The sequence below is a fragment of the Notothenia rossii genome (assembly GCF_949606895.1).
Source record: "Notothenia rossii genome assembly, chromosome: 3".
Classification (NCBI taxonomy): domain Eukaryota; kingdom Metazoa; phylum Chordata; class Actinopteri; order Perciformes; family Nototheniidae; genus Notothenia; species Notothenia rossii.
The window spans coordinates 53,396,311-53,540,489 of record NC_136901.1 but is presented as its reverse complement, the minus strand read 5'-3'; the positions used below and the strand labels follow the sequence as shown (position 1 = coordinate 53,540,489).

Genomic DNA, 144,179 nt, shown 5'->3' with positions numbered 1-144,179 from the left:
ACCCGAGTCCTTTGAGTCCTACACCTGGTGACGGACAAATTAAAACTAAAAATTGCATCACTCGCTATTGAATGAATGAAAACTTTATTACAGACTCAGGGTCCAGATAAAAGACAAGACATTACATCGATAAAAGACAAGGCATTACGTATAATAAATTACATACACAGCATAAAAAAAAAAAAGAGATCCGTATGTTCTCTGGAAGCTGATTCCACAGACGTGGACCGGGGGACGAGAAAGGACGGTTTCCCATGCTGAACAGTTTTGTCCGCGGAACAGCTAGGAGATTGGAGCTGTCTGACCTGAGTGTGCGTGAGGTATGAGAATGTTTTCTGGTTAGCTGTTCCTGTAGGTAGGTAAAGGAGAAGAAGATAAAGAATGATGTTCAAGCAAAGCTACATGTTACATGTTATTTAAATTAATATGTAATGAAAATTAACAATGAACATGTGATTTGTCATTATAAAAAAATCTCAAAGTAGTCACATGTCAGCACAAGTTAAAAATATCTTATTATTAATAATAATAATAATAATAATAATAACTTAGATTTATATAGCGTATAAAGTATTAAAAAAAAAACAGTATAAAAAAAAGCAGTATAAAAAAAATAAAAACAGTCAGACTGAAAAAACAACAAAATAAAAGAGGGGTCGAGGGCCTTGGCGAACAGATGGGCCCCTTTAAAGGCATCAAGTGTAGGGATGAGTTCCTGAGGGTGGGGGCTGGAAACTAAAAGAGAGAGCGTTCCAGAGGGTGGGGGCTGGAAACTAAAAGGTTAAAACCCCACTGCAGTCAGCATGTCGTTGTGTCCCTGAGACACTTCACCCCACATTGCTCCTGTGGATATTTGTCCACAGTATTGAGTATGTAAGTCGCTTTGGATAAAAGCGTCTAACAAGTAATGTAATGTGAGGTGGAGGATTATGCGGGATTTGACCGGCAGCCAATGGAGATGGATGACGGTGGGAGTGATGTGCTTGTGTGCGTGAGTACCCTGGCAGCACAGTTTTGGACGTACAGATGTAGCAGGCTAAAACGCACACCACCTAACGGATTCCAACCAGAAACCCAAGGGATCCCAGTGGCTGGTATTTTAAAGCCCTCCCACTATTTCCTGAGAGGTGCATTGCAAGATTTGCCCATTTGTTCAATTGCAGGGTTTTACCATGAGATGGCGCTTGATTCACAAATACACAAAGACAGCTAACTGGGTAACATGCGGTCTTTGTTTAGGCCTTGGTTTAGGTATGTTTCCTGGACTAACAGTAGAAGTTGTTACTTCAACAATGTGTGCAGCTCTGTAGTTGTGTTTGCTGAAAAGCATGTAACCTGTTGAACCCCATCGATCCGCCCCCGGGCGGATAAACGCATCATCTGCCAGAAACAGCGTTTGAGGCAGGGCTCGACATTAAGGACTGCCCGATGGCCCGGGGCCATCTAGTATTTAGCTCGGGCAATGAAGCCTCACCTGCTGGTTGCCCGATCGGGCAATCTATTATGCCAGCAGCTCGCGGATCCAGTAATGAGTGACCCGACAGTAAAACTAAACATATCTATAACTAGTTTAGGTAGTTTGAGATGTAATGAAAATAGCTACGTGTGATATTCTAACCTGAAGTGTGTGTTTTGTCCGCTCACCGCTGCATGTGATCATGCGGTGCTGCGTGTCGACTCGTCAGCAGCAGCTGATCTCTCTCTCCCGTCAGATTAGACTTCACTCGCGTTTATGTCCATAGATCTAGCTAGTTCTAGCTAATGATAGGACTACCTGCTTATTAAAAGACACCTAAACAATAAGTGTCGCTATGCAACTGGGTGAGGCCACAAAGTATAGCGCAGCATTATGCATTTGTTTACATGCCCACCGGAACCCCGAGGCATTACCAACAGATCAACGCACAATCAACCCATACAGGACATCTTTCTCCAAAAGTGTTAGACATTAGAATTGACTATTCTTGTCTGTCACATACTCTTCTTGTCTGTCACATAAGTGGCGCAACTGAAGCCGTATTGTGCTAAAGGGAAATGATTGTGACCGAGGAGATTTAGATTTGCCGGCCCACGGGAACTCTGACGTCGCCATTTTGTATGCTTCGCGGATGCGCTCGGCTCCTCTCGACTGCTGCTCGGGTCTGCTCGGTCAGCTTCCGGATGAGGAGGCATTCGTTCGACCAATTTACAGTAGATAACATTACAAACATTTTTAACAGGGGCCACAATAGTGTAAATAATGTTTGTTTTGGCAGTTACAACTGAATGTAATGTTTTCTACTTTTTTACATCTGATGAAGGCATTTGCCTTCATCAGATGGAAAGTGTCTTGACCAACACCTTAAGTATTTCTTATAGCTATGCAGGGTATGCAAGCGAGCAAACACAAACAAGAACAAACAAACAAGTGAAATTAAGAATAAAATTGAAATTGTACAATATAATATTGTGCTGGTTCATCTTATAATTCAGTCTAGAGAATGAACCAGACAGCATCTAAGACGTGCAAAAATCTAAATTTTCTATGGGGAGGCCCCCCAAACCCTTCGTGGCATTTTGTCCGCACGCATCTTTCAGGGTAATCTCTATTGGGGTCAGGGCCATCTGTAAATTAACTTAGATGGCCCACAGGGCCATCTCCCAAAATCCTTAATGTCATGCACTGGTTTGAGGGCTTCTTAATATTTAATAAACTATGAATGTTTTATATCCATGTAACGGGAAGAAACTCAGCTAACTGATGATATGAACCATTTTGAGCAAAAAAACACACAAGACTAACGGTTAATGCCGTTATTACAGAACTCTAGCTATACCGATCGATATGCTTATTGGATCTGCACAAACAAGCTTAGATAACATCCTGGGAGTCCACAGATTATAGAAATGTAAGGATAATCACTGAGCGATCAGAACTCGTGACAGGGGAAGCAAATACAGACAACACACGAGTAGCTTTAGGTAGCATAACACAGAGATATGCTCACCTTAGCTGTTATTCTGATCAAAAGTCTTGTTCAATGGCATTAAAACGAGAAAAAATGCGGCTGAAGTTTAATCCATAGGTTATAGCAATGTGTCTGTAACTTTGAAAAAAGTATTGATAATTCAATTTTTATGCAAAAATCGGAGAATAAAAATTAGCTGCTAATGGTAGCCACCAGAGGTTAGCGCAGCTTCCGGTTTTTCTACGCGTCACTCTCATTCCTTATTTGTTAACCTGTGTGTGTATGTGGGAGTTTCCCTCGATTCCATTGGCTCTGACGGTTAAAAAGAGATTTCAATCATCAAAATCGACCAAGGGGGGCCAGAGATATGGAAAATCCACCCAAATGACCCCAGAAGTGTTTTTTTTTTGCTAAACCTCTCTATAAAGGTCAAATGTCACTTGTTTTGCATCAATCTTGATACAGGGTACTTATTATATTGTACTTTGGATTCCTAAAGCTTTTAGTCTACTATCCCATCATTCAAGGGTAGTTTTCACTATAAGTAAAAAATAATTTTTGGACGGACACTATAATTTACAGTGTTTTACTATGTTCAATCTGAATTTTCTTTAAAATAAAAAACATCTATATTGATTGTGAATTTTCTACATCCAACTCAAAGGTTTATCATTACTTTGAGAAAAAAGATTATTAATTTTCCCCTAAGAAAAAGAGGGGAAGATATGGTCATTTGTTCTGGAAATGTCATTTTCGAGCCTGAGACCTGAAAAACAGGGATCGGTTAAGGGAATATCGAGGATACTGAATAGTATGATAAAAAATGGGTCTAGAAAAAGGAGTTATCCCACATAGTTAATTGACAAGGATAAGGAAGAGGAAAATATGGATGTTGTATCCAACAGTTTCAATAATTTCGTTGTAAATGTTGGACCTGAATTAGCAGGCAAAATCCCTGATGGAGGAACATCAGAAAAAAAGCTGGAAAACTTAATAAAACTTAATCCTTTCTCAATGTTCCTCACAGCAGTGCATGAAAGGGAAGTAGTTGATATTGTAACGTAATGTAAAAACAAAACATCTACCGATTGTGATGACATTGATATGACTATTAAAAAAAGGTTATAGATATTATTTCAAAACCATTCACACACATATGTAACTTATCATTCCAAACTGGTACATTTCCTAACAAAATGAAAAGAGCAAAAGTCATACATTTGTTCAAAGCTGGGAACAAACATCACTTCACAAACTGTAGACCTGTCTCACTTCTACCACAATTCTCAAACATTCTTGAAAAGCTTTTCAATAACAGACTGGACAATTTCATAGAAAAACACAAACTTCTTACCGAAAGTCAATACGGATTCAGAGCCAATAGATCAACATTGATAGACTCACTTGAAGAAATTACTAGCTCAATTGATCAAAAAAAACATGCCATTGGAATATTCATTGACCTAAAAAAAGCATTTCACACAATTAATCATGACATATTAATAAAAAAACTGGAACGTTATGGAATCAGGGGGTGTCGTTTTGGAATGGGTAAGGAGTTATTTAACCAACAGGCAACAGTTTGTGAAGCTGGGAGAGTGTTGTTCTTCATATTTCGACATTACATACGGTGTCCCCCAGGGGTCAGTATTGGGGCCGAAACTATTTATTATGTATGTTAATGAAATATGCAATGTATCGACAGTACTCAAGTTTTTTTGTTCGCTGATGACACGAATACATTTTGTTCTGGGGACAATGCTACTATTGGAAGAGATCACAGCTGAAATATGCAAACTAAAGTTATGGCTAAACAGTAATAAGTTATCATTAAAGTTGAATAAAACAACATTAATCATATTTGGAAATAGCAATACACAAGCATCCATTAAGATGGATGGAATTTACATTGAGAGAGTTAAAGAACATAAATTCCTTGGAATCACAATTGATGAGAAACTGAGCTGGAAACCACACATAAAACATATTCATTCCAAAGTCTCAAGAAGTATTGCAATATTAAACAAGGCAAAACAGATTCTTGATCATATGTCCCTCTACATTCTTTACTGTTCATTGGTTTTAACTTATTTAAGTTACTGTGCAGAAGTTTGGGGCAGTAATTATAAAACTACAACACAATCCCTATTTATTCTACAAAAAAGAGCAATAAGACTAATTAAAAATGTCGGCTATAGGGATCATACAAACCCATTATTCTTAGAGCTAAAATTATTAAAACTGTCAGATCTTGTTGAATTCCAAATCGCACAAATCATGTTTAAGGCAAAAAACGTTCAATTACATGGGAATATTCAGATAATGTTCAATGAAAGACAAGGGAATTATTATTTACGGGATTCTTTTATATTCACTAATGTTAGGGTGCGCACAACAAAGAGACGTGTTTGTGTTTCTGTTTGTGGGGTGAAGATCTGGAACAATTTGAGTGAGGAGCTAAAGGGATGTCCAAACATCAAACTATTCAAAAATAGGTATAAAGACACAATTCTCACACGGTACAGGGATGAAACTGCTAAACCATAACTGTTTATATTCTTGTTTTGTATTCTATTTATGAATTTGTGTATGTATGTATTTGTATGTGTACATATGTATATACATGTATATATATAAATATTTTGAGACCATTCGCCTAACTTGCCTGTATATATAGATATATATTATATGAATGATTATATAAAGTATTCAATGTTTATTTATTACTTATTCAAGATTATAAGTATACATTTATATTGTATGTTATTATATATTAAGATGTAACATTTTTTTATAATTTAGATTTTGGGCGAAGGGGTCGGATTAAATAAGTGTAAACTTCTTCCGACCCCTTTTCGGACGTGTAATTAGCTAAAGCTTTGTTGTTTATTGATATCAGACGACGATACTACGGATTATTCAATTATTAATTACATTTTTCGTTTTGTTATTGCTTTCATTTGTATAGTACTGTATCATGTCTGGATCACCTTTTGTTTCATTTGTATTTTCTTTAGTTTTACACTTTCGAAAAAACAAAACAAACAAAACAAAATTAAGTACATTAATACATTGAGTTTATTTATATTGTGCTTTCCTAGACTTATCAACCAATCCAAGAGAACAAGAAATGGTTAATGTTTCTCATCTCGAGTCATTTCCACTACTCTCTGTCCTTGTCAGACTTCCAGAAACACATTCTCATAAAGTCTCCTATTCTCTCTTTTCTTTGTAATTCTTCCTCTCAGCTATCTAGGACTCTGTGTTGCACTTTCACGCACATTTATTATGTTTAAAAGTCCCTGCAAAAGTTAGAGACACATTTTAAATCTGTGCTACCCCACTGCGTTTCTTTCATACCTTTTCTCTCAACATTACAAACTGTATGACACACACACACACACACACACACCCCCACACACACACACACACACACACACACACACACACACACACACACACACACACACACACACACACACACACACACACACACACACACAACATCAACAGCATTGAATCAAAGAATCAAAAGGAAGAAGAGGAATCAAAGAGAAAGGCAGATCAGAGGAAGGTTCAAACTCCTTTAAGCAAGAAATCTGACCCATGAACAGGGAGGGAGAGGGAGGAACGAGCCAGATGAGTTGAAGTGAAGCAGACACTTACATGTAGGTGCAAGAGAGATATCAAGAGATAGAGAGATAAAGGAGAAGGGAGAGTAACACACTGATCAGCAGATTCTGCAGGTTGTTGGTGATTCACAGGGAGGAGAGGGAGAAGAGGGTCGAGGCTGGCAGAGAAGGAAAACACCCTGGAGTCCAAGAACCCAAGCGGCCCTGAAGGCTCCTGGATTACTGCGGGACATCTTACAGTTTTTCTCAATCGCTATTTAGAATCAAAATTCCTTTCATCAAACCAACAGCACAGCCATCGAAACAGAAAACCATTTCTCTACAACAGTATACCATTTATCATTGATATCACACAAAATGCAGATGCTAAGCAGTGTTTTGCAAAACAGATCACACAATTCTCTAACTGAAGTTACAATTCTCTACACAAACATCACAAATCTTTTCTGTAACTCATGTCTACAAAACAAAATAATCTTCTCACAGTGGATAACACTTACTCCTCATAAACTTAGACCATAGCTACACTAATTGACACTTGATGTGCAAAATATTAACACTTGTTATCAGTCAATCACCCCATTGAAAAAAGTAACTGCATGGAATGTACTGTATACCTTACAGTAATGATGTTACATTGAAAACATTTACATGACAGAATTTGCATGACTGTACTTAAAATATTTTTTTAAATGGTGCCGGTAAAGCTATAATAGTGTTTATATGACTTGCATAGCTCTTTGAGATGTTCATATGGGGAGGATTAGCTATAGTTGATGGTAGAGCAATACATTTTTACAGTCAGTAATTGTGGTCTTTTCCTTTTTGCACATTGAGAAATGTATTTTTTTGTATTGGGGTGAATTGAGTACTTCGCTTCCATGTAAATGAATTGCTCACAGCTGATATCAATGACTTTCCTATACTAATTGTAATTTGTGAGAATCCTATAAAAGACCTCCCTCACTTCAGTAAGATGTTTGTGTGAACAAAATGGCTGATCGAGTAGGCAGAGGAACTCTGAGAGGAAGAAGGAACCCTGTTGTTCAGCGAGGAAGAGGGAACCCTGATGTTCACAGAGGAAGAGGGAGGGCTGTTCGTATGCGTGGTGGAAGAGTTGAAAGGGGACCAATGCGAACAGTAGTTTCGGACAACACCCGTGCAACTATTGTGGACCACGTCATAAACCATGGCATGTACCTCAGTGAGGCTGGCCAAAGGGTTCAGCCCAATATACGGAGATCAACAGTGGCATCCATTATTAGGATCTTCAGGCACGAAAATAGGTAAGCTACTGTAAACCTTTTTTACAGCACTTCATGCATTTCTATTTTTATGTAGGTTTCGATCACTGTTTTTATATTACAGTACATAACATTCTCAAATATTTATTGATAGAACTGGAAGAGCACCCCGCTCTGGTGGCAGAGGAAAGGCCTTTACTCCAGAACAAGAGTCTGCCATTGTTGATATGGTTGTGGCCAACAATGAAATCCGCTTAAGGGAGATTGAGGCCAGAATAATTGCAGACCAGGATGTCTTCAGTAACATTCTATCTATAAGTGTTGCAACCATTGACCGGGTGTTAAAGAGGCACCACCTCAGAATGAAACAGATCTATAAGGTTCCTTTTGAACGCAACTCTGACCGTGTGAAGGAGTTAAGGCACCGGTATGTACAGGTAAGGACCTCAATCACAGTGATGGCTTGCCTATATTTTTAGTATGTCGGACTGCTTACAGTAATGTAAAACGGTCCTCTGTTTGTTTCATTTTCTTTAGCGAATGATGGAACTGGAAGGCAATGCATTACCACATGTTTTTGTATATGTGGATGAAGCAGGCTTCAACCTCTCCAAAGTGAGGAGACGTGGGAGGAACCTTATTGGGCAAAGAGCAACAGTCTTTGTTCCAGGCCAAAGGGGAGGAAACATAACTATCTCGACACAAGGCGTCCTTGCTCACATCCCTGTAATGGGAGCATATAACACGCAACGTGTCCTTGCCTTCCTGGATGTCCTGTATGACCGACTTGTGCCACCAGAAGAGAGGGATCAAGTGAGGTCGGTTCACGTGGTCATATGGGACAATGTGGCATTCCACCACTCTCGGGACGTGAGGGCATGGTTTGAGGCTCATCCACACATGGCTATGGAGTTCCTCCCTCCATACTCCCCATTTCTAAACCCCATTGAGGAGTTCTTCTCTGCCTGGAGATGGAAGGTTTATGACCATCATCCTCATGACAGAATGCCCCTTTTGGACGCAATGAATGCTGGCTGCCGGGACATCTCTGCAGAATCCTGTCAAGGGTGGTGTCGACACGCAAGGAGATATTTCCCACGCTGCCTTGCAAGGGAAGACATACGCTGTGACGTAGATGAGGCTATGTGGCCAGACAGACGCCAAAGACCAGATCAGTAAAGGTATATAGATCTCATTCTCTGCTTTACTGCTGATTTACATCATTTACCCATGTTATTTTTTTTCCAGTGTATTGCTATCTTTTGTTTCTGTTACGGTGCTCTTCTGAAAATGAGACAATAAAAACAATGAAATAGTTACAGTAACATACTGTTTTTCCTATATGTAAGTTTGTTTCTCCCAACTCGTCAGTTTTCCGTTCAGTTTCCAATATTGATGGCTTGAGGTTTGTTTATTGATGATTGTTCAAATAGTCTTCTATTGAGCTGACAAATGTTTGTTTTTGGAGAGGGTATCTGGTTTTGGAAGGGGTATTTTTAGTTTTGAGTGCCTTAGAGCACTTTGCAAGAAATGTATATTGTTATGGTAGAATGTGTTATTATGGTGACCGGAGTTTCAGTTATGAAAACACATTTGTCTCATTAGAGGACAATTTGTTCTGTTTCGATGGACTTATTCTCTTTTGTGACCAGTATTTTCAGTTTTGGTCATGTACAGATGTAGCACTGAATTTCGGACTCCAGCTTACAGCTTCCTGCCTACGACCTGCCAAAGACCAGTATAGAGTAGGGATGTGCATCTCCATCACTGAGGCCGATGCGATGCGCATCTCGATACGTTACCACGATACGATACATTAACGATACCTTTGAAACACCAGGCGATGCGATACGATACGATTCACCCCTGTTGCGATACAGTTCGATACGATTTGATTCAACATTATGCGATTCAGGGCGATACGATGCGATTCAACACAATGAAAAAATAATGATACTTCAATATGGTACGACAGAGGATTTTTGTTTTATTCCTTATATGCAGCAAATCATACATTAACAAAAAAGTGCTTTAAATATTTGGTACTGCACATCCCATCATGCCGTTTATTTTTTTACCTTTAAAAGCTCTCCAGAGTACAATTGTAGAACACCTCACAGTTAAACAATGTAAGGATGCATTGCTCATGATTAACAATGTGCAAATAACAGCTACCATAGAGCAATGCCCATACAGCTGCCAGCCTGATGTGCTTAACACTCAGAGGCTAACTCACCAGTGAGCAGAAAGCAGTGGTTTCTATCTGAACAATAAAGAAAACAAATAACCTTTCACAAACAGGTATTTCATAACTGCTTACAGTAAGGAAGACATTTAAATGATTATTGGCCGTCACAGGCTGCTGTAAGCTAAACACCTCTCTCTGACAGAACACCTCACTGAATGATTTAACTCATACGTCTCACTTTCAGGTTTCTCTTTTCAGCCGCAGACCCCACGTCGCCTCTTTATGTGCGTCACTAAGTTCCTCGTACTACTTGTGTACTTTAAAGCGGCTCGGCATCGTTAACAATTTAAGCGTGATTTTTCAAGTTGACCGTCTGTAGTAATAGTACCGCGCACATATACCATCAGGACGTTACTGATGGGGTGCGGCTGCGGAGTGATACTGTGTGTATGCAAGTCCGCATCTAGGACGGATCTATGTATCATGGCTGTAGACCTGTTAAGTAATAAAGATACCTCATACAAAGGTCTACGGATACCTTATTACTCTCCATGACCTGCGGTCAACTATATAGCATAAATGACTATTACACCGTCTTTCTTGAACAATCCGAAGTGTTGCCAAACGTTTGATTTGTAGGTATTTTTCGCTGCGCTGTGTTTCTCTTTCTCCTCAACTTCCGTGTGTGTTGATAACTGAGACTCTCGTTCTCCGTAGTGGCGAAGCAAATATCAAAGATCGTCTCTGCTGAACGTTGACAAGATAAGGGGATTTTATATGAATGAATCGTTTTTTTACCGATGCAAAGACGCTACGCAATCGATGCATCGCGAGTTCAACCCAAACTGTAGCCGATGTGCACTCTTTCAACCGGTGCACTCGCATCTTGAACGTTTATGCCGGTGCACCGATGCGAATCGGTGAATCTTAACATCTCTAGTATAGAGGAATGTTAAGCCCTCCCACTATTTTCCAAGAGGGCGTTGCCAGATTTTCAATTTCAGGTTTTAACCAGGAGATGGCGCTTCATTCACAAATACAGAAAGACAAGTTTCATGGACTTTCAGTTGTGTTTTGAAGAGCATTTGAACACATCAATATTTTAGATCAACTAAAGTATATCTAATCTTGTAATTCAATAATATATAGTCTTTATATATTAAATAATCATAATGTAAATGTTTACATTACACTGCTTTATTTGTTATGCTCATACTTTAACCTTTACAATCGTTTGCTTTAATATGCAGTATATGTTTGTGTTTGCTTCCTCCTGCTCCCTTTCGGACACATACTGTATGATTTATTATTATTATTAATATGAAGATATTATTAAGATAAGATAAGATGTTACTTTATTGATTGAACATTTTAGTCTAGAATGTGCTGTCCCACGGTAATTCAGAAGGCTCACAGGTCACCTTCCGACCATTATTTAAAACAATAGGTGCTTTCACACCGTCTACAGTTTGATTTGTATAGAGGGAGCTCTGTCAGTTTTCGAATTACCCATTTGCTTTCGGGGAGCCCTATTTTTCAGAGCACATCCTGCTACTAAATATGTCACACGCACGCTCTGTTGACTGGCGCAGCAGCGCGGATACGATCAATTGCTATAAAAAAACTCTTTTACTAATACAGACGGTGTCACTATGCCGGCGGATGTGGCCGTTGTCGAAGCCTCTTCAGGCTCCGCATCGGCAGGCCTCTCCCTCGGTGTGGAGCTGTCAAGCTCGACCCTAACAGTTTACAGCTAACTGCCTGCCGTCAGATTTCATTTAAAAAACAGATCTGATTTTAAGACTATTTCTGCGCTCATAAAGAATGATAAGAATAAGAATAATGCGTATTGAACTGGTTTCATTAATTAGTGAGTTTATTTAACACTAGAACCGCCAATCGGGTCAATTTGTGTGATGTGTGTTGTGTGTGTGCAATGTAACTTTTTTTCAATAAAATATTAAAGTCTCCCAGTCCATGACTTTTCCTGAAAGTGTGTTATGTAGCACCCTATGTTGTTAAAAATTGCATTCTAATAGCGGGATATGACGGGTTTAGGTAGGCCTATACAAAAACCTCTGGCGGTTCTAGTGTTAAGGTAATTAGGTACAGTAGAAGCCCTTTTTTATCAGTAACGAATTTAGCAGTTGAACATAAAAGTCAACTAACTGAGGGTCACTTGCAATGACAGTGTTGTGTCTAACTGTAAGCTTGTCACTCAGAGTAACCTACCGTTAATTTAGCTGCTGGAGAAGAAAGATCAAGGTGGGAGGGGGGGAGAGAGCTGTGGTTGATGGGCCATTAGTTGTGTAAATACACAGCTGAGAGCTGCCGTTTCATTCAGACTGTTTAAAAAACTGTAACAACGGACTATTTTTCTTAGCGGATGCATGTCAATTTAAATCAATACATACAACTATTTTTTAAATCAATAAAAACATTTTCTAAATCCATAAAAGCATTTAAATTAATATTGGGAGTCATGTCGTTACTTTGTTGAGAATGTGGCCATGTAATAAGCGGGATAATTTGCAGCGACTTGTTCCTTATGGGGAAAATAACACCCTTCATCCAGATGAGGATCCCTCCGCTACTATTTGGGATCCTGATCGACCGACGAAGCTCCATTAAAATATACATATTTTTGGCGAATTACTGAGTTTAGGCACGTTAATAACGTGTTAATGAAGTTGAATACAGTATATTCATATGTGTCAGTGATTTCATGTCAATTCGGCGAACATAAACATAAATGATCGTGGTGAAGATGATGATTAAATTAGGATTAAAAATCGAGAGCCGGGCTGCATTTCCTCCCGTCCGTTTTTTTTGAATAACAAAATTATTTTGTTAAATAACAACATGGTGATGTTTTGTAAAGGATTACATGTCTCTTATTTAGCACAGTAGTATGATATCCGTGACATATGGATCTTAACAAAGTTCCGCTGTACATCCAGCATACTGTATCTCACTTAATTCACATGAGCTCCAGTGTGAAACCCCACTGCACCCCCTGGTGGATCAATGATCCATTGCAGCTGGCTTCATTATAATTAAATGTATCTATCACGGGGGCGGTCTCAAGTCAAGCTGGAGGTTTTCCCTTGAGCGAGGGCAGATCAGGTACCAATCACGGCCCTCGCGTTTCAAACTGTCTGAAATGAATCGCTACATCTGTAAGTGCATTTTGCAAAAGATATTCAGAGTTATGGCAAGTGTGTTTCTGTTTAAATGGCTATGTTCTTGTTTTGAAGAAATTAATTTTGATTCTAAATAGTGGGTTTAGCAATTGAGAAAAACTGTAAATGGGCTGAATTTACAGAACAAGTCATTGCAACATAATTTCAAACACATTCACACACACACACATACATACGTACACATGCTACGCCATCGGGTGCACCCTGGTGTTCAGTATCTCGCCAAATGACAATTCAATATGTAGATCCCTGCCAGCGCTGGTGATCAAACCCCCGACCTTCCGATTGGTGGATGACCACTCTACCTGGGGCACAGCTGCCCCGGTGGTCTCTAATCAAAGTTATTGTTGAGAAAACTCTCCAATAAGGTTCTCCTTGTAGTGGAGCTTAAAAAACAGTGTGTAACACGGTCCTGAAAACAGATGAAGCTGGTTCAGTTGTCACAGAAATATTTTCATGCTGTGTCTCAGTTTGTGTATTTCTGTTCTTAAACTTGCCGTTTTGAGTGCAATAGTGATTCCTTATGCGAAGTGCGGCAAAATGCAGTTTGAGTACATGGACGGTACAGTCATAACCAGTGTTGGGCAAGTTACTTCCAAAATGTAATATATTACATATTACTTATTACTCTCTTTTGAAAGTAATAAGTTACATTAAAATATTACTGTCTCTGAAATGTAATGAGTTACACTACTTTAGTTACTTTTTAGTTACTTTTACCAAAATAAACGCAAAAGAATAGCTAGATATTTAAATGCTAAAATGTAGTTTAGTGCAGCTCATTATGCATCCAGTGAAGGGCAATGTGGTATAGCATAACAACTGTGTAGGCCCTTAAGGCTACTAACAACTTGTATTACAGGGCTTAGTTGAATACTCCATTCTGATTGTAAATTCTTAACATGTGACACGTTGTTAATACAGCAGTACAGACCACTGTCAAGGACTATAATGCAGGTTAACATATTGTAAATCAAGGCAAATATTATTTAAACCATGCTCATGGTTTGAAATGGCAAACATTGAAAGGCAAAAGTATTATTAAAACCATGTAGCCTACTACATCATCACCTTGGTCCCATCATATACGCTGGGAAGAGAATATTTACTGTGCTTGAAAACTGGTATCACATCATCATGTGAGGTTGAATTTGTGACCTGGAGAACATTTCAGCTGCAACATCAGCTCGTTGATAATAAGCTTCGGATATGAGATATTTTTGTAGCCATTCGTGGTGAAGCCATCTGTGCTATTGTATGCATTATTTTTGACCCAACATTTCTACAGGCATGGCAGAATATGGTACTATTTTCACATGAATATTCTAGCCATTGTCTATTTTTATACCACAAGCTGCAAAATGACCGCCTTACCCCACTGTACAGGCGGGTAGTTGTTTAGATATACCTGGCACCTGCGGGCCACAGAGGGGCGGCGTAGTTTCGGGCGACGAAGACTGCTGCTCCGGGGCCGGCGAGTCAGGCGGGAGTAAGCTAGTGTCCACAACGGAGGGTAACGTGATGTCCGCATCTGACCTGTTGCTACTGTCTGCAGTAGATGCAGTGTTGCTGGCGTTTAGTGATGGTTGCTTTAACCATTTTCGTATAAATGATTATCCACAGATCAGATGTGTGTCACTGCTGTGGAAGCACTTTGGAAATGATGCACGCGCAGCGGAGCAGGTCACGCGCACCTGACACAATTTGTTGTTTGTATTTTTCGCTACGTTCTCTTTTTTGAATGGTTGCATAACGTTCAACTTCCCCGAAGATCTCGATGCGAAGCCTGAAGGGTAAACACCAGGTTTACTAATCTACCCGCACAATTTGTCCGGTGTCGGAATGTCTCGCTATGTTAGTACATTCTTAAAAAACAAAACACCATTTAATTTCGGGTTAAAATGTGTTGTAACTGCATTACTGAGCATTGTAACGGGTAATATATTACCCACATTTCATTAGTAATGCGTTACATTACTTCGTTACAGCAAAAAGTAATATATTACTGTAACTCCGTTACTTTTGTAACGCGTTACACCCAACACTGGTCATAACACATAAAAAGTTGAGTCGGAACGCTGGGGACTTCTCACACTCAACGACCGCCATCTTGGCTACATAACGGAAGCTACGCTACCAGCAGCGGTTGTAGTGTTTCCTGTAAACTCAGAACTATAAAACATTTTTTTTACGATTAAAGTGTTTACGATTAAAGTGACGTCCACTATACTGTACTTTACTATACTGGTATGATAATAATAATAATAATAATAATAATAATGATACATTTTACTTGAAAGTGCTTTTCCAGGTGCTCAAAGACGCTTTACAGTGGTTTGATAAAACATGATAAAATAGAATAAAGAATAAAAAAAATAAAAAATACATATTAAAACAGCAACACAGCATAATTCACAAATGATCATAGTCGTCATGATCTTTGTGTGATTTAAAAAAAAAACTACATGGTCAAAATTCACAGGTCACAACATGCAGTGTACTAAGGAAAGGATCCAAATTGAGACACAGCGTCAAAGTTGTTTCCAACTTTGAGCCAACCAAAATTGTAATTTATTTAGTTTACTCTAGTAATGTATGTTGTAGCCTATGTATGTCAACGTATGTTGTGAAAATGACTTGTCTTGTGTTCAACTTTGTGAGATTTCTTTTGAGATATTTTCTTTGGTCTAGATCAGGGTTCCTCAATGCGCGGCTCGCCAAGCTTTAATTGGTGGCTCGCGAGCCTCTTGCGGCTCACCAAGCTTTAATTGGTGGCTCGCATGGCAGTAGGCTAAATAAAGGGGTGATAGATATGATTATACAGTGCGTACACATAAAAACATAAAAAACAAGCAGGGCTTTTACATACAACCCATTAAAACACTGAACATGTTCGCTCTAATAGCCTACAAATAAAGATGCAAAAATAGACAAGAAACAAGATATTTAAACTTGCCCCCCCGACACTGACTCACTGCCGAGTTGCCAGTATTGGCGGTCTATCCAGCGCTACATGGTGAATGTGCTCTTGGACGGGTAGATACATGGTGGGATAGTATCGAAAAAAATAAACTTAAGGTCAATAAAAATATGTTATCATGTGCATGCTCATGAAAATATGGATTGCTTAAAAAATCATTTATATCGCCAAATTGGAGCATTTAAATTGGAGGATACTACAACCAACGTGGCACTTTTTACTTTCACTAGCTTGGCTACGATCGAATAGCTTCTCCATTTCATACTAGATAGCAAGTGTTAGTAGAGAAAAAATTTATCGATTTCTCATAAGAAAAAGTTGCAAACCTGGTTAACAGAAACAAAGCGTGACAAACGAGGAAAATTAGGATTTGTCTTTGGAGCATCCAACTTCCGCTCATACCAGTATTAAGGTAATCCTGCTTTTAATTAATGTATTAATTGTTGGGGAAATATTTTCCAAGGCCCATAACTTTGACCAAGTTTATCAGTTCATACTGTCCTGACTGAGCACAGGCACCCCTGCATATTACAACATTTCCTTAAAAACTTACCAAAACGTAATTTTTTTCAATTTGACTCCATACAACAACATCTGAAAGGGTTTTACATGGCGTTTAAAACAAATAAAGAATTAACTGTGTAGGCCAAGGTTATTTGTTAATTTGTTGGAGAATATTGTTAGGCAGCTGAAAAAAGTAAATTAAAAAAACAAGGCCTTACTTGGCGCTTGGCGCTATTTTAATGAGGTCATCCCAAACAATGCCACACAAGTGCGCAGTGCACTCACAACACGGGCAGACAGGTCCACAGAAACTACCGGTATGCTTAGTCCTACTTTAGTTACTGTACTGCAAAAAGCAGACTGAAACACACAGACTCAAAACCATGGACACACTGGCACATAAGTTACATAAACAATTTATAGGCCTAAATTGCATAAGCTACAGTATTGCAACTAAGCAGACAGCGCTGCTTCTCTCTCTCTCTCTCTCTCTCTCTCTCTCTCTCTCTCTCTCTCTCTCTCTCTCTCTCTCTCTCTCTCTCTCTCTCTCTCTCTCTCTCTCTCTCTCTCTCTCTCTCTCTCTCTCTCTCTCTCTCTCTCTCTCTCTCTCTCTCTCTCTCTCTCTCTCTCTCTCTCTCTCTCTCTCTGTTTGCCTGCCATTATAGAGCTTTTTCGTTAGCGTTCTTGAGGGAAAGAGCTGCCGCAAAACCGGCGAGCTGGCGGGTGAGGAGCGTGATGACGAATCATAATTTTTTAAGGAAATCGTTTTTATTTGTTATTATAATTACTGTGAAATGTATTATGTTTTCGTCATTATTACAACAAATACACACTTGCAACTAATAAGGCTGGCAATGCTTTTATATTTATTAGACTATTAAAAAAAAGATCATGCTCCAAATAAGTGGGGGTACAGCGTACCCCCGTGTCCAACGCCCACTACATCACTAGTTTTAATGGTACTACTACTTTTATTGATACCGCTTATCGGTCCGGTCTTTTAACGGTACTTTTATCGGTTCTTTTGGAGAAAAAAATAAGGTAAACTAACTAAACAAATTGTGAACAAAACTAACATTGCTTTTTATTTAAATTAAATACATAATATTTCACATCAAAAGAAACAACAACGTTTTAACAAATCGTATATAAATAATCTGATGACAGAACTGTAAACAGAATAGCTGAAACTTTAACAAACTAAATAACTCAGTTACCTCTAATCATTAACCCAGGTTTGTATAATTGAGTTAACTCTGTGTGTTGCTGCTAGCATACATAACACCTGACGTGGAAAAGTTATTTGTGGAAGGGGCTACAGAGCTGCTAGAAAGACAGTTGAACCCGGTGCATTTCTCCGTCTGAATGTGGTGCACTTTTGCAAGATGGATAAAGTTTAACCACACCTCGGAGCGCGTTCTCTCCGCCGCCATCTCCTCCGTGTGTGTGTGTGTGTGTGTGTGTGTGTGTTGCTGCATGTAGCAGCTGCGTGTGTGTAAACTGCCCCTCCCCCTCGCACACAGACGGGAGAGAGATCGAAAATACTAAAAATAATCATAGACGCATTTTGCAGTCTTTTTGCATGTTAGAAACGGAGTTGGCAAAACTAAAACTGCAATATAATGTTTGTGTAGCAATAATACACATGACATATTTTTTACATGTCTCCAGTAGCCTACCGATAAAAAGACCGCTAACGTCGGAGCTTAACGGTACCACAGTCTTTAATAATTCAGCCCCGGGGCCCGTTTAATACAGGGGCTCGGTACTCATCCCTAATTACCAGTGTTAATTTTGTCAACGAAAACTATGACGAAAAATGTTCGTCAACAACCTTTTTTACATGACTAAGACGAGACGATGAAGAGCTAAAAATAGATTATTGACAATAAACACTATGACGAAATGTATATTTAGTTTTCGTTGACGAGACGGGACTAAGGTGTTAATGGTGGACTATTGTGGAGGCTATATTTATATAACATTAGAAAGACTGATTCTTATTATTACATTATTGCTTATTGTGCTCATTTTATGTGGCTGTGACTTTGGAATAAATAGACATCTTTAGCCCGCAATACAAAGTAGCAAGATCAGGTGCAGACACTGAAAGAATACAAAGAGTTATTCATAAACAGGACATCACTCCGGCCTTGAGTTGTATGGGAGGTTTGCTCCCACACACAGCTAGGAAGCAGCATTATGCAGATTCTACTATATCAGCAGAAAGCTTCAGAAAAAACGAATTACGTATGATGGTTCCAGAGTAGGGAGGGACTTTCACAGGCCGGCCGAATGCTGATTGGAGGATCGTTTTGCCAAGTGACTTTCTAAGTCTGTGCACCTACCAAAGAGAACCAAGTCATACCACGGTATCTCTTCAGCTAGTCTTGACCAATCATAAATGTACGGGCAACGCCCTGTGTAATACAAATGTATGCACGCACAAGGTTTGAGGCTATTTCCGGAAACAGTGGTTACAGATTACAGCTTTGCTGCCTGTGATTTCTATGACGTGACGGAGGCCTTGGCCAAGTGAATATATCTATATTGCTCTCTCATAATAAATAGTTAAACTTAGAAGTCGTCTGTCTTTTCTGGAATTTTGAACACAACACTATCGGACATTCAAAATTGCATCTTACGTTTCTAACTTGCAATATCATTATTTCCGCTCTCTTCACTCCAGAAGAGCGATCTCCCTGTATCTCCCTGTGTCTCTCTTAGTGATGTGTCGGTCGTGAACGAGCCGGCTCAAAGAGCCAGCTCTTTTAAGGGAACGACGGGAGCCGGTTCGCGCCCGCGAACGAGCCGGTTCTTTTTTTTTTTTGCGGAGGGATCTAGATCGGCATGAAGGCACATTATGCAATGTGCAATGTGCACATTATCCCGCTTATTACATGGCCACATTCTCAACACAGTAACGACATGACTCCCAATATTAATTGAAATGCTTTTATGGATTTAGAAAATTATTTTATTGATTTAAAAAATAGTTGTATGTATTTATTTAAATTGACATGCATCCGCTAAATAAAAAATAGTCCGTTGTTACTGTTTGAACTAACGTAGCAACGGCAGGAACTGCTTCGATAGTGTTTTTGAGGAGCTTTTTGATTACAGATTTGAAAACATCGTTGCTTGCTTTAAAAATAGCACAATTCATTATGTCAAACCTTGGAAAGTATCTAGATATCCCTGCCTTAATGCCAAAGTAAATATCAACTGAATATGTGTCGCCGTTTGATATCTATGTCTGGACCGCTGCGTAAAAAGGAGGGTTTCTGCCCCGTTGCTTCTCTTCTTACTTCTATAAGAATAAAACACGGAGGAGGGAGATCTCTTTTTCTCCCCCTCTTCTGAGAGCCCAGCAGCTGATCTCAGAGCACGCTCCCCTCTCCTGCAGGGGGGCGTGGTCAGCTGCAGCTCACAGAATCTGCCTTTTCTTTATATAGAGAGGCGAAGTCCCTCCCCTTCCGGGAGCCTCCATGGGACCCCGGAAGCGGAAAATTATACATAGAAGTCAATGGAGAGAGAAAAGTTATCTTTTGATCCCGTTTGAATTGTGCCACGAATGACACATATGATGTTTTTCAATCTTAAACAATCATTTCCATGCAAAAAAAGTCACAGTTTGTCGTAAAACTGCTGAAATATAAGACTATGAATAATACGCAACTAGAAAGACTACAAATCCCAAATGCATTCTGGGTCGCGTAAGTGATGTCATAGGCGATAATGCTCCAAGACTGGTTGTGACTCGCAAAGCAAAGAGGAAGAAGAAGACTGATTTATTCCCTCCAATAAATATAAGAGATTGCTCCAATAAATTCACTTTTACAAGATGCCTGTGTGCTTTGTACGAGGTTGTAATCACAAAAGAGATCATACCACTTGCTCGTTCTATCGCTTCCCGTCTGATGAAAGGACCAGGAGTCGTTGGACCAAACATATCAGGTAATATACATGTTTTGCATGGAACATAGTCAAGTTAGCTACCTAGCTAGTAGCGAGCATGTTAGTTAGCATTATATTACATTACTTAGCCTTGTCATTTGTATTAGCCTTAACACGAAGTAAACCGAAATGTTAAACAGTAAGAGTAGTCATGATGGTAAGTATTTTGTGAAACATTTGAAGAGTAGCCTATCGCCCCCTCCACCAGGTGCTAAGGGGGCGGGAGGTAGGGTAACCCCACATTAGTATCAGCGATCTTTTCTACTTAATGCTATCTGCACAAATGGTTAACATTGACCATTAAAAGATCAGGCAGTTCAGGGAGAGTCGAAGGAAGGAAGGCAGGCAGCTTTGCATGACATTCTTCTGGACGTGTTTCATTGTGATGATAGTGAGAGTGAGTCAATCTGTTTGTTGGAAAGACAGTAGTTGAGTGATTACTGAGAGAAAATTATTAAAAGAGATAATTATTCAGTGTTGTTACTTTAAAGTGTTGTTACTGACCTTTTTCTCTTTTATTTTCTTTACCTCACCTGTAACTGCTGAGACCCTGAGGAACAAGCACACTGGACTGACCTGCTCTGGCAACCTGATTTCCACTGTACGTAATAGTATTTGGTTATGTTATATTATTTATATACATCAAAGGCACAATGCACCCCCCAGAGACACACATGTATTGAGTGTGATATTTTGCATTGGTCATGTGAAATCATCTTTACATACTAGAAAACTGTAGGAGCGGCAACTTGTTTTGAAATTGAATTTTTAATATCCGATAATAAAGTTGATCTGTTTTCTTTATTCTTCTCTCTTCCCAGCTCCATCCATCACCATTCTCTGTTCCTGCAGGTCCTGCTTGCTAATCAATATTCATATTTTTTTACACAATTACAAATAAAGTCAATGTATTGTATGACATGAAGTTGTGCTTCATTCTGAGTCAATAATAAATTCATTCTGCCTTCAGCTGCAAAATTATTGTGGACTGCACCAACATCCATGTAGCTGCCCCCCAGTAAGATGAACCAAGCAAAGTTGACATACTCAACATACAGCTGTACTCTTAAGTTTACATGAATAATTTGTGAAATATTGGTAATAACAGGTTTAAATGATTATTAGTAATTAATTATATAATTTTCTCATCGTAGATGAGCAGACAGGGAGCAGATGAGAAAAGCAGAATATGCAGCTGCCATTTTCCACATGGAAAAGAGAAAGGGCCAAGTGTATTTGAGTGGACAAAAGAGAAATCCCAAATACGAAAAATAAAATTATACAATTTACAGATATGTATACAAATAAATACATATCCTATATACACCATCATGTATAATGATGGTGTATTATGTAGAAGGAAGTGTGGTAGATAACAAGTAAATATAGAGTTACATACAGATCCATGTTACAGCAAAAGATGGAATAACTAAGAAGCACACAGTATAATAATAATTACACGCAACAATTAAATAACTGCTCAGCATCTCCACCACAATCCCAATCTGCTGTGGCCTGTTTTCCTCCCCTCTGCATAACACCCCATCACACATAAGAAACACAACGCAGAGTCCGAGGGTGTTAAGAGTATGTTTATTTAAATGTCCTCCTCTCTACTGGCCAACACAGGGAGCATATGCTGGGTGTAGAATTGTTCCAGGAGGAGGAGATTTCCATGCCATGCAGGGTCTTTGGGGATGGGGAGGATGATCGCCTCCATCGTGGTCCACAGCAGCAGAGACTCCGGTCTGTGATGTGCAGCTGTTATATAATATACAATACATTTTTTTGAAAAACATTTGATCAAAAAATAAGGATTTGGTCAGGATCTAGAGTCAGTGTGTAGTTTATTAATTAATCAATGCTCTCTACATTAGGAAAACACATACCAGTGTACCAGAGGGAGTCACACACAGCTGTGCCTAGATAACCAAACAAATTGACAACAGGGATGCAAACTCATCAGGTATGAAAAAGGTGACAAGGATCCGAGCCCCCTGACCCCACAGAATATCGGCTTTAAAATGAGGAATAACAGGATTTTAGCAGTCAGAACAACTAAAGCAGCAGTGTTAATATTAACAGAAACGCCATAGAGTCACATCTAATAGAAATATATAAAAAGCATTTATTTTAATTGTGTAGCAGTCAGTTTATAATTTTGGCAGCACTGTTGAGCATTTTGAAAATGTATTTTCATGCCTCTGTGCAAGGCTTAGTCTTTCTATCTTTATAGCCACTGGTGTAAAGTAACCAAGTTCATAAACTCAACAAGTACTATACTTGGGCACAATTTTGAGGTACTTGTACTTTACTTAAGTATTTCAATGTTTTGCTACTTTGTACTTCTACTCCACTACAGTTCAGAGGTAAATGGTGTACTTTTACTCCACTACATGTATGTAATACCTTTAGTTACTTTACAGATGTGGATGAATGATGTGAAATATAATCAAGTGTTAAATCAGACTTTAGTTCCACCTGGAGTAAATCCAAAAGCTACCCTGCCTGCAGTATACAAAGTCATTCAAACTAGCTGCACCTTTACCAGCTTTGATAACACTTTAATGATCAGTCATTATAAAACATATCATATTATTCTGAAATGGACCAATCTGCAAAATGACTACTTTTACTGTCGCTACTTTCACTATATTTTGATAATAATAATTTTCTACTTTTACTTGAGGAACATTTGGAATGCAGGACTTTTACTGTAACAGAGTATTCCTACACTCTGGTACTTCTACTTTTACTCAAGTACAAGAACTGAGTACTTCTACTTTTAATCAATTACAAGATATATACTTATACCGCCTCTGTTTATAGCCTATGAAAAAAACGATTAGAAAACGAAGGCTAAAGCTAACGTTAGCAGATAGTGACAATGTATACTAGTTAGCTAGCTCAACGATAATATTGCGACGGGGAAAAAAAACTTTTCAGTGCATATCACGCTCTGCCGCTCCGACAGGGAGCTCTACTCTGAACACCTGAACGGCCCGTTCTAACAGCTGTTCACCAGCGGTCCAGTCTGTGCCACAGTGACTCCGGACGCACAGTTAATATTAACGAACGCACCGTAGGTAATGTAGCTGCTGAAGCTAGACCATCATCGCCGAGCAGCAGAGGCTTATTATACATCATGAGCAGAGCCGACAGGCAGGAAGACTCGAGCACACAGCTCGCGCTTCATTATAATATATAAAAAAAAGCTCGCGGCCGCACATTAATCCGGGTCCCAGACCCCCTCCCATACCCCAAAAATATTTTTATTGCAGATCTACAGGAATCATAAAAACGACCTATTTTGGATTCAAAACGGAGAATTTCGCCGAAAGGTGACAAGTTTGCATCCCTGGACAAGATAACCAAAATCCTTGAATCTACACACAGCAAATAAACTCAAATGACACAACGAGATGTAAAAAGGAGATCACACATATAGTCGATATAGAACTGGCCGCTTCAATCTGAAGAGCAACTAAAACAAAACACGGGAGTGTATCGTGTTCTTGTGAACACTAATGTTATCCACAGCATACACAGACACCACAAAGTTCTTAAGGAGAAAACTAGTTGCTAAAACAAAACACGTTAGTGTACCTTGTTAGCTAGCTGACATTAACCTTAGACATTGCACTCATATTACTCACTGAAACCTTGTAAAGCCGGTCCCGCATGCTGGCTCTTACAGAACCGCTCCCTTTCGTGTATGTACAGCTCTCAACATGCCCAGACTTGTAGTGATTTTCACCTCTTTTTATACTTTTTCGCCTCATTCTGAAAGAAACAGGTGAAATTTACTAACGTGACAGCCATCTTTGTGATGGTGACGCGTATTGTGCGAGACCAGAGACCTGTAGTTCACTGAGCGGTTTCACACAAAACAAATTGTAACTTCACAGTTTTACGACACATTTTTATTTTTTTGACTTGCAAAATGTTCTTTTAATTTGACAAACATCATATGTGTCATTCGTGGCACAATTCAAACGGGATCGAAAGATGACTTTTCTCTCTCCATTGACGTCAATGTATAATTTTCCGCTTCCGGGGTCCCATGGGTCGGAAGTAGATGGGCGGGACTTCGCCTCTCTATATAATTTTAAAATGTCGATACAGTAGCTCCTTTTTTAAAATAGTTTTTATAGGTGTTGCAATCTGTTTTGTGTAGCGTGGTTCTACAAGCAAGTCAGTGCATTCATTGGGTGGTATCAGAGAGTTACAAGGGTCTGTAAATGCAATGAAAACATTTGGCCACAGCAAATAATTTATATTAAACATGTCATTTTTACTTTTGAATACTTCAGTAAAGGATGTATTGATTGATTTAAGTGATATATGTGTACACATAGGCCTATACACATCAAAACAGGGCTACATTTGATTTAATTAAAAGGCATAATATGTGGTAAACTGAAGAGCCGTTTGGGAGCCGAAAGAGCCGGCTCTTCTTGGTGAGCCGAGCCAAATGATCCGGCTCACCAAGAAGAGCCGGAATTCCCATCACTAGTCTCTCTGTGTGCGGGGGGCGGGGCCTAACAGACACGCTGCAGCGGCACACAGAGATCTGCCGGGGACGGAGCGTTCAGAAGTATAGAGACACTCTACAAGGCTCGATGTAGAAAAAGGTCGTTTGTCATTAACAGCTGGGCAAAAGGTGTCATATTCAGTCGGAGAAATGCACAATTTTCGACTTGCTTAACTCGTAGCTCCGTTGCCCCAATTACGAGTAACGTTATCACATCAGGTGCGCAGAGGTGGGAGAAGTACTCAGATCTTGTAGTTAAGTAAACAAGTACCAGATTGTAAGAATACTCTGTTAAAGTAAAAGTCCTGCATTCTAAATGTTAATCAAGTAAAAGTAGAAAAGTATTATCATCAAAATATAGTGAAAGTAGCGACAGTAAAAGTAGTCATTGTGCAGATTGGTCCATTTCAGAATAATAGATATGATATGTTTTATAATGATTGATCATGAAAGTGTTCTCAAAGCTGCTAAAGGTGCAGCTAGTTTGAATGACTTTGTATATTGCAGGGTAGCTTGTGAATTTACTCCAGGTGGAATTAAAGTCTGATTTAACACTTGATTATATTTCACATCATTCATCCACATCTGTGAAGTAACTAAAGGGATTCAATACATGTGGAGTAAAAGTACACCATTTACCTCTGAACTGTAGTGGAGTAGAAGTACACAGTAGCAAAACATTTAAATACTCCAGTAAAGTACAAGTACCTTACAATTTTACTCAAGTTCAGTACAATATAATAACATAATTATATATATATTTGATTTATTTCACATTTAAATAAAGCAATGTTAATTTGTTTAGTTTTTCCCTTTAAAAAATAACCAAATGTACCTATAAGAATACCGTTGAAGTACCGGATCGATAAGCAGTATCGATAAGACTAGTAGTAGGCTACCGTTAAAAACCTTAACGATATCTGTCCCTAGATATTACACAAGTAAAGTGTTGAGAGTGAAATGTTGCTTTACGAATTTCAATACTTGATGCTGTCACATTGATTCCAATTTCAGATACCTGTATTTGAAAGGATTTTGACTAAAAGTTCACTAAAATATAAAAAACTAGACTAAAACTATGAAGGATAGAAATGACTAAAATTTGAAATTTTCGTCTAAAGACTAAGACTAAATCAAAATAGCTGCCAAAATTAACACTGTAGATTACTTCTAACTGAATGACATATTGAAAACCTTGGACCAAAACTATCAGTATCAAAATACATGAAATTTGAATAATGTTGTGTATTGTATGGTTTTAATATTTATTTTAATTAGTGAGCTATAGTTTGAATAGTAATAATCTGTTGGAAGGTGTATTTTTTTTTTTACCTCAGGACAAAGCTAAGCTAGCTGTTTGCCCTTTGGAAATCTTAGCAGCATGTTACGTTTATAGATACTGTTAACTATGTTCGTTATTCTCGCGTCCAGGAGAGAAGCTTTAAAATGAGACAAATGGAGTCTCTGGCTTAAGGTTCAAATGGGTACTTTAATTAAAATGGCGCGGTAGTGTTACAAGCAGAATATTGTTCAGGTTAGGAGAGAAAAGCTGCAGCTCCCTCTCGCAGTCCTGGCCGTGAAGAAGAGAGCACACAAGTCTTCGTCCTTCCCACTTGCTGACTGTACCCTCCTCCTCTCTGGGAGCTGTAGTGACGTAGGGGACTTCCCCCTCGTTCTTCTGAGTCCGATATTGCATTAAACGGAGGATTCCGACATTTTACATTCATTGCTTACTTCCAATAGCCCTTTCCCCTCCTTAAAGTCCTTATCTTGCGTAATTTACTGTAGCTGAAAGATCATAGAACTGTTTCAAAATGCATTAACTTGTTGGGTCTTATTCGAGTAACACGTGATATAGATCGAATATCGTTTCCTATTTGCTGTAAATCACTTGTTAATATCGGGAAAATGGGTCAAATTCAGAGGTATCCAGAAAAGTCTGGATTCAAACTTGCCGCTGCTTGGTGCTGTGTCGTGACGTCACGTGTGGTTCCGCGAATCCTGGTGAGTTCAGCCCGTCCCAGCATCACACAGTGTAGCATTGCTGGTATAGCCGCATGTCAACTTTGTGTATCAGTGTTTATCTCCGAGTTTGTCTTGCCGACTCGAGCTGGTGCTGGCGAGGGCGGAGTGACTTCCATGTTTTCAGCTGAGGCCGGTGGTGCACATTCGCGTTTTGCTGGCTCGAACCTATACGGTTCTAGGCCTCTTATTTCTGGTGTAAAAGGCGGCAGAGATCGTTCAGATTCATCGTCACTGCTCGCATCGTCCACACCAAATAATTGTTCTGTCAAATTGTGCCAAATACCCGCGCTATTAGCTTTTTCTGATGCATAAACATCAACAATATTTGACGCCATTTTTCGTTGTGAACTCTCGCTGGCTGCGCGCATTGGCTGTCGATCCGGACGGCAGCAGGGAGCCAGACAGCGGCAGCCGGGAACCACACGTGACGTCACGAAATGGCCTGCTTCCAGAAGCAAAGTTTTTTTATTGGACCTAATATTTTTCCTTTTTTTACATATTATTCAGTATGAAATAAAGAAACATACATTGACTATCTGTTGCATACACCCCCCAGAAATCAACTGCCAAAAAAAGTTTTTAATGTAAGATAAGGACTTTAACACTTTCATAACTTTATATGTAATACATGTTAACGGTGTCAATACTTTAATGATACTACTTGACGGCAGTCCCGGATGTCGTCATGAAGGATTTTCAGAATAAAAGCTTAACAAATGGTTGTGCACAAGAATTGCTGGTTTTTCAGTAAAAAGCAGCATTTAAACTGACAGCATGTTTAAGCCATATTATACCATCAAAACATTGATTTTAATTTCTAACAATACCCAGTTACAGAAGAAGGCTAGAGAAATGCTAAGTTAATATTTGTATTCTTCCCCTGAGATCACAACATTTTCACATTATGAGGTTTAGCTTCTTTTGTCCTTTTACAAGCAAAGTTTAACTATGAGCAAAAGCACATTTAAATAGCGCCTGCCGTAAAGAGCCATTGTGTTAGACCTGCCTTCAGTGTATCATGTGGCTACTATTTAGCATCGACCATTTGTCTACAGACTGAACTTTAAAACACTTTCGAGCTATATTTAAGTTTACCTTTTGACTAAGAGATGGTTAGCTTAACTTTATCTCATTATCTCAGATGCTTATAATATCCCATAATGAGCTTTTTCTTCAGAAAAGTAGTTTTGCACTAATAAGTCAGGTCCTGAAGGCTGTAAAATTGGGATACGATGTGATTTTATAATTACTGCTTGGATTCAAATAGTACCCTACCACACTATATTATCCAATCAATCAACACAGTTAAACCCTCTGAAGCCAAATGTAGACCACAATTTGTAACAGCATGCAACATGGAAATACAACTCTAGCCTAACCTTTGCTGTAGAGTTGTAACAATGCAATGGCCAGTCAAGTACTATTACACCAAACCACCATTAATGTGAATGATTGAATTATTTCTACCATGATCATTTTCCATAGTTGTATGTCACAATATCTATTTTCTTTTTTACACTTAATTTGTTGTGGTCTGAATTCGGCCTTATGATCTGTTCATGTCTAATACTATCAATTCCAGTTGGTAAATACTGCATCAGATGTTAACACCATTATCTAGCGCAAACAAGATATTAAATGATACATTGTTCCCACAACATTACAACTAATTCAAATAGTATAAATGAAAACCTAAATCAAATTAAATGGATATATGTAATGTTTGAGTTTTGTTGTATCTTTCAATAAGCTTGTTTAATAGAATCATGTCAGCACAAAAGGTTAAATGTGTCCTGATGACTTTTATTCAGAGACCCAGTTTGATGTTATTGCCTTCAGAGCAGCCACACACACACACACACACACACACACACACACACACACACACACACACACACACACACACACACACACACACACACACACACACACACACACACACACACACACACACACACACACACACACAGACAGACAGACAGACAGACAGACAGACAGACAGACAGACAGACAGACAGACAGACAGACAGACAGACAGACAGACAGACAGACAGACAGACAGACAGACAGACAGACAGACAGACACCCGTACGGGCGGTTTGTCAGGACTTTTTCCTCGTACCAGTTCAAGCACTGACTTATGGGGACCCACCTTTCCCTTTGCGGTAAAGAGACAGCAGAGTGCTTGAACTGATCATAACAAATTCAGCTACATTTCTGGCTATTTAGAATTCAGTTTTGGTGAAAGAGTGTAGAGATCTGTAGACCTGAAATTCTACAGGACTGTGAGGACGGGGGCGGGAGTGGGCGTTTCCTGACAAAATTATGACTTATGAGAACCCCTCTGGATTAGCTGGACATTACCCATACACACCCATACACAAAGCAAGTCCCTGAGTTATGAGGACCACAATGGTATATCTGGACAATATACACACACACAGAATTGTAGAAAACCTGTACTCATGAGGACAATAATGGTTTCACTGGACATTATCCTCAAACATGTGTTGCGCAATATTTTGTTACTGGAAAGTAGCCCAATACTTCCGTTTATTTTAAATGTTGAACAGAAAAAAGTATTGAACTTAGGAGAACAATGGTGCAAAGAGCAGACCACTTTCTCATGTTCGCAGAACTCAGTGTTCAGAGACCTGAACATCAAGATATGCAGCTTTTTTCTTTGATGGCAAACACCTGTTTTTAATAACCATATGCAAGGATTTTGCGATGGACAATACAAGTATTTCTGACAATCTCTTTACCAGTCGGCTGTCATTGAAAAGTGACAGAGGATTTAATTCTGACCGAGACCTTGACATATGATAGAACCTGCGCAGCCTAAAATGATCATGGAAGGAAGTGAAATATTGAGAAATGTTGTCTTTTTAGCGGACAAGTGAATATTAAGTTGATTGAGTTGCAGAAGCAAAATGCTAACATTATGCTATAAAAGAACTACAGCAGGGTCGCTGCTTCCATGTCTCGCCAACTTAAGATCCATATTCAACACTACAGACTCTAAATGGTACAAGTTGAAGCGTTTGTTTTAACAGTTTGCAGGAGGCAGGTACTTGCTTTCAAGCAGAACAGGGCTAACAAACTTAGTGGAGTGTTTACGTGTTCGGCGTAATGACGTACAACGTCCTCCACGACTTCTGTAGTCCTATTCAGCCACTTGGTAACAACCATCGTTTTTCAGACTCGTCAACTCTTCAGAAATCACCAGTGTTGATGGATTTAATGTCGTAGAACAAAACATGATCCGTCTCTTCAATGTGTCTCAACCACAGACCTTATTTCAGATATTTTCCTAAATCCTATGGAGAAATCCCATTGGCTCTGAGACGAGGGAACAGGAAGTGGTGAAATGCTGACTCACTTCCTGGTTTTAGGACTCATTCCTGCACCACTATTTGGAGTTCCCCTATGCACACACACACAAACACAGAGGCCATTGTTATGATGAGCTCAAAAGGGATAATGGTTATAATTATTAAACAAACCTAACAAAACCTAAGTTATGAGGAAATCTAGTATAACTGGTCATTTTATACACACACACACACTAGCCTAACAATACCTTAGTTATAAGGACATCTGGTATAACTGGGCATTTTATACACACACACACTAACCTAATAATACCTTAGTTATAAGGACATCTGGTATAACTGGGCATTTTATACACACACACTAACCTAATAATACCTTAGTTTGAGGACATCAGGTATAAATGGGCATTTCATACACACACACACACACACACACACACACACACACACACACACACACACACACACACACACACACACACACACACACACACTAACCTAATAATACCTTAGTTATAAGGACATCAGGTATAACTGGGCATTTTATACACACACTAACCTAATAATACCTTAGTTTGAGGACATCAGGTATAACTGGGCATTTCATACACACACACTAATCTAATAATACCTTAGTTATAAGGACATCAGGTATAACTGGACATTTTACACACACACACACTAGCCTAACAATACCTTAGTTATAAGGACATCTGGTATAACTGGACATTTTACACACACACACACTAGCCTAACAATACCTTAGTTATAAGGACATCTGGTATAACTGGACATTTTATACACACACACACACTAGCCTAACAATACCTTAGTTATAAGGACATCAGGTATAACCGGACATTTTATACACACACACTAGCCTACAGATGTAGCGATTCATTTCAGACAGTTTGAAACGTGAGGGCCGTGATTGGTACGTGATCTGCCCTCACTCAAGGGAAAACCTCCAGCTTGACTTGAGACCGCCCCCGTGATAGATAAATGTAATTATAATGAAGCCAGCTGCAATGGATCATTGATCCACCAGGGGGTGCAGTGGGGTTCCACACTGGAGCTCATGTGAAATAAAGTCAGATACAGTATGCTGGATGTACAGCGGAACTTTGTTAAGATCCATATGTCACGGATATCATACTACTGTGCTAAATAAGAGATATGTAATAATTTACAAAACATCACCATGTTGTTATTTAACAAAATAATGTTGTTATTCGAAAAAAACGAACGGGAGGAAATGCAGCCCGGCTCTCGATTTTTAATCCTAATTTAATCATCATCTTCACCACGATCATTTATGTTTATGTTCGCCGAATTGACATAAAATCACTGACACATATGAATATACTGTATTCAACATCATTAAAACATTATTAACGTGCCTAAACTCAGTAATTCACCAAAAATATGTATATTTTAATGGAGCTTCGTCGGTCGATCAGGATCCCAAAGTGTAGCGGAGGGATCCTCATCTGGATGAAGGGTGTTATTTTCCCCATAAAGAACAAGTCGCTGCAAATGATTCCGCTTATTACATGGCCACATTCTCAACAAAGTAACGACATGACTCCCAATATTAATTGAAATGCTTTTATGGATTTAGAAAATGTTTTTATTGATTTAAAAAATAGTTGTATGTATTGATTTAAATTGACATGCATCCGCTAAGAAAAATAGTCCGTTGTTACCATTTTTTAAACAATCTGAATGAAACGGCAGCTCTCAGCTGTGTATTTACACAACAAATGGCCCATCAACCACAGCTCTCTCCCCCCCTCCCCCCCTGATCTTTCTTCTCCAGCAGCTAAATTAACAGTAGGTTACTCTGAGTGACCATAGACTGTATGTGACAAGTTTACAGTTAGTGACGTAACAACACCATAAAAGCTGGTGGGTTTAAAGCAATACGGGAGGTAAAAATAACTAGAATAATTGTGATTTATTTATTGTGGCTTTTATGTTTTTAGGTATAAAATGTTATGTAATTCAGGCTTATAGTTCACCCTTCTCTAAAAGCCTTCAACAATGACATTATTCATTGTAATTTAATAAATCCTTCCAAACACACATTGTAAAAAATAGCCTACTGTAAGTTAAGAAATCATTTCAATATGTACATCTTCTGATGTAACAACAATAACATTATAAATAGTAACATAGCTGAACATGGTATTGCACATTTAGCTTTGAGTGTTACTGACCTGAGATGTTTTTATTACATGAATTAAGGTGACTGAGGTTTTTTAACATACAGTGATGCAAACTCATCAGGTATGAAAAAGGTGACAAGGATCCGAGCCCCCGGCTCCCCCACCCCACGGAATGACAGAGGATTTTAGCAGTCAGAACAACTAAAGCAGCAGTGTTAATAATAACAGAAACGCCAAAGAGTCACATCTAATAGAAATATATAAAAGCATTTATTTTAAATTGTGTAGCAGTCAGTTTATAATTTTGGCAGCACTGTTGAGCATTTTGAAAATGTATTTTCGTGCCACTGTGCAAGGCTTAAGTCTTTTTATCTTTATAGCCACATGGTGTAAAGTAACTAAGTTCATAAACTCAACAAGTACTATACTTGGGCACAATTTTGAGATACTTGTACTTTATTTAAGTATTTCAATGTTTTGCTACTTTGTTCTTCTACTCCACTACAGTTCAGAGGTACATGGTGTACTTTGACTCCACTACATGTATTTAATACCTTTAGTTACTTCACAGATCTGGATTAATTAAGTGAAATATAATCAAGTGTTAAATCAGACTTTAGTTCCACCTGGAGTAAATCCACAAGCTACCCTGCAGTATACAAAGTCATTCAAACTAGCTGCACCTTTAGCAGCTTTGAGAACACTTTCATGATCAATCATTATAAAACATATCATATCTATTATTCTGAAATGGACCAATCTGCACAATGACTACTTTTACTGTCGCTACTTTCACTATATTTTGATGATAATACTTTTCTACTTTTACTTGAGGAACATTTTGAATGCAGGACTTTTACTGGAACAGAGTATTCCTACACTCTGGGACTATTACTTTTAGTCAAGTACAAGATCTGAGTACTTCTACTTTTACTCAAGTACAAGACCTGAGTACTTCTACTTTTACTCTAGTACAATATCTGTGTGCTTCTACTTTTACTCAAGTACAAGACCTGAGTGCTTCTACTTTTACTCAAGTACAAGATTTGAGTACTTCTACTTTTACTCTAGTACAAGATCTGTGTGCTTCTACTTTTACTCAAGTACAAGATTTGAGTACTTCTACTTTTACTCTAGTACAAGATATGTGTGCTTCTACTTTTAGTCAAGTACAAGATCTGAGTACTTCTACTTTTACTCAAGTACAAGACCTGAGTACTTCTACTTTTACTCAAGTACAAGATCTGAGTATTTCTACTTTTACTCAACTACAATATATATACTTATACCACCTCTGTTTATAGCCTATGAAAAAAACTATTAGAAATAGAAGGCTAAAGCTAACGTTAGCAGATAGTGACAATGTATGCTAGCTAGCTAGCTCAACGATTCCTTAAATAATATTGCCACAGAAAAACTTTTCAGTTCACATCACGCTCTGCCGCTCCGACAGGGAGCTCTTCTCTGAACACCTGAACAGCCCGTTCTAACAGCTGTTCACCAGCGGTCCAGTCTGTGCCACAGTGACTCCGGACGCACAGTTAATATTAAAGAACGCACCCGTAGGTAATGTAGCTGCTGAAGCTAGACCATCATATCGGAGCAGCAGAGCCTTATTATACATCCATGAGCAGAGCCGACAGGCAGGAAGACTCGAGCACACAGCTCGTACTTCATTATAATATATAAAAAAAGAACACCATGCGTGTCATGATGGCACATATCAGCTCACGGCCGCAGATTACTCCGGGTCCCAGCCCCCCCCCATACCCCAAAAATATTCGTATTGCAGATCTACATGAATCACACAAACGACTTATTTTGGATTCAAAACGGCGAATTTCGCCGAAAGGTGACAAGTTTGCATCACTGAACATAGACAGAGCACAACTGAAACATAACATCTTAAACGATGTAACAACATAATACACTTGTGGGGATGCTTGGGATGTGAGGAGTGAGGGACACGGCTTAGAACGGGCGTGTCGCCTGGCAGGACAGGAGAGTGTGTGCACCAGTCTGCCTTGATCTATGAATTCATGTCCGTGACACTCACTGCTGCCCACAGCTGTTTTATAGAAGGAAATTCCTTCACTTCATGAAAGTGTTTTAACCACACACACCTCTACACACACACATGACGGGTGTTATTTTCCCCATAAGGAACAAGTCGCTGCAAATTATCCCGCTTATTACATGGCCACATTCTCAACAAAGTAACAACATGATTCCCAATATTAATTTAAATGCTTTTATGGATTTAGAAAATGTTTTTATTGATTTAAAAAATAGTTGTATGTATTGATTTATATTGACATGCATCCGCTAAGAAAAATAGTCCGTTGTTACAGTTTTTTAAACAGTCTGAATGAAACGGCAGCTCTCAGCTGTGTATTTACACAACTAATGGCCCATCAACCACAGCTCTCTCCCCCCCTCCCCCCTTGATCTTTCTTCTCCAGCAGCTAAATGAACGGTAGGTTACTCTGAGTGACAAGCTTACAGTTAGACACAACACTGTCATTGCAAGTGACCCTCAGTTAGTTGACTTTTATGTTCAACTGCTAAATTCGTTACTGATAAAAAAGGGCTTCTACTGTACCTAATTACCTTAACACTAGAACCGCCAGAGGTTTTTGTATAGGCCTACCTAAACCTGTAAAATCCCGCTATTAGAATGCAATTTTTAACAACATAGGGTGCTACATAACACACTTTCAGGAAAAGTCAGGGACTGGGAGACTTTAATATTTTATTGAAAAAAAGTTACATTGCACACACACAACACACATCACACAAATTGACCCGATTGGCAGTTCTAGTATTAAATAAACTCACTAATTAATTAAACCAGTTCAATATGCATTATTCTTATTCTTATCATTCTTTATGAGCGCAGAAATAGTCTTAAAATCAGATCTGTTTTTTAAATGAAATCTGACGGCAGGCAGTTAGCTCTGATCACCTATGATAAATGCGCCGCACCTAATCGCTGGCCATTCAGCCACAGACACTGTTCGAAATGGGGGGGAGCTAGGAGGAGCTTGGCTCCCCCGAAGAGGGAGGGAGCTCCCCTGAAGGCTGACTTTGAGATAAATAGGGGGAGCCCAAAACAATCGTCCATATTTGTGTCACACAGATTAGAAATGTTGAGTTTCTGTAAATAACAGTTCTTGAAATAAATAATAGTTATTGTTCATTACAGTTTCTGAATATTTGTTTTATATTTGTGAATATGTCTGGGTGTTGCCATCTGTATGTGGCGGCGCTGCATTCTTACTTACGTTGCTATGGTTATGGCGGTGATGCCGGCGCGGTATTTGAAATGGTCATATTGATATTTTTTTAACTCTGGCTGTGTAATAAAAAAATATGGCAAAACGAAAACAGCCAAGCGTCACAGCTTTTGGATTCACAAGCAAAGAAGCGAAGGAGTCTAAAAATGACAACGTGAACGGAAAACAACTTTTAGTTGGCCGGCTGTAAGCGGCGTTAGGGTCGAGTTTGACAGCTCCACACCGAGGGAGAGGCCTGCCGATGCGGAGCCTGAAGAGGCTTCAACAACGGCCACATCCGCCGGCATAGTGACACCGTCTGTATTAGTAGAAGAGTGTTTTTATAGCAATTGATCACATCCGCGCTGCTGCGCCAGTCAACAGAGCGTGCGTGTGACATATTTAGTAGCAGGATGTGCTCTGAAAAATAGGGCTCCCTGAAAGCAAATGGGTAATTCGAAAACTGACAGAGCTCCCTCTATACAAATCAAACTGTAGAAGGTGTGAAAGCACCTATTGTTTTAAATAATGGTCGGAATGTGACCTGTGAGCCTTCTGAATTACCGTGGGACAGCACATTCTAAACTAAAATGTTCAATCAATAAAGTAACATCTTATCTTATCTTAATAATATCTTCATATTAATAATAATAATAAATCATACAGTATGTGTCCGAAAGAGAGCAGGAGGAAGCAAACACAACAATATATTGCATATTAAAGCAAACAATTGTAAAGGTTAAAGTATGAGCATAATAAATAAAGAAGTGTAATGTAAACATTTACATTATAATTATGATTATTTAATATATAAAGACTATATATTATTGAATTACAAGATTAGATATACTTTAGTTGATCTAAAATATTGATGTGTTCAAATGCTCTTCAAAACACAACTGAAAGTCCATGAAACTTGTCTTTCTGTATTTGTGAATGAAGCGCCATCTCCTGGTTAAAACCTGAAATTGAAAATCTGGCAACGCCCTCTTGGAAAATAGTGGGAGGGCTTAACATTCCTCTATACTGGTCTTTGGCAGGCCGTAGGCAGGAAGCTGTAAGCTGGAGTCCGAAATGCAGTGCTACATCTGTAACAATACCTTAGTTATAAGGACATCAGGTATAACTGGATATTTTATACATACACACACTAACCTAATAACACCTTAGTTATAAGGACATCAGGTATAACTGGGCATTTTACACACACGTATACCCGAACAATACCTTATGTGTGAACCACCCGGATTTAACAGATCTCTAACCATACACAAAAGCATTCTTGATGTTAGACTGGTTGTAATAAAGGGAGCAAGACACAGTTTTTCAGCTCTCTGTTGGTTAACAGTCTAAATCACTTGCACAGTTTTAGCTGAGGTGAAAGAGCCCCTACATCTCTCACCAATGACAAAGGAATTAACTCCCTAAGATGCTGCTATTGTGTGGCCTGCAAATGCATATTTTGTTTTACAGGATTTCTGTACCAGTTCAGTGTACAACATTGACAAGGACTTTCAATTTGCAGATATTTCAAATTCTTTTTTTAAAGATGTTTGACCAGAGTGCCATTATTCCAGAGAGAGTGTGAAGTTGGAAGACAGAGGATAAGACATTGCCTGTAAGCTACGGAGGGCTTGGGATTCGATCCCACCTAGTAGGCAGCGGAGACCACTTTCATGGGCCGCACGCACTAACCACTGCGCTCCAATATTTCAAATTCTAAAGAATTGAATATACTGACATAATTGATACGTTTTGCCTCAAAAGTGAATATTAGACACAGATTCAAACTGTAGAGTCAATGGGATTTTTTCAAATAAAAAGGACAATAGACTCAACAGCTTGGATTTAAGCATTTACCTAATTTTAATGAACCTTTTTTCAAAAAAAAAAAGTTAATTTTACTTAAACACATACCTAGAGAAACTGATGATTTTGCAGTGAAGAAAAACAAATCAAAAACTTAAATAACCAACTGCATTCACCCACAAAGCTTATTTTCTTCAATATACAATAATGTAATGGAAAATACCATTGCTTTTTGTGGAGGAAGCCCTTGTGATGTTAACTGTGCAACTCTATTGGAACTGTTATCTGGAACTGTACAAAAACAAGGACTCTTAACAAATACTGTGAACAAGTTCTGCAAACTGGTCTCTCACTATGAGATTGATTTCCTTTTAAACATCAGGCCCCTGTTCCTTACACAATCTCTTATGTTCTGAACAGATCTTTCTCTCAAAATAGGGTCTTCAGCAAGCTTGCATTGCTCACACTCCAACTTTGATGCGAGGTGCCCCTTTGTAATGTGTGCTTTGAAGTGTTTCAATACAGCATTAACTTCATTTTTGCTCCATGGTCTTTTCACAGATCTTCCTTGGTGGACCGCTGAAAATCATGAGAAAAAGAATGTCATTTTCATAATTTGTAGAAGAAAAAAATTACATTTAGATTAAATTAAAATATATTAAAAACCTAGAGCTTTATGCAGACAAAATCATGTCCCCAACTGAACTCTAAATATAGTGCTCTGTAAATATACTTTCAAAAATTCCTAATACTAATAATTTAAACAGGTGTAAACAGTATACTTTCAAAAACACAATAAAGAAAATCATTTTACAGTGTTCAAAAGAAAGAAACTCAAAAGAAGTTTAATTTTTGTCAACAAACTTGAGTAGTATTAACCAAGGTTGTATATATATTAGTGGTGGGCATAGATACATTTTTTTAATCTAGATTAATCTCACTGTATTCTTGGAATTAATCTAGATTAAAATGGCTCATTTGAATTCTGCCGAAGGCATTCAGAATATTTGTGCTACCCAAATAATGACTAAAGTAAGTCTTTGAGAACGGGTTTCTCAAGCCAGGTGGTGCATTAGACCAGGGGCTCATCTCCAGTTTCCAAAATGCATCACAAACTGCTTGAGAAAGCTGTTCTATGATAATTGGTGATGAAAATAAATCAATGACAATGAGATGTACTTGTGTTTATTAACTGTTTATTTTTAGTTGAACAGTAGGCCTATATAACATGTTGTAATGAACTGTTTACAGTCAGTAGCTTTGTGTCAGTCAAAGCTCTATTTCTCCTTCTTCCACCAGTCACTCAGGCAGACCAGTTTGTTCACATTTTCTGGTGACAAACAAGCTCTCCTCTTCTGCACAATATGGCCTGCTAAAGAAAAAAGTATCTCGCATGGGACAGTTGTGGCAGGAGTCCCCAAGTATTTACGGGCAATTTGGGCCATTTTACCATAGACAGCAGTGTGCTCCGACCACCACTTCAGTGGACACTGATCTAGACTGGCACTGGGCTCTACCTTGTACCTCTCCACTGTACTATCTTCTGGTGTCTCCTCATCTGATTCTGAGTCGGATCCCATCAATAGCAGGGCTGTTTTCTTCTTGGGTGGCTCAGGGTTCTCCTCCCTGAGTGGCTGCAGAGCAGGTTCTTCTCCCTTCATCAACGCACTTAGCTTTGCCCACACTGGCTCCCTCTCTGCTCTGGGCAAGCACTTGAGGTCCTTAAATCGTGGATCTAGAGCAGTCGCCACCTTTGATGAATAAAAAATAATAATTATTGATTGATGAAAATGTCACTTTCCAAATCCAACCTCCATATTTCTTCATGACTTATTCATCTGGCTTTACAGTCTATTATGGTCATACAATGTAGTTATCTTCTGGTCACTCTGACATACCTTAAGCCATTCCAGGTTTATTTTCTTCCTCCGCTGGTTGAGGTCCTTGATGAAGGCAGCCTTGAATCGCACAATATAGGCAGGATCATCATCTGAGATGTTCATCGCGTGCTGGAGGTGGCACAGGGCAGGTAGAACCACAAAGCAGGATACATACTTATCTCCACCAAGGAGCTCAGTGATGTACCTACAGACAGACAGACAGACAGAGAGACAGACAGACAGACAGACAGACAGACAGACAGCAAAAAATTATTAGTGACAGATTAATTTAACTCAGATTACACATTTAAGGGCAGGTGTTTCTTACATACAAAGTGACATTTAAAAACTTGTATGCCAATTCATGAACACACTATCTTTGTAGACCATACCTGCATGGCTCCAGCAGTTTCTCTAGCTTTGCCAACTTCTCATAATCCGCATTTGTTGGGAGGGCCAGGTTGTGCTTCTGCAGCAACAGCGTTGTGTGCAGTGCGTCTCTGTTGCGCCTCACGCGCTTTATCATCTCAAGAGTGGAATTCCAACGTGTTGGAACATCTTGCACGAGTGACTCCTTAACTTGTCCAAGGGAGGATTGTTGGACATTTAGCTCGTCTGAGTTGGCCGGACTGTGTTTGAAATGTCTGACCACTTTACGGCACTTGGCCAGTGCACCATCAAAACCACCTTCCCGAAATGACATTACAATAGCTCTCTGTACAACATGCGCAACACAGGGCAAGTGCTCGAATGGAAGTATCCTCCCTGCTGCCACCATATTAGGAGCGCTATCTGTTCCAATAGTGCTTATTTTGTCAGTTATCCCCCACTGATTAGCGACATCGAGGAACTGCCTTGCACACGCTTCTGCAAAGTGACGCTCCTCTGTTTTCATCACACCTAAAGGACAGACAAAGTAAATTAGAATAATTTCACTACTAGTAGTAAACAACTAGCAATTATCAAGAAGCAAACATAACGTGGTGGTAATTAAAAGGCTACGAAATTAAATTATGTAATTTAAAATGACATAACGTAGCATACCTAAAGCGAAGGAGTGAAGTTCCCAGCTAGCATCGATGAGGTGTACTGTAACGCCGAGGTAGTTGTCGTTGTTAACGGACGTCCAATGGTCCCCAGTCAGTGCTACAGACCTCGCCTCTACCATCTTCTCAACTTTCGTAGCTTTCTCTTCTGCGTGCTGGTCATGTATTCTCCTCATGATAGTTCGCCTCGCAGGTAGTTTGTAAGATGGGTCAGCTGTGGCCGCCTGGAGAACAAGCTTGAGCCCGTCATCTTCAACCACGCTAATGGGCCTGCAGCTGGTGGCAATCCACTGAGCGAGGAGACTAGTTAGCTTGGCTGATAGAGCTGCGCTGACGGGCTTGCCTCGGTTGCACTCAAACATAGTTGTTTGACGACGAGTCTTCCCCCGCGCTACATCAGTGCTTGGCCCGGCATCTTCCGCATTAGCTAAGGGATGCTTTGCGTTTAGGTGGTACTTGAGACTGGATGAACTCCTACAGTAAACTAATTCCGCATTGCACAAGGTGCAAACAACCTTATTTTTGTCGAGGTGTCCATCGGGAAGCTTCTTAAAAATAAATTTCCCCTGAAGCAAACCCGGCGGCTTCATACCTGCTGTATCCATGTTAGCATGTCACGTTTAATGTGGCTGATTTGACCGGGGTCAGATCCATAGACAGTAGAAGAAACACAGGTCAAAGACTCGATCTCGCCCCCTACAGTGCAATTCGGCTAGGTATACATCCGCGCTAAATTATCAAGGTGAAAGTCATCATAGCTTGCGTAGTATAGACCCAGCTCCCAACCCAACTTTGAGAATAGATTAATGGCGATATTTTTTTTTATCGCCGACAAGAGTCTCACGTTAACGCAGCACGTTAACGCCGATAACGGCCCACCACTAATATATATATATATATATATATATATATATATATATATACCAACACACACACACACAATGTTGATGTAAAATAATAGTTTTTAGATAAGCTTATTCTTCTCTATGGTGCTATCAGTTTAGTTTTTTTTGTACGTGTTTACAATTATCAATGAGAACAAACTCTTAAAAAGTTGCTAAAAAAACGTATTGGTTTACAGTCAGAATGTATCCCACTGGCATCTCAATATACCTTCTGAACTCATGACCTCTTCCTGGATCGGTTTCATCTTTTTTCTTTCTCCTAGGAAAAAAAGAAAAACTTAAACTTCACCTAGTTTAACTTTACTTTAGTGTCTGACCATTTAAAATCTGACGAGAGACAATAACATGTGTTCCGACTGCAGGCAAATCATCCAACACCTGGGCCATTCACACTGTTATTTGTATACGAGCAGATTGGATTTTTGTACTCTGGCCTCTTTCAGCTATTTGTATTTATTGCCTTGTTTGGTTTATGATAATTCCTGTTTTTTTATATATATAAACAACCCAAAAAAACATCGCTGACAGAGAAGGCTGCAGTTTATCATTCATTTATTTTAATTTGTGCCACCATGGCATGTGTCATGTTAGAATTTAGACCTGCCAGACTGTAAAAATATGTTTCTAATGCAAATGGGGCTTGAATCTCATTTCAAAAATAATATTCAATGCACCTTTTCCCTTTGAAATCAATAATTAAAATGTTCCATGCACATTTACATTACCTTTGGCATGGTAGGCTTCAGGCGGAGTCAAATCGACGTTTTTTCTTTTTCCTAATAAAAAAAACAATCTTGAAATATACTACATATATCAACATGACAATTCACATATTTTAAGTTTCTTGGCATGAAAAATAAACGGATTTTGCAGAGCCAACTTTAACAGCTAATGCAACAGCCTATACTAAATGCTACAATATTATTTGTATTGATAGCTGGAGGGGGAAAATCTGTAATTAAACTGGTCTCTTTAGTAATACATTTTATCCAAGAAACATTGTAGTAGTAACATAATGAACAGAAATGGTAACATGTTTTTTAATCAACCAATATAGGCACATATGTAACCTATATGTATGCCCCCAACACAGTGCAATAACAAAAAGACAATCTAAGGCCCTTCCACACATTACCTTGAGATATGGAGGACACTTCCTCAGGACTCTTTATTCCTCACATTTCTGGTGAAAATAATTAGAAAACAGGCAAGCTTTAGATGGTAGAGACAGTAACTGAGTCTACAGATTTAATGGAGGACAATCTCAAAGATTTTTTTCTCTGTTTGACCACAAGTAAAAAGTAACCCTGGCTTATATGATTGCAATTAGATTTTAAATTTTACCACACCATATGACCTACTCCAGGAGACCTAATTTTGGTAACTGTTGTGCCTTTTTAAGGTGATTACTGTACAACTTGTTTCATGTCTGAAGAGTAATGTGCTAGAAATGTCACTGATTTTGTGGTGCCAATAAAGCAACAAGGTGGCTCTACAGCAGGGGTCCCCAAACTTTTTCCAGTGAGGGCCACATAACTTTTCCCTTCTCTGATGGGGGGCCGGGTCAGTTTGTAACAGAAAAAGTGTGACGATCGCAGTGGTGCCTAAATGTAAGAATTTATTGTTTTCCAAAAAGCCACACATAAGCAAATATGAATAACCCTTTCTGAGATCAAATAACCCCCTCTGTGTTCTTCACAGAAAAATTTAACTCAGGAAATATATAATAACACTATTTATGAAATCAATAAAAATCAAATAACCCTCTCTGGGTTCTTCACAGAAAAAAAGTCAGGAAATATGTAATAACAGTATTATGAAATCAATAATACCCAAATAACCCTCTCTGGGTTCTTCACAGAAAAAGAGTCAGGAAATATGTAATAACAGTATTATGAATACCCAAATAACCCTCTCTGGGTTCTTCACAGAAAAAAAGTCAGGAAATATGTAATAACAGTATTATGAATACCCAAATAACCCTCTCTGGGTTCTTCACAGAAACAATGCTTCTATTGTGCTGTGCACAATCTTGGTAAAAGTTCAGCTTCAGTTGTCACAGCAAAATCTCTTAAATGACTCATATGAGCAGTCTCTCAAAGTTCTTGTGTTCTTTCCTTATAGTCCAGTTGTGTAAGTTCCAGTATTATAGCCTAGTAGACACCAGTGTTTGCTCTCTCTCATCAACTTCCCCCTGAAAAACACAAAGCAAGCAGGCTGAGAAACCAAACTAAGTGATACAGCACCTACACAGCACAATACATTTCAATACAAATATGGTTGTGGAGATGGATTTTTTATAGTGAGCTTACCTATGTACTGTATGTTCATCAGTGTGAACTGTGGGCCTGCATCTGGCTGGTGAGAAGTTCAATGTCAGGTTCCATTCTAGTCACAGCCAGTCTCAAACACTGATGCAGATGTTCATCTGTCAATCTTGATCTCCTCTGAGTTTTCAGGTGTTTCATGCGTGAAAAGGTTTGCTCGCAGATATACGTGCTGCCAAAAACTGTGGACATCTTCATTGCGTGTTTTTTTATGTTAGGGTACGTGTCTTCAGGGAGGGCGGCATAGAAGTCAATGAGACTGGTGGGCTTGAATGAGTCTTTCAGAACATCACAGCTCTGTAACTCGGCCAGCTCAAACTGATAAGAAGGCTGGGCTTCATCGATGTCGGCAACAAAGGGGTTCTGGAAAAGACGGATTTCTTTTGCATGAACATGTAGTTCACGGAATCGCACACCGAACTCCACCTTCAGCATTTCTAGTGCTTCCACACACTTTTCAGCTGGGAACGGGACCGCTGGTTTCTCTGCAGAAAGCTTTTGGGTAGCAGGGAGATGGATGAAGTTGTGCTTTTTCACTTGCTCCAAAAGCAGCGATTGTTTCACCTCAAATGCTTTTATGTGGGAATACATGTCGCAAATGAGTTTCCCCTGGCCTTGTAGCTGCAAGTTAAGGCCGTTCAGCAGTTCTGTCACGTCTGTAAAAAATGCGAGGTGCCATTTCCATTCTGGGTTGATCAGCTCTGGGACCGTTTTGCCTTTTGAATGAAGAAATGCGTTAATTTCAGGTAGCAGCTCGTAAAAACGCCTCAAAACTCTGCCGCGGCTCAGCCATCGGATCTCTGTGTAGTATAATACATCTCCGTGCACAGACTCCAGGTCAGACAGGAATTGTTGGAACTGCCTGTGTTTAAGTCCATTTGCTCTGATGAAGTTTATGCATGATACCACCACCTTCATGACAGAATCCCACTTCAACACTTTGCAGCACAGTGCTTGCTGGTGAATTAGGCAGTGCACTTGTAGCGGGGCGGTGAGACCCCGCTCTTCCATCTCCCGGTTCATGCGTCCTATCAGACCCCGAGTCGCGCCCACCATACTCGGAGCCCCGTCAGTCGTGATGCTGGCAAGCTTTGCCCAGTCCAGATCCAACTATTCGATGGTTTGACATACTTTGCCGAAAATATCCTCCCCCGTCGTAGTGCCTTTCAGACTTTGGAGGGCTGCCAGCTCCTCGCACATGTCAAAATGTGCGCTAACTCCACGAATAAAAATAAGAAGCTGCGCTGTGTCTTGCACGTCCGTGCTCTCATTAAGTGCTAATGAAAAAAAGTCAAATTCTTTTGTCTTCTGCTGCAGCTGGGCATATACATTACCCCCAATTTCTTCAACGCGTCTGGTGATTGTACTCGAAGACAGACTCACGGCATTAAAAACATCTTTCTTCTCGGGACACACCTCCTCCACGACAATATTCAGACATTTCTTGACAAACTCTCCCTCAGTGAAAGGTTTACCGCAGCTTGCTATCAGTTGAGCAACACGGAGGCTGGCACGAACAGATGAATGGTTCAGCTGAGTTTGGCGTACAAATGTAGTCTGCTGAGCTAACAGTCCACTTTTTAGCTTTGCTAGTTTGTCTGCTCGCATTTGGCCTCGCAAGCTATCATACTTGTCTTTGTGATGGGATTCATAATGTCGGCGCAGATTGTATTCTTTGAATACCGCCACGGCCTCTTGACAGATGAGACAAACAGCCTTTTCTTTGCATTGAACAAAAAAATAATCGTGTGTCCACTGCAGGTTAAATACCCTGCATTCTGAATAAATTTTTCTCTTACCTAACCTTTTTGCCATTATTCCGTTCTGGGGGGGGGGGGTAGGTTCACGTTTTATGATTAGGGCAAAGACAGTGAGGTCGTTAGCAACATTTTTTTAGCGTCATAATTCAATTCAAATGAGCTTTATTGACATGAGGAAACATTTCAGGGATTCAGTCGGGGAGGCTCACTTCACCCAGTTCTATGCGTGCATTGGTCTCGATCGCGTGGCCCGACTGAAAAAATAATAATGCGGGGGGGGGGGGGGGGGGAGGGGGGGAGGTAATGCGTCTCTGATATTGGAAATTGTTCAAGGGGCCGGGTCAAATGTGGAGGCGGGCCGTATCCGGCCCGCGGGCCGTAGTTTGGGGACCACTGCTCTACAGTGTGCAGCCCTTAATTGCTAGATATTGTCCTATAAAATAGGTACTCCCCCAAATCTGTACTATTACACATATTCTGAAAAATAACATCTGTGTTACATACCCCTTACTCCATGTGCAGGATATGGCTCTTCATTGTCTCCATCGTCTTCATCGTCTTCATCAATGTTTTCCCCCTGAACTTCTTCCAGATCTGGTTCCAACTTATCTGAAAAACACAACATATATTTATGTATAATTTACCTGAGTTAATTTGTCCAATTTTCCTTTCCCGTCCTTTTAGTCAATTTCCTGTTGTGTAGTTATATTTTTTCTGAATGTTGTTGTAGAAATAATCTTGTCTCTGTAATGCACTTTGTAAATGTATTTGAAGATATCTATTGAAAAGGCTTTGTATTATTATTATTATTATTATTATTATTATTATCATTATTATTATTATTATTATTATTATTATTATTATTATTATTATTATTATCATTTTAATAGTAATAATAATAATACATAAATTGAGCACATACCTTCAATCTCAATCTTGTCAAGAGATTTTCCTTGATATGCAGCCAAAGATCCTTTCTCCATCGCCAGTAGAATCTTTGAGATTTTTGCAATCTCAATAGTTGCCTCTGGCAGTCGATAAACGTCTCGATGGACCCGTATGTCATGGCCCAAAAAGTTGGCTAGTTGGTCTAGCTCATTGTTCTTAAGGTTAAGAATCTGGGACAATGTTGCAACATGCTTGCGAAGTTGTGTAGACCTCAGATACTCCGGATTTTTTGCACCACACTGACGTGCAAAAAGCCTGAGGCAGTCCTGTCCCCTGTAGAAGCTGGTGGAGGGGCACTGTGATCTTCCAAATAGGAAAGGGTTGTAGTTGTGCACATTACACAAGTCTCTTTTGTCAGCAAGGAGTGTTGTTGCACTGACAAATTCAGGGTTTAACAAAATGGCAACTTTCCTTCCTCTTTTGCCCATTATTTCCACCCTACTGAAATGCTTGGCCAGCTTTTGCTCGAATGGCGAGAGGCTAACAGCAATGTCCTCATGAAGCTCAGTCTGGTCTCTTTTCATGAATGCTTCAAGTGTCATTTTTGAGACCTCTCCTGCACGGCGCCTGTTGAAGATAATTATTTGAGCTAGTGTAACTCTTGCTAGTTCTGCATAACTCTGTGAAGTTTCGTTCTTTTGAAGGTTCTCCATAGCAGTAGCTGATTTCTTCTCCAGGTACTGGTGGAGGAGCTGCACATCCTATGTAAAAGGTATTGTACACGGTCTGTTAAACTTAGACTTGTTCAAAGTAGCAAGAGCAGTGTGGGAGATAAGTTCATTCCATTCTTTAGTGCACAGTTGTGTGAAACGCTCTGATGCTTTGATCATCAATTCATCTTCTGCAGCAATGGCTCAACATAGAATAATACTGCCAATCTTCTTGAGTGAATGTCCTAATTTCAGAGCCAGACTTGGTATGTGGTAGCAGTGCTTCTCCTCATTGTAACCAGCGACATCTCTGACTGCCTCAATAACTTTGTAAAAGTTGTTTGGTTTTACAGCATCTTCAAAAGTGAATAAGCAACATTTGCTTCTCAAGCTCAATAAGAGCCTGCCCATTTCACAGACTTTCTGTCTGATATATTCGAATTTTGTCTAATCACTACCATGTTTATTGTAGAGTGACTGAGCCAATTGCAGTATGAGGAAATCATTCCGTGAAACTGATGCTACTTCATCTTGCTTCATATTTCCAAGGATCTTCCATAAAACAGGAGAAATTGCTTGGGAGAAAGTTGACTCTGCAATATCAGCCAGAACTAGGAATTTGGCCCTACCAGTTGCTTCAGTGTCTGAGCCGGTCTTTGAAGGACATCTACGCATGTGGCGCCAAAGTTCTTTGCGGACAAACATGCCTTTACAATATACACAATGCAGACATTTTTTGGCATCCAGTGAGACATTTGATCTTCGTGGTCTTCGTTTTAGTTTCAGTGGTCCGCTTTGATTCTGCATTGTCTCTTCATTATGATGGTAATTACCTTTGTTTCGCAGCTTTTCAAGTAACCTTTTTCTCTCTTTAGAGTGTTTAGGGAACATAAATACTTCAGCAATTTCAGTTTGTTCTTTCTCATGCTTCTTAAAGTGACGAGCAATCTTAGATTGAGGTTTATTGAAAACATAACAGTATTTTTTTAGGGTGCAAGAAGAATCTTTGGGGTTTGCAACACTCTCAATTGTCGCCCTCTCAGAGTAATGAGACTCTGTTACAGCTGTTGTCAGATTCTGAGGATTGCTTGTGGTAGGTTCATTATCAGAACTGGATGCCATATCAGGGATGAAATGTTCATGAAGTTGGAATTTGTCAGAGGTAGTAGCAGCCGTGTCTTGCTGTTCAACACAGTTCTTTGTAGAGACAGTTGGTGCAGTCTTACAATGGGGTGGCTTTGAATCCCTGATGGTGGCAATGAGATGATCCCAATCAGTATGTGCTTCTGAGTCAGGAGGGCAGTCTTCATCGGCGCTGGATCCATCGCTGCTAGACGCTGTTTCAGGAATGTAGTCTTTATCAGTGACGGAACCTTCATTACTAGAAAGGCCGATGTCCTTCATCTTTAAAAAATAAATAAAGGAACACCAAGTTTATATTTTTTTCATTATCCAAAGAAATCAGATATTTATATAAACACATTACATACCGGTGACTTGTTGTTCTTGATGAAGCAGGTTTTGTGCCATGAGGTTGAACATACTAAAAACACAATTACAGAAGAAAAATGGACTGGTAACATTTCTTGAGCATTATTTTTACATTTAATCACTGTGCATTTCACTACATAACAAAGAAGAAAGTAAGTCATTTAGAATCTAAATTAAGTATTTGAAATTAAGTTTGTTTTATTGAAATGTTTATCATCTAAAAAATAAAAACGGTGTTGTTTGACAGGTACTTACATTTACACGTAAAACCAATCCATTTCAGGCTTGAGACAGGTCCTTTGCAATCATGACAATTTTCCAAAGAGGAAATAACTGCACTGGTGAGTTCATGATGACACTGTGGATCAAAAATTGAATATAAACAAAATAAATATATATGTTATTTTAAGTGTGTTTGAGTGTGAAAATGTGACTCCGATACTTTTAGGACATAATCCTTATGACAATGAAAAATAATAAGGTTAGTCTGCTTGGACACCTTATTTTATAAAAAAAACATATTTTAGTCATCATTTTGAAAAACTCTTATTAGCATCTGACTCAGAGCAGTTGCAGTAGTATTGAAAGTATGTCCTGCTTAAATTGTGTATCATAGGTCAAGGCCTCATCAACGCTAACAAGCTGACAGATATCCAAGTTGTTTGCCATATATGTGACAAAGATTCCTCCCTTTACCAGTGTTTGAAAAAAAAATGGTGAGAGTATTGTGAAGTACAACTTGCCATTTTGGTTCGTGGGGAGGACGGAAGATCTCTCTCGGGCTCAGGGTTACAAGCTACTTCACAGTGAGCCTGAAATTGTAACACAAAAAAAAGACACCGTTGTCACCTTGGTAGTGGTTTGATCTGACTTGTGTGGATGAAGGCAATGATCTAATGTCTAGTCATGTCAACAGGTTGTAAATCATCTGACCTTACAAGGACTGCTGTCCCTACAAGACACCCTGTGACCAGACGGCCTTTAACTTTCTGTGTTGTATAACATTTAACCCGTTTCAATTTGACCCAAAGTATGGGGAAACGGAGCCCCCTTACCAAGACGATAGTCCTGGTAAAACAAACTTCAATCTATACCGGTCAGCGGCACGCAACTCGCCAATGTGTGGAGAAACAATACATTGAAACTTACCATCTTGTCCCCTGATGTGTTTGCAGTTGTACAATGTTCGGTCCCAGCCTCTCGTGCCCCACCAAATGTTTCCTGTAAATAAGTGAAAGACAGGCACGACTTTAAAACATTATCGACTCATTTCCATTCATCTATCAATGGGACACAAATCTGAACATTAACACGACTTTATTCAATTCACTAGCCAGCAATGAAAATAAAAAATACATTTTTAGCCCCATATAAAATGTTAGGGCCTAAAAGCAATTTATCACAGAGCAATAATTGATAACAAATCTACTAACACATTGACTGTTGGCATGCTATGTGTGCAGCAGCCATCAGCATATCTCATCCAAGGAAGAAAGCTGATGAGCACAGTAGGACTGGAATGTTAACCATATTACAAGTTGGCATCCTCATTTTGTTTCATGAATGCCATTGTAGCGCGTCTCCTCTGTTCCAAATATGACTTCTACTAACTCTTACTCTGAGCATTTATCTTTTCATGGTGCAGCAAATAACAATCTACAAACTATGGCTTAAATAATATAGAGACCCAAAATATGTTTCAGTTTCTGGAATGTGACTAATCTTTCACAGCATTAAGAAAAGTACAATACTGTCACAGGCCCGTATTGTTTCCCTCTACAGCCCGACACAGAAAGTGATTGTGATGTGAAGTACAACTTGCCATTTTGGTTGGTGGGGAGGACGGAGGATCTCTCTCGGGCTCAGGGTTACAAGCTACATCACAGGGAGCCTGAAATTGTAACACAAAAAAAAGACACCGTTGTCACCTTGGTAGTGGTTTGATCTGACTTGTGTGCTGCAAAGGTTTAACAGTTATGGAGGTGTGTACATGCTGGATGAAGGCAATGATCTAATGTCTACTCATGTCAACAGGTTGTAAAATCATCTGTCCTTACAAGGACTGCTGTCCCTACAAGACACCCTGTGACCAGACGGCCTTTAACTTTGTGTGTAGTATAACATTTAACCCGTTTCAATTTGACCCAAAGTATGGGGAAACGGAGCCCCCTTACCAAGACGATAGTCCTGGTAAAACAGCTTCAATCTTTACCAGTCAGCGACACGCAACTCGCCAATGTGTGGAAAAACAATGCATTGAAACTTACCATCTTGTCCCCTGATGTGTTAGCAATTGTACGATGTTCGGTCCCAGCCTCTCGTGCCCCACCACATACTTCCTGTAAATAAGTGAAAGATATTATCGACTCTTTTGTTATTAATCAGGTGAAATTCAAAAAATAATGTTAACACAGTACACATTTTTTGCTGAAATAAATCAAATCTGCTTAAATGAGCTGAGTGGTAGTACCAGGGAGATAAATGCAACACTTTTTCTCTGTCAGTTAAGCAATGCCCTAAAGAGAACATAACATCACCTTTAAGCGCCAGGGCCAAGCAGAATCCCCATAGTTGTAAGTTATCTCCTCCTCTGGGAATATTTCCTTACAGAAAATAGGTGTAAAGTGTGGGGTTCCTTTGACAACGATTTTTTTCACTCTGCAGTTTGGATTCCTGTGATTATCATTTGCAAGAGGTCCAAGTGTTCCATCCTCTTTTGAAGCATTAATGCTGCAAGACCAATAGTCCAGATACAACATCATGTATCATGACAGAAAAGCACTGAATTCATACAAGAAGTCACTAGGAAACACATACATCTGATAATGGTCAAATATCCATTTGAGGTAATCAACAAGCAGCAAATTCACCAAAAGTGCATTCCAGACCAGTTGAAATCGAATAAGAAGATGTTATTTTTGACATCTAGATCTTCACTTACACCCAATATTCCACGGTACTCCACCACAAAAGTTGACGGTGCAATATATTCCCATGTAAAAACACCACGTCCTACAAAAGCAAAAAAAATGCATTAACATTAAACATTTACCTATACCCAATTATTTGTAAATATTTGCCATGAATGTGTTAGATGCCTAACACTGCTATCCAGACAAGCTTCATCCAAGTTAGCCTCTGACATGTAAAGTGCCTTGGAGGTAAATACGGAGTAAAATTGTTTGATCAGCACACACTCCTTTCTGCAATAAAACTCCACAGTGATATGCACAAGGTGTTGGTTAACAGTACTTTGAAACGCCTAAAATAGTGATGCCAACACTGCTAGGGTTGAGGGTAGCTGTGATTTGACTATATCCAGGGGTGAGTTCACGATGAGATCACAATTATTTACTGGTATGAAGTGACACATTATTTTATATTGCATTTCATTTAAATGTAAATAAACAGAGCACTGCTTTAATCAGCATTAAAGCAGTGTTCAGATTAGATGTTCAGATTAGATGTTGCAACATATTAGAAAATACTTGTTAAGCAATAGTACTTGGTTGCCATATGTATAACATATACAAAATAAAACATAAAATGTCTACACAAATGTTATATTTTAAGTTAGATGTACCATTATTGTGCACTGTCATAATTAAGAGGCTAAATTGAGAGGATAAACAATGTTGTGCTATCATAAGTTCTGTTGTACACATTTGATTTCAATAAATGATCATATGCATGGTTAAAAAGGCTTCATGATATAATAATAAGGGCCGGGTAGTTTGCTAACCCTGCCAAAAAACCCTGGCACTGAGGAGAGGCTCTGTGAAGCCTCTCCTCAGTGCCCTGGGGTGCATGGAGCAGACACCTTCACCATGGCTCCCCAAAAGTGTAGTCAAAGCATCTCTAAACACGGCGGGTGTCTGGCAATTTAGAACACAATTGATTTGGTAAACAGTGTTGTTTTTCAATGAGAGGAGCACACATTTACATATTACATATCCTGAAAATGTACATTGTTGAAAATATGTGAGGCTGATGGCCTAAGAGCAATGGCTAAAAGGTCAGGGTTCCCTATGTGCCCAGTTCGGCCATATTGATGAAACAATGCTATACGGTCTTTGATAGTACATACTGTATGAGATAAATAGCTTACTTTTAAATGTGTTGATGAACCTGGCCTCTAGGAAGGGTTTGTCTCTGCCCATAATTATATGGTCTATTGCATCCTGTTCAGGAGTCTTTCTCCTGCTCCTTTATGTCATCCTTAAAACAGAGAACAGGTTAAATGTAATGTGTATGGTTAACAATAACATCTCTTGGGGGAACAAATATGCATTAGAAAAAGAGGGGTTCAATATGAGGCATGATACACTGTTCTATTAAAGATAGTAGTTCATTAATAAGAATGCACAACATTTTTAAAGTCCCGGAACGTCGTCCTTGTGTGCTCCGACGGCAGTGCACCTACAGTCACCAGCTACGTCTGCATGTAGGTGCATGAAACCTACAGGTGCATGAAACGCAGAACGTTTCATTTGCAAAACACGGTAGTCTGCTCCTCCATGCATGCACAGATCATGCACTGAGGAGCCGCTCCGTTGAAACCGCATGACGGCTGCCCGCTGCACGGATGTGAGAGCTACACAGTAACACACAGCACACATCTGTCTTAGCAGCATTTTAAAGACGATTATTTATTCAAAAAGTAACAGTCCAGTAGTATAACTAGTAATCAACAAACATGAGTGGGCATAAATAGTCAGCCTTTTAATACCACATTGCATTTAATTCAGTTGTAAAGCGGAAGTCATTACCATGTGGTTGATGCTAAGCTAAACTGTGCTAACTGACAGCAGAGCTAAAGGTTAATGTAACGTTTCCAGTCAAATGCAATCTCTTGGTAGGATTAACTTACTAAATAACTAACTAACTAACTAACTTCATCCTATCATTTTTTTTAAACACACGAAACGCGATGGGGAGCTTGCCTCGTGGCAATGCACTGAGCCGGACAAACATGTAATAAACGAACAGCTGACGTTTTAATGCTAGGTTGTAGCTAGCCACCAAACAAACATTTAAATCCTTATATTTTGCTTCAAATACATGATAAAAATATCACTTACCAGTTCTGGTTAAAAGTCAGCTTTGCCATCAGCCATGTCCTCTGCACTGCTACTGTGCATTGACCGAATACTGAAAGACCACTCCCTGATGAGAACCTGCTCGCGTGATGACTGCTGGCCAATCCCTGATGAGAACCTGCCTGATTGACTCTTTAGCCGCCCAATCAGTGAGTATGTCTGTCCAACCAATGAAAAGCGCGTATTTTGTGTAAAATGAGAGGGAAATGTGTATGAAATTGCAATACCATGAATCGGCTGTACAAGCGTTTTATACACAATGAGCACACACAAATATACACTAGAAATCAGGTATAGGCGGTTTATTAGGACATACCGAGAAAAAGCGGGAGGGTTTTATTTACATGTTGATAAGTGCTTCTCCACTGCGCGACTTGTGAGGACACCAGTTTTGTCTTCACAAGTCGAAATGTCCTTATAATGCTGGTGCGTATCCATGTGAATTGTCCTCATAATCCGGCCGCACCAACGCACACACACACACACACACACACACACACACACACACACACACACACACACACACACACACACACACACACACACACACACACACACACACACACACACACACACACACACACACACACACACACACACACACACACACATACACACACACACACTGTGTATTTGTGATAGATCACCCACCATCAGTGTAAATATATCCATCGATCAAGTTGAATGTGGTCACAGTTTTATTGGCTCCATATCCATTACCTCATCAAACCTTACAACATGTAATTTGTGTGATTGTTTTGTGCTATTGCATTGTTTATATTATTTCCCATCACTGAGTGCATTTACACTTCCCCATTCAAAGATTGGTAGGGGTATAATTTGAATCACAGGTTGTACTTTTCACCCTGCCCACGGCTAGATACTGTACATGTATATGAGTTCTCATTCTGCTGGGTCAGTATTCCTTTTCAAACGTGGTTCACTCACTGTTTTAAGGCAAGATCTAATAGAGTGGTGAATGAATGAGTTACAAAAACAGCGGAACTTACAGGAAAATGCTTTAACGAGCATCCAATCAAGAGAACACAGAACTGACTTCCCCGGACATAATAATGGCCGGATATATTGGCATCTTGCCTTGTCTAGGTCAGTGTATACAGGTATATGCCATTTTTTTTAGACAGGTGTGACGTGTAAACAAAACCTTCAGCCAATGTCTCTCACAATTCAACAGCTCAAGCTGAAGCTCTCTGACTGACTGTGAGGCAGAAAAGCACATCAAACTGTCACAGAAACAAACCAGCTACACAAGTCTGTCCTTGTCTGAACAGATGGACGTCCTGTAACAAAAATGTCATAAGAGTTGAAAGTATGCATGGAATTGTTGTTGTCCGTAAAGATGGGAATAAAGAAAGCAATGCCTTTTTTAATTACAGCCGAATTAAAAAGAACTCCTCCAGTTTTACTCATCAACACCTGTTCTTGTTTTGTGAGTACTCTTTACACTCTGAGGACATTAGAGAAGTTATTATTGTCTCAGCTTGTGCTTGAAGATGGCAAAGTAGAAACACAAATATGTGTGGTAAATTGGTGTTGTGGAGTTTAAGACACAGGCAGGGAGGGTTTAATGAAGAAGTTCTTGCATTGTAGGTCGTTGAGAATTCAGTGTTCTCTACCTTTAAAGCATATCTTAACAATTAACAGTATATAATAATATATCCTATTCTAAGATGTCTTTCTTCTTTGTTTTCATACTAAATATGTGACATCACTGGAGCTACAATATGAATGGAAGCAAATATGAACAGTTTTTCACATACTCAGTAGTACTCCTCAACACCTGAAAATAGAAGTCTTGAAATATGTGGTTAAATGAAGGTAAAATATATTGCAGTTTTTATTTTAATCTTCCTGTGTAAATGTGTGTTTTTGTGATCATTTCATGAATGCATAGAAATCAAGTCAATCTTCACATTTCCCTCATCCTCCTAACACGCATGCAGGGGCGGAGCTTCCTACAGGCGATATAGGCGGTTGCCTAGAGCAGTTTTGGCGCCCCCCTCTATATCTGCAACCATTATTCTTACATAAAAAAAAAAAAATTCTAACATAAGGGAAAATGAGCCAAAAATCTAAAACGGTCGGTCGGTCTAAGAGCCTCGGCTTTAGGTGTTCACAGTCAGAACATGTGAGAGCGCTGTGCATTGATGGGTGTCGGTCAAGTGTTTATAAAATTGAGCGTTGAGGATAGAAAGACTAACGTTAGAGAACTATGAAGAGGCAAAAGCCATCCGGGGTGCAGTATAAAAACAGAAGAAAAGATGATAGGGAGTGGAATGTAAATAGTTATTGAGACAAAGTGAATTTGTAATTTTTATTTATTTGTTTGTTTATTTAGGATATTATATTTTGATTATTTGACATGTGTAACATATTTTACAAGATAATTTTCTTTTAAAGCAAATTTGCACTTGATTTGATTGTTTGTTATTGTTATGATTGTTTGTTAGCTAAATTGTTTGTTTTAATTCTTTAGTGTGCACTTTACATTTATTCTTAGCTCTGGTTCTTGCTCGTAATAAATAAAGGTGCAGTACTTTACTGTATAACTGTTAAGATGTTTTGATATTTTTTTTTGGGGGGGGGGGGGGGGCGCAGTGGTGAAGCTCCAAATGTGCTAGGTCCACCCCTGCACGCATGGCTTTGCACTTGGGAAAGGCAAACTGTCAAGCCAGATGTAGCCGTGCACTCCCTGTGCATGTGTAACTTTTCAGTCAGGATAAAGTGTCACAATTCAGGGAATACAAACAACACCTCTCTGCTCTTTGAGCCACTCTCTCCTCAGGACGGAGACTCTGGTGATAAACAATTAAAGTTTTAACGGGTGAGCTTAATGCTGTGGTGGAGGGAGACAACGACAGAGAAGCACTCCTGCAACACAGGGGTTTTACATCACAGCTGACACATGCACACACATGCATGCATACAGATTGGACACCCATGTCTAGTGGGGCCTGGAGAAGCTTTATCACTTATTTAATGCTACAGGAAGCCATAGAACTTGACCTGAGAGTCACAGACACACTGTCTCTACCCTAAGGCAAACACACTTTCACAAACCATACTGCAATGAATTACAATTAGAATCTAGCACTAAGACCCAATAAATAAAAGTAATGAAACAAAATAAGTGCTCTAAGACTAACGGTGCAGTACTGCAATTGCTTTATCGCCGTTGTGACCAAGACAGAGCTGAGCCAGAAGGCAAATCTCTATATCTAGTATATAGTATACTCTCTATATCTAGTATATAGTATACAAATCTCTATATCTAGTATATCTTTGTTCCTACCCTCACCTATGGTCATGAAGGGGGGTCATGACAAAAAGAACGAGATTGCAGGTACAAGTGGCCAAAATGTGTTTCCTCCAGAGCAGGGGTTCCCAACCTTTTGTTCCGAAGAGCCCCCCCAAATGACTCCTGTTGGAAGTTGCCCCCCCCCCACACACACACACACACACACACACACACACACACACACACACACACACACACACACACACACACACACACACACACACACACACACACACACACACACACACACACACACACACACACACACACACACACACACACCTGCACACACACAGACACACACACAAGGGGGGAGGAGCAACAGCGGTAATTAACCCTCCTGTTATATTCGTTTTTTGTAACGGCAATAATATTCGTGGGTCAATTTGACCCAGTGCATGTTTAATTATCCAAAAATGGTCAGAAGCCCCAAAATCCAGATTTTTATTGTTTTACATAGTTTGTACCTTTAATTACTATCAATGAAATCAATATTTAGTGCAATTGTGTTATTCATCCCTAACAGATCATGATTCCATTAGAATAAGTCACTCGTTTTTATCAAAACATATACATTCAAACACACTTTTCTATTTTCTTTTTTACATTGGAAAAACCTTGATATAAAATACATTAGTTTTGCATAAAATAACATTTTTTAAATTAATTTTAAAATGTTGTTTTTTTTACAATTGGTTGATGTTGATAAATAGAGAAGAGACACCTCTTCTGTTCAGGGTCAAATTGACCCGTTCACTTAGAATCAAGCCAAATGAATCATAAGGATTTGTATCGAAAGTATTTTATTGTAACAGCAATTAAGTGTGGTGTGTGTGTGTGTGTGTGTGTGTGTGTGTGTGTGTGTGTGTGTGTGTGTGTGTGTGTGTGTGTGTGTGTGTGTGTGTGTGTGTGTGTGTGTGTGTGAGAGAGAGAGTGAGAGAGAGATGATGTGGAAGGCAGAGTAGCTTATCTGGCATCTAAATGGTGGAAAATGGTACATTCTAGCCTGTGTGCTCCCCGTTCGAGCGACTATTGACTATTCCTTCCCAATGTAGAATCACATTGGATATGGGCTAAACTTGTCCTGGAATGGAATTTCTCCGGGCATTTCCCAAGGAGGATTTTGCAAAAATGTGCAGAAAATGCATGAAAACTGCACATTTTTATAACTTTCTGTGGGGCGGGGATAATGGAAGGCAATTTGAAAGATGTCCGCAATCATAAGAGCAATGTGTATACAACGTGTCGTGCATATTGGAACAACCATGTAGCTTGGAGTAATTTGCGACATGTAAATCGTCAAAAAAAGTATATTCTCTGTTAGTTTACGACCTCCCCGATTGAGCTAGCAACTATTTTATTCCCAATTTAGCGTCAAATTGGATATGGGCTGAATTTGTGCTGGTGTGGAATCAAAAATAGTCCGTTGTTATGGTTTGAACTATGTAGCAACAGCAGGAACCACTTCGATAGCATTTTTGCGGACCTTTTTGATCACAGATTTGAAAACATTGTTGCTTGCTTTAAAAGTAGCACAATTCATTATGTCAAACCTTGGAAAGTATCTAGATATCCTTGCCCTAATGCCAAAGGAACTGCACACTGAATATGTTTTGCCGTTTGATGTCTATGTCTGGACCGCTGCGTAAAAAGGAGGGTTTCTGCCCCGTTACTTCTCCGCTGTTTTCTTGTCCCAGTTTAAAAAACAAACTGCATGGCAATGCAAGGCAAGGCAATTTTATTTATATAGCACTTTTCAGCACGTGGTGATTCAAAGTGCTTTACAGATTAAAAGCAAAATATATTTAAGAACAAATACGGCATAAATACATTATTAAAAAGGCATTTAAAACATGCATTAAAAAAGCAAAGATAATGAAATTAAATAAATAAATAAACACAGCAGGTACAGAATACAAGACTAAAAGGCATATTGTAGTGTGAGTATGAGCAGCTCAATTAAAAGCAGCGGCAAATAGGTGCGTTATTAGTCGGGATTTATAAATAGGAAGTGTTTCGGCGGACGTGCACGATTTAGGCAGTTTGTTCCAAATTGTTGGGGCATAATAACTAAAAGCTGCTTTTCCATGTTTAGTGGTTATTCTCGGAACAGAGAGCAGACCCAACCCAGAAGACCTGAGACTCCTGGATGCTTCATAGTGATGGAGTAGGTTGTCTATATACCACGGTCCTAAGCCATTTAGTGATTTAAAAACTAACAGTAGTATTTTAAAATCAATTATTTGGCAGACTAGAAGCCAGTGTAATGATCTCAGTACCGGAGTGATGTGATCCACTTTTCTAGTGTCAGTGAGTACTCGAGCAGCAGCTTTGTCAGCCCTGTGAATACACTATTGCAGTAGTCAAGTCTACTGAAGATAAAAGCATGGATAAGCTTTTCTAAATCCTGTTGCGACATTAGTTTTTTAATCCTTGATATGTTCTTCAGGTGGTAGTAAGCAGACCTAATAACTGTTGTAATGTGACTGATGTGACAGATTTCTTGCTTTGTGAGTTACTTTGTAATCTGCCGACTGAAACAATGATCTCAGTTTTTTGTTTGTTCAGTTGGAGAAAGTTCTGAGTCATCCAGTCAGTGATGTGCTCAATGCACTTGCTCAGTGTTCTAATCGGAGAGTAGTCTCCTGGTGTTATTTTAAAATAAATCTGGGTGTCGTCTGCATAGATGTGATAGCTTAGATCGCTCTTTTTAATAATTTCAGCCAGAGGTAGCATAATAGATATTAAAAAGCAAAGGTCCTAAGATGGAGCCTTGAGGAACCCCGCATGACATATTTATCAGGGTTGATTTGTAATTGCCTATTGAGACAAAGTTTGTTCTGTCCTTCAAGTAGGAGCTAAACCAGTTTAGAGCTGTTGCTGAAACTCCCACCCAGTTTTCAAGACGGTCTAGCAATATGTTGTGGTCAACAGTATCAAAGGCAGCGCTGAGATCTAATAATACTAACACTGATATTCTGCCACTGTCTGTGTTTAAATTGATGTCATTTCAGACTTTAGCAAGAGAAGTCTCAGTGCTGTGGTTAGGTCTAAAGCCAGACTGAAACACATTGAAACCGTCAGTTAAAAACATGAAATTACTCAACTGTTGAAAAACTGCTTTTTCAATCACTTTGCTTAAAAAGGGAAGGTTTGATATTGGCCTGTAATTATTCATTATGGTTTTGCCTAGGTCAGAGGTGCCCAGTACGTCGACCGCGGTCGACCGGTTGACCGCGGGGGCAATGCTGGTAGATCACGAGTCATTCATACAAAAAAAATCCAGCTCTGTTAAAATAGACAAAACAGGTTTTGATCCCTCCTCCCTTGGCCTCCCTGCCACTTAATTCAGGAGTTTACTTGATTGACAGAAAAAGCGACCTATCGCTTTCCAGTCTGTTAACCCAGAATGGAAAGCGGTACAAAATCAGTCAAGTGCTGGGAAAACTCAAATTAAGTTAAAGAGACAAACAACAAAATGAGTGCGGACCGAGCAAGAAGCTAAAGACATACCACTTCCACCCAGAATGGGAGGAAGAATATTTTTTTGTGATGTCACATTCAAAGGTTATTTGCCTTATTTGTAAAACAAGCGTCGCTCTGCCAAAGAAAGGTAACTTGGAGAGGCATTATCGGAGTGTTCACAAGGCATATGACAGCGACTTAGCGAGTTGAGAAAGAGAAAGGTCATGTATTATTGCTGCACAAACATTATCTTGCAGTCTTATGGCCCGTCTACACAGCAGCGTTAAAAAAATCTTCCAACGCTTCTCTGCCCATTCACTTTGAATGGGGTGACGTCACTTTGCCTTGCTTTTCGCCAAACTGCATTGTGGGGAAGCAAAGCGAAGATTTCCAGGATTCAAAAGTTGAGCAATGTTCAACCTTTGAAGCTGAGGTGGAAGCGTCAGCCAATCAAATCTCGTTTATGCAAATCTGACAGTACAAGCGCTAGCCAATCAAACCACGTGTAAGCTGGGAGAGACATACCGCAGTTCATTTCCTCATATTCCAAACGAGAAATTACGGTAGCAAATCACTCGGTTCTTTACGACCAGTAACTATGTACTGGGATACAAACCGGAGGAACTGGTAGGTTTTCGCCTGTTAGGGGATTTTATATCCAGTTTACTTCGTTTTAACACTGCTATTGCTTTGTATGTCGGGGCGGGAGATTCATGTGATTGGTTGCTCGCAAAAAATCGCCAAGCTTTCAGACACGCCCACCTCCAAGATTTTCAAGATTTTTTCAAAGCTGCTGTGTGGACGGGCCGTTAGTGTCGCCAACTCGTTTCTAACATGCAAAAAGACAAACAAATGCGTCTATGGTCGGTCTATTTTCAACCTTTCCAATCCAGACGAGATCTCTCTCCCCCGTGTGCGAGGGGGCGGGGCAGTTTACACACACGCGGCTGCTACATACAGCAACACACGGCGGAGATGGTGGAGAGAAGCAACCCTTGCAATTTGGGATTTTATTTTTGGTTGGTAGACCTCGGTGAGCTGGTCATTTCAAAAGTAGCTGACCCGCCAAAAAAAGTGTTGGCACCCCTGCTATACAGAGATGCTGTACTAGAAACCAATGTGATTTTGGAAAATACAAATCTATTTTACTATACCTCAACAATGGAATTATGATCAGTAGAAATGGCCATGAAATGGGACCTTTAACAAAGTCTGTCTTGAAAACATACATAGTAGTTAGCTAAGAATTTGCATAATAAAACCGAGCATCGCCGGTTCATCTTGTTTTTGGCGTGAGAATAGTTTGAGCAGCGGGAGAGCGTGAGATTGAGAGTGAAAGCGTGTGTCACACGCCAGATGCGTGAAAGTTATCCTGGATGCAATACAAATTAGTATGGATATAGTTAGATTTCACCTTCATGATTATGGATTGGTGAGTTAATTGTTTTATAACGCAACCCTTTTAGTTATATTAGGTCTTACAGTTTTTGCATAAATTAGCACCTTGAGTGACAGGTCTCTGCAGTCACTGGTGCTTCTAGATTTCTGTCTCTCTGCTAGTAGCTCCGTTAGCTCAGTATGCTCCAAGATGCTACAGGGGCTCAGCTGAACTGGAACACAACTTGAACTCGTTGATATGTTTGCTGTGTTGGTGCCTGGTGGAGTATTCTTCATTTAAATATCGGACTTATCTTATGGCTCTGCGGTTAAAACTGACCGTCCATGAATGCAGTTTCTTCGGTAAGTGAAATGCAAGCATACTATTTCTTACTGGTCTTTATATTCAGCTAAGCTACATCTGTGCGAACGATGCTATCCGTAGCATACAAGTTAAAATATATTAGAGAAGTCTAAAACATTAAGAAGGATTATACTGTAGAACAAACGGCTTAAAAATAAGGTCATCCTCGTACATTAGTTAGGTAACTATGCATTGATATTGTTGATTTAAATTCGCTATGCTCGACGATGCAGACAGCTAACGTCACAGTAGTGTTGAAGACCAGCCTACTGTATATGAGATTAACCTCACTATAAGATCTCTGTATCTGAAAAATATGAATCTCACATTTCCAGATGGTTCCAGAAATAACGTTAACGTAGATATACAATATGGTTTGTTGAGCTGGAGTTCATTATTGAAGATTACTGTTTAACGAAAGAACCCAAACGTTGTTGTTTTTATTAATATTATTACTTATAATTACTAAGTAATCACTCAAATCACTTCACCACCAACGAACTGTCACAAGGGCAAAGAAAATCATGTCTGACCCCTCCCACCCAGCTCACCATGTCTTCCAACTTCTGCCCTCAGGGAGGCGCTAAAGGTCACTGTCCACCAAAACCGCCCGCTTCAAAAACAGCTTCTTCCCCTTTGCAATACGGACACTAAATGGACTCTAAATAACCCCAATGAACAATCACAATCAATCACACCTTGAACTTTATGTATATATGTCATGATGTATGTATTTGCCCTGTGCTGTGTGTTGTACTTTTTATTGTTTGTTTATTGTATGGAACAGGCTGTAATAATATGCACTGAACACGAATTCCACCAGTTTGGCTGTGTGGTCATTAAAGATTCTAATCTAATCTAATCTAATCCAAGCATTTTATTATCTTTACACTGGAGAAACCGATTTATTGTGGCAGCAGAACGTGAACATGTAACTTAATGCCTACATTTAAGGACGATAGCGTAGTCAATGCTTTAGGGACAAGGAAATGATTTCTTTAAATATTAGATATGGCGTTATGTGTGCTTCTGTGACAATTAAGCTTATTCATTGCATTACATGTGTTAAATATGTTGGTCTTTTACCCTTACGTGTGTGTTACAAATGAATGTGAATATGGCATAGGACATATATTTAATTTGACTGTCTCGTGAAAAACTATTCCAAAGTAACAGTAAAATAAAAAGGACCCCAGCTATTCAATAATACACAATCCAACCAGTGGCGGCGCCAGGGTGTGGCTGGGTTAGGCTACAGCCCCACCATGAAAAATGATGTTAAAGTAAGCAAATTCAATTAAATAATAAGCAAAATGCTAAATGTTGAGAACACGGCTTGTGGAAATATACAGGTCGTGTCCACAACACACAAACTGATCCTGCTGTAACAACAAGTGCATGTTACTGATGCAATATGGTTGAGACCATTCGGGCTTATACTAGAAGAGGGGTGCAAGGAATAGTCTAAGTAGTGGGGGAGTTTTATACACTCAAGGTGTGGATATTCTCTGGCGTTATAATATCAGCGCGGCCGTGGTCAGATCAAAATGCCTCCGAATGCAATTTGAGTAGACCTACAGCCAATCAGAGCAACGAAACGTTGGTTCTGCGTCCTGCATTACTGATTGAGATCAATCGGAACCGCCATTCAGTATCCCATTACATTTAGCTGATGCTCTTATCCAAAGCGACTTACAATAAGTGCATTCGACTAGGATACAAACTTGAAGAAAACAGAATCATATAAGTACATAAGGTTTCATAGAGCCAAAACATTTACAGGGGACCTATCATGCAAAATGCACCTTTGTACGTCTTTTATACATGAATATTTGTCCCCGGTGTTCCAGGGAACTTACCAAGTGTCAGAAAACACAACCCTCTCTATTTTCCTCCTTAGCCAAATCTCAAAAAAAGGGGCTGCAACGGATCTGAAAAAACGGATCCAGATTTCAATACTTTTCTACGTCACAAATAGGTGCTCCGCTTATTGGTCAACTCTCCACCTATCAGGGGAATGAGCCACGGCCACGTGCATTGCCAAACCTCTCATTCGCATATAGGACGGATTTCCGTCCATTTGGCTATTCAAATGTTAACGAAACGGACAGACTTCCGTGCACATCAGCGGCTGTCGGATTAAAACTGTTTAATGCAATTTTAACAATCACGTACCCAGGATTCCTGCTCCTTTCCTGGGTTACAAAGTGAGGTGACGCAGCCTGTCCTCTAGGTGCGCTCTGTGGGGGGGGGGGGGGGGGGTGTATCGCAGCCTGCTCCTCTCTGCCTGCCTGCCGCTGCGCACTGCCTCTATCCACACAACTTTTCCCCGCTTTTCAGAGACTTATTGCTGGGTCAAACTCTAAGTTACAAACTGTACACATTGCATTCTTGTTAATTAGCCAAAATATGAACGGAATAAGTAGCAAGCATCGTAACAAACAGAGTAAAAATAATTAGGGACAACAGCTTGTGAACTAACCAGTCAGAAACGTCCTGCTGCAACCGAGATGTTTGCACCTCCACCAAAACCTCCGCTGCTTCAGGGTCAGTTTCTGGATCAAATTGATAATATGCTTGAACACATGCATTGCTCTGAGATGACATGTTTATTCCACACTCGTAATCACACCAAGCATGGTAACGTGACTCTCGCCGGCTCATGACCCCCTCTTCTGCAAGGGGGCGTGGTCAGCTGCTGCTCAGAATTTTCAAAGACAGGCTTGGAATAGAGCGAAAATAAGTGAAACGAGGCATGGCTAAAAAATGATCTGTTTGGTATTTTGAAAAATAAAATGTATAAATATACCTTATATAGGTATGGTCATACACTATATCATTTAAATATAGCATGATAGGTCTCCTTTAAAGGGCTACTCAACTGGCTTTAGATAAGCCACTCCTTTGTTAGTAAATAAGTGCTTTGTTAGTAATTATATCGCTCGAAGTGGAGTCGAAAGAGATGCATGCAGGTAGACCAGCCAGGAAGGAGTTGCAGTAGTCTAGGCGTGAGATGACCGTGCATGACATTAAGGATTTTGGGAGATGGCCCTGTGGGCCATCTAAGCTAATTTACAGATGGCTCTGAGCCCAATAGAGATTGCCCTGAAAAATGCGCACGGACAAAATGGCACGAAGGGTTTGGGGGGCCTCCCCCTAGAACATTTAGATTTTTGCAGGTCTTAGATGCTGTCTGGTGCATTCTCTCGACTGAAATATAAGATGAACCAGCACAATATTATATTGTACAATTTCAATTGTATTCTTAATTTCACTTGTTTGTTCTTGTTTGTGTTTGCTCGCTTGCATGCCCTGCATAGCTATAAGAAATACTTAAGTTGTTGGTCAAGACACTTTCCATCTGATGAAGGCAAATGCCTTCATCAGATGTAAAAAAGTAGAAAACATTACATTCAGTTGTAACTGCCGAAACAAACATTATTTACACTATTATGGCCCTTGTTAAAAATGTATGTAATGTTATCTACTGTAAATTGGTCGAACGAATGCCTCCTCATCCGGAAGCTGACCGAGCAGACCCGAGCAGCAGTCGAGAGGAGCCGAGCGCATCCGCGAAGCACACAAAATGGCGACGTCAGAGTTCCCGTTAGCCGGCAAATCTAAATCTCTTCGGTCAAAATAATTTCCCTTTAGCGCAATAACGCTTCAGTTGCGCCACTTATGTGACAGACAAGAAGAGTATGTGACAGACAAGAGTAGTCAATTCTAATGTGTAACACTTAATGTGGAGAAAGAGATGTGCTGTATGGGTTGATTGTGCGTTGATCTGTTGCTAATGCCTAGGGGTTCCGGTGGGCATGTAAACAAATGCATAATGCTGCGCTATATTTTGTGGCCTCACCCAGTTGCATAGCGACACTTATGGTTTAGGTGTCTTTTAATAAGCAGGTAGTCATATCATTAGCTAGAAATAGCTGGATCTGATCGATATGGACATAAACGCGAGTGAAGTCTAATCTGACGGGAGAGAGAGATCAGCTGCTGATGATGAGTCGACACGCAGCTCTGCATGATCACATGCAGCGGTGAGCGGACAAAACACACACTTCAGGTTAGAATATCACACGTAGCTATTTTAATTACCTCTCAAATTACCTAAACTAGTTATAGATATGTTTAGTTTTACTGTCGGGTCACTCATTACTGGATCCGCGAGCTGCAAGATACTGGCATAATAGATTGCCCGATCGGGCAACCAGCAGGTGAGGCTTCATTGCCCGAGCTAAATACTAGATGGCCCCGGGCCATCGGGCAGTCCTTAATGTCGAGGCCTGGGCCAGAAGCTGCGTTGCTTTCTGGGTCAGGAGGGGACGTATCCTCCTGATGTTGTAAAGAGTGTATCTGCAGCAGCGGGTTGTAGCAGTGATGTTTGCAGTGAAGGACAGGTTGTTATCTAGGGTCACACCCAGATTCCTTGCCGTCTGAGTCGGGGAAACAACAGAGGTGCCGATGTTGATTGTTAGGTCAAAAGTGGGAGAATCTTTTCCCGGAAGGAAAGGCAGTTCAGTCGTGTCCAGGTTGAGCTTGAGGTGGTGAGCAGACATCCACTGAGAGATGTCAGCTAGACAAGCAGAGATGCGTGGGACGACCTGGGTCTCTGAGCGGGGAAAAGACAGAATTAATTGGGTGTCGTCAGCGTAGCAGTGGTATGAAAAACCATGCAGGCTAATGACGGATCCGAGCGAGTTTGTGTACAAGGAGAAGAGGAAGGGACCAAGAACAGAGCCCTGAGGGACCCCTGTAGTTGGATCTTCAACGTGTACTATCATACAGATGTAGCACTCCAGATAGGACTCCACCCAGCGGATTCGGACCAAAAACCCAACGGATCCCAGTGGCTCGGAGATTAAAGCCCTCCCTCTATTTCCTAAGAGGGCATTGCCAAATTTCCCCATTTGTTCAATTACAGGATTTAACCATGAGATGGCACTTTATTTACAAATACAACTGGGTGTTGTAGACCTTAGTTTGTTTGCAATGTTTGCAGCTCTGCAGTTGTGTTTGCTGAATACGGTAGCATTTAATCACTTATTTGTTATGGTTTTCACAGGCTACTATAACGAAAAAGCTAGGGCCGGGACTCGATTAAAAAATGTTATCTAATTAATTACAGGCTTTGTAATTAATTAATCGCAATTAATCGCATTTTTAATCGCATATAAATATTTGATCTGAGAACAGTGAGAAGCAATTTTTTTTCAAATGGATTTTAGTATACCATTGAATAATGACTGAATACATAAGCTTAAGCAACACAACATTGTTTATTTTTTTCAAGATGGTACTTAACCAAGACCAACAGAAAAGTGCAATTTTTGCCATAAAGTGTAGCAATAGCATATTTAGGGAATATAGTACATTTCTGAGATTCAGGTAGCCTATAGGTAGGTAGACCTTCTGTAAACTATAACTCTTTGTTTTTTAAGTAAAACACAATACTTTCAAGTACATTCAGAACATTGGAAACCCTGACTATTAGAAAACATCTCTCTGTTGCTTCAGAGGCCATAACAGACTTTGTTGATTTACCAACAGTTGATTTAAAAAATCTAATACATTTCAGTCCAACTCTCTCAATAACCTTGGCCAAAACAATAAACAGTTCAACATAAAGTGCCAGTTGCACCAACAACGTAATAAATAGTTCAACATAAAGTGTACCATTTAAAATAAAATAAAAAAGTGCCCGTGATTGACCTCAATCCCTCCTATTCTTCCAATATCCTGATGAAAAATAAAATCTCTCTGTTGCATAGGCCACTGTTTGATCAACGCGAATTGGGTGTGGGTCCTTGTACTCCGAGTCGGGCTAACGTCCACGCTAGCTTCCACGCTAGCTGCTATATGTTTTGCATTGAGGTGATACTTGAGGCTTGATGTGCTGCGGTGATATGCAAATTCCTTTTTGCATCATTTGCAAACAACCGTGCTCTTATTGACGCTTCCATCCGTCCGTTTTTTAAAACAAAATGTCCCATTCACGGGGCCAACCAAAGCGGTCTCATCAGCTTCTACTATTGTTCACTGTGGTTTGTTGTTGTCTGAAGTAATGAATGTTAGTTTGTGCTCCAGTATAATCGGTACCCCTGAAACTCATCCAGTGAGAAACGTTCCGCGGTGCAAAAATAAGTGCGGTTGAAATGCGTTAATTTTTTTAACGCGTTAATTTTTGTGTAATTAATTCATCTTAATTAACGCGTTAAAGTCCCGGCCCTACAAAAAACATCAATATTTTAGATAAAATAAAGTATATCTAATCTTATTATCTTAATTGTAATTCAATAATATATAGTCTTTATATATTCAATAATCATAATAATAATGTAAATGTTTACACTTCTTTATTTGTTATGCTCGTACTTTTACCTTTACAATAGTTTGCTTTAATATGCAGTATATTTTTTGTAATGTGTTTTTGGTGTTTGCTTCCTTCTGCTCCCTTTCGGACACATACTGTATGATTTAGTGGGAATGCTGTTAACAGCATTCCAACTAACTGTTATTCTACGGATGAAAGGTCTATTATTCCGCCGGTATCGCAGAAACTCCGTTCAAACATCAAAACATTCAGCTTGGTCGGGAATCGATGGCTATTACTTTTCTCTTTCATAACTTTCATAATTCCAGAGATACATCCCATAATACATAAATGTTTTAACATTGAAGTCAATGGAGAAAATCTTCAGACTTCAACAAATCTTCATGCAATTCAACTGCTAACTGTTCATTCATACTTTCACTCAGACACCTCATGAACATCTTGAAATGTGCCTTCATATATTTTTTTTAAAACTGCCATAATTCCCAAACCCTACATTCCTGAGACATAATTTATCATGACAAACGTAGGAAAACATCCCCTAGCTTGAAAGATGACAAATAATTAAGCAAAAATAATTAAACAAAATGCTTTTTGAGGGCATGAAGTGACAAAAACGTTCAACATGTCTCCATTAAAGCCATTAAATTGTAATTTCAGGCAGATATTTCCTCACGGCAGCAGCCGCACACCTTTAGTTAAACTGCCAAAAAGGCCACATTATTAACCCGAAACTACACAAAAATTACACTTCAGATACTCAACTTCCTTGACATGCTTCACGTTTTGAAATTTCACAGATATCTGTTACGGTTCTTCCACAAAACGTTCACATCTAAGAGATTAATCTCTCATTCAGAACAATGAAGCCTTTGATCTCTACAGAGCTCGTTAGCTCAATTATAAACACCTGTGTAATGGAACACGATGATGTCATCACTCCAACTGACATGCTCAGAGCAGCAGACTTCAGATAGCAGTGTGCAAACAGTCCAGCCGTGAAGACATCTACGGGACATTTTTGAGATTTCTTCAAATGCCGTCGCCATGGCAACACAATGCTCGCCTTCTCATAACTTCAGTGAAAATACTCCAAACAGCCTAGAACTTCACAGGTTTGGTAACGATGCAGCCGTCAATGCATCTAAGCGTAGTATGGCTTGTCATCAAATGCCGTTGCCATGGCGACGGACCACTCGCCATGAAACACGATGTGGCTGTAAGTCCCATCGACACGGTCCAATCGTCCCCCAATCTTCACTTGTATATCACCGGTTCATGCCTCAACAGCTCTACGCCAAATCTTAGACCTCACCATAAGCCGTTTCCATGTAAACGCATCCCTCGCCATAAAACATGATGTCGCTATAACTCCTATGAAAATGTTCAAAAAGTGCTCAAACTTCATAAGTGTGATAACAGTCCAGCCGTGAAGACATCTACGGGACAGTTTTGAGATTTCTTCAAATGCCGTTACCATGGCAACACAATGCTCGCCTTGAAACACGGTTTTCTCATAACTTCAGTGAAAATACTCCAAACAGCCTAGAACTTCACAGGTTTGGTAAGGATGCAGCCATCAACGCATCTAAGCGTATTATGGGGTGTCGTCAAATGCCGTTGCCAAGGTGACAGATCATTCGCCATCAAGTTAGTTTAGAAGTTTCCAGTTCAAATATTCTGCTGCTTTTCCAAGCCTTTTTACTTTCTTTTCTTTTCTCATCACACATTCAAGCCCCCAGTGTTCATGTATCATTTCAAGCTAAATTCTTCACTTTTTTCTTACACATTACATTTCAGCATAGCAGTTTAGCGTTGCATTTTCCGCATAAAGCATTCCCACTAGCAATTTCTTCAGGAATTGCATTCTCTAGTTTATTATTATTATTAGTATGAAGATATTATGAAGATAAGATGTTACTTTATTGATTGAACATTTCAATCAAATGTGACCTGCTCTATCGAAATCAGTCGGAAGTCGCAACGGCTTATTTCAAAAGAAACGTGGATTTGCATAAAAAAACATTTTTTCGGAGTTCGGGTGTTTTGTTGATTTTAAAGAAACAAAGTCTTGACTTTCAGAATATGAAACTTTTATTTCCAAACTCACACGATAAATACATTCTTTAAGCTTGTAAAGGGAAGATGACAGGCAATCTGCTCTTCCGCAGCACCGCCCCCCCTCCCTCCGGCTGACATTATGAATGTAAGCGTAGAGTAATCATAAATAACACGGCAGGGTCTGTTCCAGTTTGTTTTCATCTGATTTCAATTAAACAAAGTCATGGCTATCAGAATATTAAACTTGTTTCGACAAATTCAGATGATAAATACAACTTTGAAGCTTGTAAGGGCATAATTACAAGCGGAGAACGGAGTAACTTAACATCACAGCAGGCATAACAACAGCCTGTGTTTCTCGTGAGGGTTTTCCCCGGGAAACAAACGCAATAGACACAAACGCAAAAATACACAAACACAAATGTATACACACACACACACTCACGAGCTTCCCCCAGACCAGTAATCCAAACGAAAATATCTTCCCTCCGTAGTATTTTGATCATTTGCTCCGCTAATAATCAATCAGATCGATGGATTCCAGAGAAGAGAAAACTTTGAAGGCCTTTTTCTCAAAATGATGACTCGGTGACAGTCATTATATAATGTGACATATTTCACCTAATATTCAATTTCCTGTCTATCTACGAATATATGATGGACTATGGTGTTAGAAAATCCAAGAACAATGTGTTGTGTAGGGTTGGGAGGGTTATTTTGTAAATGTAATCAGTTTCTGATTACTGAATACAGTAAAACCAAAACACACAGATGGGTATGTTTTGGTGTACAGGATACACAAAAAGCAAAAGGAAACTGAACGTGTTTTTACTGTTTTAATAGTTTATCAAGAGCACAACTGAAACATAACATCTGAAACGATGCAACAACATAATACACTTTTTGGGGATGCAGCTTGGGATGTGGGGAGTGAGGGACATGGCATAGAACGGGCGTGTCGCTTTATGTCCTGTCAGTGTTGGCAGGACATGAATTAAAATGATAAACTCTGACTTCATTTTAAGGACATTTCGGCCAGGGGTGTAGAGCTATATTTGTTTAAGCCTATTGTATGATAACTGTGTGATTACTATTTCTTTTCAAATACATAGCCTATATGCCACCCATTTACACCGCTCTTCCCGTCAAGAATTGGAATTTGAATAATTACAACAGAGTATTTCTAATTACAAGTTGTAAAAATACTTATATGTATTTAATACTAATAACTAGGGCCGGGACTCGATTAAAACAATTAATCTAATTAATTACAGGCTTTGTAATTAATTAATCGCAATTAATCGCATTTTTAATCACATATAAATATTTGGCCTGAGAACAGTGAGAAGCAATTTTTTTCACATGGATTTTAGTATACCATTGAATAATGACTGAATACATAAGCTTAAAGAGCCTGTGACACGATTTTCCCCCATCATCCAAACCCATCAATTTGAGTAAATATTGTCCCCTTGAAAACCGTTACTGAACTGATTTTGGATATTTGTACTTTGATAACCATTAATCTGCCCTTCAATGTTGACCATTTCCTGGATCTTCTCGGGGATTCTTCAAGTCCCGCCAAATTATGGGTGACGTCATTGCGGGCACAGCGCTCCAGCTGCACCGTTCAGGATCCCAGCATCTGCATGTAAACGCACGATGGGGCACACAGCAGCAAGCTCAGACAGCGATGACAGTTTAATTTTGAACGTGTCTGAGAGCTCATATGAGGCTGAAGGATCGGTTTATTTTGTATCTGTTAGAAGTTTAGGAATTAGGTGCGTCAATATGGGCGATGATACGGTCATGTAGCCAGTGGTGGACAGGGACTAAAAACCTGCCCGGGACTCTCGACCGGCCCACTTCGGTACAACTAGTAAATTGTCAACGGGGGGAGTGGGGGATGTGCTAGTGACTTATCCGACCGGCCCACTTCGGTACCGGCCCATCGGGATTCGTCCCGATGGCCAGTCCGACACTGCACCCAGCCCAGCCCACGTAAACTGTCAACGGGGGGAGCCTCGCTGCGGGGAAACGGTGGACCTAGTGTCCCGATCGGAGTGGGAATAATAATAATAATAATAATAATAATAATAATATTCCGTGCATTTTATCCATTAATTTCCTCAACATTGTGGTAAAAAAAAACACACGTTTAATCCATGTTGGTGTACTACTACAACCAGTGGTGTAGTGGGGATGTTGTTACTGGGTGGACGGGGTGGTGGGTGGACGGGAGACACTATGGACACGCTCGTGAACTGTCAACGGGGGGGGGCTTGGGGACCTCTGTGTCGCCTGTCAGCGCAACTTACATGATGCCGTTTAGACAATATAATAATAAAGGGCGGTGCCGGCTGTCAGCGAACCGATCCGGCCTTTCTGCGCGACTATCACTCAAATGCGGGATATAGTCTCAATGTGTGGGACGCGGGACAAATAATAAAAATGCTGTGTGTGCAGTCCCGCACAGTGCGGGACACCTGGTCACCGTATACACACAGTTCTGCCCCTCACACACACACGCTTCAAATCAAGTTGCATAAATGCTTGAGCTACGTTTTTATTATAATTACTGTGAAATCTGCCTATTATGTTTTCGTCATTATTACAACAAACACACACTTGCAACTGATAACACTGGCAATGATTTTAGATATATTAGACTATTAAAAAAAGAAATCTTGCTTCAAATAAGTGGGGGTACGGCGTACGCCCGCGTCCAACGCCCACTACACCACTGACTGCAACTACAAAAAGCTAAGGTTTGTTTTCTCATCAGGAAATGCAGACCGGCTCAAACAAAAGATTTTAAATCATCATCCTCACAATCATTTAATGTATCATATGTTCGCCGAATTGACATGAAAGCACTAATAAATGTAGTTTCATCCACTTGAGTCTACAAAAATAATTGATTTGTTTTTATATCACATCCGACGGGAGGGAAATTCAGCAGCTCTCACTACCGTTGTTTAATCCTAATTTAATCATCATCTTCACAACGAGCATTTATGTTTATGTTCGCCGAATGACATGAAAGCACTGACAAATATGAATATACTGTAGTCAACTTCATTAAAACGTTATTAACGTGCCTAAACTCAGTAATTCACCATTTCTACGCATGACAACACACTTTGTCCGTGTTCGGCTCTCTCGCCGCACAGTGAAGCGTTCCCGCATTGACGTCACTTCCGGCTTCCCCCAAAACCTCAAAATGAGTCGAAGGAATTTTCCCGCGACGTTCGAAATTATTGATATTTATCGGAACGGTACCGCTTTTTCTTTTTAAACTGACGGTTCGAGATTACTAGTAGCCCACTATTCATTGCACAACAGTTGTTGGGTTCGTGTCACAGGCTCTTTAAGCAACAAAACATTGTTTATTTTTTTCAAGGTGGTACTTAAAGACCAACAGAAAAGTGCAATTTTGCAATAAAGTGTAGCAATAGCATATTTAGGAATATAGTACATTTCAGAGATTCAGGGTAGCCTATAGGTAGGTAGACCTTCTGTAAACTATAACACTTTGTTTTTTAAGTAAAACACAATACTTTCAAGTACATTCAGAACATTGGAAACCCTGACTATTAGAAAACATCTCTCTGTTGCTTTAGAGGCCATAACAGACTTTTTTGATTACCAACAGTTGATTTAAAAAATCTAATCAATTTCAGTCCAACTCTCTCAATAACCTTGGCCAAACAATAAACAAGTTCAACATAAAGTGCCAGTTGCACCAACAACGTAATAAATAGTTCAACATAAAGTGTACCATTAAAATAAAATAAAAAAGTGCCAGTGATTGACCTCAATCCTCCTATTCTTCAATATCCTGATGAAAAATAAAATGTCTCTGTTGCATAGGCCACTGTTGATCACACGAATTGGGTGTGGGTCCTTGTACTCCGAGACGGGCTAACGTCCACGCTAGCTTCCATGCTAGCTGCTATATGTTTGCATTGAGGTGATACTTGAGGCTTGATGTGCTGCGGTAATATGCAAATTACTTTTTGCATAATTTGCAAACAACCGTGCTCTTATCGATGCTTCCATCCGTCCGTTTTTTTAAACAAAATGTCCCATCCACGGGGCCAACCAAAGCGGTCTCATCAGCCTTTCTTCGTTCACGTTTGAATATTGTTCACTGTGGTTTGTTGTTGTTTGAAGTCATGAACGTTAGTTGGTGCTCCAGTATAATCGGTACCCCTGAAACTCATCCAGTGAGAAACGTTCCGCGGTTGCAAAAATAAGTGCGATTAAAATGCGTTAATTTTTTTAACACGTACATTTTTGTGTAATTAATTAATCTTAATTAACGCGTTAAAGTCCTGGCCCTACTAATAACATAATGATTCATTTTACTTTCAGATGATGGGGGGGGGGGGGGGGGGGGGGGGGGGTTAGGATACACACATTCAATGTGATGGCCAATTAGTTTTAAACAAAGAGTTCGCAACATACATAGGCATAGGGGGGTGGGGGCTGGTGAACGGTATGGTCAATGTTTGTAAACACTGTGAAATGTTGACTTTATTTGATCATTTCAGTTAAAAACTAACGTTCATATTTCTCTTTTTGACAAGAGAAATATGAATATGTTAGTGGCTGACCCAGCCCCATGGTCTGAGAAGTGTACTGTTTTACCTGGCTGGACCTGTATTGTACAGGAAAAGGATTGAGCAAAGGGTGGAGTTGTCGATTCTTGTTCTATTTTCTGTGAACAATCCTCACCCTCTCAGACTTTCAGTTGCGCGCGCTACTAAAGAGACGCGCTATGGTGTGGCTGTAAGATCAGGGGGGGGGAGAGAGCTGTACCTGACGGGCCATTAAAAAACGGTAACAACGGACTATTTTTCTTCGCGGATGCATGTCAATTTATATCAATAAAAACATTTTCTAAACCCATAAAAGCATTTCAATTAATATTTGGATTCATGTCGTTACTTTGTTGAGAATGTGGCCATGTAATAAGCGGGATCATTTGCAGCGACTTGTTCCTTATGGAGAAAATAACACCCTTCAGGCAGACCTGACGAGGCTCCATTAAAATATAAATATTTTATGTGAATTACTGAGTTTAGGCACGTTAATAACGTTTGAATGAAGTTGACTACAGCATATTCATATTTGTAAGTGCTTTCATGTAAATTTGGCAAACATAAACATAAATGATCGTGGTGAAGATGATGATTAAATTAGAATTAAAAATCAAGAGCGTTTCCTCCCTTTCGTTTTTGGAGCCGGCGGGCTTCCTGATGTTTTTTGTACAGTAGTTGTGGACTAACCAACATTATTTTGTTAAATAAAAACATGGTGATGTTTTGTAAATGATTACATGTCTCTTATTTAGCACAGAGTATGATCCTATCCGTGACATATGGACCTTAACAAAGATCCGCTATACAGACATAAATCTACCGTACTGTATCAGAGTTTATTTCACATGAGCTCCAGTGTGGAACCCCACTGCTCCCCCTGGTGGATCAATGATCCATTGCAGCTGGCTTCATTATAATTACATGTATTTATCACGGGGGCGGTCTCAAGTCACGCTGGAGGTTTTCCTTTGAGCGATGGCAGACCCCGTGCCAGCCACGGCCCTTGCGTTTCAAACTGTCTGAAATGAGGTGCTACATCTGTACCAACTCCACTCAATCCAAATGTTTCCCTTTACAACGCGGTTGCCGCCAAGGCTGTCCCCTGTCGCCTTTACTGTTTGCTATTGCAATCGAGCCACTTTCCATCGTTCTTAGAAACTCACCAGCTTTTACAGGTATCTATAGGAATGGGGTTGAACAAAGGGTTTCGCTGTATGCGGATGATTTGCTGCTCTATGTCTCGAACCCTACGGCCAGTATTAATGGGATTCTTGACGTTTTACAAACGTTTGGCTCCTTTTCGGGATACAAGTTGAACATCAGTAAGAGCGAATGCTTCCCTCTTAATCTTGCGGCAAAACAGAGTCCGGCCCAGAGGCTGCCTTTTCATTTAGCCTCCTCTAGTTTCCGGTACCTGGGCATTAATATTTCGCATAGTCTCCCCTCACTTCATAAGCATAACGTTTTGAACTTGGTGAAGGAGGTTACATCTGACCTAGAGCGCTGGAACTCTCTCCCTCTGTCGATTGTAGGTAGAATCAATTCTATCAAAATGAATGTGCTTCCCAGATTCTCATTCCTTTTCAATGTCTACCATTATTCCTCCCCAAATCTTTTTTTAAGGACTGAGACAAGACTATTTCATCTTTTATTTGGGCAGGAAAGACCCCAAGGGTAAAATATTCTGTCCTACAAATGGCTAAAGAAGATTGTGGCCTTGCTCTACCTAACCTTCTGGCATACTATTGGGCGGCCAATATTCCAAAGATTCACACTTGGCACAACTCCCCAATTACCAACCCAATCTCTTCAGTCTGCGTACAAATGAAACGACTTTACACATTGGAAAATGCGTGCAATGGATACGCTAAAGTCCGATTTTGCGTGCCTATCATACGCCAACTATTCCCATTGAATTCTGAGTCCTTGTTTTGCGTGCATATGAGACGCAAATGGATACGGTCGTGTCTGAGAAGACCGGAAGCTGTGTGGTCCATAAAAACATGTTATTACTCAATATCAAGTCACGATTATTGATTTTATTTGTAATCGTATAATGTCTGACTTTTTTTGCCGTCCGTGAGGAAAATAAATGGGGCTTAGAGCCTCAAAATACTGAAGTCTGTATTGTTTTTAATCTTTTTTTCCTTCAAATTTGTTATCCTTTTCTAAATAACACACTGTTATTTACTCAACAATAACACACTGTTATCCTTGTTTTAATTTATTCGTTTGATTCTATAATATTGGGCTTTTTAGCCGTCCGTCAGGAACTGATTTTCAAAATAAAGTCACCGGAAACAGACGTAGGCCCGGTTCAAGCTCGATGATTTGGATGTTGTAGCCGCAATGCACGCTGGGATATGGTGTTTCCCACATAGCACGTTTTGTTAAAGGTCCACTGGACGCAGCGCAGTCCAATTCGAGAAGGCGATTCACCATTAAAAGAAGAAGAAGACGACGACGACATTGAACCCTCCTTGACACGAAGTTCCTCGAGGTAAACCCGTTTTCTGTAATGTAATAAAGACATTTACAGTGTTTTTTAAATGATTTCAGCTTTTGCATCACTTTACACAGCACCATGTGTCGACATACAAGCTTACGCGTGCAAATTATTTGCTAGTTAAACCGTGAACTGCTCAGTTAGCATCATTGAGTTAGCCTTAGCTAACGTCTGTCGTTTTACGGAGCTGTTGCAGTTTAAAATCAATCGATAGTAACATAGTTGATCATGTTATGACATGGTTCTTCAGTTTTTTTTACTTAGCCTGTTATTAAGTAATGGTAGCCGACTGAACCCGCTTTAAACGCATTTGTCAACCTGATTTAATCCCAAATGAGTGGCGATTTACTTCTTATAAATCATGTTTGGGGAAAAGGCATGTTAATGCATACATCTGTAAGTCTTATATGTCACTTGGTATCCCTGTTTAAGGTGATTATCGTCCATAATACTTTACTGAATCCAGATCAGTATTTCGGGTTTTTAAGCTTATATTAACTCTTCGAGCCAATCTGAGGTCTGCTCAGATATTTGTCCCATTGATATTTAAACAGACATTAATAGCCAATACACGATCCGGTCCACATAAACTGTGAGTTTAGGAGTAGGCCTATATGGATATGTAATTTATAATTTAAATCATATGTACATGTTGTGCTTTTAAGCTAAACGAATAGTGTATAGATAGATACTTTATTCATCCCAAATTGGGAAATTATTTCGTTGCAGCCCAGTGTTATTGGACATTACAAATTAATTTAAAATATGTACGAGGAATATAAAATACAATACAAATAATTTGCATAAACATCAAATATATTCATATCAACAGTAGCTCGAAAGAGTATCTGAATAATAGAAATATAAAAAAATGTGTATTACTCTATAATAAAAATCGAAAAGAAAATTATGAATAAAACTGAATATATGAATATTTACTTCAGGAACATAAGAGCAATTTAATATTAAGTACTAGTTTGACTACAGTAAAGTCTCTATCTCAAAAAACATGCATTATATCACACAATAACAGATACATTTTATGAACAAACATGATTTGAGGTTTATGATGAGAGCTAATAGAAAACATCTTATCATGCCAAAAAAAGATTACACAATACGTACTGACTATTACCAGAAATTGAAAGTTATTTATGATATTACACTGGAATTTGTGAATTTTAAAGTGCTACTAATTGAACTTTGATATCACACTTAACATTATTTTGAAGTTGAATTCAATCAACATCATTTAGATTATATCATTTGACTTTAGTAATCATACATGGTTATATGGAAGAATTTTTGTTTTGTGTCATGCCAATAACTATATTTGATACATGTGATGTTTTTGTTTTGTTCATAATGTAGCAACGATGTCAGGTGGATCCACAAAAAGACAGTGCCCCCATTGTTTGGACAAATCAAACTGCGCAAATTGTAGATGCACAAAGGTAAATATAACTATATATATATATATATATATATATGTCTACTAAAGTATTAATAATACAGTCTATTATACTGTCTCTCGGACAAAGCCATTTTCATACATAAATGGCAGTTAGTTTTGCCTATAAATATCTCATTGTTTTCTGCAAAAGCCAATACAATAAAAGTGGCGAACAAAGTGGTGACTTTTTTCTAACAAAAGCCGGAAAGAGTTTTGTCACTCCACAAATGTGCATCACAGTATAGGTGTTTTTTAGAATATTACATTTACTGCATGTGCCTGTTCCATTGAAAAGTTTGACAGTTGGTTCTTTTAAATAACAATATTTTGATTAAAAAAAATGAATAATATTTTATTATGATTGTATATGAGGCCATATAATGGACATTCATAGTGTCAATTAAAATATGAATTGCTACAAATAGTTAGATAAAGTGAATGTGGCCCCTCTGTATACTGTTAATTAGATATCCTAACTTGGTTAGCCTGCTGAATAAATGATCCGGTACATTTACTCGGTAGCATATTTTGTCTGTACAATCAGTTGAATTTAATTCATTTTCTGATTCATTTTTTTGGGAAGTATTATATTATATCATACTATATATGGTTAAAAGAAAGAAATAAACAATACTTTGTTTCCCAACTGTTTATAACTGTCTTTCTATCAGAAAAGTAAGTATGTCCTTCCTACTCCCTCTTTCCCTCTCACTTCCTCAGTGTGGGAAGATGTTGGAGCTGAAATCAAGGCACACGGCCCGTATGAAGGATTTCCGGCAGAAAGCAAAAGACTGGGCCCAAAAAGTACACCGGTCGAGAAATCAATCGAAGATATTCGATAATTCTGCCCTGGTGGTAATAAACATTTTATTTTATTTTGGTCAGCCATTGAAGGTTACTGTCCCACAACATTAGAGAAATATTAATTGAATCTATATTGTACAGGGAAGGAACAACTTTTGAAATGTCTTTCAATTATGTGTCAAGATTTCATTAACCCAAATGCATTTGCAATATTTCAATAATTAGCTCGTATAAATATAAAAAACGATACATTGACTTTAGCCCTGTCAACATTGTTTGCCATTCATCCCCACCCCCCAAAGCAATTTTAGACTAAATGTTCTGACTCACCAACCGACATCAAAGAACTAGTAGCAACGTATGGTATCCTCACGTTGCCTACGTTTAAGCCAGAAGGTCAAACACCACACAGATTAAAACCTACTGCCAACTCTCACTTACACTCTGCACCTGCATAAGAGGATTTTACTCTCCATAACAACAGTAGGCAGAAGTATGTCTTCCTCATTTCAAAAGGGACAACAAAATACATAAGGCTGTAGAAATAAAGGCAATGTTTGTGATACACTCTTTAAAACATTTTCACAACACTCTCCACTCAGCTTCATGTTGGGAATATCTGAGTAATAGAACGACCAGATGAGATAAGAAATTAAAAGACTTTGTTTGAGCCTTTGGACTGTAGTAGTTAGTTTTCCTCAAGTCCGTTTTTCTTCTTGTGCACAGATTTCCTTAAGCTATCTTATTTTGCAGACAGCTCTGCTGCCAATTCAACATGTTGAATCATCAGCAAAGGTTGTTGGGAATGGCAGAAAATGCCAATGAAGCGGGACACACCACAAAAACATGGCCGACGGCCAATGCGGTGTGGTTAAGAGGTGTCTCCTTTGGTTGACTTGTAATGTGGTAGAGTGAATATAACTTCATGGCAGATGCTAATGAATGGCAAAACAGAAATGGAACACAATTGTCTCTTTAGAAAATAGTAGTGGTGTTGCTCTGATGTTTCTCTCTGATTAAGACACACTATAGAGAGTGGACTGCCAACTCTCTTTTTTTAAAGTCTTGCCTTTTTAACACTGCCTGGAAAATCTATCTCTGTCTGTATCTATTTGTGTGATGTTTGTCTATATATTTTTCTTTGTTTTTAAGGTCGAAAAACTGAAGGCCCTTGGGTACTTTCCTCTCCTCTTCTGGGGGAAGTACCATCATAAAAATAAGAAGTGGACGGCCCAGCTCCAGTGCCCCTTCGAGCTGCCACTGGTAGCCCATGCGGTCCTGTAAAAAATGGTTTGCCTTTTTGAAGGCTTTTTAGAAGGTAGTTCACAGAACATTCATGATTCTTTATTACGGTAAGTTTAATCCTGTATTGTGTACCTATCCAGATGGATCAGATAGAAATGTAAGTCAGATAATATTTTAGACAACCGAAATTGGTTTTGTGCAATTCATTTATTCCTTTTTCTTTGTTAAACTTTAATATTTTTTGGTTAATCATATTTTCAACCCTGCACTACATCTTTAATGTCTTGTTTGTCTGCTTTGTTTAACTTCAAAGCATGGGATCCTGAGACAGAGGGTCTAGGGCAGCATGAAAGGACTGGAGAAGAAGATGACCAGACAGAACAGGGGGAGGGAAGTGAAATGGATGAGACTGAGGGAACTACTGAGATGCAGGAGATGGAGACAGAAGGGGACATAGAGACACAGACAGACAGATTATTGAGTGAAGGACTGGAGAGAGGAGAGCTGGAGGGACAGAAAGACTCAGAGGAAGAGTTTGGACCGGTGGTGTTAGGAGAGATGGAGGCAGGCAAGGAGAAAGAACAGGTGGTGGAAGTGGAGAAAGAAGAGTTTGAGGTAGAGAAAAAAGCAATCGACAGGTAGGTCTCAATATAGAATATATGATGTAGAACAATGAGGGAAATCTTGACTCTATACAATATGAGATACAGAACGGTTAAAAAAAAGTGCCAGTGTAAAAAAAAAATAGCACCACCAACTGGCCTCTAAGCCAGAAGATTTTTCACTCTTTGCTTTTCCAACTTTTTCTTAAAATGTAAGTGTTCTCGCAAGTACTTCCCTGGTTTGCAAAGCACACACCACATGACTATTGCAATTAACACTTGTTTTTTGTTTCTCTTTATAGAAAGAGAGCTTTTAAAATATAAAAAAAAATGCTTTGTGGCACATGGAGATAATCTTTGCTTCACTATGTGGTCATTTGTGGTACCCAAGAGGTGCATTATGTCATATAAAGTATGGGAAAATTATGACATGCATTTGTTTGAGGCCTTACAAATGATGTTTTTCAATTTGAAAACCCAACTTAAAAGTTTGCAAGACCATACATGATATCAAGTTTTGGATTTATGGACAATTTAATTTCATGTTTCTTTACAGTGTGTGAATATCACAGCAAACTGGACGCGTTTCCAGTGCAATCTGTGTCAAAGACACGTGAAAGTAAGGTTAGTAGCTATATTGTTTGCATGAAGTACACAACAGGTATGGACCTTCAACACAACAAACATAATAGTTTTCAATTTTCTGACAAAATTCAACAAATACATGTGGAGCTGTTCTCTGGGAGGTCTTACATTAATCCAAACATTTACCATTTTAAAATCCTGGGGGATGAAATGCAATGAAGTATTGAATTATAAATTAAAATAATTAATATTTAGTTTTTGTCCTCTCTTCTGTTTCAAAGGGCTGTAAAGAAGTGCTGGTCCATTGGCTGCCCTGCCCTGCATGGTAAGTTCAGATTTCTTGTTTAACTCAATTGTCAATAAATTGACAGTTCGGCCTAATTAATAATGGAGTGTAATGGGTACACCTGTATGTTTGTATACCTTATGTATGCCATGTGATCTTTGTAGTGTATCTGTGACTCTGGTTGTTCTACATGTATACCTGTGTTTATGTGTATTCTCTCGACTGCCCAAGGCAAATCTCTCCCAAGGGAGACAATAAATCTCTATCTATCTATTTAAGAAGTCAGTTTTGCCATGAATTGTGAGTTATTTAAGTTCATGTAATAAGCACCTGCACCATTTTAAGTTCAGAGATCCGAGAAATCAGGGTTGCTTTGTAATTATAGACTGAGAAAACTTAAAGAGGAAATAGTCTGTTAATTTCCAGGTTCATTAGTATTACGTTTTTCCTGCTTAAATGTTCAAAAAGCTCTTTATTGTTCTCCTGCTTAAATGTTCAAAAAGCTCTTTATTGTTCTCATACTGCCTGTGCTGCTGCACCTCTTTTCACCCTCTGTCTAAAACCAGAGCCAACCGCTTGGATACGTCCTGCCCCGTAGTCTATTACGTTTAATGTAGGAATTAGTTTCAGTCAGGTGTGTTGGAGAGAAACTCTGGGGGAACTTTTTCTATTAAGCTTTTGCAGTCCCTTTACATTCACAATTATGTAATCAACACACTACTGGAAATGGAAAACCCCAAAAAGCACTATTGGGCCCTTTTTAATATGTGGCATTGGTGATAGCCTAAAGAGGGATGTAGCTTTGTCAACACCTAAATCTACTGTGAAGTGTGTTTTTACTAATAATAGTTACGAAGACTTAAATGAAATGCTAAATTGTGACCAGCTTGAATGTCAACAATGTCCACTATGCAGTTATGGTCATCATTATTGTTGAAGGAATCAGGTGAACTGCTTATCATAGAATTAAAATAATGCAGTATGGTTTGGGGTGAACAACGTTTAAAACACTGCTGTCTCACAGACAACATGAAAAAAAAAAACACGCTGAATACGTTTCGGTGGTTGGAAGCTTAGCAGCATAAGGATCACCCTCAGTTTCCTTGGAAAGTCAGAACAAGAGTAGGCACTAAAGGCCCGACCGACAGGCCTAGCATCCAGGATTTGAAAACAGACCGTTATGTGTATGGCCCTTCTTAGGGTTGAGAAGACTTTTGAAAGGATTTTGTATACTCAACATATTTCAGAAATTGAAATTGAAACTGTTTTTTTTTTGCCTTGTTTTTTTTTCAGCTAAAAGAACTGGCCACCATCCTGGGAACCACACATGAATATAAACATGACAGTGTCCTAAATGTTCATTGTTGTGTTCTAAATTATGAAGTTCTGTTGACGAACCAGTTCATTTAAAAAATCTCATAAATAAATCATATATAAATATATTTGAAATCAAAATAAAAGTATTTGTTTATAAACATATGTTTCATCATTTACAGTGTTAGCAAGGCACTCACCATATTGTTCAATACGGTCGTGATTGATAAAAGTTATGATTGATAAAACTAGTAAATCTGTCAGATTTGACCCGAAGACAACAACCCAACTTTGTAGGCTGTTTTTTTTCCTCGTTGCTATTGATATCAATTAAGAAATTAACTTATAGGGACACCCATAGCTGGTCAGGGTCAGGAACTTTCCAAAAACGACAGATCTTATAGGACAAAGTTTATTGCTCACCTCTGTCCGGCAGAAGACTCTTTCAGGTGTAGATTCTGAGACCATTTGGGACTCCAGCCTCAAGTATTTTGATTAATTGATTGTTTGATGGTAGGAGATCTTTAAGGTATAAAAACATTTTATGCCTTCAGATGTGGGCTTTATACCTTTTTTAACTACAAAATACACAAAAATATACACTGAGGGTCAGGATTAGATAACACTGCTGTATTCATCCCGGTATCAGGCAAGAGGTGAACATGTGAAGATTTACCATGCTGGGAGACGTGAAGATGTCACGATTTCGTCCCTTCAAACGTGACAGTTACACGGTATTGTGAACATGGAGAGCCAGTGGGGAAATACCCGGAAGTGCCAAGCAAATAAAATAATACTTTATTCCGAGTGTGCTTGCTTTTCTCTTTGGAAGTCATCACTGTTGGGGAAATATTTTCCAAGGTCCATAACTTTGACCCAGTTTATCAGTTCAAACTGTCCTGACTGAGCACACGCACCAGTAACCTTGGCTGCTGTGCTCTCAGTGTTCTGTCTCCCTGTTCCTGCCTGTTGGATCAGCTGATAGAGGAGTTACAGATGTAGCGTTTCATTTCAGACGCCTACCCGTGCGGGTACGTGATCTGCACGGGGTGGGCCCCTGCTGAAAAGGAAAACCCCCCCGCAGGACTTGATACGCCCCCTTGATAAATAAATGTAATTTGAATGAAACCAGCTGCAATGGATCATGGATCCACCAGGAGGAGCCTTGAAAAGCTGCCACACTGGAACTCATGTGAAATAAACAGCTGATAGATCTACAGGTGTCTGATATAGCGGATATTTGTTAAGATCCATATGTCACGGATAGGATAATATTCTGTGCTAAATAAGAGACATGTAATCATTTACAAAACATCACCATGTTTTTATTTAACAAAATAATGTTGTTTAATTCACGTAGGTGTAAGTACAAAACCATCGCTATGTTTTTTCATCAGGAAATGCTCAAACAAACGATTTTCAATCATCATCCTCACGATCATTTAATGTATCGTATGTTTGCGAATTGAAATGAATGCACTAATACATGTAGTTTAATCCACGTGAGTTTACAACAATTTAAAATAATCGCTTTGTTTTTATATCACATCCGACCGGAGGAAAATGCAGCACGGCTCTCACTACCGATAATCCTAATCCCACGGGCAAACAATAATATGTACAGTGTTAATAGTTTACTGTATTATTAGTGTCTAATATTACTGCTTTAACAATCACACATTGAGTTGTTAAAATCAGACCGTTTTTTTTTTTAAACAGTCTGAATGAAACGGCAGCTCTCAGGTGATCAGGTGTGTGTTTACCAGTGTTGGGACTAACGTATTACAAACTAACGCACACAACTATAGGTTACTTACGTAACCCCAGTTCTCAGAGTAACATGAAGTGAGATGTCTCACTATGGGATGCGCCTCATCGCGGAGCAAACAGAAGCATCAATCTCATTACGCCAATCCTGATTGGCTGGTGATCTTGACGTCAGCGTCAGGGAATCCACCCCCTATAAGTGGCTTGCGCTACGCCGCATGCGTCATTCAAAATAAGCACCTCTTCTCGCTTCACCATAGCAAGGAGGGCCGTCTGGTGAGACATCTCACTTCATGTTACTCTGAGAACTGGGGTTACGTAAGTAACCTATAGTTCTCATTCATAACACTCCGTTCGATGTCTCACTATGGGATATTGTAGCTCCCGTATTGCCAGACGAGCTTATCTCGAAAGTCACCAAGACCAACCAGAACTTAACAGTTAGAGCTCTAACTCAGCAGGGGGCCCAGCACTGCATGGGCCACACTGGGAGCAGAGACGTCTAATCTGTAAAAGCGGACAAAAGTGAGCGGCGAGGACCAGCTCGCTGCTGCACAAATGTCTTGGATGGAAACACCCCTGAACAAAGCCCAGGATGTAGCCAGACCACGAGTCGAATGAGCACGCAAACCCGAAGGTGCCTGCAGACCCTGACTCGTGTAAGCCAAAGCAATTGCCTCCACAATCCAGTGAGAGAGCCGTTGCCTATGAGCCCATCTAAAACCACTGTCAAGTCCCATAAGGGCACCAGTGACCTGGAAACAGGAAGGAGCCTGCGAGCTCCCTTCATAAAACGGCAGACCAGAGGATGCTGGCCGGCCGTCTTACCCTCAAAACCCACATGGCATGCAGCAATAGCAGCCAGGTACACTTTGATCGTGGAGAAAGCTCTGTGTTTATCAATTAGGTCCTGTAGAAATGATAAAATCACTCCCACAGCGCATTGAAAAGAGGTGTGCCCTTTTTGAAGGCACCAGTCCTCAAACACCCTCCACTTACAGTCATAAAGAGACCTAGTGGAGGAAGCTCTTGCACTCTGAATAGTGTTTATCACCTTCTGCGGGAGACCCACTGCATTCAGATTATACCACTCACGGGCCAGGCCCATAGGGCCATGCGCTCCGGATTTGGGTGAAAGATCGTTCCCCCCGCCTGAGACAGTATGTCTCTGCGTAGGGGGAGCTGCCACGGCTGACCGCACAGCAGCTGATATATCTCCGCCAGCCAGTACCTTACAGGCCAGTGCGGAGCTATCAGCATCATTGTGTGTCGCCGTTCCCTCACTCTGGCCAGAGTTGGGGCTATCAGCGCCAGGGGTGGAAACGCGTACAGGAGGACCGGAGGCCAAATGTGCGCGAGCGCGTCCACGCCTAATGGTGCGTTTTGATCGTGCATTGAAAAGAAAAGCTGACAGTGAGCATTTTCTTTTGATGCGAACAGATCTACCGCGGCTCGGCCGTAACGCACCCACAGCTGGCTCACAACCATTGGATGTAGAGTCCAGTCTGCATACAGTGGTACACCTCTGGACAGCAGGTCTGCCCCGAGGTTCATCACACGTTCATACGTGCGTCGCTCTCAGAGAGAGGAGACTGCCGCAGCTCCACAAGATCAGTTTGCGTGCCAGCATGTGTAACTGGAGAGAGAGCAAACCTCCTTGTCGGTTTATATACGATTTTGTGGTCGTATTTTCCGTCCTCACGAGGACATGGTGTCCTCTGAGAAAAGGCAGAAAGCGTTTTAGGGTGAGGAACACCGCTAAAAGCTCCAGGTAATTTATGTGCGACCGCTGGAGGTCTCTGCTCGAGAGACCCCTCACCGGACGACCTTCGTAAATACCTCCCCAGCCTGTCAGACATGCGTCTGTGGTGACCACCTTCCGTGAAAGGACAGCACCCATAGGCACGCCCCGTACCAGAAAAGTCGGATACAGCCAGTGGCGCAGTGCCATTACGCATTTCACAGTAACCATCACTCTCCGCGCGCCATGACGCGCGGGGTTTAGTTTTAAAGCGGCTACCCAGCGCTGAAACTCCCTCATGTGTAACCGTCCCAGTCGTACGACCAGGATGGCTGACGCCATGAGCCCCAGTAACCGCAGGCATGATCTGAAAAGAACATGTTTGCGCAGCTGGAAATGAGCGAGGCAAGCTCTGAAAGCTTTCACTCTTTCCGCTGACAGGCAAAGTAAAGGGCACCGAGTTCAGGTGTAAACCCAGGAAGAGTACAGTCTGTGCCGGGCACAACATGCTCTTTTCTGTGTTTATTATGAAACCCAGGTTGAGCAGGTGCTTTACGAGGACTTTGTCTGCGTAATAGCCTCCTGTTCCGACTGTGCGAGAAGCAGCCAGTCGTCTAGGTAGGTTGCCAGGCGAATACCCTGTTGTCTTAACGGGGCTATCGCGGCTTCCGTACATCGTACAAACACTCTTGGACTGAGAGACAGACCGAAGGGAAGTACTCTGTATTCGTAACAGATCCCCTGAAATGCGAACCTCAGATATTTCCTGGGTGGATAATATACTGGGATATGGAAATACGCATCTTTCAGGTCGACTGATGTAAACCAGTCGTTTTGTCGCACGAGACGCAGCAGAGATGTGTGAGTGAGCATTCTGAATTTGTATCTTTTTAGATACGCGTTCAGAGCCCTCAAATCTAGTATTGGCCGAATTCCGTTCCCTCCCCGTTTGGGAACGAGGAAATACTTGGAAGAAAAGCCGCTCTGACTCCGCTCGGCGGGTATTATAGATATAGCCGTCTTTTCTAGAAGCGAGAGGATCTCTCATTCTAGAATGTGGGCTGACTCCCCTCGGGCCTGTGAATACAGAACGCCCGGGAAACGAGGGGGGGTGACAGCGAATTGGAGTCTGTAGCCCCGTGTAACTGTCTTGAACACCCAAGCAGACGTTGTGAGCATCTTCCGCTGTTCGCTCCTTAGAGCCAGCGGAGATGTCACGTCTTTTGCCCTCTGAGTCTCTACTTGTTGTGTTATGGGGCCCTCTAGTGTCTGAACACGGTGGTACCCCGATTTGACAGTCCCCACCGACTGGATGCGTCAGCGGAAAATGCTTTATCTGAGAAAACAGAACAATATTGTGACATGTGTTTTGGTGCACTTGAGGATGGCGTTGAGGCATCTCTCGAGGCAGCGGGAACACATCTGGAGCTGGGGAACCTTCCAGCTCCGTCACCGAGGGAAGAAGAGGAGGCTGTCAGGCCGCCAGCTTCTTCTTCCTCGACTGCTGGCCGAAATTCCGGGTTGGCTGCTTCTGGGCTGCAGCCGGAACCGGAGATTTTCTGGGCCAACTCGCCCTCGTCTCCTGCCTGGGCTGGGGACTCGGGGTGGGCCGTAACCTCTGCTGTTTCGGTACTTTAAACCGAGCAGCTGAGGTAGCTTGGGCGAAGGACTGCCGCTGTGAAGGCAGCGGCTGGACCCTTCGAGGAAGACAGAGGTGGAGGGCCTCGTCTTCCTTCTTCTTGGACTCGCATCTCTTCTGCATAGAAGCGAGCGCAGATCCAAAAATCCCCTCGGGAACGATGGGCATGTCCAGCACATCCTCTCTTTCCCGGTCTGGGAGGTTGGTGAGGTTGAGCCATCTAGCTCTTTCCTGCACCACTATAATTCCCATTGCCTTTCCCGTGGCCTAGACGGCGCAGCGTTGAACGCGGAGACAGATGTCCATGATCGCGGCTATCTCGTCCAGTACTGCCGGTCCAGGATTACTTGACAGATCCTCGCAGAGCTCCGCTTGGTAAGCGGTTAGCAGCGAGGAAACGTTCAAAGCCCTGGCAGACAATGCTGCGGCTCTGTAGGACCGTTCAGTCATGGTTGACTGGAACCGGTCCGCCTTTGCCGGCAGCGTGGGGTTCCTGCTCGGTGTAGTCGCCATCCTCGGGAGGAGGTGAGCTGCCACCAGCGGTTCCATCGGCGGTATGCGGAGCAGGCCGAGCCTCTCCATACCATCGCAGTCTAGGGAGGAGGCACCCTGGATTGGGGCCTTGTTGCTGAAGGGCCGGTCTCTCTACGAGACCGACACCTCATCCAACATCTCCGGGAAGACCGGCAGGAGTTGCCTCTTTGTCCTCGTTGCTTGGAGCAAATTTTTCCCCTCGTAACGGGACCTGGAGGTCTCCTTGGCCATTTCGGGCCATGGGATGTCTAGTCTGGCTGCGGCACGCTGACACACGGCCTGCAGGTCCATACTCAGACAGGGCGAAGCTGGTGTGCTATCGCCCGGGAGAGCAGCCATCGCTCCCGGCGTTGCAGCCTGAGCCGATGACATGAAGACGTTGTCTTCCTGCTCATCAGAGTCGGACAGGAGGAATCCAGAGGTTTCATCCTCTTCGTCCTCCGTATAGTCCAACTCCAGGACATCTTCTGCGGGCGAGACCATGGTGAGGTCCAACCGGGGGCCCCAGCTTGGTATAGCGTGGGGCCCCGCTCGCACGTCCCTCGCTGCCACCGAGTCCCAGCCTGACACGGCGCGGGACTCCGGTTCTGCAGCTGCCACTAATGATGAGCCCCAGACCGACACAGTGCGGGGCTCCATCTCTGTGGCGGACGCCCCCGTGTCTTGATTTCCGTCTGGTAAATCAGAGGACATGAGGGGGTCCTGACCCGACAAGCTAGCTTGGCGAGCTAACCGTCGGCGGAGGCTCTTCACGGTGAAACGGGCACAATGCCCGCATGAGCCGGGGTTGTCGATAGCCTCCTGGGCATGTTGCAGCCCGAGGCAGGACGAGCACACCTGGTGTGCGTCTGTGTCCGAAATCTCCAACCCGCAGCCGCAGAGCCGAGCCTCCGATTCCCTGGCTCCTCTGGTGTGAGGGAGAGACGTGTCCATCTTGTCCACCATTATGGCGACGTGGGAAGGACGCGCTCGTAGCAGGTGCGTTGCTGAGAAAAGAGAATCACAACCTGTCGTTAATCCGGAGAAAAAGCGACGGTGTAGATTTTATTCTCAAAGAACATTAACTGGTGTGTTAATACCTTTTTTATCTTCTACTCCTCTGGTGTGAGAGAGAAAAAGAAAAAACGTCCTCGCTACCGTGGTGTCGGTAGTGGGGGAAGACAAACTAGCAACACGTGTGTTGCTAGCTTGAAAAAATCAAAACCTTACCTTTATTTCCGAAGAAAAAACGGCGAGGTCGATTTGCAATACTAACTGGTGTGTTAGTATTAACAGTCTTCTTGCAGAAGTATATATAGAAGTAGCCGGCGAGCGCCCGTCGACCGAAGTTAGCTTGGATAGCTTGGTTCAGTCTGTGGACTGTTAAGCTAGCCCGGCTACCAATATAGAGATGTGCTCTGAAGCGAGAAGAGGTGTTTGAATGACGCATGCGGCGTAGCGCAAGCCACTTATAGGGGGTGGATTCCCTGACGCTGACGTCAAGATCACCAGCCAATCAGGATTGGCGTAATGAGATTGATGCTTCTGTTTGCTCCGCGATGAGGCGCATCCCATAGTGAGACATCGAACGGAGTGTTATGAATGAGAACTACCCTTTGCGGTAACTAATAACGTTACCAGTTAACTATTCCCATTCAGTAACGCCTTTATAGTTACTGTGCTTTAAATGGGTGCGTTACTGCATAACATTATGTGATCCAACTGAACTGAATCTCCCTGCGGATGTAATTTACAGGCAAATACAGCAATGTCCTCTCACAGTACCATGGAAAAGTGAAAGTGACCAGAGAGGAGTGATGATTGGTTAACACGGGGTAACATTTCAGGGTAAGCCAATCAGAGACAGAGTTGGGCGGGTCTTGCCTTATGGGGAAAATACACAGACACACAAACACTTGCTAAGGCTAACACTGACACATACACGGCAACGCCCACCACCAGCACACACACACTATGGCAGATGCAAGTATCAGCGAGAGCAGCAGCACATTTACAACTTGGAGATATAACCACTATTTTCAATTTGTGGGGATAAAGGACGCACAAAATATTACGGTCAAATGTAAACTGTGTGCAGGACAGAAAGCATTGTCCACATCGAATAACAGCAATGCCGATCTCCTGAAGTCGCCAATGACCCCACCGTCTCAACCACCGGCAGTGACCCAGATGGAGCAACACCATCTAAACAGCCAAAAAACGATTTTTTTAAATCGCCACATGTCACCCAGAGTCAACTAAACAGATTGATTGCTGAAAATAGTTTGTTTGTCTTCAGTGTCAGTCTGACAGTTTATTATTTATCTAATTGTTACTGCCAAAAGAGTGTAGTTCTTGTTTAATTGTTACACTGCCAAAATAGTGCAGTTGTTGTTAATGTGTACACTGTGGTGATTGACATTATTCACCCACGGATCTATGGGTTGCGGTATTGTTCTGCACGGACATTTTAGTGAACCGGACTTCCTGTTTCCGCCGGTCTTCGCTTCCCGGGCATGAAGTTGTTTACAATGGTTTTCAGATGCTAAATAAAAGTCTAGCTTGTACCTTTGATACCCCTCCTCCGACTCCCATCTCTCGGCACCACAGCACTGCCAAAAGAGTGTAGTTGTTTTTATTTCATATTGCAATACTTAGAACTTGATTGTTGAGGCCACAATAAAGATGCCTGCTTTATTGTTATTGCACAGATTACAGGTACTGAGACAACGAAATGCAGTTTAGCTTCTAACAGTGCAACAAGCAGTAAAGTGAAAAGTAATGTAGACAATCTACAGAATAAAATATAGAATTAATTGAATGATGAATAAACAGTGAGGGGTATGAATACACTAGATATACACAGCAGCCTGTGAGCAGTATTAACAGTGTGTATGAATATGCTAAGATATATAAAGTATGAAAATGGTAAGCAGTGCAAGTATAGCATACACATAGCCGTGGGAACATGTTTCAAATGGGGGGTGCTGTGGGGATGACACCAGGGCTGGTTCTGACCAATGTGCTGCTTGGCAAGATTTTAGCTGGCAATGAAAAACCTCTACAAAAGACCAATACACTGCAAAAAGAGAAATATATTGACATGGTGGACAGCTTATATAACAAGGCTTCAAATTTATTATATATTATAACATGTTTTAATTGGGGGGGTGGACTTCACATCCTCTAGGGGAGTCCGGGGGTGCCCCCCCGGGAAGATTTTTGTATCATTTTAAAGTAAAATGCTTCAATCTGGTGCACTTTGAGCGCCCAATTACAGACTGATCTAGGGGGTACAACTCTAAACACCCATATGAAAAAGATCGGTTTGCATTTTATTAATCAAATAAGTAGGTATGTGAACATTTCCAATAACCTACCATAGCCAATAACAAATACATGTAACTTATTTTATTTGTGTTGTTCCTTCATATCTTATTTTACCAGTTAACATTTATTTATTTATGTATATTTTAGAAAATCTCTCCAGTTTTAAACGATATGTTTGGTTTACTGTCCTATAGTATACATTGCAATGATTTCAAACCTGTTTTTATTTATCCTAATAATTATAAAGGTGTGCCTTGGAAATATTTGTTTACATAAATTGTGATCAAAACGTTTGAGACCCACTGAGATAACTTCGACTAAAGTGAACTATCTAAGGCCTCAGAGTCCTTTACCTCACTGAGCCTCTCAGTCTGACAGGAGAGGACCCTCCCTCCACATTATTGTAGAAACAGCTTCTTATATCCGTTAGCGCAGCAGAAGCTAACAACAATCCCCGCCGGTACCGCGGTATCCCCTCTCTCTATCTCTCTCACTTTGGCTGTGAGCTGCGGGCGCCTGCTAAGCCAACATCCCCCACTTTCATCACTTACAGCGCCCATCGTACAGGGCAAATGGAAAATGTAACCGGGGTGAAAAGGGTGTTATCTTTACTTAATTATGAATGTTGTTACATCAAGGCTGAAAATTCGTTTTTTTTAAAATGATATCTTGTGGAAGTGCAGATCCCCTGTCCTCCACCAGGGGGTGCTGCAGCACCCTCAGCACCCCTACTTCCCACGGCCCTGAGCATACATGCCAACCTTTCCAAATCCAAAAGAGTTAGGTTTGCGCGTGGCAAATGTGCACGCCCAAATTAGGTAATCAGAAGAAATGGAACCCCAGTAATCACATGTATAAACCATGTATTTAAAATATATTGCATAATTTTATGAATTTTTCAGAAAAAGTGTTAGTTTGGTAAACAGTGACATCAACGACATGTCTGGTCTGTCAAATGCCCAAAAAGTAAAAGAATGGGAGATAAATATCTCAAAGTCTCCACATTTTATTATATTTTTAATGTGTTTCTGGTCCTCTTTCAGTTGAGACAGTGTAGATGAAGGATCTGTCAGGATGTAGAACTCTTGTGTGAACATTGGATAAAGCCAGGTTCATATTCTTGTTTCATGTTGTTGACATATTAGAGTCAAAGGTTTGCACAGAGCAAAATATCTTTGTGTTGTGCCATAAATCAGAAAATACTGCATTAAAAAAGTCATTTCCTGCATTTTTATACTGATAAAGTGTGATATAAATAATGTACAGGCTTTCAGATTGCTGTAGTTCACTAAACACATGAACGACATGTTTGGTGTTGATAATGTCAGAAAAAGTGAAAGAATGGGAGATAAATATCCCCAAATCTCAAAATTGCATTATATTTTGTGTGTGTTTGTGGTCCTCTTTCAGTTGAGACACTGTAGGATGCTTCCGGAAAAGACCAAACACTGGATGTCTTTCAGTCGCCAACATGTGTTTTCGAGACACTGATATTAACGGGGAAATCCTGCAGGACTCAAATGCCTCGTCGGGGGTAACGCTGCCTTTCCCGCAGCATTACCCCCGGTCTGCACGTTGTTTCTCTTTCAGAAACACAGAGGACTACTGTTTGTATGATGCGATCACGCTGCAAACGATGTCCACCAAAAGTCGAATCCAGTGTCTATGGAGTGTCATTTTTATTTGTTATAGAGAGGCGAAGTCCCGCCCATCTACTTCCGACCCATGGGACCCCGGAAGCGGAAAATTATACATTGACGTCAATGGAGAGAGAAAAGTCATCTTTCGATCCCGTTTGAATTGTGCCACGAATGACACATATGATGTTTGTCAAATTAAAAGAACATTTTGCAAGTCAAAAAAATAAAAATGTGTCGTAAAACTGTGAAGTTACAATTTTTTTTGTGTGAAACCGCTCAGTGAACTACAGGTCTCTGGTCTCGCACAATACGCGTCACCATCACAAAGATGGCTGTCACGTTAGTAAATTTCACCTGTTTCTTTCAGAATGAGGCGAAAAAGTATAAAACGAGGTGAAAATCACTACAAGTGTGGGCATGTTGAGAGCTGTACATACACGAAAGGGAGCGGTTCTGTAAGAGCCAGCATGCGGGACCGGCTTTACAAGGTTTCAGTGAGTAATATGAGTGCAATGTTTAAGGTTAATGTCAGCTAGCTAACAAGGTACACTAACGTGTTTTGTTTTAGAAACTAGTTTTCTCCTTAAGAACTTTGTGGTGTCTGTGTATGCTGTGGATAACATTAGTGTTCACAAGAACAAGATACACTCCCGTGTTTTGTTTTAGTTGCTCTTCAGATTGAAGCGGCCAGTTCTATATCGACTATATGTGTGATCTCCTTTTTACATCTCGTTGTGTCATTTGAGTTTATTTGCTGTGTGTAGATTCAAGGATTTTGGTTATCTTGTCCAGGGATGCAAACTTGTCACCTTTCGGCGAAATTCTCCGTTTTGAATCCAAAATAGGTCGTTTTTGTGATTCCTGTAGATCTGCAATAAAAATATTTTTTGGGTATGGGAGGGGGTCTGGGACCCGGATTAATGTGCGGCCGCGAGCTTTTTTTATATATATTATAATGAAGCGCGAGCTGTGTGCTCGAGTCTTCCTGCCTGTCGGCTCTGCTCATGATGTATAATAAGCCTCTGCTGCTCGGCGATGATGGTCTAGCTTCAGCAGCTACATTACCTATGTTCGTTAATATTAACTGTGCGTCCGGAGTCCCTGTGGCACAGACTGGACCGCTGGTGAACAGCTGTTAGAACGGGCCGTTCAGGTGTTCACAATAGAGCTCCCTGTCGGAGCGGCAGAGCGTGATGTGCACTGAAAAGTTTTTTTTCTCCCGTCGCAATATTATCGTTGAGCTAGCTAACTAGCATACATTGTCACTATCTGCTAACGTTAGCTTTAGCCTTCGTTTTCTAATCGTTTTTTTCATAGGCTATAAACAGAGGTGGTATAAGTATATATCTTGTAATTGATTAAAATTAGAAGTACTCAGTTCTTGTACTTGAGTAAAAGTAGAAGTACCAGAGTGTAGGAATACTCTGTTACAGTAAAAGTCCTGCATTCCAAATGTTCCTCAAGTAAAAGTAGAAAAGTATTATTATCAAAATATAGTGAAAGTAGCGACAGTAAAAGTAGTCATTTTGCAGATTGGTCCATTTCAGAATAATATGATACGTTTTATAATGATTGATCATGAAAGTGTTCTCAAAGCTGGTAAAGGTGCAGCTAGTCTGAATGACTTTGTATACTGCAGGGTAGCTTTTGGATTTACTCCAGGTGGAACTAAAGTCTGATTTAACACTTGATTATATTTCACATCATTCATCCACATCTGTAAAGTAACTAAAGGTATTACATACATGTAGTGGAGTAAAAGTAAACCATTTACCTCTGAACTGTAGTGGAGTAGAAGTACAAAGTAGCAAAACATTGAAATACTTAAGTAAAGTACAAGTATCTCAAAATTGTGCCCAAGTATAGTACTTGTTGAGTTTATGAACTTAGTTACTTTACACCAGTGGCTATAAAGATAGAAAGACTAAGCCTTGCACAGAGGCCTGAAAATACATTTTCAAAATGCTCAACAGTGCTGCCAAAATTATTAACTGACTGCTACACAATTAAAATAAATGCTTTTTATATATTTCTATTAGATGTGACTCTATGGCGTTTCTGTTAATATTAACACTGCTGCTTTAGTTGTTCTGACTGCTAAAATCCTGTTATTCCTCATTTTAAAGCCGATATTCTGTGGGGTCAGGGGGCTCGGATCCTTGTCACCTTTTTCATACCTGATGAGTTTGCATCCCTGTTGTCAATTTGTTTGGTTATCTAGGCACAGCTGTGTGTGACTCCCTCTGGTACACTGGTATGTGTTTTCCTAATGTAGAGAGCATTGATTAATTAATAAACTACACACTGACTCTAGATCCTGACCAAATCCTTATTTTTTGATCAAATGTTTTTCAAAAAAATGTATTGTATATTATATAACAGCTGTAAATCACAGACCGGAGTCTCTGCTACTGTGGACCACGAAGGAGGGGATCATCATCCCCATCCCCAAAGACCCTGCATGGCATGGAAATCTCCTCCTCCTGGAACAATTCTACACCCAGCATATGCTCCCTGTGTTGGCCAGTAGAGAGGAGGACATTTAAATAAACATACTCTTAACACCCTCGGACTCTGCGTTGTGTTTCGTATGTGTGATGGGGTGTTATGCAGAGGGGAGGAAAACAGGACACAGCAGATTGGGATTGTGGTGGAGATGCTGAGCAGTTATTTAATTGTTGCGTGTAATTATTATTATACTGTGTGCTTCTTAGTTATTCCATCTTTTGCTGTAACATGGATCTGTATGTAACTCTATATTTAATTGTTATCTACCACACTTCCTTCTACATCATACACCATCATTATACATGATGGTGTATATAGGATATGTATTTATTTGTATACATATCTAAATTGTATAATTTTATTTTTCGTATTTGGGATTTCTCTTTTGTCCACTCAAATACACTTGGCCCTTTCTCTTTTCCATGTGGAAAATGGCAGCTGCATATTCTGCTTTTCTCATCTGCTCCCTGTCTGCTCATCTACGATGAGAAAATTATATAATTAATTACTAATAATCATTTAAACCTGTTATTACCAATATTTCACAAATTCTGCATGTAAACTTAAGAGCACAGCTGTATGTTGAGTATGTCAGCTTTGCTTGGTTCATCTTACTGGGAGGAGGGGGGGGGGGGGGGGCTGCTACATGGATGTCGGTGCAGTCCACAATAATTTTGCAGCTGAAGGCAGAATGAATTTATTATTGACTCAGAATGAAGCACAACTTCATGTCATACAATACATTGACTTTATTTGTAATTGTGTAAAAAAAATATGAGCATTGATTAGCAAGCAGGACCTGGCAGGAACAGAGAATGGTGATGGATGGAGCTGGGAAGAGAGAAGAATAAAGAAAACAGATCAACTTTATCGGATATTAAAAATTCAATTTCAAAACAAGTTGCCGCTCCTACAGTTTTCTAGTGTGTAAAGATGATTTCACATGACCAATGCAAAATATCACTCAATACATGTGTGTCTCTGAGGGGTGCATTGTGCCTTTGATGTATATAAATAATATACCATAACCAAATACTATTACGTACAGTGGAAATCAGGTTACCAGAGCAGGTCAGACCAGTGTGCATGTTCCTCAGGGTCTCAGCAGTTACAGGTGAGGTAAAGAAAATAAAAGAGAAAAAGGTCAGTAACAACACTTTAAAGTAACAACACTGAATAATTATCTCTTTTAATAATTTTCTCAGTAATCACTCAACTACTGTCTATCCAACAAACAGATTGACTCACTCTCACTATCATCACAATGAAACACGTCCAGAAGAATGTCATGCAAAGCTGCCTGCCTTCCTTCCTTCGACTCTCCCTGAACTGCCTGATCTTTTAATGGTCAATGTTAACCATTTGTGCAGATAGCATTAAGTAGAAAAGATCGCTGATACTAATGTGGCGTTAGCCTACCTCCCGCCCCCTTAGCACCTGGTGGAGGGGGCGATAGGCTACTCTTCAAATGTTTCACAAAATACTTACCATCATGACTACTCTTACTGTTTAACATTTTGGTTTACTTCATGTTAAGGCTAATACAAATGACAAGGCTAAGTAATGTAATATAATGCTAACTAACATGCTCGCTACTAGCTAGGTAGCTAACTTGACTATGTTCCATGCAAAACATGTATATTACCTGATATGTTTGGTCCAACGACTCCTGGTCCTTTCATCAGACGGGAAGCGATAGAACGAGCAAGTGGTATGATCTCTTTTGTGATTACAACCTCGTACAAAGCACACAGGCATCTTGTAAAAGTGAATTTATTGGAGCAATCTCTTATATTTATTGGAGGGAATAAATCAGTCTTCTTCTTCCTCTTTGCTTTGCGAGTCACAACCAGTCTTGGAGCATTATCGCCTATGACATCACTTACGCAACCCAGAATGCATTTGGGATTTGTAGTCTTTCTAGTTGCGTATTATTCATAGTCTTATATTTCAGCATTTTTACGACAAACTGTGACTTTTTTTGCATGGAAATGATTGTTTAAGATTGACAAACAACATATGTGTCATTCGTGGCACAATTCAAACGGGATCAAAAGATAACTTTTCTCTCTCCATTGACTTCAATGTATAATTTTCCGCTTCCGGGGTCCCATGGAGGCTCCCGGAAGGGGAGGGACTTCGCCTCTCTATAGTTTGGGAAGATTGAAAATCGGTAGGGAAAGCCAGCTAAGTCGGTAGGCGGTAGAAACATGTCAAAAGCGGTAGACTACTGCCCAAATCGGTAGGGTTGGCATGTAGTATAGTATAAAATATATGGATATTAATTTCATGATAAACATTGTGGAACAATGATGATGTGAATGGAAGTGGCGACGTAAAACTGACACAAAACAACAACAAACTTTTGCCGAGCCAATGGAGAGTTTCATCAGCAGCGGGTACAAACCACCAATGAGCGCTCAGCTCGAGATACCAGCGAGTCGAGAAAGTGAATTATATCTGCATTTTCTCTTTTGAGAAGCCCCCACCCCCCATGTTGCAAACTCTTTGTTTAAAGCTAATTGGCCATCGGAATGTGTGGAGTAAGTCTCCCAAGGGGGATGCTCACATTCCACATTCCACAGGTCCCCCCCTCCCTCCTGTGATCTCTCAACCCCCAGTCTGTAGGTTTGTGTTCGCTGCAGCATGTCTGTTAGGCCCCGCCCCCCGCACACAGAGAGATCGCTCTTCTGGTGTGAAGAGAGCGGAAATAATGATATTGCAAGTTAGAAACGTAAGATGCATTTTGACAGACAAGATGGCCAGTCCGCCACTGCACCCAGCCCAGCCCACGTAAACTGTCAACGGGGGGAGCCTCGCTGCTGGGAGAACGGTGGACCTAGTGTCCCGACCGGAGTGGGAATAATAATAATAATAATAATAATCCATGCATTTTATCCATTAATTTCCCCAACATTGTGGTAAAAAAACTACACGTTTAATCCATGTTGGTGTACTACAACTACAAAAAGCATCGGTTTGTTTTCTGATCAGGAAATGCAGACCGGCTCAAACAAACCATTTTTAAATCATCTTCCTCACGATCATTTAATGTATCATATTTTCGCCGAATTGACATGAAAGCACTAATAAATGTAGTTTCATCCACTTGAGTTTACAACTACAAAAATAATCGATTTGTTTTTATATCACATCCTACGGGAGGAAATTCAGCAGCTCTCACTACCGATTTTGAATCCTAATTTAATCATCATCTTCGCCACGATCATTTATGTTTATGTTCCCCGAATTGACATGAAAGCACTGACAAATATGAATATACTGTAGTCAACTTCATTAAAACTTTATTAACGTACCTAAACTCAGTAATTCACCATTTCTACGCATGACAACAAACTTTGTCCGTGTTTGGTTCTCTCGCCGCACAGTGAAGCTTTCCCGCATTGACGTCACTTCTGGCTTCCCCCAAAACTTCACAATGAGTCGAAGGAATTTCCCCGCAATGTTCGAAATTATTGATATTTATCGGAACGGTGAAAAGGGTCTGTGCCGGAAATATCAAACATTTAATAAAAGTGAAAAACAATGAACAAGACTTAACGTATTAATAATAATTAATTATATTTATTCCGTTTGGATGTAGGATTTTTGACTTTGTTTAGAGCAGCAGTGATCTTCAGCAGAGAGCTAAGCTCTGTCAGACCGGACCTAACCCTGAAAAGTATTATCATCTGAAATTAATCATTATGTTATTCATATTAAATACATATTGTATTTTTAAAACTTGTATTTAGAAATACTCTGTTGTAATTATTGATGCATAAATGTGTTCATCCATTCAATGTTGCATCTGCTATAATGGGGTTAATATGATATTACTTAATAATACAATACATTATAATATATGGTATGATAATTATATTTTAGTTTTATTCATTTCTTATTTCATAGTTTCTCGTTATTATTATTTTTATCGCTCATCTTATTTTTGATTTTATTAATCTGTGTGAATCTGTGCTATCCTGTTTTTCACTCTTACCCTGTTGCTGTTTGAGTTACTGAATTTCCCCACGGGGATTAATAAAGGTCCATCTTATCTTATCTTAATGTATAAATTGATTTAGTTCAATCTACTGTACTGTGTAAAAACACCCCAACAATATTACAAAACATATACTGCATAAAGCAAATTATATACTTTATTTGATCTAAAATATTGATGTTTTTTCATTATAGTAGCCTGTGAAAACCATAACAAATAAGTGATTAAATGCTACAGTATTTAGCAAACACAACTGCAGAGCTGCAAACATTGCAAACAGAATAAGTTCTACAACACCCAGTTGTCTTTGTGTATTTGTGAATGAAGCGCCATCTCATGGTTAAATCCTGTAATTGAACAAATGGGGAAATTTGGCAACGCCCTCTAGCAATTTGGCAACACCCCCAGCCACTGGGATCCACTGGGCTTTTGACTGGGACACACCCATGTGAGTCCTATCTGGAGTGCTACATCTGTATGATTATATCTTGTTATGCACAATGATGATTATTCTCTCTGAACTAGCTAAATACATTGGTCTAGGGTAGAGTTCTTCAGAATTGACGTGGCCACTCTACCGTGAAGTCAGAACCTCTGGCTGCTGTGACATGTGATGTGAATTCTCCGGACGATACTCCTAAATAAACCATCAGTGTTTGACATCAAAGCTCCTGCTCTCCTCATGTCTCTCTGTGTCCTGACTCTCCATTGCTACAGAGGTTTCCATTACAATCACATAAATGCATTGTAATACACGGTTCGGCTGCATTAAATATTACACATCTGCCATAGTTATTTATTTATAGAGCCTTGACGAGAAGACTTCTTGACAAACTGAAGAACTGCCACCGAAACTGAATACGTGACGTGGATCATAAATATATCAACAATTAAACAACATCTTACATTTATTTTCACAAAATACGTCTCCTTGCAATATAAATACTAATTCGGCTGAATTTTATATTTGATATATATTTGGTAGATAGGCTTTATTTACCCCATAATGGTGCACAACTAGATAGATAGAAAAGGACACCTAGTGGTTAAAGCACACTATTGAATATTTTAGGGGGAAAGTAGAAATTATAGAAATATAGAAAGAATAGAAAAAATCAAGAAGATGCTGTCAGTGATCTCTCCAATAAAACTGTTTAGTGCCAGATGTACACAGATATTAATAGGAGGATGTGCAAAACAGACAAACTAATAAGGCACTATATGTATTTTACTCTTATAAGATGTAGGTAGATAGTATAATGAATGTGCAGAATATGACAGTTTATTGTTGATGAACCTAAAACCCAAGCTTTTCATTCATTGCATAACGTTTTTTATGTAGTTGTGTATATGATACTGTATGTCAATAAACCGAAATCCTGAAAGGGATGTGCAAAATAGCCATTATATACAGTCTTTAATTAACTATTAGTTGAGAAAAACAAGTAATGAATATACTTTATAGGGATCTGCAGATAAATGTTTAGTCTTTTCAAGCACCAACTATCAAATATCTCGCCTGATGGTTGGCACTTGACAATCACCTTCCCTGAATTTTACTCAGGTGTAACTGAAGTCTGATTTAAGGGTGGTTTATATTTCACATCATTAATCAGAATGTGGTCTAGTTAATAAAACATAATATCAAACATAATATTAACTTTATTGTGAAATAAATACACACAGCATACAATGCCATAATAACATAATTTGTATTATTAGTGTAGGACATGTATGCATGTATACAATCTGAATATGTGTAGTTTTATTCAAGTTTTCACATAATTTTACAGGATATTGCTATAATATTTCACATTAATATCTGATTTGCAGACAGAAAGGTATATCCGTCATTTAACGGTAAGATATTGAAATTCTGATTCCATAGATGTGTCTCCCATCACCCAAAACCCCTGAATATTCTCTCAACTCAGTAATTACATTCTTATATTCAAAGAAAATTAAAGAAAATACAAGTCCCTGTCTGTCAGCTGTGCACCATTATGGTGTAAATACAGCCTATCTACCGATTGGATCAAATATAAAAGTCAGCCGAATTAGTGTTGATACTGCGAGGAGACGCATTGTGTGAAAATAAATTGAAGATGTTGTTTAATTGCTGATATATTTATGATCCACGTCACGTATGTTTCGGCGGCAGTTCTTCAGTTTGTCCAGAAGTCTTCTCATCAGGGCTCTATAAAGAGAGAACAACGGCAGATGTCTAATATTTCATGCAGCCGAACCGTGTATTATAATGCATTTATGTGATGACTTCCAAAGAGAAAAGCAAGCACACTCGGAATAAAGTATTATTTTATTTTTAAAACATGTTTTCAGATTTCATATCGCATAAACACCATATCCCAACATGCTTTGCGGCTAAAACATCCAATCAGCTGAGGATCACACGTCACATCACTACGTCTGTTTCCGTTATTGTGTTTATGATGGATGTATTTTTGTTATACACACATTCCTTCACATTTTAATTTACATTAAAGTATTTTGCGAGGCCTTCTAAAAATGTTTTAAATATAACTAGGGTTGTAGTTGAAGAGTTTATAAATTAACATGAACCAAAGCTGTTGCATGGCAACGCAATCGCACAACGTCACGTCCAGTATTTCCACAACCATACAAATCGATTTAATACATTTACATTTCTTTACCACTGGTGGATGAGTTTTTACTATGAGAGATATTTCCTATGCATGGCCTCAGATTAGTAAGCTTTTTAAAATAATGATCCAACTTGGATGCTTTAATGGGGATTGGTTACATTTTTGGTAATATTTGTATTAAACTTTATAGCCGATAGTAGCTTATGACAAGTGGTGACTTTGTGGTTAATATTGTTGAATTGTTACTTTGATGTACTCAGTGTTAGGGCTTTACACATTACAACAACGTTACACTGCCAATGTCTGTCTTTAATATCTGACCCTTTAAGATGTCCCTTACACTACCAGTGCTTTTTGGAAGAACTGTTGTCCCTCTCCCGATCCTCAACATAGGTTCTAGTTAGTTATGAATTATATTAGACATCCAACATCAATCTCTGTTATAAATGACTGTAACCTCAGTTCAAGCTAATTATTTGATGTGTGAAGACAACTCTATAATGTAATAACATATCAAGTGGGTATCAGTAAATATTTACAAACATCAGTTATGTACAAAATCAAGTTTATTACTATTTTGGTAAGATAAAAGAGCATATGTAGCAAAACACAGGTTACAATATATGATAATGCACATTACATGACAAAGTAAAGAAAAGAGGTGCTGCAGCACAGGTAATATGAGCAAAAAAGTAATTTTTCAACATTAAAGCATGGAAACATGTCACAGTAGAAGCACTCATTTCAAACTCAAACAAGCTTAATATGTCCGCTTTAATGTAAAAACTGCACACTTAATCAAATCCAGACGGAAACATCTACATGTTAGCTCGCTGTGTTAGCGTGCTAGTGTTGTGCCTGTTAGCTGGCTAAACACCACGGGTTAGTTGTTAGACTGCTTTGTTCTGGTGTCACTTTACTACCTTTTTATTCACTTAAAACTGTCAGCTAGCTGAAATCTGATTATTAAGTCAGAATGGCTGAAGGGAGCTGTGAAAATGCAGTAAAGGCAGATATATGGACACAATATGAACCTGAAAATAAGCATAATACAGGACTGTCTCAGAAAATTAGAATATTGTGATAAAGTTCTTTATTTTCTGTAATGCAATTAAAAAAACAAAAATGTCATACATTCTGGATTCATTACAAATCAACTGAAATATTGCAAGCCTTTTATTATTTTAATATTGCTGATTATGGCATACAGCTTAAGAAAACTCAAAAATCCTATCTCAAAAAATTAGAATAGTTCCTCAGACCAAGTAAAAAAGAAAGATTTATAACAGCAAAACACAATCAAACATTTGAAAATGTCCATTAATGCACTCAGTACTTGGTTGGGAATCCTTTTGCACGGATTACTGCATCAATGCGGCGTGGCATGGAGGCAATCAGCCTGTGGCATTGCTGAGGTGTTATGGATGCCCAGGATGCTTCAATAGCGGCCTTTAGCTCATTAGCATTGTTGGGTCTGGTGTCTTTCAGCTTCTTCTTCACAATACCCCACATATTCTCTATGGGGTTCAGGTCAGGGGAATTTGCAGGCCAATCGAGGACAGTAATGCCATGGTCAGTACACCAGTTACTGGTGGTTTTGGCACTGTGGGCAGGTGCCAGATCATGCTGGAAAATGAATTCCTCATCTCCATAGAGCTTTTCAGCAGACGGAAGCATGTAGTGCTCTAAAATCTCTTGGTACACAGCTGCATTTAATCTGGGCTTGATGAAACACAGTGGACCAACACCAGCAGCTGACATGGCTCCCCAAACCATCGCTGACTGTGGGAACTTCACACTGGATTTCAAGCAACTTGGATTTTGCTCCTCTCCAGCCTTTCTCCAGACTCTGGCGCCTTGACTTCCAAATGAAATACAAAACTTGCTTTCGTCTGAAAAGAGGACTTTGGACCACTGTGCAACTGTCCAGTGCTTCTTTTCCTTAGCCCAAGTCAGACGCCTCTTCCGTTGTCTTGAGTTCAGAAGTGGCTTGACCATGGGAATACGGCTATTGTAGCCCATTTCCCGGACACGTCTGTGAACAGTGACTTTTGATACCTGGACTCCAGCTTCAGTCCACTGTCTTTGAAGCTCCCCCAAATTCTGGAAGCGACTCTTCTTCACAATGCTGTTAAGGCTGCGGTCATCTCTCTTGGTTGTGCAGCGTTTCCTGCCACATTTCCCCCTTCCAACAGACTTTTTGTGGATGTGCTTTGAAACTGCACTCTGTGAACAGCTTGCTCTTTGAGACATTTCTTTTTGTGTCTTACCCTCCTGATGGAGGGTGTCAATGACGGTCCTCTGGACAGCAGTCAGATCAGCAGTCTTCCCCTTACTTGTGATTTAGTTTACTGAACCAAGCTGAGTGTTTTTCAAGGCTCAGGAAACCCTTGCAGGTGTTTCGAGTTAATTAGACGATTCAAGTGATTCGTTGAACACCCTACTAGTATACTTTTTCATGATATTCTAATATTTAGAGATAGGATATTTGAGTTTTCTTAAGCTGTATGCCATAATCAGCAATATTAAAATAATAAAAGGCTTGCAATATTTCAGTTGATTTGTAATGAATCCAGAATGTATGACATTTTTGTTTTTTTAATTGCATTACAGAAAATAAAGAACTTTATCACAATATTCTAATTTTCTGAGACAGTCCTGTATGTCCGCTTTAACTATAGAACTGCATAAGGGCACCAAGTAACTTTCCACAAGTCAAGTCCCTACTTCTGCGTCATCTGAGCTGTTGTCACTTTGCCAGTCTTTTTCTTCTTCCATGTCCTCGTCCTCATCCTCCACCAGCCTAGGACTGGGTTCCAGAATTCCTCTGTAGGCGCCTGCTACTGTCTGCTGTTTGAGTCTGAGGTCATGCAGATTTCTCCTGAGAAGACACATAAGGCCCTTGTACCCCTCCTCTGTGATTCCATTCGGATAGCCTACAAGTTGTATAGCAAACATATCAATTGTGAAAATTATTCAGAGAAAACATATTTAGGTCAAGAAAGACTAGAATGCTGTCAGACTCAAATAAAAACAAACAGATGGATAAAATCTTCTTTAAAGTGTGTTTGCCTTTGATGGTTTGAAAAAGATTGACTTATTTATTTTAAAGTGAATAAGTCCATGTGGTTCACTTACTTCCTGTCTGTGTGATCAATGAAACTGGGGCCATCAGTGTCTGGACCTTTGATACAGAGTCCTTGATGTACTGACAGTGCTGCATTATCTCCTTCACAAGGATCTGCTTTGCTTCTGGTCAAACAGCCCCTTCTTAGTGAGAATGTCCACACCGTCTGAGAATGAATATAAACATTTCACATTAATGAACACATTTTATTACTACAGTTTTGTAGATTAGAAGTAAAATCTTTATACAGAACCTCTGTTGGGTTCCTGCCAAGGCCAGATCATGCTCTCTGCAGATTTGGTTGAGAGTTTCTCCACAACCGAGTTGGTGTCAATAGGGTCACCATCAGGTTGCTGGTTGTACTTGTGGATGTCCTCTAGCAACCTTTTCTTTTCTTGGGCAACCTTTTGGACGATCTTTTGATGCCTTTTGTTACGATCTGTAATGAGAGTAAAACATAGATTACAAAAGAGCTGACGGGATTTAATCAACACAACCAATAAATGTCCCAAAATGCTTACCATTTTGTCCGTAAAGGTAGTGCTTTTTCTGGCAAATGCTCACAAAGAGTGCTTCTATTGAGATCTGCAAACAACCAGCATCTGCAGGACTGGCTGATGCACTTCCTAAATGAATAAGATAAAAAGAAGAAAAGAAGTTTCAAACACAATCAAGGTCTGTTATTTGCACATCGCACACTAACAGGCACACTAACAGGCACATTAACAGGCACACTAAAGGACAAAGTTTAATTTGGACAGCATTATTTAGTTTTTATGAACCGACTCCATCTATGTATACGTCAAAACAGCATTGTTCTTACCTTTACTGGCCCACTGTTTGACATCATCAACCCACAGTTCTAGCACGTCATCAGAGCAATTCAACTGGTCCTGCATTTTCTTCAAGCTCTCAGTTACAGCCTCTGTCTTTCCTGCTGTCTGCAAAATAGCAAAACAGAATCATGCCATTTTATAAAATAATTCAATGAAAATAAACCAAATTATGCATTTTAAGGAGGAAATTAACACAATAACATATTTAATGAATTTCGTAGCTCTAGTCCTGCACCACTGCAATGTCTATATGGGGGTGTAATTTTTATATATATTGGGTGGACTTAAATGTCAAATTTTACAGCTTAAAATAGTTATCTCCATTTCAATACACAACCATACTTTTTTGAATCTGGAGGACATGGCAATGTGGAGGCCATTCTCTTTGCGATGATTCCAGCCCATAGCATGGACTGTGAGCATGTCAGTTCTTGCTGTGAAGAAGAATACATCTCATTACAATGTTATACAATATAAATGTGTACATTTACAGGAAGGCAGGGCCCAAACAAGTTCACAAACCTGACTTGGCCATGTATTTAGTTGTTAGGCCACATCTGGATAAGAAGCTGTTTACTTGATCCACTTCTTCACCAAGAGTGGTGCCGGCACCCTGCTGGTTCCGTGCATTCCAAATAATCTAAAGCATGAGGTAATCAATGTTGATGCAAATCTCAAGGTCAACAACTCATAACTTAAAACATTCTCTTGGATCAGTTCAGACTCATGTGTAGTGGTCAGATTTACCATTAATTGTTGTTTAAGTAATTAAAATACTCACCTCGCATTTGGTGTTGTGGGCGTTGGCATGCATCACAGACAAGCAATGTCTCATTTCCTTTAGGGGCTGAAGATGAGGCAAGGCTTCTGAAACTTTGTCAAGATATGGTACATACCGACATGTCACGTTCATTGCCAAAAATGAGGCACTCTGGAACTCTTTTTGGAGAAACATCGGATAGGCAAAGATTTCTCCTCTATGTTTATTTAAAGCTTTTTTTTTTTTTTAAATAAAAAAATAGTGAGTACACAGCAGATTGAAGGTAAGGCTTCAGATTATCTACAAATATTTTAATTGAAAATGATCAAGACAACTACCAACCTTTGAGAAGAAATCCATGCCAACACACAGCAATTTCAACACCTTCTTCATCCAACTTGTTGGCTCGCTGAGAGGTCTCCCTTGCTGCTTTCCAGTGAGATTCCCCACACATTGCTTTTCCTGCAGTCTACCAAAGTAAATCGTTTTTAGAGAATCATTATCATAAGTTATTTCAAAACACTGGATAGTGGGACCAACTGACGGTATTATCAAACATGTAAACTATTACACACAAGTGTTTTGTGCTCGACTGCCAGATTCACCTGGATATGCAACTCCCTGGATAATAACAAACCCGTTTTTGGATAATTGGAAGGCTCCAAATGTGTAATATATTCTGGATTAGAATTTAGCTGTTTTTTCAATCCAGTTTTACAGCAATAATGTTTGACAGTTTGACCGCAGTGCTAACCTCATCACCCTGTCATCTGGTCTCAACACTTCTATCCCATCTCCAAAAAAATATGAAGGCAACTGTGTTACTACTATTTTAACTTCTATTAGTTATTAAGAAAGGTATACATTTTGCTCTGCTTAATTTAAAACTCACACTTTTGACAGCCCCTCGAACATCCTCCACAAAAGTGGAAACCTCAGAGTCTTGGGCTAAACACACTCGGTCAAAGAAGCCTGGCTCTTCACTCCTATAAGAAAATGAATTATAGATAACCACTCTAGTTACAAATTGAACACAGTAATAATAATAATAATTATATTTAAAACACATCTTTCAAAACAAGGTTATAAAGTCTAACAGAAATATTTTAGATTCAACAGCTGTAGTTTTAACAGCTATATAACAGGACAGAACTATAGCTACTAATTGCTCCTGTGGGGATTGTCCACTGTACTGAATGTATGTAAGTCGCTTTGGATAAAAGCGTTTAACAAATGACATGTAATGTAAAAAATAAATAGAAATAGCAATCCCAATGTCAAATTAAAATACAAGGACTAAGGAAAATTGCTGTGTCAATGTAACAAACTTACTGGTTTGTTTTCTGGAACCTGTAAAGTTTCCTATTGCCATCTACTGAAACAGCCACCATTTCAGGGCTACAGGCTGGACAGACAAATGGCTCTTTACCCAGAAGTTTATTCTCTTCAAATGTGCAGTACACATACTGCAGAAAGCTTCTCTGAAAAGCATCTTCTTTGCCAGTCTGAAATAAAAATACATTATATATGTTATCATATTTTGTATCATATCTCGCTCATCGATATTTGGCCATAAATATATTTATTATGATAATACATGTATTTGTCTTTCAGCTTCACATTTGTACTTACTCTTCCAAACTGCTTTGTTCTCTGGTCCAACATTGCAGTAAAGGCTTGTCTAGACATTCCTGGAGCTGCCGTCTTCATAGCCTCAAAGGAATGGAACAGATCTTGGTGGAACAGGGTCTGTGCTTGCATGGTAGCCGGCCAGTATCAACTCCTAACCAAGTCATTGAATTCTGGACCCCATTTCTTAGTGCAATGTTTGCATGTTAGCTCTGGAACATTAAGATCGTAACGGCCTAACAACACATAAAGAAAAAAAACAATAACAATGAATTAGAGTAATGTATTTAAAAAATACTTTAAAGAAAACAATTTCACCAAAACCTACCATTTATGCAAACCAATATGATAGGTCTACCAACAGAGACTGAAACATCGAAAACTTCACAAGAACATATCCTTGAAGGAAAGGATGTTGGAAGCAAACGGTCTGCAAGGTCAAAGTACAATCAGGATGAGATTTAACAATGTTGTAAGCAAGCACTATGATAACAGAATGCAATTTGAGATTAAAATGAGTTTTTTTGTGAGGGGGAAAAAAGGCTGATCAATTTAAAAAAATGGGACACTAACCTTGTTTAGAAATGATGTGTTTGCCATCCTGGAGTTTCACAGACTGTTGGAGGAATGTACTTGTAAAATCCATTACAGGTGGTTTCCCTACTGTGCAGAGTGTGTTTTGTATGAACCAAGATATCACACTCTGCACAAAACCACTCTGATGGCATACATTCCTCACAACGGATGACAGCTTCTTCCAGGAGACAGTGATTGCAGGTCATCTTGACGATATTCTTAGTTATTAATAAGTTGTCAACGTTCTGTGGCCTCGCCTGTTGCCAACACTGTTGAAACTCTTTTTGCCTTTGAGTCCAAGATGACAATGGTGGCACATCGCCAACATCTTGCTCCTTAATGGTCTCAAGAGTCCCGTAGAAGGTCTTCTAGTCTCTGCATATTACAATCTTTAAATACAGAAATATAAATACATACCATGAGGAAAACATTTCATATGAAACATACCTTATCTAGAAAAAGTATTCAAAAGTAGCTTTTTTCTTACCAGGATCTTGGTAGCTTAGACATGGTGTTGTTCAATCAATCAATCAATGTTTATTTATATAGCCCAATATCACAAATGTTAAATTTGTCTCAGTGGACTTCACAGTTTGTACAGAATATCAGTATGACAATATGACACCCTCTGTCCTTAGACACTCACATCGTACAAGGAAAAACTTCCAGAGAAAACCCACAGTTTAAAGAGGAACATGGGAGAAACCTCAGGGAGAGCAACAGAGGAGGGATCCCTCTCCCAGGACGGACAGACGTGCAATAGATGCCGTGTGTAAATTGAAAAGATAATACATTTGAAACATAGGTAGTCCAAATGTTTGGAAATGCATGTGTGTATAATGAAAGATGAATCCACAAGGATATCCATCCAGGATTTATGATCCAGGACCACAGCCACGACTCAAGATCCAGGACTCGCGATCCATGACACAGGACCGCAGGATCATCCATGACTCCGGATCCCGGCGTATATAGACACCAAAAAGAAAGACATTTGGGGAAGCTGGGTTAATCGGAACATGAGAGTACACAGGTATAGACAGAGAGAAGGAAGAAGTAAGATGTCCCCTGACAAACTAAGCCTATATCAGCAAAACTAGGGGCTGAATCTAATCAGCCCTAACTATAAGCTTTATCAAAAAGGAAGGTCTTAAGCGCACTCTTAAAAACCGATAGGGTGTCTGCCGCCCGAACACAAACTGGAAGCTGATTCCACAAAAGTGGAACTTGATAAGAAAAGGCTCTGGCTCCCATTGTACTTTTAGAGACTCGAGGAACAACCAACAACCCTGCATTCTTGGAACGCAATGCCCTAGTAGGACAGTAGGGTATAATGAGTTCTTTAAGGTAAGATGGCGCCTGCCCATTAAGGGCTTTGTAGGCGAGAAGAAGAATTTTAAATTCTATCCTGTGTTCTACAGATGGAGCACTGAATTTCGGACTCCAGCTTACCTCTTCCTGCCTACGGCCTGCCAAAGACCAGAATAGAGGAATGTTAAGCCCTCCCACTATTTTCCAAGAGGGCGTTGCCAGATTTTCAATTTCAGGTTTTAACCAGGAGATGGCGCTTCATTCACAAATACAGAAAGACAAGTTTCATGGACTTTCAGTTGTGTTTTGAAGAGCATTTTAACACATCAATATTTTAGATCAACTAAAGTATATCTAATCTTGTAATTCAATAATATATAGTCTTTATATATTAAATAATCATTATTATAATGTAAATGTTTACATTACACTTCTTTATTTGTTATGCTCATACTTTAACCTTTACAATTGTTTGCTTTAATATGCAGTATATTTTTGTGTTTGCTTCCTCCTGCTCCCTTTCGGACACATACTGTATGATTTATTATTATTATTAATATGAACATATTATTAAGATAAGATAAGATGTTACTTTATTGATTGAACATTTTAGTTTAGAATGTGCTGTCCCACGGTAATTCAGAAGGCTCACAGGTCACATTCCGACCATTATTTAAAACAATAGGTGCTTTCACACCTTCTACAGTTTGATTTGTATAGAGGGAGCTCTGTCAGTTTTCGAATTACCCATTTGCTTTCGGGGAGCCCTATTTTTCAGAGCACATCCTGCTACTAAATATGTCACACGCACGCTCTGTTGACTGGCGCAGCAGCGCGGATGCGATCAATTGCTATAAAAACACTCTTCTACTAATACAGACGGTGTCACTATGCCGACGGATGTGGCCGTTGTTGAAGCCTCTTCAGGCTCCGCATCGGCAGGCCTCTCCCTCGGTGTGGAGCTGTCAAACTCGACCCTAACGCCGCTTACAGCCGTCCAACTAAAAGTTGTTTTCCGTTCACGTTGTCATTTTTAGACTCCTTCGCTTCTTTGCTTGTGAATCCAAAAGCTGTGACGCTTGGCTGTTTTCGTTTTGCCATATTTTTTTATTACACAGCCAGAGTTAAAAAAATATCAATATGACCATTTCAAATACTGCGCCGGCATCACCGCCATAATCATAGCAACGTAAGTAAGAATGCAGCGCCGCCACATACAGATGGCAACACCCAGACATATTCACAAATATAAAACAAATATTCAGAAACTGTAATGAACAATAACTATTATTTATTTCAAGAACTGTTATTTACAGAAACTCAACATTTCTAATCTGTGTGACACAAATATGCACGACTGTTTTGGGCTCCCCCTATTTATCTCAAAGTCAGCCTTCAGGGGAGCTCCCTCCCTCTTCGGGGGAGCCAAGCTCCTCCTAGCTCCCCCCCATTTCGAACAGTGTCTGTGGCTGAATGGCCAGCGATTAGGTGCGGCGCATTTGGCATAGGTGATCAGAGCTAACTGCCTGCCGTCAGATTTCATTTAAAAAACAGATCTGATTTTAAGACTATTTCTGCGCTCATAAAGAATGATAAGAATAAGAATAATGCGTATTGAACTGGTTTCATTAATTAGTGAGTTTATTTAATACGAGAACCGCCAATCGGGTCAATTTGTGTGATGTGTGTTGTGTGTGTGCAATGTAACTTTTTTTCAATAAAATATTAAAGTCTCCCAGTCCCTGACTTTTCCTGAAAGTGTGTTATGTAGCACCCTATGTTGTTAAAAATTGCATTCTAATAGCGGGATTTTACAGGTTTAGGTAGGCCTATACAAAAACCTCTGGCAGTTCTAGTGTTAAGGTAATTAGGTACAGTAGAAGCCCTTTTTTATCAGTAACGAATTTAGCAGTTGAACATAAAAGTCAACTAACTGAGGGTCACTTGCAATGACAGTGTTGTGTCTAACTGTAAGCTTGTCACTCAGAGTAACCTACCGTTCATTTAGCTGCTGGAGAAGAAAGATCAAGGGGGGAGGGGGGGAGAGAGCTGTGGTTGATGGGCCATTAGTTGTGTAAATACACAGCTGAGAGCTGCCGTTTCATTCAGACTGTTTAAAAAACTGTAACAACGGACTATTTTTCTTAGCGGATGCATGTCAATTTAAATCAATACATACAACTATTTTTTAAATCAATACATACAACTATTTTTTAAATCAATAAAAGACATTTTCTAAATCCATAAAAGCATTTCAATTAATATTGGGAGTCATGTCGTTACTTTGTTGAGAATGTGGCCGTGTAATAAGCGGGATAATTTGCAGCGACTTGTTCCTTATGGGGAAAATAACACCCGTCATGTGTGTGTAGAGGTGTGTGTGGTTAAAACACTTTCATGAAGTGAAGGAATTTCCTTCTATAAAACAGCTGTGGGCAGCAGTGAGTGTCACGGACATGAATTCATAGATCAAGGCAGACTGGTGCACACACTCTCCTGTCCTGCCAGGCGACACGCCCGTTCTAGGCCGTGTCCCTCACTCCTCACATCCCAAGCATCCCCACAAGTGTATTATGTTGTTACATCGTTTCAGATGTTATGTTTCAGTTGTGCTCTGTCTATGTTCAGTGATGCAAACTTGTCACCTTTCGGCGAAATTCGCCGTTTTGAATCCAAAATAAGTCGTTTGTGTGATTCATGTAGATCTGCAATACAAATATTTTTGGGGTATGGGGGGGGCTGGGACCAGGAGTAATCTGCGGCCGTGAGCTGTTATGTGCCATCATGACACGCATGGTGTTCTTTTTTTATATATTATAATGAAGTACGAGCTGTGTGCTCGAGTCTTCCTGCCTGTCGGCTCTGCTCATGGATGTATAATAAGGCTCTGCTGCTCCGAGATGATGGTCTAGCTTCAGCAGCTACATTACCTACGGGTGCGTTCGTTAATATTAACTGTGCGTCCGGAGTCACTGTGGCACAGACTGGACCGCTGGTGAACAGCTGTTAGAACGGGCTGTTCAGGTGTTCAGAGCAGAGCTCCCTGTCGGAGCGGCAGAGCGTGATGTGAACTGAAAAGTTTTTCTGTGGCAATATTATTTAAGGAATCGTTGAGCTAGCTAGCTAGCATACATTGTCACTATCTGCTAACGTTAGCTTTAGCCTTCTATTTCTAATAGTTTTTTTCAGAGGCTATAAACAGAGGTGGTATAAGTATATATATTGTACTTGAGTAAAAGTAGAAGTACTCAGATCTTGTACTTGAGTAAAAGTAGAAGTACTCAGGTCTTGTACTTGAGTAAAAGTAGAAGTACTCAGATCTTGTACTTGAGTAAAAGTAGAAGCACACAGATCTTGTACTAGAGTAAAAGTAGAAGTACTCAAATCTTGTACTTGAGTAAAAGTAGAAGCACTCAGGTCTTGTACTTGAGTAAAAGTAGAAGCACACAGATCTTGTACTAGAGTAAAAGTAGAAGTACTCAGGTCTTGTACTTGAGTAAAAGTAAAAGTACTCAGATCTTGTACTTGACTAAAAGTAATAGTCCCAGAGTGTAGGAATACTCTGTTACAGTAAAAGTCCTGCATTCAAAATGTTCCTCAAGTAAAAGTAGAAAAGTATTATCATCAAAATATAGTGAAAGTAGCGACAGTAAAAGTAGTCATTGTGCAGATTGGTCCATTTCAGAATAATAGATATGATATGTTTTATAATGATGGATCATGAAAGTGTTCTCAAAGCTGCTAAAGGTGCAGCTAGTTTGAATGACTTTGTATACTGCAGGGTAGCTTGTGGATTTACTCCAGGTGGAACTAAAGTCTGATTTAACACTTGATTATATTTCACTTAATTGATCCAGATCTGTGAAGTAACTAAAGGTATTAAATACATGGAGTGGAGTCAAAGTACACCATGTACCTCTGAACTGTAGTGGAGTAGAAGAACAAAGTAGCAAAACATTGAAATACTTAAATAAAGTACAAATATCTCAAAATTGTGTCCAAGTATAGTACTTGTTGAGTTTATGAACTTAGTTACTTTACACCATGTGGCTATAAAGATAAAAAGACTTAAGCCTTGCACAGAGGCCTGAAAATACATTTTCAAAATGCTCAACAGTGCTGCCAAAATTATAAACTGACTGCTCCACAATTTGAAATAAATGCTTTTATATATTTCTATTATGTGACTCTTTGGCGTTTCTGTTATTATTAACACTGCTGCTTTAGTTGTTCTGACTGCTAAAATCCTCTGTCATTCCGTGGGTTGGGGGAGCCGGGGGCTCGGATCCTTGTCACCTTTTTCATACCTGATGAGTTTGCATCCCTGTATGTTAAAAAGCCTCAGTCACCTTAATTCATGTAATAAAAACATCTCCGGTCAGTAACACTCAAAGCTAAATGTGCAATACCATGTTCAGCTATGTTACTATTTATAATGTTATTGTTGTTACATCAGAAGATGTACATATAGAAATGATTTCTTAACTTACAGTAGGCTATTTTTTACAATGTGTGTTGGAAGGATTTATTAAATTACAATGAATATTGTCATTGTTGAAGGCTTTTAGAGAAGGGTGAACTATAAGCCTGAATTACATAAAATGTTATACCTAAAAACATAAAAGCCACAATAAATAAGTCACAATTATTGTAGTTATTTTTACCTCCCGTATTGCTTTCAACCCACCAGCTTTTATGGTGTTGTTACGTCACTAACTGTAAGCTTGTCACATACAGTCTATGGTCACTCAGAGTAACCTACTGTTAATTTAGCTGCTGGATAAGAAAGATCAGGGGGGGAGGGGGGGAGAGAGCTGCCGTTTCATTCAGACTGTTTAAAAAACTGTAACAACGGACTATTTTTCTTAGCGGATGCATGTGAATTTAAATCAATACATACAACCAGAGGCGTCAATTGGGTATGGCAAGGTATGGCAGCTGCCACACCTTGGCTCCAGGGGAAAATGTAAATGTTCGTTTTAAAAAAATAAATTTATGGAATTACTCTGTGTCAATTTGTATTGATTATTCTATTATTTAATACATATAAATTAAATACAAATGAAAATCAGAACAACACAATTGATTTCTCTAGTCTAGATATTATCTTTCCCAATACTTATCGTAACGTATCCCCCCTCCCTATCTTGAAATGTGGTATCTCCTGACGAGAAGCCGCCGGAGGTCAGAGCGGGTCATGTTATCGCGGTTTTTTTTATTTTTCGGCTAAGCTAATTACTAAACTAAACTGAAAATGAAAAGAAAGCAAAGAACTTTAGAATCTTTTTTTATCAAAAAAAAGGCAGGTGAAGGTGATGGCTCCAATGTTGCCCCAGCAGCAGAGGGAGAAGGACCAGGTAGTGAAGGTGGGATTCAAGCTGTTAACGAGGCTGTTAGCCACTCCAGCACCTGCGCCGGGGATGCAGATGCTAACAGGGAGACGGAGACTACATGCATGGAGGCTGAGAACTCGTCCACACCGACTTCTCGAATTGAATCCGAGTCTGAGTCCCCACCAATTTCTCAGATTGAAAGAGCTGGATCAGACGTGGACAGCGATAAGGAAGGTCAAGGCCCGGGTGCAGCAGCAGTAGCAGCCTCTGGGTCAACTGGAGCAGAGAAGAAGGATATTAGTGGATGTAAAACAGACGGACTCAGGCGTCCTCGTTTGACCCACTTCCCAACTAGAAATGGAAGACGCTTTAATGTCAGTGTGTATCAGGAATATGACTGGGTTGAATATTCTGCGCAAGAAGATGCAGTTTATTGCTTTGCATGCCGTCATTTTGGAGGAGCCTCAACTTTAACAGGTGACAGGCATGGACTGCGTGTGTTCATAGACACTGGATACACATGTTGGAAGAACATGAAAAAAAATCTCCGGGATCATCAAGGGAGCAGTAGACACAATTGTGCTGCATTAGCGTGGTCTAACTTTAAGGCTTTGATCAGCGGACATAAGGAATCCATCGCAAGTCGGATTGACGCAAACAGGACAGATGAGGTGCAGGAGAACCGGGCTCACGTCAAATCCTTGTTCAAAATCACGTCATTTCTGGGAAGACAGGCCCTCCCTCTCCGTGGCCACAACGAGAGAGATGAGGATGAAAATAAAGGAAATTTCCTTGAACTTTTGGACGTTATTGCAACAGATGACAGGAACGTGAAAAGCAAACAGGAACGCAGGTATGCGCACTATTCTTCCCCAGAAGCCCAGAATGATATGGTGAGAGTTATTGGGGAAAATATCAGAAGTATAATCATAAATGAAGTAGGAGAAGCACGGTACTTTTCAGTGTTAGTGGATGAAACGAAAGACCTGTCTAAGAAGGAGCAGCTGGCCATTTTGATCCGTTATGTACATGACGGGATTATAAAGGAAAGAGCCATTGGAACCTATCACATGAAGGACCTGACAGCTGAATCCCTGGCCCAGAAAATAATAAAGGAATTATCGAGTTTAGATATTCAGCTGTGTGTTGCACAATGCTACGATGGTGCAAGTGTTATGCGGGGTAATGTGCGTGGAGTGCAGGCTTTAATACGTGAAAAAGTGCCGCATGCAGCGTATATACACTGTCATGCACATAGACTAAATCTTGTGCTTGTGAGCTCGATAACTGAAATACCAGAGATGGCAGAGTTTTTTGGTGTTGTTCAAACACTATAAACTTGTATTGCAAATAGCAATACCAGACACATGCTTTTCATTGAGGCTCAAAAGAAGTTGGGACACAACAAAATACTGCACTTGGAGCGCACCTGTCCCACTCGGTGGCTGTATTGGTATAGGGCTCTACAGAAGATAAAACTGCGCTACGAGGCTATACTAGCTGTGTTAGATGCCACTATTGACGCTCATGCAGAGGGTTCAACTGAAGCTGCTGGACTTCGGACAAATATGCTGACAGTCACTTTTGTTGTGCGTCTTCATGTCCTAGAAAAAATCTTAAATCTCACTTATGGACTGTCTGAACAGCTTCAGACAAAAGACATTGCAATCACGATGGCTTCCAACCTCATACGGAGTACTAAGGCCCAGCTGGAAAAGATGAGGTCAGATAAAGAGTACCAGGACACACTGAGCAGAGCCAAGGCATTTTCCACAGAGCTCGGCCTCCCAAGCAGCGACACTGCCCCTCTGCGACCAGCAAGAGCACGGAGTGTGTCCAAAGCCTTGGCAGGGTTTATTGTCGGATCATCCAGTGGCCAGAGACAAACAGGAGATGACCAAGAAAAAAGACTATACTTTGAAACACTGGACCGCTTCATCTCTGAGTTAGATCGCCGATTTACAGATAATGATGAGCTACTTAATGCTATCCAGGCATTTGATTGTTCATCTCCCCATTTCATGGATGTAGTTAAAATGGAACAGTTTGCACAACTCTATGATGAACTGATCGACACCACCCTTCTCAGTTCCCAGTGTCACACAGCAAAAGCTTTCCTTGAACTTGAGATGAAGGAGGACGTGGAGGAGGAGAAAAACATAATGCTGGCTTTGACACGACTGAAGACCATGTCTGTCGCTTTTTCAGAGGTCATCAAGCTATTCAAGATCGCAGCAACAATTCCTGTCTCCACTGCATCCAACGAAAGATTCTTTTCCGTTTTAAAAAGAGTCAAGACTTACCTGCGGACCACCATGAGCGATGACAGGCTCACAAACCTCATGTTGATGGCTGTTGAGCCTGCTGTCGTAAAATCCCTGGACGCAGATGAACTCGTCAATAACTTTGCTGCTTTGAGGACCCGCCGTTATCCACTTGTGGAATAATTAATAAAGTTCATCTCAAAGTAAGATACCCAAACATCTTATTAATATGATTTCTCTTTCTCTTTTCTTCTCCCTCCCTCCCTCTCCTCTCTCCCTCCCTCCCTCCCTCCCTCTCCTCTTTATATTTGGACTTTAACAGTTTACAGCAGTTTACCTGGTATGTTCACGTGATATTGTTGCAATTACATAGTGAATGAAGTGAACAGAAAGAGTGAAATTGTGTCAGAAAGGCTATTACTGCTGTCTAACCCTGCCGCTTGCTATCCATGGTGCTGAAAACGGATGCGTAACGGCGCATTTGACTGAATTGATTGATTGACGTGCGTAGTTAAGTGTTTGTGTCCATAGTTACTTGCGCTAGCGGGATGTGAGTGAGGCTGCATTTGAAAAAGTTCAAATTTTCCTAACCACACAGAAAAGCTACATAGCAGACTTGTCACTTTTGTTATGATTATTTGCTGGGCATGTATATTGATTGATACTGTAGTTAAGTCATGTGACTAGTAACCTTGCCATACCTTAGCTTTGGCTGAATTGACGCCACTGCATACAACTATCTTTTAAATCAATAAAAACATTTTCTAAATCAATTAAAGCATTTCAATTAATATTGGGAGTCATGTCGTTACTTTGTTGAGAAGGTGGCCATGTAATAAGCGGGATAATTTGCAGCGACTTGTTCTTTATGGGGAAAATAACACCCTTCATCCAGATGAGGATCCCTCCGCTACACTTTGGGATCCTGATCGACCGACGAAACTCCATTAAAATATACATATTTTTGGTGAATTACTGAGTTTAGGCATGTTAATAACGTTTTAATGAAGTTGAATACAGTATATTCATACGTGTCAGTGATTTCATGTCAATTCGGCGAACATAAACATAAATGATGGTGGTGAAGATGATGATTAAATTAGGATTAAAAATCGAGAGCCGGGCTGCATTTCCTCCCGTTCGTTTTTTTCGAATAACAAAATAATTTTGTTAAATAACAACATGGTGATGTTTTGTAAATGATTACATGTCTCTTATTTAGCACAGAGTATGATATCCGTGACATATGGATCTGAACAAAGTTCCGCTGTACATCCAGCATACTGTATCTCACTTTATTTCACATGAGCTCCAGTGTGGAACCCCACTGCACCCCCTGGTGGATCAATGATCCATTGCAGCTGGCTTCATTATAATTACATTTATCTATCACGGGGGCGGTCTCAAGTCAAGCTGGAGGTTTTCCCTTGAGCGAGGGCAGATCACGTACCAATCACGGCCCTCGCGTTTCAAACTGTCTGAAATGAATCGCTACATCTGTAGCATTAACATGCAGAAAACCCAATCCTTGCCTACAGCTAAACTCATTCGGAGTTGGCAAATGATGCAAGGAAGCAGAGAAACACTCAGGACCAGGGATAATGTTAACGTTACCAGAGAGTAGTAGCAGTAACAATATTAACAGTCTGGAAGATGATTTTTTCACATGGGCTCTGGACGCGTCGCTCCTCGGCGGGGCGGGGCTGCTCCGACCCTTCGATATTAGCGAGTCCAGAGTAAAAAGGGTAAACGGGAGAGCGCATTTCGTGCCATGAAACATCAGCTTTTGGTAAAAACTATCCGATGGAGTCAGCGCTCCAGAGGTTCCACCATCTGAAAGTCCGAAGTGAATAGAGATATTGCTGGGAGGAAATCCGTCAGTTTTGCAGACATGCGGTCTGACAATTAATCCAAGGAAGAAAGCGAACACAAGGGTAGCTTTAGGCAACATAGTGCCTTAACACACCCAATTCAGGATCCGCAGCTCAGGTGAATCCGCAGCTCAGGTGCATCAGCCCCCGACAGCACGGCAGGACAGACAGCAATCCAGAGTCCGAAGGAGCGAAAGCTCAGGCAGAGAGAAAACAATCCAGTCACAGCGAGGCACCGGCACAAAACAGCCCAAAAACTCAAGCTTTTAAAAACGTTTTTAAAAGCGCAGCAGACCAATTTAAAAACGGGTCTAAAAAGCTAAATAAAAATTATAAAATGTCAGTATGCACAAGAAGAACGAGGATGAGACAAACACTAACAGAGACAGAAAACAAATCAAAGTGCTGCCATCTTGAAATAGTTGCTCTGCAGCAGTTTTACTCGCGATTGAGAAACGGCCTTTGTCGTCGTCTCCGGAAGGTGTGCGCCGGATGTGCGCTGGGATTGGAGCGCGTTGGGCCCGGCGTGCTCCAATCACAATCTTCGGGGGCGGACCGGGAGATGGGTAGCCAATGACATCAGGGCAACCGCACAGCTCATTTACATAAAACACATTCAAAACAGAGTTACCAGGAACGGGGAGGCGGTGGCCGCAACACATCCCTTTTTCACTAAAACACAGGTTTGAAAAATAAACATTTTAAATTAATATTATACAACTCTTACCGAATGATGCTGTCTTTATTGTCTAGTTTGAACTGGCTTGTGTATCCACAGCTGACAATTTGTGTGTGTGGTGGTCAATGTAATAATGTAACCAGATGAGTGATTTCAGCATCATTTTACACACATTTGTATCACACAGATGCAGGACTTACACACGCCTGTTATCTAACCGACAGGTCCGAACGCACTCTCCAGCCGAAACTCTAATAAGCATTCATTCACAAACTAAATCAGGAGACCTTTAACGTTTTACGTCCGATTCGCTCCTTTTTCCAGTTTGGGCATCGGCCTGTCATCAGATTGTATTTGTTGTTGCTGCTGTAGCGGAAGTTTAGTACAATTATTTTTGATTAAATACTCAAAATCTCCATATATCTCCCATAATTGCACTTGCTTCAGTTGCTTGCTACTTTCTAACGGCGGTGAGAGTGATGCTATCTATCTATCTAGATTTATGATTAGAACATTTGAAAAGTAGGGTAGACATGTGGATATTATCCGACTGAACAAAACGTGCATTTATCTAACAGGTTCGTTTTCCACAGACCTTATTTCCAGCTATTTTATACAATCCTATTGAGGGAAATCTCATTGCTTTTTTGTCGAGGGAAACCGAGCGCAGCTTACTTCCGGGTTTTAGGACACGTCACTGCACCACCAAGTTGATGCGATTTGATTGGATTGTGAGCCAAGGGAAGCCAGCCGCCTCTGGCTTCCCTTGGCATGGTCCTGACTAATCACAGGTTGGCAGGGGCATGACGTGAGCCTCATCTGATTGGTCAATCCCTCCATTTTTTTTCACCAAGGGAAGCCAATTTCGGCTGGCCTCTTCTCCTCTCTCTCAAAGTGCAATCCACTGTTTCACCATAAAATCTAGAGGGGCGCTGTTTCACTCTTTGTAAAATACTCAATGAGAATGGGGGAGAGATGGGTCGGCAGCAACACACAACAAAGAAGAATTTCCGAAACTAAACAAAGTGTTTTTATTTATTTATTAAAATTATTACTACAATCCGAAAAAACAGGGGAAGCCTGGCTTCCCTTGGCCTCCTGGAGAAAACGCCACTGGTTTTCAATACCTGAAACCATGTCTTACAGAAATAAGCAATGATCCTTTGGTTTTGTTTAATATCAAAACAAAACAGATAAATTAACTTACCAGTCAAAAACTCTTCCCTTATTGCTCCAGTGCCAATGCCTGCCTCTCCTATGTAGACCACCTGAAGAGCACTGGCAGGAGATGCAGCTTTTTCTGTTTCCACTGGAGAATGCCCCTGTCTGGAAGGCCCTCTCTGTCCACACACAGTTTAAACTCTGTTGTGGTGTCAACTTGGTGTTCAAGTAAGCGCAATACATCTGCTGTGCTTAAGGAAGAGGACAGAGAGAATATAAGATTATCCCAATTTCCCAAACATTTTGTATACATTATTGCCATATAACTGTCCTATTATTATGCTGAACATTATTTGGGAAAGAAAGGGCTATCAAATGGCGTGATTAGAAATGAGTGCACCATGTGCTATGTTTTGAATAGCCTGTTAAAATAATTTGAGCGCTAGCTTTTGGGGGAGACATGAAAGCATGTGGATTGCGTGATGGTGCTCATCAGTTATTCTGTATTTGATATAAACTCATGCAAAGGTCATCTTAACCTCTTAAACCCTGAGCCTGTTTTTCAGGTTTCAGGCTCCAAAATGCCACTAACACAGCAAAGACTATATCTTCACTTCTAAAAAGGGGTACATTAATAATCTTTTCTCTCAAAGCAAGGTTACATCTGTGAGTTGGATGTAGAAGTGTCAGAATCAATATAGATGTTTTTATTTTAAAGTAAATTCAGATGGAACACAGTAAAAACATGTAAATTATAATGTCCGCCTAAAAAAAAAACATTACTTATAGTGAAAACTACCCTTGAATGATGGTTTAGTAGACTAAAAGCTTTAGGAATCCAAACGATAACATATAAGTACCCTGTATCAAGATTGATGCAAAACAAGTGAAATTTGACCTTTTTAGAGAGGTTTAGAAAAATAGAGTCCTCACCTCTGGGTCATTTGGGAACCATCGGTTCCATTTGACCTTTTTCACTGTAAAAATAATTGTATTACTTTGAATTATCACTATAGGTATTCATTCCATCCAAATACAACTGTTTTGAAAAAATTAAAAAAACATATTCTGTTATCCTCTTAGGCCCCACAATGCTAACAGTGAGCCTCTGGATTAGCCCCGAGCGAAAAATGCTAACCTAATAGGCCTACTGCACCGAAAATCACTCCTAGCTCCCTTATTACTTATCCCAGCTGCACATCCAACACATATTTTATGATCGTAAAGACACAGAATCTGACGGTGCCCACCTCAACAATGTAAGATACAAACTTGCAACGTTATCAACAAAAACGTAAATCAAAAGAAGTGGCGCTAGGTAGCTACACAATGCTAACATGGCTTACCTTTGTCTTTGTCTGGTCTAAACTCAGGGTATATATAGGAATCCTGATGTCAAATTGAATACCTTTTAAGACCTTTTTTAAGACCCTTTCCATACATTTTAAGACCTCATCGCAACTTTGAGTTCTAACCGGTTACATTGGCAACACACTTTACCTCACATTTACTATATTGATTGTAAGATAGCACAACTAAACAGAATGCAGACAGACTACTGAAGCCTCCTCTCCACATGAACTTCAACCTCTCTGTGAAGGTCAGGTTTAATGCAGTATGCTGCTTTGTTGCTTCTGTAGACTCTGTGCTCTTTCATTCCAGTAAAACTCCTCAGAAACCATTAGAAACCAGTATTTGACCAATAAACAAAACAATTGACAAAACTTTGAACTATGAAATATATTAAACTTTGGTTAGCTTCAGCGGGGTAATGCCATATAGGAGCTCCCTCACAAATACCCAGGGGTTAAATTGGGCTGGGGCTGTCCGGGGCTAAGCCCTGGCACATAGGACAATGCTCTGACGTCATCACCCTCACACGTTTGTCATATGTTTACAAAGAACTATATATATGTGAAGACTTTTCTCGTTCTTAATATAGACTATATTTAGGGTCGATATGTGTTGACTTTACTTTAAAATAGCAGATCTCTGTGACCGGATATAGTTTGGCTTAGACCCCGGCCCCACGAGGACGCATACGGTAAAACTCATACGCAAACGCAAAAAAGTCTTCCGTTCACACGCATTCGATTCATTAATGTGTCCGTTCACACTAGACCGCTGGAAACGCTGTAGTACATATGCCAGGCCTGTAAGTAGCGCTGCTGCCGCCACAAAATACACCAAAAGCAGCAAAGACAACCCCGGAGCATGGTTGCCATGGTTGCCCTTCTGTTTATTCTCCGCAGTGGACGGCGTGTTCTCCTGCTGTATATCTCTCCGGTAGTCCACCAGCAGATGAAAAACACCCACCTCTCCGCCAAGGGACGAGGGAACAGTGCGGCAGAGTTTCCGTTAAAAAAAAAGTTCCGCCGGTCAACATGTCTGTTAAAGTTTAAATCTTCCGTACAAAATTAGAAAAGTGCAGATCAGAGGTCTTCCTTGTTATTTATTGAGCTTTAAAACAAATTGATAACGACTCTGTTCTCTGTATAATAATATTTAATAAACGGTGCCTGCCTCTCTTTTCCTCCCCCTCTTCTGACAGCCCAGCAGCAGCAGGAGACGTGGGGAGAGGGAGGCGGGCTATTTCATCGTTATCAGAAAATGATCATATAGGGCTTGCACACGGAGCCGTTGGACCCCCAGAGCGTTGCGTATGCCGGTCTACCCACCTTGGGAACCCCCCCCCCCCACCCACAGAGCGGAGCAAGGCAACGAAACCTAAAATAAGAAGCAGCATTTTACGGCGCGCTATGCATGGGGCCGCCTTGAGGGGGTTTCCCAACATGTCGTTTCAGTAAATTAAAGGGTGTTTCATGTTGTCGTTGCTGTGGACCTTCTTAATACCTTGGAAAATGCAGTTTAATACTTTTTAATAGCCTTAATTTTTGCTAAATTGATTTATCAACTTTCAATACTTTTTAAGACCCCGCAGACACCCTGAAACTGGTCTTCAATGGCTGTGTCCCCTTTGAAATGTTCTGATAATCTATAAGCAATACATCTGCAATTCCGTTATCTGCTGTCCGCTCTGTGCTCCGTGCTCCGTGCACTCTGGGTCCTGCAATTCCTGCTTCCTTACGTAGTAAACAATAAGTAAAGTCTACTGCGTAAAGTGCTTAGGCTGGCTGGCATTCTTCATACTTTACGCAGGACCATTTCTGTGGAACCCATTGGTCGATTTAGGTGATTTACACCTTTTTCTTAACCAAAATGTCCAATAGAATCGAGGGGTAGTTCCCAAATCCAAGTAAACATTACCATTATGACGTAATAGAGAAGCAAACAAAGCATATCTGAAAGTACAAGCCTGGACGGCAAAACTTTATACCCAGTATATTGCCATAAATATGATGGTGGATTATCAGTCAAAAATTATACGTGACACAAAGACATTGGATTAACCTTGAGCAGCGTTTTTATTCCGGTGAACACAACTTTTGATCACAAATCAAAAAAGGTAAGACGTAATTATTGTAATATTTTTGAAACCGGATGTTGTTTACTTTCTCTTTTCTGGCTGATAGCTCCGCAATTCGGGGTCCTACACTGATGACATTACATGTGTGGAATCTGTGGAGTCTCAGCTTTAATCGGATATCTTGTTTGTGCAGTGACGATAATTAATAAGCGCATTGCTACCGTGAGTGCTGTGCAAAAGTCCGTTAGCATTAGTTAGTATTTTTTCGCTCCATGCTAATTCAAAGGCTTGGTATTACTCTTGTGTTTCTTTTAGCTAAAAATGGTTCATATTGTTAGTTAGCTGAGTTTCTTATCGTTAAAAGGGTATGAAACATTAATAGTTTCATAAATGTTAAGAAGCCCTGAGACATAGTCTCGTAAAAAAACGGTGGGGGGGGGGGGTCCACTGGGGGGACCCTCGGGGTTAAGAGGTTCATAAAACGTACCCTTTTGGTTTGCATACTGGAGGTTGAGCAGCTGTACTTGGACTATTGTTTTCTGCTGCAGGAGTCCCTGTACCTTCAAAGCTGCACAAACAATATGCAGTTTAAAACAGAAAACACTGAATATGTACAGACATTCTACAGGTGGTACATCTATAAAATATAATGTTTATGATAGAAAGAGCAGAATAAGGCAGATCACCTCTCTCCACATAGAAACTGTGATTTCATCGTCTGGGAATTCTTTGGTTCAAATTGGACACACCACCTAAAGTTTGAAAGAAATATGCTCCATATTACAAACAGCTGAAACACTAGTGCAAAGGGAACTAAAGTGATTGTGGAGTTTAGTTGTGTGCTGTTTTACCTTGCAAGCGTTCTCCACGATACATAATTCATCAGAGGACTGCAGATTAACAAAAACATAATTTATTTCAATCGACAATTTGTATTTTCCTCGTCTTTTTCTAAAGACAATTCAACAAAAACAATTTGCTCTCACCTAATCAACAGTCTCATCAGAGGACAGTTTACTGCAAGCATCTGCAAAGGCATCACTTCATTACACTGGAAACATGTCTTCTTTGGCATTTTTGCAAAGCAATGCGAGTCAGGAGGCAGTGGAGAGGTGTCCAATGTCTCCTGAAATGGTACTATGTAAAAATTGGCTTTGCCACCTGCTGACATAGCTTGCAGAGCTTTGACAGAATACCCCTCTGCTTCTGGTGGAATGACAGTGAGCTTTCGTCTACCACTGCCAGCTTAATTGAGAGAAAGAGAGAGACATTTTTTTGTCAGTCTGTCATCTCTAATGCTTACAGCAAGTCATCAATATCTCAGAAGGGTTCATGTACACCAACAATACATGGGAAAATTAGATGTGATAAACAGTAATATGAAAACTCAACAAAACAAAATCCCACAAACCTGTAGCCTTATGCAAGAGCCATCCTCCACATAGACCCTCCATTTTTGGAAATGTGTCAGCCAGGAGCCTTGAAATCTTGAGAGAGAGAGAGAGGAGCATTGATGGTGACAATACTCAGACTGAAGTACAATAATTGACTTTAATGATAAGTCAAACAAATGGACTGACAGACTGTACCTCTGTGTGATCACCATCTTCAGGAAGAGTCAGTGTTTGTCTTCCCATGCCTGCCTGGAGGAGTTCAAGCTCCTCAGTTGCCAACGGTGTGGGATATATTTTTTGGCAACAGCTAAAAATGTAGAGCAGTTGTTTTACTTGTTGTCTTAACAAGATGATTTGTGGCAGTCAAACACCTATTTTTACCACTGCGGAAGTTTGATTTGAAATATCTTGGAAAAGATCTGTGGAATATGTGTTTAATAACAATCAAGTGTTGCATAAAAAATCTAAATAGCACATGTAGGCTATTACAAACCAAGTCTTGTTCAAGTCCAAGTTCATATTTAAAAGTAATCATGTTAGCGATGGGACATACCAAACTTAACTACTGGACTTAAGAAGAAAACATTGATTTTTTTTAAACAAAACGAATATAATTATGTGGCTGAATTACGAACCTTGCCATCTCTTGGGGCACTGTCAGCCCTTATTCCTAGGTGCAGGACGCTCTGTCTCCGTCTGCCTTCCTGAGCTGCTTGCGGCCATATTGTTAAGCAGCAAAGACACCAGGTTTCTGGCTGCTGGCTCAACTGCACCATCACCCTAAATCAATTCAGGATGTAACATTAACATGATCATATTGTAGCGTTCGCGGCTCCGCCGCACGGGTGGCTAACTACTTAAATGAGGAGGACACGATGGCTGTAATTTATCCGGGTTTTATTACCCTACAAACAGACTAAACCCCGGGGTTGGAAGACTGCCCAAAACAACAAAGATAGGTAGCGGTATTGTCTCTTAGCTCTCTCAGGATCCCTCACTAGCTCTCCCGCCGTAGCTTGACCCTCTTCCGGTCACTTGTAAACCCCACCCCCTTTTTCTCCCCGCCCTATCCGGCTAACTAGGGCAACGTCTTCCCCCCAACAATCCCCTTGTGAGTCTCTCCCAGTTCAGCACTGCAGGGTCGCTACATTGCCCCCCCCGGTAATTCCTCGTCCCCGAGGTAGAGCAACACTTTGAAAGCGAACCGGCATCCGTCGCTCCCTCTGCGACCTCCTTACTCCATGATTCACTTGTGGAGTAGTATTCCGTGGCACTATTGCTCCCAGCGGGGTCACCACCTCCCCTTGAAGGACATCCAGTGGCTGCATCGGTGGGTCTCTCCTTCGGCGGGGGGGCCCGCGCCGTGCTCTAGTAGGGGTCACAGGAAAGGCTGGCTGTTGGTCCCCTTTGTAAGGTGCCATCCTATCCCGGTGCAGTACCACTGTGCGCCCTCTGGGAACCAGTTTGACCCTATAAACCACCTCCCCCACTCTCTCGACCACGTAGCAAGGGCCAACCCATGTGCTATCCAGCTTGGGGCAACGGCCCTTCACTCTCTTTGGTCCATACACCCAGGCAAGGTCCCCAGCCTGGAAATCCTGACCTTTGACGTGCACGTCATAGACCCGCTTTTGGCGGACACCTGCCTGTTGAGACTGGTTTCTGGCGAAGCTGTGGGCCTTTTCTAGACGATCCTGCAGCCGCCTGGCATACTCCGGACCAGCCAAGGCATCAGGTGCATCCGGAGGCCGTCCATACATCAACTCCGGTGGCGTTCTGAGCTCCCGGCCCAACATCAACAACGCCGGAGTACAGCCGGTTGAGTCTTGGACTGCACTGCGGTAAGCCATGAGGATGAGGGGTATCTGCAGGTCCCAGTCACTTTGATCCGGGGCAGTGGTGAGGGCCAGCTGAGCACCCAAGGTCCTCATGAACCGTTCCACTAAACCGTCGCTTTGTGGGTGAAGTGGGGTGGTCCTAGTTTTCTTAATGCCAAGCTGGCTACACATTGCTGCGAAAACCTGTGACTCAAAGTTCCGTCCTTGGTCGGAATGAAGCTCAGAGGGGGTGCCAAAGCGGCTGAACATCCCTTGCACCAAGGCCTCTGCTACGGTGGTTGCCTCCTGGTCAGGCAGGGGATACGCTTCCGGCCATTTTGTGAAGTAGTCAATGGCGACTAGCACATACCGATTCCCTCCAGTAGTACGGGGGAGTGGCCCCAGTATATCGACGGCTACTCGGTCCATCGGTGCCCCCACACAATGTTGCTGCAAGGGTGCACGGGACTGGCCCTGGGGTCCTTTACGAGCCGTACAGGCATCACAGCGGCGGCAGTAGTCCTCAACATCCCTCCGGCTCAGGCCCCAATAGAATGTCTGTCTTAGTCGCCGCAACGTCTTTGTTACTCCGAAGTGTCCAACTCCAGGGGATCCATGATGCACCTGGAGCACTTCTTTGCGGAGGTCTTTAGGTACAACGACTTGCCAGCGTTCCTCTCCGGTGGGGGGTTCCCGCCAGCACCTCTTCAGGACTCCTTCCTGGAGTTCCACTCCCGGCCATTGAGACCAGAGTCCTCGGACGGTGGCAGAGAGGGCAACCACCTCATCCCAAGGCGGCCGCACGTCGGACTCCAGCCATCCCATGACCATTTTAAGGTCAGGGTCTTCAAGCTGCATCTCTCTCCACCTATTCGCATTGTTGGGTAAGAGGGCCCGACAGACCACCATCCCCGGGTTCAGGTTCACCGCTTCCCGCTCATCAGCACGGTCACAGTGGGAACAACCTGGGGCGCACGGCCGGCGAGAGAGACTGTCTGCGTTCGTGTGAATTTCTCCAGCCCTATGTTGTATGGTGAACTGAAAAGCCTGGAGCTGTTCGATCCACCTTGCTACTTGTCCTTCCGGTTCCTTAAAGGACATAAGCCACTTCAACGCAGCATGGTCGGTTCTGATGATGAATGGGAGGCCACAGAGGACATGCTTGAAATGCCCCACAGCATCAATCACCGCCAGCAGTTCTTTGCGAGTTACACAGTAGTTCTTCTCCGGTTTATCAAGGGTGCGACTGTGATACGCAACAACCCGCTCTCCTTCTGGGGTTAACTGCGAGAGTACAGCGCCAATGCCCGTGTTGCTGGCATCCGTGTCAAGGAGGAATGGCAGCTCTGGGTTAGGGGCAACCAGCACCGGGTCTTCGCATAATACGCGCTTCAGCTGTTGGAACGCTGCATCCTGGTCAGGTCCCCACTTAAAGGGTGTGTCCTTGCGCATCAAGCTGAACATAGGCGCAGCGACCGTCGAGAATCCCGCCACAAAACGCCGGTAGTAGGACGCTAATCCTAAAAAGGACCTCAGCTGGTGGATATCTGTGGGGGTGGGCCAGTCCCGGACGGCTCCAACCTTGTCCGGTTCCGTCCTGATGCCGGCTCCACTGACTCGGTGCCCCAGGAAGGAGACCTCACGTCGCAGCAACATGCACTTCCCAGGATGAAGCTTTAGGCCTGCACCCTTGATCCGCTCTAAAACCTCCCTCAGGTTCTCGAGCGCGGAGTCAAAGCTGGGTCCATGTGCGAGGAGATCATCCAAGTAGATGAGACAACGCTCCGGGGGCACACCAGCGAGGACCTTCTCCATTAGCCTTTCAAATGTTGCTGGGGCATTACACAACCCGAATGGCATGGTTGTAAACTGCCACAGGCCACGTCCTGTGGTGAAGGCAGTCTTGGCTTTGTCCTCTGGGGCCATGGCCACCTGCCAATAACCGCTCCGGAGGTCCAAAGAGGAAAACCATGCAGAGCCGGCCAAATAGTCAAGAGACTCATCTATCCGAGGCAGTGGATAGGAGTCTTTTACAGTCTTGTCGTTCAATGGCCGATAGTCGACACAAAACCTCCAGCCTCCGGCCTTTCTTGGGGCCATTACGACCGAGGAAGCCCAGGGGCTTTCTGAAGGTTCGATAATGCCAGCCTCTTTCATCTCTTGTATCATTTGGTTAGCAGCTGCTTTGCGGGCGTAGGGGACTCGCCTAGGCCGTTGCCGGATTGGCTGTGCGTCCCCTGTGTCGATAGAGTGCTGGACCAAGTGTGTGCAGCCTACATCGTTGGGGTGGGTGGAAAAACTGTGTCGATACTTATACAAAAGGTCCCAGAGCTTATCCTGTTGATCTGAGGTCAGGCCCTCCCGATTCTCCTCCCAAAGGTCTGCGACCGTTGAATTCGCTGCGGCTTCCATTTCAGCCTCGGGGGTTACAGTTGCGGTCTGTACAATGGCCGGTACCGGTGGCTGGCCGTGTACCACCGAGTCTGATGGTGGGTGGTTTTCATCCAGTGGGGGAATAGGGCTCTCTGCGAAAGGGGGCCCCCACTGTGGAGGATCCAGCCAACCTGGTGGGTCTCCCTGCACTACAACGTCCCCGGCGCCCTCCTTGAGGAAGGGGATAGACTCCCCGCCTGGAAAGGTAATAGCTTGTGCGTTAAAATCCAATGTTGCTCTTGCCCTAAACAGAAAGTCTTGTCCAATCACACAGTTCTCTCTGAGTTTTGCAACCCAGACCGGTTGCCGCACTGAATATGCTCCTACTTGGATGTGTGCTTCACACCTCCCCAGCATGGGAGCCTCTCCCCCGGTGATGGTAATGAGAGGGACCTCGGTGGCTTGGGGTTGAGTTCCGGCTGGCAGGAGATCCGGGTGTAGAACAGTTGCAGTGGAGCCTGAGTCCAGCAGGGCATGGGTCCCTTGACCATTGACCAGTACAGGTATTCTGCAGCAGTCTGTGGGGAAGGTGTCAAGGGAGCAAAGGGCGTGAGCAGAGGGGAGGTGGAGTATTCTAATCACCGGTTGAGTGTCACAGTCTCTGGGGGGCAAGGGTTGGCTCGGTCGACTCCCCTCTACACCGAGCCCCGCCCGTTTCCCGGCGCTGAACCCTCCGGAGCGGTGACAGGAGCTGGACAAAAGCGCCATGTATGGCCTTTTTGGTGGCAATTATAGCAGGCTTGACTCTGTCGACCCTCTGGGGGCAACGGTGGGCTCTCTGTGCCGAGCGGAGGAGGGTTGGGTCTAGGAGGCTTATACGTTTGAGCCTTAGGTCGTGTCAATGTCTGCGTGGAGCCATTTTCAAAACCCTCCAGGAAGATGTCCTCCACCACCAGTGCTTTCTCTAGAGCTGCTCCCAAGGTCTGTGGGTCTGCGAGCCGGACTTGCTGCCGTAATGGGATGGGCTGCAGGCCACGGATGAATGCCTCCTTCGTTAGCACCAAGCGGGTTGCATCATCGAAATCGGGGAATCCTCTTTGAGCCAGGTAGCGCAGTTCCGCTGCAAAAACTCCTAGCTTCTCTCCAGGACCCCGCATCCGCTCATTAAACCTCTGACGCATCACAACTGCAGGGGCAGTGTTTCCAAAACGTCTCTCCAGTGCTCTGGAAATAGCTAGTGGGTTCTCAAGATCAGCAGCAGTCACATCAAGTAGTACTTTTCTAGCTTCACCCTCCAGGGCGGATATTAAATGGACTGCTCTCTTTGCAGGGGACCAGCCATTCGCAGTCGCTAGGAGGTTGAACTGGGCCCAGTACGTTTCCCATGAAGTGAGCCCATCATAGCGTCCGACCTTTAGCTGGCCTTCCCTGGGGAAAGGTGTCGGTCCCTGCACATTCATCAATGCCGTGGTGAGGGCGGTGGTCAGAGCAGCTACCACATCGCTGGTTTGGCTATTGGTAGTAGAGGGACTAGCCGAGCCCGCAGTCAGGGAGCTACCTTGGCCGAGTCCATTGGCGGTGTAGGTATTTGCTTTGGGGCATGTACTTGGGTGGGGGGTTGTTGTTGGGCATGGGACATCAACAGTGATATGAGCATCCTTAACGTTAGCAGGTTCGGAGCTCACACTGGCATTGTCAGTAGCATGGTTAGAATTTACATTGCAATAGGGCTCATGAGGTTTAGCCCCAACATCTTGTGCTTCCCCTCCCCTCATGGATTTAATGTCACTTTTTGAGTTATTGAGAACATTTCCCAAAGCACGCTCCATTGCAATGCTCATTTTCTGCATAAAACGTTCCTCTAGACTTTCTGTAATGTCTTTCTCCAACTCAGGGATAGATTTTGGTTGGCCACCCCATTTCCCTGCCGTTATGTCTCTCTCCAACTCCGGGATAGATTTTTGTTGGCCACCCCATTTACTTGCCGTTATGTCTCTCTCCAACTCCGGGATAGATTTTGGTTGGGCATCCACCGGAGCCGGTCCACACGTGTCTTTGTTTACATCTGCTCTTTCAGTCAGCAATCCGGTGGCTGCAGCAAACTTAACCGGACTTCCTTTTATTTCCTCCGGAAGGTCCGTCAGCAGTGTAGCAAGGGGTGAGTAGGTTGTTTTTTTTTCCTTTCTCCTTACCACCTGTGCATCGCTGGTTGGCTTCCTCCGTGGTGTTTCTGGGGGGGTGTATGGGGCATATAAGTCCGTGTTCTCACCGTGTTCAGCCATTTCGGTCCTCCGGCGGTGGCTAGCGATGCTAGCGTAGTTAGCCAACTGTAGTGCGGGGACTGGGGGCTGGGGAGATCCCACTTCTGACACCAATGTAGCGTTCGCGGCTCCGCCGCACGGGTGGCTAACTACTTAAATGAGGAGGACACGATGGCTGTAATTTATCCGGGTTTTATTACCCTACAAACAGACTAAACCCCGGGGTTGGAAGACTGCCCAAAACAACAAAGATAGGTAGCGGTATTGTCTCTTAGCTCTCTCAGGATCCCTCACTAGCTCTCCCGCCTTAGCTTGACCCTCTTCCGGTCACTTGTAAACCCCACCCCCTTTTTCTCCCCGCCCTATCCGGCTAACTAGGGCAACGTCTTCCCCCCAACAATCCCCTTGTGAGTCTCTCCCAGTTCAGCACTGCAGGGTCGCTACATTATTTTCAGTTAAAATTCCAACAATTCGACATGGAACTAGCGCAATATTAGGCTACGGTTTGTTAACTGTTAGCTTAAACTACCTATATAGCTATGTTGCCGGGCCGGCTAACAAACTCATCCTTATCTGAAACGATCAAATAAAAGGTTTCGTCAAAGGCATTGCAAACAATAACGTGATACCGCAAAACTAGAAATGTATAACTCACCTGACGCTTTCTATGCTCAAAATGTTTCCTTGCGGGCTCAGGATAGTGGCACAAAAATAACACCATACAGGCTCCCAATCATCTGTCATTGTGATTATGAAACTGCGGCGAGGCTTTAGAGAATCAACAGTCTGAGAGAGGCAACATAATGGGACACATTCTTGCTTATTACCGGAATCACTGGAGCGCGAGCACAATTGGCCTTACAATAAACACACTGACAATCAACGGTCAACGGAGATGTATTTCATGAATGGGTTGAGGAACAACGGGCCTCAGACGGATCATCCCACTCGACACAAATGCAATCTTCTCTCTAATGCTCAGGGACAGGAGGACATCTGCAGATATGGTAGTTCACAAACGGCGTTTGGGTGGGTTCCTGGGAAGGGTTGTGGTGTGGCTCTGAGACGGGGCAAAAGCCAGAGCCAGAGAATTGAAAGCAACTTTAAACCAACAAGAGAGGGCCAATTTTAGCACTGAATGAGTCCCTTTCCAACAGGGACATACTGCACTGACTGGCAAAGTTAATCCTCATCCCCAAAAAACATCTAAGCAAAAAGGGAAAAGATAGACACAAGCAAAAGACAGGCAGATAAAAGATATATTGGGCCTCATTTACAAACGTGGCATACACTCAAATATGGTGTGCACCAATTTCTAAGCAATGTTTCCGATAATGTAAACTTAACAGAAAATGTCCGGTGCTCCACGGACATTTTGACTCATGCGTATGCACAAAAACGGGAAGAAATTAGAACATGGCCCTGAAAAATGTGCTAAACACCCAAATGGACAGCCCATACTTCAAACTCCCACCAATCACTTTGAATGTCATCAGACTGGAGGACCAGCCAAAAGTGGTGGCTTGGGATTTTGGCGACACAGTAAAGGCGGCCACCGTGAAACATAACAAGGTGGCCATTGTGTCAGATGGCAAAGGTTACCCTTTTTGAGGAGTATGCCTCAAAAGTGACAGAGGGGGGTAATTATGTGTTCAGGGGCTACACACCAGAGGTGGGAGTAAGTCCTACATGTGCAAGTCATGAGCAAGTCACAAGTCTTGACCTTCCAAGTATCAAGCAAGTCCCGAGTCACTGTGGTGAGTGTCAAGCAAGTGAAGTCAAGTCATACGAAATTCTGATGAATAAGCCCAGTTTCCACATTTAAAATCAGTTAAAAGACAGTGGTTATGAAAAGTTGAGTTTTATTTCCAACATTAAAGTTAAAGCTTATTTTCACAACGGAATAGTGTATGAAATAAAAACTAATATATAAAAATATACATCCAAAAATGTAAACATTACTCTCATACTAAGCATGGGCTACATCAAACCATGAAAGGTTATTCAAACTATTCAAGTATTATTATTGTAGTATGTCACTAAATACTCACATAACTAAACATTACATCAAGCCATGGAAACGTATTCAAACTATTCAAGTATAACGGTTTTCAAGCATGCCTGACTTTTATGGAAAAAATACTAGCTACCAATACTACCAAACCAGGTGGAATTTCACAAGCAGCAAGCTGGTAACGATTTTGCTGCCGAGAAACACAAGGTGAATATCAACTTCAGGGTTCGTACGGGTGCTGGAAATCCTTGAAAATGCTTGAAATTGTATGAGGTGTTTTCAAGGTTTGAAAAGTGCTTGAATTTTGGGAATGGTGCTTGAATTTGGGATAAAGTGCTTGAAATTCTACATGCTTTACTTCGCTTTTTAGATTAAAAGAAAATAAAGAAGTCAGAGCGCGCTTAATTGCTTCGCTTTTACATAAAACAGCTCTGCTCCGGCCTTTCCGCGCGACCGACAAGTGTTTTTGTTACGTTTGACCTGGGCTATAGTACTACTACAGTACTTTTCCCACTTTAGTTCCGATATAGTTCAGAAATGTCGCGTTCACACCAAAAAGAGCTGGAACAAAAATGTGTTAATCAGAACCTTTTTTACCCCCTTTTCCGTCCCTGATAGTGAGCAGGTACTTTTGTGGGAGAAAAAGGTTCCTATGTCTGATTGGCTGGGCGGAATGCAAACCACGCCCCGTAAAACTCAAAAAAAGTTTTGTGAAGCCGCCATTTTATTATCCTCGCATTAGCATTAGCCCAGCGCAGAAACGCAGAGGGACTATCTTATGGCAACACAAAAGAAAACATGGGAGCAGTGGAGATGAGGAGGTGTCGGCATTCTGGCGATTTACTCGGAAAGCTTCAGTAGAAGCCAGTCCCCATCTCCGGGGACTTCCGGCCGGGGACTTCGGGTGGCAGTATATGCGTGAAGTTGTTTGCAAAAAATAACGATGGGAGAGTATGCGCTGACAAGCCACATGAAAGGTACGCCGTAGTAGAGCATTTTAGATTTAGATTAACGTTGCAGACTGTAATTCAACCCAGTCTCACGGCATTTCGTGTTATAGTCACGAAATCTAATCTATTGATTCGACACAGAGCAATTTTAAAAGCAATGTATTTCTACTGGTAGTATGGTTCGTGCCTAAACCAAATGTGACTTGCTCTATCGAAATCAGTCACATTGACCCGAAGACACATTTTCGTTTGTATTACTGGTCTGGGGGAAGCTCGCAAGTGTGTTTGTGTATTTTTGCGTTTGCGCAAGAAACACTGGCTGTTGTTATGCCTGCTGTGACGTTAAATTACTCCGTTCTCCGCTTTTAATTATGCTGTTAAAAGCTTCAAAGTTGTATTTATCATCTGAATTTGCGGAAACAACTTTAATGTTCTGAAAGCTAATACTTTGTTTATTTGAAAACAGATGAAAACGAACATGAATCAATAGATTACATTTATTTCGTGACTATAACACGAAATGCTGTGAGACTGGGTTGCGTGATTAGACCTTAGCTTGTTAGTATGTTATAAATCAGGGGTGGGAAACTTTAAGGCTCGGGGGCCACTATGAGTTTTAAAATTTGACAGGTGGGCCGGGCCAGTAGAAGATGGATGGAGAGTGTTTGTGTGAACAGATAACAATTACAAGTAAAAGCCATTACCTAAAAAAGTTAAGAAAACTTACATTTAATTTCAGTGGGAACAGTGTTGTTGGTCACCCTTTTTTGCCAGTGCATCAAAGTTTGGTGTCAGTTTGGTTGTGGCAATTCTCAGGACAGATCTGAGGTGTTCATCAGTTAACTGGGATCTGTGGCGTGATTTGTTGATTTTCATCACGGTGAACGTCTGCTCACACACGTAGGTAGAGCCAAACAACACCAGCATCCTCTGTGCCATCCTCCTAATGTTTGGAAACTTGGCTACGCTTAGTGAAGCATAAAACTCCTCCAGTTTGAGGGAGTTTAACTTCTCCTTTAAGACGGAGTCACATTGAAGATCAATCAGTTCCAATTGCAACTCCTGCGGCGCTGTTTCAGGGGACATGAAACCAGCTGAAGTGACTTTTGGGATTTTTTCAAAATCAGAAAAGCGACGGCAGAATTCTATGGGTCGTCGCGATTTGCTCAATTTGTTCACACGTCGAGGGGCCTCTTTCAGTGTTGCTAGTGTGGTGAAATGACCGAATGATTTGTTTGACATTTGTCTTGAGAATAAAGTCAACTTGGCTTTGAAGGCTCTCACATTTGTGTACATTTCGTGCACAAATTGATCTTCCCCTTGTAGCTTTGTGTTCAGCTCATTCATGTGTGTCAGTATGTCCACAGCAAAAGCAAAATCACAAAGCCAATCTGCGTCGCTCAGCTCTGGAAAATCGTCAGCTTTCCCGATTAACTCCAAAAATGAGCTAATCTCCCCTTTGAGCTCCCACACTTGTCGACATACTTTCCCCAAACTTAACCAGCGGACATGAGAGTGATAAAGCAAGTCCTGGTGATCAGCATCCGTTTCCTCAAGGAACTTAATAAATTGACGATGCTGAAGTCCCCTCGCTCGCTTACAGTTAACGAGTTTTACGACTGGCTTCACAACATGATCAAGTTGCAATACAGATTTACACAGGGCTTCCTGATGGATTATGCAGTGCAGGAAAATGACATCCAGCTCAGGGTTTTCCTCTTTCAGCTTATCCTGGATTCTTTTCAGCAGCCCGACTTTTTTTCCTGTTAAGTTTGGCGATCCATCTGTGGTGACATTGGCAAGTTTACTCCAAGGTAGCTTCAGCCTCTCGATGACACCAGACACACTGCCATACAAGTCCTCTCCTCGTGTTGTCCCCTTTAGAGATTCCATGGTCAAAAACTCCTCCGTTATCTCAAAATTGTCATTAATCCCTCCGATAAATATTAAGAGCTGAGCGCTGTCTTTTACGTCGGTACTTTCGTCCAGTGCTAACAAATATAACTTAAATGACTCAGCTGTTTTGTTTAACTCACTGGCCAAATCTTCGTCAATTAGTTCTACACGGCGAGTCACTGTCCTGTGTGATAAAGTCATTTTTTTCAAATTTGTTTTTGCTCTCTGGACACAAGAGACCTGCTGTCTCTACCATACATTCTTTCAAAAACTCCCCTTCGGAGAAAGGTTTGCTGGCCTTTGCTAATTTGAATGCTAGCAAATAACTTGCCTTGGTGCTTGACTCTTGAATAAAAGTTTGTTGGAGAAAAATATTTTGCTGAGTCTTTAAATTGGCTTTAAACCTCTGAGTAGTAGCCGCCCGTTCTCGCGTTGACTGTTTGCTAGCATAGTTAGCATGCTGGAAAAGTGGCTGCTGATATTGTATTCCTTGAATACCGCAACGGTTTCTTGGCAAATAAGACATACAGCCTTTGATCGCACTTCGGTGAAAAAATATTTCGCTCTCCACTCCTCTTTAAACACTCTGCACTCATTGTCAACTTTTCTTTTCTTTGGTCCACTCATTGTTAAATGCAGGTTCAAATGTGAATTAGGTTCAAAGGTGAATTATTGCGTCATCCTTTGCGTCATGACTTAACCGTTTACATGCCTTCGAAGTTCGTTTTACGTCGCTGATTTTCTCCTCAACACCGCTACAACATCAATAGAGGACTGCGTCGGGTAGTTTTTAATCATACGAAACCAGATTAAATTAAAGAACTACTTCTCCAGCCTTATACCTTTCTCCAGAGTGCCAAGGTGCATTGTTTATTAATGTATTTCAGTGGTATTACCGCCCGCTGGAGCGCGGCTCGTCCACCGGAGATTATTCTCCCGTTAACTCACGGCAGCGGCCGCTGGAAAGTATTCACTCTCCGACTGTCACACAAGCAGCTGAGAAATATTCCCCATCCCCATCAGTGAATGTGTGTCAGCCTGAATTGACGCTGTTTGGCATCACAACGCTGTTTCTCTGGCATTCTACAGGTGATGTTAGCATAGCGACCGAAGCTAATCAGACTATATCAATTGACTACTTGTTTATATCATATTGTGGCATAAGCCGGCACATTTTACCGGCGTAGTTTTTGTTATGATTTTACTTGTGATGGCCACATGTAGCCCATGTATTGATTCCATCCGATAGCTGCAATAATACAAAACAACAGGAAAACATCTGCCTCTTCACAATGGTCAATAACGGTGAACGGATGGTCATTAAAGTAAGGTAAAATAAACAGAATCACACTAAGCTGGTTAGTGTTGCCTGACTTTATATAAGTGTTTTTTATAAGTGTGTGGTCGCGTTTTAGTCGCTTTGCTCAGCGCTACTACTTGTTACAACTTGTATTCGCTGTACTCGCCATGATTGCTCAGGTTAATCTCGACCCCCTCCATTCTAAGGGTGACGTATGCGGCTCTTAGATCCTGCCGGGTTGCCGAGTGGTCAATTGCGCCATCTAGTGGAATAAACTGAAATTACGGTTGCAGAGGCGCGGGAAGGTATTTTGAGTGGGGGTGCTGAGGGTGCTGGACTCCAGTGAACATTATTACGGGCACTATAGAGCACGCACAAAAAAACTCCCCACACGGAAACACACAGTAAACCCGCGACTGTTACAATGAAGGCTCGATAATCAGCTCACGGCATATAGGCAGGGGTAAAGTGCTATTTTTTACGAGTGGGGAGCGGACCTCAAATCCTCTAGGGGGGTCCGGGGGGACGCTTTTTAAATATTGAAGTTAAAAGCATCAATCTGGTGCACTTTGACAGCAACATTAAGAGATCTATGGATACATCTCTCAACACCCAGATGAAACACAACTGTAAGCAGATGTTCTTTTTCTTTATGGATATTTTACAAATCACTCCCCTTTCAAACTTTATTCTTGTTTTACTGCCATATAGTATTTCATAACTGTTTTTCCTTTATTCTCTTATTTGTTTTATAACTATAATGATCATATGAAGGTGTGCCGCGGAAATAATCTTTTGAATAATTTTTGACCAAACCGTTTGAGACCCACTGAGATAACTTAGACTAAAGTTAACTATCTAAACACTCAGAGAGTCCTTTAGCTCACCTGAGCCTCTCAGTCTGAGAGGAGAGCTCTCCTCCAGCTTGTTGTGGAACAAACAGCTCCGTATGTCCGTTAGTGCAGCTAGCTAACCAGATGCTAACAACAAGGTCCCTGCTGCTGGCACCGGTCCCTCTCTCTCTCCCCCTCTCTCACACATAGTAAATGCGCTATTTCCGCACACACACAGAGCCGTGAGCTTGAATGACACAAGCACACTTTTATTTCCATGCAACTCTCTGATTGGTCTGGTGTCTTGCCTCTGTTGCATTCACTGAACACGGGACATTACAGTCCTACCGTCCTTTCTAGTGTCTTGATGAGGTTCACGTAAAGCACGGTTAATGTATTATATTATTGAGGTAGAATTGTCCGGGGATACAGAAAAAACATTCGGGGCAGGCCAAAATATTATTTTACCAACAATTGGCTACATATTACACAGATTATGCACAGCGGGAGCAGAAATAACCATCAAATAATAATTCAGACAGGGGAGCTCCGCACCCCCTGCCTGCCGCTAGGGGGTGCTGCAGCGCCCTCAGCACCCCCCTTCCCGCGCCCATGTTACGGGGTTGCAGGAAAAAGGCAAAATTAATGCGGCCATTTCTATAATTTGGACAATTTTGTACCAATATTCGGCGGGCCGGATTAAAAAGTCCCATGGGCCGTATGTGGCCCGTGGGCCTTAGTTTGCCCATGCGTGTTATAAATTATAAACTGACGATTTGACCGCTAAAGTAACGTGTTATAGCAGAAAGTTTAATACAGCGTATTTCTGGTATATTCATTTACATGTCACCTGATATATAAGATGTGTGTTAAACTTGAATGGACGAGCCAATTTTTTCCTCTTAATTATAGAGAGGTTTTTTATATATATTCCTAAAATGATGTCCCATTTTAAGTAGAAGTAGATTAGCGCAAATGGTCTTTTCTTCCACTTTTGTGTTCTAATCAAAAGGTGTTTTTTTTGCTATTTGTGAGTAGGTAAGGTACAGTATAACCTGTGATTTCTGCCTTGAGTAAAATGATTACCCGTTGATAAGTATTTTTCAGAAAGTCATTTTGGGCTTTCAAGGGCGGAACTCAGTAGGTTATCTGTAAGAGTTTTTTGTATAATCTGGAAACTTAAATTAATAAAAGGAGGAAATGTATATGCGCTCATGTGCAGACGTTGGTTGGGTGGTTCGTTTCCTGCAGGACTCCTGGGGATGTCATGGGACGATGTGTGTTACTTAATTGGGTCACACAGTTAGAGAGACAATGGTCAGTCTGAATTATCAATAGATGTATTCATTCTAAAATGAGCAGACTTGAGGTTGGAGGAAGTTCAGAGAAGGCCTTAGGGTATAGGAACAGTTAACCTTTGTAACATATACAAGTATAGCTTTCAGAGGGAAAAACATGTGACATTTGTGTGGTAGGCTGCATGATAAGATGTGTGTGCGTTAAAGATGTTTAAGGGGAATGGGTGTGAGTTCTGTCAAAGAGTCCTCTGTCTGTCAGATTCTACTACTCCAAAGCATTGTTGTGGGACTGCTTGAGGGCAGAGGGACATAGACACACACACACACACACACACACACTGTAAGGAGATGGAGCGAAACAGATGGAATCCAGGACTGCTGACTCATTGCCTAGGGCCCCTCCTGGCTAGCTCACCCAGAAGTGAAATCGCCAATAACAAATAGCTAGGGAGGAGCAACCGACACAACTCCTTCCCACTTGTGTGTATAAATATTATGATATTCTTATGCTCGGCGCTCTTCTTCTGACTGGCCGTTCGTGAGACGTATCTCACACGGTGGTAGTACTTGAGCCCGGAGTACTCTGTATTTTGTACTGTTGCAGAGTGCTCTGTATTATGTATTGTTGCTTTTACCATTAAAACAGATTATTGTTTAACCTTTATTCTGGTGCTTTGAGTTCCTTCTGTTATAATTTGACCAGCTCATCAAGTGACGCGCGGAGCAGAGGTGAACCTTCCACCACCGCCATTGGGTGGTGCTCCAACACCGCGTCGCTATGGTTGATACTTTTAGAAACAGGCTTTTATATAAAATCTTGAAGTATTATACAAGTAAAACTACATTTTGCTTTAATCCCATAATGTAATTGTAGAATGAACACAGTCTTCCTTTGAAGGTGTGTAAGTCAGGTGTCTTGGGTAGTTAAAATTACCTAAATCAGTGTACACGTTTGTAAATATTAGTTACCTTTGTGAGTCTATTTTTATGCAGCTCTGATTTTGTGGCTACAATTCAGGCTAATACGCTACCAGAGGTGGTATAAGTATTCAGATATTGTACTTGAGT

At 40.8% G+C, this 144,179-nt stretch overlaps 2 protein-coding genes and 4 long non-coding RNA genes across 20 annotated transcripts; 1 reads left to right on the top strand and 5 right to left on the bottom strand.

Moving 5' to 3' along the window:
* Window positions 1–20,299: 20,299 nt before the first annotated feature.
* Window positions 20,300–21,577, top strand: LOC307031298. The gene is made up of 2 exons (XR_013805917.1): window positions 20,300–21,257; window positions 21,478–21,577. It is a non-coding gene; the product is annotated as an uncharacterized lncRNA (long non-coding RNA).
* A 653-nt stretch (window positions 21,578–22,230) lies between these two features.
* Window positions 22,231–24,606, bottom strand: LOC307034166. The gene is made up of 2 exons (XR_013806803.1): window positions 24,313–24,606; window positions 22,231–22,417 (listed from the first exon to the last, which is right to left on the bottom strand). It is a non-coding gene; the product is annotated as an uncharacterized lncRNA (long non-coding RNA).
* Window positions 24,607–38,291: 13,685 nt separating this feature from the next.
* Window positions 38,292–122,214, bottom strand: LOC307034138 (uncharacterized protein). Of its 13 annotated transcripts, none has more exons than XM_079672893.1 (17): window positions 121,804–122,214; window positions 51,751–51,821; window positions 51,347–51,539; window positions 51,077–51,148; window positions 50,632–50,700; window positions 49,959–50,030; window positions 49,553–49,621; window positions 49,065–49,167; window positions 48,809–48,861; window positions 46,643–48,722; window positions 46,232–46,329; window positions 42,769–42,816; window positions 42,359–42,409; window positions 41,842–41,892; window positions 39,701–39,887; window positions 39,320–39,553; window positions 38,292–38,381 (listed from the first exon to the last, which is right to left on the bottom strand). In XM_079672893.1, the coding sequence occupies exons 15-17, from the start codon at window positions 39,803–39,805 to the stop codon at window positions 38,358–38,360; spliced, it is 363 nt and encodes a 120-aa protein (XP_079529019.1). In that variant the 5' UTR covers window positions 39,806–39,887; window positions 41,842–41,892; window positions 42,359–42,409; window positions 42,769–42,816; window positions 46,232–46,329; window positions 46,643–48,722; window positions 48,809–48,861; window positions 49,065–49,167; window positions 49,553–49,621; window positions 49,959–50,030; window positions 50,632–50,700; window positions 51,077–51,148; window positions 51,347–51,539; window positions 51,751–51,821; window positions 121,804–122,214; the 3' UTR covers window positions 38,292–38,357. The 13 variants fall into 9 exon arrangements, 2 of the variants coding, with proteins under 2 accessions (XP_079529019.1, XP_079529018.1); XR_013806781.1 differs by lacking the exon at window positions 38,292–38,381 and having other exon boundaries at window positions 38,856–39,553; XR_013806783.1 differs by lacking the exons at window positions 38,292–38,381; window positions 41,842–41,892 and having other exon boundaries at window positions 38,856–39,553.
* On the bottom strand, window positions 43,163–44,426 carry LOC307031295. The gene is made up of 2 exons (XR_013805915.1): window positions 43,946–44,426; window positions 43,163–43,827 (listed from the first exon to the last, which is right to left on the bottom strand). It is a non-coding gene; the product is annotated as an uncharacterized lncRNA (long non-coding RNA).
* On the bottom strand, window positions 98,104–99,254 carry LOC307033287. Its single transcript, XR_013806456.1, has 2 exons — window positions 98,421–99,254; window positions 98,104–98,205 (listed from the first exon to the last, which is right to left on the bottom strand). It is a non-coding gene; the product is annotated as an uncharacterized lncRNA (long non-coding RNA).
* Window positions 106,622–110,971, bottom strand: LOC307034139 (uncharacterized protein). 3 transcript variants are annotated; one of them, XM_079672894.1, is made up of 14 exons: window positions 110,927–110,971; window positions 110,682–110,783; window positions 110,357–110,589; window positions 110,057–110,229; window positions 109,617–109,710; window positions 109,067–109,193; window positions 108,746–108,837; window positions 108,487–108,604; window positions 108,307–108,398; window positions 107,952–108,069; window positions 107,650–107,754; window positions 107,382–107,567; window positions 107,140–107,294; window positions 106,622–106,937 (listed from the first exon to the last, which is right to left on the bottom strand). In XM_079672894.1, the coding sequence occupies exons 3-13, from the start codon at window positions 110,483–110,485 to the stop codon at window positions 107,233–107,235; spliced, it is 1,296 nt and encodes a 431-aa protein (XP_079529020.1). In that variant the 5' UTR covers window positions 110,486–110,589; window positions 110,682–110,783; window positions 110,927–110,971; the 3' UTR covers window positions 106,622–106,937; window positions 107,140–107,232. The 3 variants fall into 3 exon arrangements, with proteins under 3 accessions (XP_079529020.1, XP_079529021.1, XP_079529022.1); XM_079672895.1 differs by lacking the exon at window positions 110,927–110,971 and having other exon boundaries at window positions 110,682–110,918; XM_079672896.1 differs by lacking the exon at window positions 106,622–106,937 and having other exon boundaries at window positions 107,156–107,294; window positions 107,693–107,754.
* Window positions 122,215–144,179: the final 21,965 nt, after the last annotated feature.

Excerpts from the sequence above, each read along its gene's own strand:
- LOC307034138 (XM_079672892.1), bottom strand. The coding sequence starts at position 47,321 with ATGGAGAACCTTCAAAAGAACGAAACTTCACAGAGTTATGCAGAACTA. Across the intron at positions 46,330-46,642 it reads TGACAAGATTGAGATTGAAG|ATAAGTTGGAACCAGATCTG; the intron begins GTATGTGCTCAA and ends TGTGTTTTTCAG.
- LOC307034139 (XM_079672894.1), bottom strand. The coding sequence starts at position 110,485 with ATGCAAGCACAGACCCTGTTCCACCAAGATCTGTTCCATTCCTTTGAG. Across the intron at positions 109,711-110,056 it reads AGGTTCCAGAAAACAAACCA|GAGTGAAGAGCCAGGCTTCT; the intron begins GTAAGTTTGTTA and ends ATTTTCTTATAG. Across the intron at positions 108,605-108,745 it reads CCCACAACACCAAATGCGAG|ATTATTTGGAATGCACGGAA; the intron begins GTGAGTATTTTA and ends CTCATGCTTTAG.